Raw genomic sequence first — 144,179 nt, 5'->3', positions numbered from 1 at the left:
TCAGATGATTTATAAACTACACGTATACGAGCGATAATAACGACCATTGAAAAGAAATACAAAGGATTATTAACCTGATAGAAGGGCTGGTTCGCAATAACGGAACTCGATACAGTAGGAACTTGCGGCAATTAAAATCTAACGGAACTTGAAATTAGATTCATAAAAACAGACGGCGAATTTTCAGTACGTAGTGACCCGCGATCGTTGATACTAGTCAGACTAAAGTCTTGTTGCGGCTGATTTCCGATCATCTATTCATTTTTACAGTACGCACCCTCTCATTCTGCTACTATCGGCACTAATAGCACCCAGTCGCCGCCGGTCTAAGGACCAAATGTCATCAATAGACTTAGACTCGCGTGGAGGCATGAGATAGAAGACTTGTGAGAACTAAAGAGATTATAAAAACAAAGAAACGACATGCTCCGTCCGGAAGCCGAACTCAGCTATAAGCTTCTGACACATTACTTCGTGGCGTTACAACGACTTGATCAATCTTCATTCGACAAATATGATATAACTTTATCAAATGAACGCCTAAATCAACACTTATTATTGATTCAGAAAGTAGACAAAATTTCACGAAAGATTCAGTCAACATTAACTAAATATACTGGAAGGGGATTGTTTTTTGACCGATAATGTAACGTGACGTTACAACGCGTGACAAATTAGAACTTTCAACATATTCCAATAATAATCAATTCATCAAATTCAAGTCAAGGTCAAGATTAATTTAATGAAGATTTGATTTTTGTTATATTATCAATGATAAGAATATTCAAGGACAAGATCACAAAATTTTGAAGCCGTCGACTTTGGAGTATTAGTGTTAATATTCGAAAAAAATCACAAAGTAAAATAGCACGTGGTCTTGTATCCAGCTAGAAGTGGTCAGGGAGAGTTTACTTTTTAAACAAATTTAGTTCAAGACTTTTTTTTTTCAATTTGTTTATTTGATAAGGCACGTATGCGTTAGCTTAAAGGTGCCATTTTTTCATTGTTTTACATTTTGAATTTCTTAAAACTAGGGGGTTACACATTTCAATATTATTTTGTTTTATATAATGTAACTAAAAAAACTTTACAGCTAACTTATACATATAAAAGAGGGTATAATATAATATTCGTAAGATTTGGGGGACGGGTCATTTTGTGTGTTCCTTGTATTGTAATTCACTTTATGATTTTTAGAAGGGAGTTTGTAGGAGAAATTAATTATTAACTAAGCGGAACATAGTTCAAGACTTAATGTCTTCAGTAAAGTTTTTGAGCACGCTATTGCAAATAACTTTCTTGTAGAAATGAATGTTCCGTGCATTTAAGGTACCATAATAATTGTAAAAGAAAACTTTTTTTATTTTGTTATTCTTATATTACTGTATACGATAAATCTCTTCTGTTGTTCATAAACAACAAAATTCACATTTTGTCGAAAGCATGAGTTTCTGAATCTTAAAATAAAAAGTTCTTTTGAAAAAAATATGATTTAAAATTTTTTCGTGAGTATCGTTTAATAGCTCGATCTGCTACATACTTACAACAAAGTTGTTTTAAAAACATTCCCAACAACTTTTCTAAGTACACGTTGTCTCTTACTATTTTTTCCACCCTAATGACTTCTAGGTGGATTCATTACATACATTATTATATCAGCATATGCGATGTTTTATGTTAGAAAACTTCTTCGAAATTTTTAAACCTTCAAAGATGGCGGTTTCGGAATGATGTCATTTCAACCCACATGAATTTTTTTTAGCATTTATTCCACTTTTAAGTGCATATGGTCAAGGCTTCTGTCTGTCACGTTACATTTTTACGCATATTTCATAAGATAAGTCAGCAAAAACAATAAAACCATATTCTATCACAACTGCACATTATTAAGGTCACTAAACCACACATTTTTTCTACAGAAAGTTTTTTCTATCATGAACCGTTTTCACTTTATTGTCATTTTGATACGTCTGCCACGTTACACAATTTTCGAAGTTAGTTTGGAGGTTGCCCGACTAAATAAAAAAAAGTCTGTTCTGTTGGCCCCCAAATTTGCATGAAAACAATTCTAAGTTGAAGCTTAGAAAGCAAGGAAAAGTTTGAAATATAGTTTTCCTGAAGAAAAACTTTGTTTTCGATTTTATGGAGTATTCTCAATGATCTGTCACGTTACAGCCAGAATCTGTCACGTTACAGTTCATCCTTAATCTAGGAACTGAGTATTAACGGGAAATTTCATGTTTATTTTAAAAACATATTAGTTTTGATGAACAAACGTGAAAAACTTTTGAAAAGGTCGTAATTTCACGAAGTAACATATTATGTCGAAAGAAAATCCAAAATAACTTGAAAACATCTGCATTTTGAAGGATAATTTTTCGTGAGCATTTTGAATTGAAAACCCATTTTGAAATACATTCTATAACTATATTATTAATAGAAAAAAAATTAAATGAAAATTCAAAATTAAAAGAATTATTGAAATATGTTAAAACTTTTTATTTATTTCTTTTATTTATTTATTTATTTATTTTATTTCTCTACGATGCAATTATATTTTAATTTTTTTTATTTGCAATTAAATTTTAAACGTGTTATGTTTTTTGCGTTTGGTATTTGTGAGTAATTTATTAAAAGGGTGTATTTTCACTACTAGATATTTTTGTGAAAAAAAATCAAAATATTTCGAAAAAAATTTCATAAGAGCATTTTGCTTCGAAATTATATTTAGTAATAATATTGTATAAGAAAATTTTATTTATGACTGGCAAATACAAAGAAATTTAGAAGAATACTTGAAGTTAAAAATGTTTTCTTACTAATAACTTCCTAATAGTGCAATTATAGTTTCATCAGTTTACAGGCTTTCGTTAACAAAAAAAAACATTGTTTTTCTGTAATTGTATTTTCATTTTTTTTGTTTTTTTTTTTAACAATAAATTTGTATTTTTTACATTTTTTTGCTTTTTTTGAAAAGTTTCGCCAAAAAATATTCTCACAGAACAATTAATTCCCTAGAACTCGCTATCATATAGTTTTGCGGCGAATTTTCGAAAAATACATATTGAAAGCAGTGCATTCAAGATCCCATACGCCCTTTTTAAATATTACTCTTGAATAAAAGTTGTTTGTTTAATATTGAAAAATACTTAGTCTCCCATATACATGAAACGTAAAAGGTTTCATCAGAATCAAAGATGGTCACCAATATTGACGCAATTGAATCAAACTTGATAGAATTGCTTTACAGCAGAAAAAATCTGTCACGTTACATAAGATAAACTGTGTTTTCTTAAAAATTAATAAAACTTTAAAGTTTTCACAATACAGTTTCAAAAAGTAGACTCAAAGTAGTAAGAAAAAAGCAGGTTAGACATTGTATGCATGCTGTTGGTGTGGTCCACAAAACTTTTTTGAATTTTTGATCTGTCACGTTACAAGTTATTTGGTTTCCATTACTTCACAACTGAAAATAAGCAATAGCCCATATTCATAAAAAATTTTCAAGCAATATCATCAAATTTAAATTAGACTACGATAGAAAAATATGGTTGCAAGCAAAAAGTTGAAAATATGGATTTTGTTTACCTTTTTATCTCCTTACGGTCTTTTAGTCACTTTCAGGTCATGCAAGTAGCATCAACAAACTTTCATAAATGACAGACATGAAATTTTTTTCTGGGATCACCATTCATATTTTTTATATTAGAGGTTATATACATACGGAAAACAAACAGTTTGACGCAAAATTTGATAAAAAATAATTTCGCCTGCGGTAGCCATTTTCGGAGCCTTGACCATATATTTAAGTTCATATATTTAACTATTATATATGCAATCTTCTTGTTCAAAACCCCTACCAAACCGAATTTCTGGCGAGGCCACTGCTGTCTTTTAATAAAAAAAAACAGTTCAAAGAAAAACAAATTCAGGACTTAGTGGAGCCAATACAAATAATACAATACATTCAAAGCCATTACCTACACCACGAACTGTTCAAAATCATATTCATGTAGATTTTAACTAGAAACCACATACTAACGAATAAATTCATCCAAACCCGATTTGTTTGTGCTCAAATCTAGAGGATACAAATTGCGCACATCGAAATACGTTGTACGGTAGCTGTCAGAATCATTTCAGTACAAATAACCTATTTCATACGACATTGAAGATGAATTTGATAAACGGTATTTGCCCATAGTAAGCTTCCATGGCAAGCCTCAGTCGAACTGGTGTACATATTGTTGGACATGTGACCGTTTCTCAAACAAAGCGATAATTTCGTATTCCTATTCATACAAATAGGCAATCACTTTGCTCAGTGATCCCCTTTTTCGCATAGAAGCGTAACACCAGCCAGAAGCTTTCGGTAACGTTGGGATGATGTATGGCTGTGAGCGGAATAAGAGACACCATTTCGAGGGACTCTTCCCACGTTCTCCTGAAAACGTTGAGAATTTGTGCAAAACATTGCATAAATATTTCATAAATGCTAGCAAGCAACCGCTGTATAGCATATCGATTCACGTACGGATTGTGGTTTTCTTGAAACATTAGCCAATGTAGTTCTCGGAGCGGGCGATGATTTGTCCTTTCGGTCGTGAAGAGAACCAGTCTTCGGCGACGATGTTGTACGTTGGCAGATAAGTAAACACTCACGGAATTCGTATTATACAAGTTTCCGAACTAGGGTTGAATTGTCTTATTAGAAACCAAGAAACAGATTTTTATGGATGTGGGTTTTCCGAAGTCGGATTAATCTTGTTGTAAGTTGTAGGGTATATTTTATAGCCGGCATAACTTTGAATAGATGCGAATTGTTTCAGCTCACTGAAAGCCATTCTATGGAAAAAAAAACCTCAGCTAGATACGTTTGTTTTAGTCGTGATACCAACAATTCTAAGGAAAAATAGTTGGAACTCTATATGCACTAAAAAGTTGGGCATTCTGATCAGAGACACAGTAGTCAATGCATGCGATTTCAATTCTTAGGTAGCTTAAGCAAGGATGGATGTTAGATTATGCATAGAGAGGCCAGTTGTGCTATTTTTCTCAGGCGGCTAGAAATCCATCACCTACGTAATCTTTGTTAGTCCGTCGCTGATGGAAAATATGAGTTGGAGAGCTTGCGAGGACTACATGCATAGTGACCACGTGGCAATCCGGTACGACATTGGTAGCCGAAATCTTCTAACTTGAATGAGAGTTAACTTTAGGATATGCGACGCCATATAATATACCTATGGAACCGTATTTCAGTTTATAAATATATACAAAACAGCATTAAACGACATAAAAGAAAAAAAGTAATTGATTTCGATAATGTCCTAGCGGTGTCTGCCTTAGATTATATACAACAAGTGATTTGAAGCGTCGTGAAATGCGCAAAAGATAACGTTTGAGTATACTTATATATCAACTTTCTAGTCACGCTCTATAAACATTCTAAAAGTAAACAGAAAACTTTCTCTAATTTGTATTATATTTTCTCCCTTTTCAGAAATTGCCGGTACCTCTGTGTCGTCGAACACAAAAAAAATTCATTGTTATACGTTTCCCAAACAAACCGATGCTGCTGGCGTACTTCGCAGTATCAACAACAACCACTTAAGAAGTCAAGTCAGCAGAAAAATATTCTTCCCAATAGGATCGCCAACACCGACCGGTACCAGTCCAGTGGGGAGAGCAAAATAATCAACTTGAAATTTCCCAGGACTTTCAAGAGTCATCGTTGAAGCGGAATAAGCATCAACCCGAATCTGTTTACCTCGCCGTCTGCTTCAACACAATCAGCGGTGGCTTTCGCCGAAAGGCGTACTTTGGCTTACGAACAAAGGGGAAATACCTTATCCTCGAGCTTAAAATAGCCCCGATAGTGCATGGAAGTGTTGTAGTGTAAAGGAGAATTTAATTAAAATAATGTAAGTAAAGGGGTACGTATATTTCGATTCCACTCGATAGACTGGAATTCCGCAGATAAATGGTAAGGAAATGTTTCACAACATTTAATTTTGCGATGATTTTTTTCCTATCACTATAATCATTTGTGACTATTGACGGCTGTGCATCAATCCAGAATCGGCGCTTGATGAATGAATATAGAAGAAAACAGTTTTAGAATTCTAGAATTGTAGAAACTTTTCTGACGCGCAGATAGAAAAAACCCATTTACATTAAATAGTATACCTTCCAAAAAATGCAAAGAAAAGAATCAAATTTTTGAAAATTTTGAATAAGAACCTGCCCTTAACCCTAATCTGTACGTTATATAGCATTCGACTTAGTTCATCGAGATAGGAAAATATCTGTGTGTCTGTGTATGTATGTGTCAAACAATATCACACAATTTTCTCACGCAGTACCGATCAGCTTCAAACGAACGACGTGACATAGACGGCTAGTGATTTTCATCCTGATATGACTTCCAGCTTCAAAATTAAGGGTTGAAGAGTGCGATCATATGCTAAATTTAGATGTTGCTACTCCGTGATTGTCCAGATCTAGCGAAAAAACAATGAATAGAGCCTGAGAGAAGCTATGCACCCTCACGTTTCGAGAGTTCCATATTTTGAAATGCCTTCGTCGTGTAGCGGCCGGCATAGAATAGCGCTACGGATCTCCCGTTCCGTTGGTATGAGTTCACCAAACGGGATAACCCCAATCCAAAGTGTGAAGCGACTCGTGCCGAGGAATGAATGCTGAAAAAGATGCCTGATCGCTAACGGAGCCTGTGGGGTGCCCGTGGACCCCCACAGTAAGCGTCCCTTACCACGTTATTGCGGAGCTCTGGCATGGCGGACCTTTTTTCTCGCGCTACTCATGGTAATAAAAAAGAGTTGCGAAAATAAAAATAACAGTAAAGTGGGTAAGGTAGGAGATGATACGAAAGCGATGGAGGTGGTGAACCCCTTTGCCAAAAGGGGTTTGGCGAGGTCTCCTCCCAGAGGGGGGCAGCAGAGCGACGGTGGCTGCAACCAACAGCACCAGAGTCTCTTCAGTGGTGGTAGGGGATAGCCCTATCAATATACTCGGCGGGCCACTACCCGCGAAGTGGGTGGTAGTCAAGCAACTCGATAAAATAATCGAGTTTACAAGCGGAAAGTAGAACATCAGCAAGGAACTGAAACAGAAGCTGCTGATGCTCCGCTAGGTTGTTCCAGTCGCAAGACAAAAACAGGACGCTTATATCAGGCGGGTGGTGGGAAGAAAGAAGGCCGATAAATGCGCCCAAACTGAGGCCTTCTCTTTCATTGGGCTACTATGGCCCAAGAAGCGATTGATTTCTCCTTGACGGTCAAAGACAAGACTGCGCTTAACCCGAAGCGGCCCAGGCAGTCATCAGGCAAAGGTGCACGGCGCAACGCCAAACGACGCGCAACCACAAAGGCCAAACGTCGTTTGGACGGTGCAAACCGGGGTGCAAAGGATCCCGAAGGGCGCCGACCCAAGAAGGTGACTTCTCGGTCCAAGAAGGCGAAAGGCACCAACCGGGCGCAAAGTGCATGCCATCGGCACAAGGGGGCGAAAATCCCTGGCAGCTGGTCAGCAGGGCTAAGCGGAAGTCGAACGCACCCCGACCCGCAAAGAAGGTCAAGGACAGAGGAAAGGGTCTGTTGGTGAAAACCGACAAGGACAAGTGTGCTGACGTCCTCAAATCGAAGCGGGCGGCCGAAAGCCTCTCGGCTCTAGGACAGGATGTGCACAGCGTTAGACGTACCAAGACCGGCTAAATGATCTTGGTGCTGAAGAGAGGTGCGCAATCTAGTAGGACGGCGTACAAGAAATTGGCCCAAGAGGACTTGGGTGACTGCGCTCAGGTGAGGTTGTTGGGTGTGGAAGTGACCCTCCAGTGCAAGCAATTGGATGATGTTACGAACGCAGACAACGTCGTATATTATACATGTTGTGGGTTTGAATATATTATACACTTTAGATACTGTTCAAAAACTGTCTCTTTATTTCGTCAACTTAATCTACTTATACTAACTAATACATGTAAACCTTAAAGCTAATTTTCCTATCAGATAGTTAGTTTCGTTCTAACGGGCGGGGCTTCGAAAGCTCGCCATGAATGTTTCTTATGTCTAAAGTTACTTCTATGGCTGTTCTATGGCTGTCTCGCCAGTGTGCGTATATGTTTATGGAGAAAGGAGGGGATAAGTCGAATAGTCAGTTCTCTCGCGTCATGTTCTCTCGTGTCATGTTCTCTCGTTCGATTTACATCGGTATTTTGAGCTGACCTTGATGGCTTAGTCGGTGCTGTCTGTCTTAATGTTTTGTTTGTTGGAATTTGCTGGCGTATGGCTTTACCGTTCGGAAGGCACGATTTATCACGGTCAAAGTTTGAGATTTCGTTCTGGATTTTGGACTTATGTTTGTGTTGTTTTTATTGCGTGCTAGAAACATGGATATGTTTTGAGATTTTGACGTAAGTTTGGTTCTGTGGCTTGTATGTAGATCAGTTTTCCGGTTTGAATGTAGGTCTGTTTACGAGGTGCTAAAGATGCAGTCTGTTTTAGAAATGTGTTTGGTTGGTTATTACTAGCTGTGAAAAACATAGTTGTTTGGTACTGTACATGTTGTCTTTTATACGAGGTGGGTTTTTGTGTCAATGGGGCTAAGTGTTATGCTTGGAATTCATGGTCTGAGTGTTTGATTTATTTAAGCGCTGTCAGTAATTTTCGTATGGTATGGTTTCGTCATGTTCGATGTAAGATTTTCGAGTCGTGGGAAACTATCGGCTTGAGATGCGATGCGGCGTCGTAGGTTGGGTCAATTGATATTATGTTGTGGCGTGTGTGTTCTATTGTAGCTGCTATGCCCCACCAAGGCGGCCTATAGAACAGTTCAACCAGATGATTGACAGGCGCTCGATTCCCTTTTTCTCCGTATCTATTAGATATATAGCGCTGCCTCTCGATGTGTACTTCAAGTTATGTGAAACCCATTATCCAATGTGTTTTGTTGCAAAACATTTTGTTTTGTAGGAGTTGTGGAAAATATTGTGTTAAATTTTAAACACTTTGTGGTATTTTTTCAAATTTATTTCACGAATGATATTATTCGATAGTGCGTGAAAAGAGCTTTCAGTATCCGTATAGATATTACATCTATCCACGAACAAAAGTTATTTTTCAAAAAGTTTTTTTTTATAAAATATACGGTTGGTGTAAGTTAGCGGTGCTGCACGCGGGGCAAGTTGGCGGAACCATCTACGGTGCAAAAATAGTCATAAAATATTTTTATTTCTAGAATTCACTCCAAAGTAAGAAAATATGGAGTACGCGTCTAACTCAAAGTGCCGAGGTATTGAGACTGAATTATAATAGCAAATGTCGGTTAATATACAGTTTTCTTGAAAAGACATTCAGCACGTTCCAAAAGGATCCCTGAAGTAATTTAATCTTCATTTGACTGCTTATTTTTTGACGTATCCATTCATACCGCCACTTACCCCGGAGGAAACCCCAACCAGAAAGGATCGGTGCGGCAAGTACACCATTGAAAATTGCTGCTGACGCGACGCTACGGCAAAGACACTACCCGTCCAAGCCTCCCGAAGGTGCCTACCGTTAAGGCCATTTTGGACGCTATCGCTGCAGTTCAATGCGAATTTGTTGATAATTTTCTGTTAGCGAAAAAAAATTTATGTTTTTGCTAAGGGTGTGGCGAGTGACGAATTCGCGTAGATTGATACGCTCGCGTCGGAAAGGATAATTACGTTCGATTTGCGCGCCATTCTCGGTCGTTCCTCGAAAAGTGGCATATCGCGACAGGAAGGATTTTTTCGTTCAAATTGTGCCATTTTCGATTCCGTGTCGTGTAGGAACGGTACGCGTTCCCGTTTTCCATATTTTAGGTAGTGGTAGTGAAAATCAGTGAAATGGTACAATAATGGCGACCAAAACAGAAAAGAAGCTGTGAGAATACGTGATCCAGCGGAAAGGCATCCTTGTAGTGCAAAAGGCGGTAGAGAAGTTTGCAGAGAATTTCGATTGCGATCGGGATGCCTGCCAAATTCCAATTCGCCTCGACTCACTGGACCGGATCTACAAGGAGTTCCTGGAGGTGCAAGGACAGATCGGGCACCCTAGGGCTTGTGTGGGAGCCGAAGTCCGATACGATGCTCTTCGAGGTCCAGTTGCCATTACCAGCACCCGTCCTGACCAAAACGAAGGTCCTGCAATGCGCAGATCTCCGACCAACTAGGACTAGTTGGCCCGACAATCACCGTAGCGAAGCTGTTCTTTCAGCGCCTGTGAGCATTAAAGACCGACGCAGGAAATTCCTACGAGTGGAATCGTCCGCTACCTCCACGTCTCCAAGGCGAATGGAAGGAGGTCCATGGTACGCTAGATGCAATTTCCACAATCCAGATTCGTGTCGCAGACAGCAACCGTCCAGCTCCATTTTTTCTCCGATGTCTCAGAAAGAAGCATATGGTCCCAACTATTCAACTGATATATGATTTACCACAAAACTCGCACAATTTAGGGGAGAGAGGGTAACATGTATCAGAAGGAACTATGAAACATTCGTAATAAAATAATAATGCATGGTCAGAATCGTCTCATTCCCTCATATTTCTAAATTTATTTTTACACGTATTGCTGTATTTTGAGAGAGATCTGATATCATATCATTTAATGAATATTTGTTTGTTTTGTTTTAGCCAGAGTAAATTTGCAATGAAAGACATTATTCCATCTTTATGAGTTACCATCCATTGAATAAATATTTAGTCCATTGTTATTTATAGCAAATTTTATGTTCAACATTTGCCGCGAACAAAGTTTTTTTGGTGACTTGTCATGGTTCTGTGTAATTTCACAATTTTCGTGAATAGACCTATTGGGTAACTGTGAAACGATGACGTATGGGGAACAGTGGAATTTTCTTGTTTTCACATTTTGAGACAGACCATTCCGATTTTCCACAGTAAATACTACTCATATAGTGCAAAATTGGTAAATTTGGACAAATTTTGTAGAAATTGTCACTACTTTCAGGATTGCAGCTAATATGCATATATGGTAGTCCTATGTTACGCGATGGTATAGTGATTTCTTTCGTAAGCAAGTGATTTTCGCTTCAATATAACTTTAATTCGAAGTGTTAGGATCATTCTTCGTCAAAACAAAAGAACAGAATTTACAAATAGAATATTTCACTATAGACGACGTCGTGTTTCATAGTTCCTACTCATGGGGCACAATGGTACATTTTACCACCGACTGTTTATTACCCACAAAAAAAAATTTCCCGTGCGATTAACCAGTTTAAAAAAATATTTCTTTTACTTTTTTACGTTTTAACGACATTCAATTAGCTAGAGATTACTGGGTAGGGAAAGTTATGAAACTTAGAGCCATAGTACTCAAGTGAGAGCAAGGATGTGAAGTAAACAGATCGGAAAACTAGAAGTGGCAGGGTCATTAGAACAGGCTTAATATCGTGCGGGCTTAATTTTTGCCTTCTGATAATGAGGGTCGAGCTTAGGCAGAATAACTACGAATCACTCGAGTTCACTATCATGTGTCCTTGATAAAGGTAGACGTATCTATCTTTACCGTGACAACCGGCAAAAATTAAGCCACGCAAGATCACCACTGAAAACCTGTCGACGATTAGCATCAATCTGAATGATGATTGCTGCTGTTCATCTCTGTATGCCTTTTGAATGCCGGGATAGATTTTTATTAGACTATTGTCACTGTTCTCACAGTCGTGGCGGGTTTGCTACATTGTGTAAGGCAGTGGCTGTGTCTACAGCGGCTTTTCTTTTACTTAATAGTAGAGTGGTGTACATAGTACCATAGAACACTTTTGGCTACCCAAATATCATGTATTATCATCAAATTTAAATGGTATAAAAATGTGTTTCACTGTTACCCCCTCTCCCCTAACTCTCAAAAAGGCAAGCTAAAATTGTGAATTGGATCGCTCCCAAAACCCAATGAAGTCAAAAGCCTCTTTTTTGTCGTTTTATCAGCGAGAGAATCGAAAGCCCGAAAACGCTCGATCACTTGTATTTGAAATTACAGGTGCATTGAAACTAGAGAACTGTAACTAATCGGGCCTCTGAGACCCCTTGCATTTTTAAGGGTTAAAAAACAAATTTTCAATGCGGAATTGAAATTTTAGTACTCCGCTATGCAAATGGACGTACATAATCAATAAAAATATTTTTGTAGGTTAACAATAAGAATTATTTTACATCTCCAGTGTTACATTCTTCGAAAGACAAAATGAACTATTAACATACTAAAGTGACTCTTTAAACGAGATATAGAGAGTGCGGCATCTCATCCGACGCGGAATCTGTCCCGAAATTACCCTCATCTAAAAAACTGTAAAAGTACCTTTTTACGAACACAATTATCCATATCTTGGAAACTAAACATCTGTAGCAAAAACAAATTAATAGTATTCTGTCGATTCTGTGGAGTAAATTTTCCTTTACTCCTCCCTTTGATCATTTTTCAGTTCCTTATATTCCAATTTTTATGGTTATATGGAATCAAGAACCGTCATAGGTGGCCAATGTAGTCAAAGCGACTGTGGTTAGTCATTAGTGGTCCAGACTGGCAAATCCAGATAATGTCTCCTTTTTATAAGTTTTGCATCATTTTCATATCATGGTGGTACCAGTTTATATGCTAATTCGCTGTGTGACAGCACTCGTAACTCCGGAACTGCATGTCCGATCAGGATCAATAGGCCGATGGGAAGGTTGTATCTTTCATTGATAATTGACTAATAGGTCCAGCCATCTATGAAAAATGAATGACATTTTTGACACATACACACATACAGACTTTTTCCGATCTTGATGAACTGAGTCAAATGGTATATGACACTCGTTCCTCCGGGCCGGAATTAAGTTGACAATTTTCAGAATGATTGCGAAACCTTAGAAAGTTCGTCAAGATCGGAAAAAGTCTGTATGTATGAGTATGTATGTGTATATTAGAGTGTCCCAAAATGACAACATGTTCAAAAAGTCATCGGGCTCGCTTCTTAAATGAATGGTTAGGGTATCAGGACCGCTTTCTTCTTCGGAGTGAATTTGTTAAAACGATCCCTAGTGGTGGCGAATTTTGATTTTTCGAAAAATTGGCCGATTTTAGGTAAAATTTCAAATTCATGCTTGAAGAAGTGCTCCTGAACTGTCTTAGATTTTATTCAGCATTTTTTGATTTTTCTGGAGATCCAAATTAAGAAGTTCGGTTAGTTAGTTTGTGCAAATTGTGGATTATAAGATCGACAGAACCTTTAATACTTAGTAAAAAGTGTAATTTTTGTTTTTTTTTTCATTAGTTTTACTTCAAAACTGGGTATCCACAAAATTTTGAAAGTATAGAAAACACTTCAGTTGAGTCAAATATAGAGGCGTATTTTTGCTGAAGGAAGTGTATAGCTACGGCTAGTGGTGTATGAGTTTTTTAAGTTTTTGCTAGAAACCCTTTTGACATTTTATGCTATTCATAAAAAATAACACTATTCTACAAAATAAAAAAATCTGTGTGCCTAGTCCGCATTTTATTTTTCGTAAAATAGGAGGAAAATGATGAAAAATGGCGTTTTCTTCTTGTCTCTACTACATCGGAATCGGTTTTTATGCGCATTTGACGATTTTTTCTAAATTATTTAGTATATTAATAATCACCTAGTGGGGCTGAAAATCGTGAAAATTAAACAAATATGTCGAGTTAGTGGTAAGTTATGGCGTATATTTGTAAGCCGAACTGATTAACGTATTCAGATTTTGTATATAAAGGTTCATTCCCATGTTAGGTAGCTTAGAGTGAAGAAAAATGCAGAAGGGTGGGGTGAATGTTGAAAAACTGATCTTTACGTTTTAGATCACACAATTCCGAAATAGTCAATTTTGAAGGCTTTGCATTTTCGAAAAAGTTTTACAACAGAGTACAGCGCATCTTCTAGTACAATAATTTTGGTGAATAAGCCTCCAAGAAGTAATTATGGAGAATTAACTTTTCTAAAAATGATTAGAGACTTGGCATCATTAGTAAAGTTATCATTATTTTATAATTGATTGTACAAAAATCATCAAATTCTCATTAAACCCGATCCTGATGCACTAAAGACAAACAGAAAACGCCGTTTTAAATTATTTTTCTTCTATTTTCCAAAAAACAATATGTGGTCTAAGCACATTTGAATTGTTTTATTTTTTGGAACATTATTATTTTTGATGAATTGCCAAAAATGTCGAAGGTTATATAGCAAAAACTTATATAACTCATACTCCTTCTACCGTGGCTATACACTTTCTTCAACAAAATTACGCCCCTTTATTCGGCTCAACTATTTGAAGTGTTCTCTATACTTTTAAAAATTTGTAGATACCCAGTTTTGAAGAAAAACTAATGAAAAACACCAAAAATTACACTTTTTACTAAGTTTTAATGGCTCTGCCGCTCTTATACTTCAAAATTTGTACAAACTAGTCAACTTCTCCATTTGGATCTCCAGAAAAATAAAAAAAATGCTGAAAAAATCTGAGACAGTTCAGAAGCACTTCCACAAGAATGTATATGAAATTTTACCCAAAATCGGCCCATTTTTTCAAAAAATCAAAATTCGCCACCAGTAGAGAGCGTTTTAGTAAGTTTACCCCGAAGAAGAAAGTGGTTCTGATACCCTAACCTTTCATTTGAGAAGTGAGCCCGATGATTTTTTTAACATGATGTCATTTTGGGGCACCCTAGTGTGTATGTGTCAAAAATGTCACTCATTTTTTTAGAAAATGGAAAAGGCAAAAACTAAATAAAGCTTCCCAAGTTTGGGCTGCTTTTTTAAAGAAAAAGATTATGTCGGCTTTACGAATATGTATTCAAATGCATTTAAATTTTCAGGAAGCCACCTTCTTCTTTACCATTAAAATAATCACAACCATTTTTTCACTTTCCCCTTATAACATCTGGTATGCTAGTCGGGATGACCAACCGAACATTTTGCTGTAAAATAGAAAATAAAGTAATAAAGAGTATAAATCGAGTCCGTAATTCTCCCAGTAGCATTTTTGTTCAATGCATTGGGTGAAATGGTGTCGTAGATGTAGGGACGCTCATTTTGAGGCGTCGCCAAAACGCGATCATTATTAGTTATACCTATAACTAAACAACTTCATAAGAACATAGGAATATGTTTGATAACGATTAACCAACACAGGTCGGGGAATTAAGAAAATAGTAGCAGCATCACTAATACGCTTAAAATAGACAAATCCTCTAGTTAACATTAAACGGAGCAATCAGCAAAGTGGACAATCAAATACTGGTGAAAAATCCCGAAGGCCCATTTTTTTCTCGTCCCAAGCGAAACGGTTCGGTTGTAATTGAAGATAGTTCAAACCAACTATCCTAAATTAAATAACACTTTGATATTCAGCGGATGGAACTGTGCAAATGCTCTAGTTCCTAAAGCGTTCTTCTATATCATTTTCAATTTGCAGTTCGTATGTGGCTTGGCTGGACATGAGTGGCGTCACTACGCTACGGTTTGAATTGCCGTTGCAACTAGACCAGACGAACATTACGCTGAAAGCTATTATTTTTCCCATGCCTCCAGCAGTCACAGTGTCCACCAGCTTTATCCATTGGACCCCATAGACTGGGCTAGCATAAGCGAAGACATGAGCTCCCAAATTCATTCAAGTGAATACGGGACATTTTGAAAAGCATGCTTGTCTCGCGCGTTGTCTGGAAAGCATTCCGTGGACACTCTTGATTTATTTTAGAATCATTTATTACCGGATTAAACCGAACCCTGCTAGAGAGAAGAAGAACCGGGTGCTTTGCATGATGCCTTTCGAGAAGAGAAAATAAATGGGCTTGCGAGTTGGCTGAGTGTAGATATAGGGATATGGAAGCTGATACGAATTTGTACACTGGAAGGGAATACGGCGTATTTCGGTTTGTTCTGGGCTCTCAAAGAACTAGTGTGCATGGAATGATATTAATCAAAACATATAAATATGTATAAAAAGTCGGTATCGGCAGAAACGAAGGAACGAAAATAGTAGCAGAACACGTATCTATTGTATTTCGATCGTGACTTGACATCTTTTCAGTGATCGGATACGGCATTTTATCTGTAGCAAACGGGTTGAGAACGGCCGGTCACAGGCCCGTGCGCAGAAAACTCCCAAGGGGAGGGTTTTGATTTTTTTTCCGTTTCTTAGAAAAGAAAGGTATAGAAAGCCTCAATTTTTTCCTTTGTCTTGAGGGCCAAGTATGTATTATGTATTAATCGACTCAGCTGAACAAAATAAGTAATTTTCTGTTATCAAGAAGGATTCTTCAACAGACACCGCTTCATACTGGCTCGTGGTTTTTATTTTATGGTGATCGTTTCTTGCTTGCTGTCCAACCTTCGCGGTATATCTTAACTGCTCAGGTCTCCTGCAAATATTGTCACCTGTTGAGACACGAACCGATCTGGAGGTGTCGACCAATGATTTACATCTCTTTACAACCATCTTCGCAGGGTTTTTTATCCTTCTTGACACTACTTGTTTCTATGTATCTGCTAGCTGATTCTGAGAATTTTTCGACGGCGGTATTTCTCCTTATACTGATGCCATTTAATTGACAGCCACTCCGGTCATTGGTGCTGAAATATCTCCAGACAACGATATCCCGAAATTTTTCCGACTTCGTATTTGTCCTCCTGAGCTCCCGTTGCTAGCCCGCTGATCGAACTTTGCGGCGTAACTGGTCTACTTACAACCAAGTATGGAAAAATCATATCACGTTCATTCCTCATTCACAAGAAATCTTTCTTCCGTTGTGATGCATTCTGTTTGCTTAGAAAATGAGGCATAGCAACCAGGTACTGCGAACACATGCGAACCAAAGCTACATATAACAACCAATCAAGAAGCACATCCGTTGCCTTTTTATTCTATTCTGTTCCAACACGGATGGCTTCGCTCATGAAGATCTTCTCGAGCACACGGTTTGTATAAAATTTTCATTGGGTCTCAGCGTTAAAAAACTTAGAAAACAGAGTGCGTGAAGTGCGGCCGAGTTCGGCCAAAGGGTCAGCCTCCTCGTTACGGTGGATTCCACAGATCACAGGATTGCTGTATGGCTTGAACGTAAAAAGGCTTGGGCTGCTCTACTTCCAGCGCTTCGACGAACGAGAGGGAAACGAAAAAAATCACCGCCGGAATATCTTCAGGATGACGGCAATAGCGATGGAAGCTGCTTCTGTGGAAAAAACTGAGCAATCTGAGGTTAGGCGAAGAGCGAGGCCATCTCCAATTCACACCCGTGAGTGCGGTTCTCCAGTTGTCGGGGAAATACTCGCTTTCCCATATCCTGTTGAATCCGCCTAAAGGTACTCTCTTGGCAAAACGCCATAGCGCAGTCTCTAGCTCCGCTAGCCATTTTGCTTTCTTTTGCCGCTTAGGACATTAACCTACACGCAGCCACAGCCGAATACTTGGAGCTGATCTCGTTCAGGAAGGAAACCCAGTTGGCCTACGTGGCTGGTTCCTGAAGCGGTGAAAATCCGCCGATCTCTCATCTTATCGATTATGGTCAAAGGATTGTTTAAGAGCTCGAAGAGCTTTTCGTCGATCTTTGATTGCCCTCGCAACTTCTGAGTTCAACCAATGAATTGCTTAGTTTGGCGGTGCTCCACTGCTGTGGGGAATTAATGACTTTGCAGCCTGTGTCATGACTTCTACAAGCTCCTCTGGCGAATAGTCGCGGTCTCGATCGAGGGCATACGAAACATTATTTTCGTAGGTGAGCCCATCCGCCCGATCATAGAGCCAACGACGATTCCGCGATGTCGAGGGGAGCATCCGATCTTAGGAGACTACAATAGGCAAGAGATCGCTGTTTTAGTGTCGGCTAGAACCGACCATCCGCAGGCTCCAGCATTTCATCGATTCAGACGGTAGTTCAGCTCTGGTTGCTGAGCCGACCGTCTGGTAGAGATTCGACCCGTTGTTTGATAGCCAAGTATAACGGTGACTGAATCAAGGTGATGGATCTGTGTCACCCTTTATGTATGTCGTTCGGTCGGGTAGTGAAGTTGTACTGAGGTTGAAGCTATTCCTGCCCAGGCAGCTGCTGGATACTATTTGGTTGGGCATTGTAGTAGTCAGTAGGACGTGTGACGACGAATCCGCCGATGGTGTGCGTTCAGAAGATATTTGGCCTTTTGCTGCTATTTCTGTGGAAAAGATAGAGGCGGCTGCAATTGGGTTCAGGTGAGTTCTGAGGTTACAGGGACTTAGCCGGAGAGCCCTAGGTTGCCGGTAACCACCGAGGTTTTTTCGGATTCTTATAGAAGTAGAGTCAAGTACAATTCGAACATGGCGACCATTCAGCACCACAACTCCCTTCTCGTACTACCAAGCACCACTTACTCGTTGCGCTCCCGACTTGTTCGCGAACTACTCGGTCTAGTCCCTGACGATGGATTTACACTGCTTCGACAAAGAATTCCCCGGCAAGAGAAGCTCTCCCGAAAACGAGCCAACCATGGTTCGGCGGTCGAGGTCAATTCGGCGATTTCGATGGAGCAGGGCATCCGGTTCGCTGCTATCCCGACGAACCGCAACTGGTGGTGTCTTGTCGCGGTCTACTCAGGCTAGTCCTCGGCGGTGAATCTAGCTTACGTTGACGGAGAGTTCCCAAACGAAAAAAGCTCTCCCGATGCAGATTCTTTTTAGGTTTTAGAACTTCAAATTCTTGAGCCCTATGGCTCCCTGTCTGGTGCCATTTAGCACCGCAACTCCTTTAAGCCCTTTGGCTCCCCTCTCGTTCTATTTCGCTCCACTTCCCCTATGAGCCATTCAGCTCCCGCCCTTACTTGTTCGCGAACTACTCGGTATAGTCCCCGACAATGGATCTAGCCTACTCTGACGGAGAATTCCCCGGCGAGAGAAATCGAGTGGTAGATTACACCCCATACAGATGTTCGTTTCCGTGAGCCATTTAGCTCCCCGGTTCGTCCCGATCTACTCGATCTAATTCCGTGCGGTAGACCCAGCCTACTCAACGGGCCAGCCAGTAGACGCTGAGGTCCATCCGGCGATTCCGAGTGGAGCGTAGCTTCCGGTTCACTGGCGCCCCAACGACCCACTGTTAGCTATACAACGCGGTCTTCTCCCCGGCGGTTGATCTAGCCTACTCACGAGCTACTGGGTAGGGTGTCGAGGTCAGTCTGGCGATTCCGGTGAAGCATGACGTCCGATTCACCGGCACCCTGGCGACCCAAACCCAGTGCTACGTCGCGTACTACTCAGCTTGTTCCCTGGGGTGGACCTAGTCTACACCGTCTGAGAATTCCCTGGCGGCGGAATTTCTCTCGAAACCCGATTTGCGGCTTCACAGCGACTTTCTAGCCAATGGCGCTACTTTGTTAGTCCCTTCATCACTTCCTCTGCAACTCGGAGAGTATACTCGTAATCACTCTGCTGACAGAGACCCAGGTATGCTCGTAGTGGCACACCTCTTCGATGTTACTGTCAACTGTTACACCATCCCTACAAACTTCTTCGTACCTAGGGTATACGAAGACCATGTACTCCGGTGTCTCTTGCACGTTCGCACACTTCGAGCAAAGGGGTGACTAAGCATGTCCAAACTGATGCACGTACTTCCAGAAGCATCCGTGCCCGGACAAAAACTGCGTCAAATAGAAGTTCACCGCTCCATGCTTCCTATGCAGCAGGTGGCACTATCAATACCTCGTTCAGGCGCGAGGAGTCTTACAGAGTATATATCGGAAATGGAAAATATTGGGTTCAATTACCAATTCTATCAATTAACTTCCCGAAATGAAAATTTTCTTGATGGATTCTGGTTGTTGGCGGAATATTCGAAATATATCTGGTTACGTTCTTTTGAAGGATACGCTATGTCTGCAAATTGAACCAGTCGGTTTTTTTGTTAATATTTTGTCATGAGCCAAAATATTATTTATATTGTAGATAAATCGTTCAGATCACACCTTTTGGGACGATCCATTAAATAACGTAGCATTTTTTGAGTGATTTTAACACCCCCCTCCCCCATCATATCATTTCGTCACAAACCTCTAAATAATCCCCTTCCCCTCTCCCTGATAATTACGTAGCTTGACGGTAATTCTCCCCCCCCTTGTCACCGTAAAATTTAAAAAAAATAAAAACGATGTTAGTTATTCTCCTTTAATACAGCTACGCAGCATGACATGACCCCTTACCCCCCTGTCGTCACACATCATCACAAAATACAAAACTCCCCCCTCCCCCATATAATGCTACGTCATTTATGGATGATCCCTTCGTGGCGGTATGAGGAGGGACCATCATCATCATCATTATAATCTTCTTCTCCTTCTTTGATTTAATCTTACACCTGAAAAGTAATACAGTAATGTTTCGATTATATCACGGTCGGTCTGTATTTTAGCGTGATATATTTGAAGCGTGATATATTCAAAACAAAACAAAAAATTACATTCAAGCATTAACCCATGTATTTCTATAAACAAAAAGTAATAAAAAGTTAAAGTTAGTCAAAAAGAATAAATCATAGTATGGTAAAGAGCCTATTTTTGCCATGTTTCTATTATCACACTACCCATTTGAAGCCGTTGGTTAGAGCAGCGTCTACCATCTTTGTTCAACGCGTTGGGTCAAACGATATGACATAAGCGGATAATTTTTCCCCATACAGCTTCACTTTACCGTTTCATAGAGGTGTTGAACCTCCCAAAGCTAAACTTGAAGGAATCTGGCATGTTAAGGTTTTGGGCAAATATCATGACTATTAAAATCAGTGTATTCGAAGAGGCTACGATTCAGTTCTCGTTGTTTCAACATCCATAGAAATAGTCCCATCACCAATTGTTGATGTTGTCCTTTCAAAAGAAAAGGTAATCAATTGAAGAGAAAATGCATACCTCGGCATACCTACCATATCGTGCGTATTTTGGTTTTCTCATTATTTTGTTAGATTTTCCTGCGAATAACTAACAATTAACCGAATAAAAAAGAAGTTGATTTGTTTACCCAATACACCAGACGGCCCCTCAAGGACACGGTAAATAGGAATTTTAAACTAAAAAAGGAATCGGCCGAAAGATATTTCGCACTCCTAGACATTGCAACGTTTTTGGTAAAACATTATTTCAAGATAAATCACGTTTAAAGTTTCGCGCCACGCCCTCCGTTCATGTAAAGGGACAAGATGAACAGCGCTATAACTTTGCTTCTACTGCTTAGACCTTTATAAAAATTTCAGATACTTTCTTAAAAATATATACTTTAAGATAAAAAAATAAAAAAGCTCGATTTTTTGACCGACCTCATCATATTAACGAAATAATAGGCTCATTACCCTACATGAAAATAAGCACATCAATTGTAAAAAAATCCTAAAAGTGCCAGGACACAACATGTGGATTAATTGGATCAAACCGTAGTGTGCCTTGTCTGTTTTTCAAAAAGCGTGATATAATCGAGACAAAACCGTGATATAATCGAGGGTGATATAAACGAGTATTGATATAAACGCATAGTGATATAATCGAAACATTACTGTATATACGAGGGATTAAACAATACTGAGATTATTTTGAAATTTCCACACAATATTTTCAAACAACATTTTCATAGTTGTATTCGGTGGCACGAGTAGGAAAAGCTCTAACGAGAAAAAAGCCACATAGCAAAGTTCCTCTACTGGATGGAATTCGAACCCATAACTCTCTGTATTCGTAGTGTCCTTCCCTGAAACCGTTTCAAATCTGGCGCACATTCCATACCAATCAAATTGCAAATCAGACCATATGAACACATTACACAGTGGTCTAGAACAACAATTTATGGAGGAATTATGTCTTTCAAAGAAACTGTTTATTTTGATTCTATGATGTTCCAGGGAGCAAATCAGGTTAAACCCACATTTGTTTATGAATAGGCACATACGTAACTTAAATAAAAGCTTTCGATCAATAATTAGCTAACAGATATATTATCTCCAAAATTGTCATTCTGAACCACTGTGCATTGGCAAATATCATCTACCCGATAATCCAATTTACTATCTATTTGCTCCTTATTCTCTAGTCCGGATATCAATTCCTGGCATATTGTCTTATTTGCTGTGAACAAACATAAGATGCCCGCTCGCAAGCGGCCAGCATACAATATGTTAGTGGGAAAGTGGTCTACAGAGAGGTATGAGATAAAAACAGTTTACCTTTCAGCTTCAGTATAAATTCATTGGAAGGTAAGCTGGTTTAAGTAATACAACTTGTGGCAAAATCGATTCTCCCCTACCATGTCGATCAGGTCACGGGAGTGCAAAACTTAATTATAAATTTGTTAATCTTTCTTTTGAAGATAAATTAGATATTTTGTTGCATTTATTACATTTACTACATCTGCTGGTAAGAAACGGGTGAAATGTTTTCAAAAATAAAAAGCTGGTACAGGTCCTGGCATCAGAGAATGAAAGGCAACTAAATTAAAAGGTTGTAAAATGCTAAGTCATATTGCGGATTTTCGCCAGAAATGACCCTCGCGCCTTTCCACAACTGCAAACAAAATTACGAAAACCACTCGACCAATTAAATAAAGTTTCTCGTTTTAAATGCGTCCGAGCCATATTTCAGACTCGCTACCTTCGTTGAAAATTCCCAAGTTCACATCGTACAGTTCATTCTCCATCGTTCTGACGGTTTTCATCACTGGACCGATAGGCACGTACGCCTCATTGTAGCGTTGAGATGGCAACTTGTAATACCATCGCCGCATCAAAATACATAGGGGGAAGTGCTCTATGTCCGGATGGCTTCTGTGTTCGGACACCTGCGTTTTATAGGAAGTTGTTAGTAATGAAAGTGTACAAATTATGCCAAAGTCCAAAACTTAATAGAGGATGTCAGATGTTTCAGCCTGGTGAAAAAACGGAAATGAAAAAATTTCACGAAAGTGTAGTCATGAATGATTCCTATATGAATATCGGCAATATTTCTGTCTGGGCGTAAGTATGGACTAAACCTTTAGGTTTTTTCATTGCCACCTGAACTAAAACCGTAAAATAATAAAATTGGAAAGAAAAAAATGTTGACTTCACAAGACTTCAAAATATTTGTCAAAAAGGTACTCTTGGCGAAAGCAAAAAACTGTGTTGATTGAACGGATCGTTTGAAGTTGCACAAAAAAAAAGTAACCAATCTTTAAAATGCAATATGCGAAGCTGAATTTTTTTCTTAAGTCAATGAAAAATTAAACACACCGAACCTGTTCTTTTTTGTGTATTGCTAAACAACGAAAGGTGCCCGGCCATATTGGGCTTTCCCCTATAGTCCAATACTCCAGCCATATCAAAATACGAAGCTTTGGTGAGTCTGGCTACCAACGTAAATACACGAGCAGTACTTGGCTGGAAAGTCGGAATCCTATTCGTTGCTGTGCCTCGCCGGCGCACAGTGGCTGGAGGCTGGCCAAAACCTCAAAAATTTATTTTTGAAATATTAATATTTTATATTTTTCCTAAATTTCTCATGCATTGAATGATATATATTCAAAATTTTATGATCATTGGATAAGAACAAAAATTTTAACATGAGTTTAAACGTAGCAAAGTCCGGACTTTTTAATGATTTTCATTTCCGAAACCACCATTGCTCTGTTCACTTCAAATGCATATTGCTCTTTTGATTTTGGTCCGATTTTAGCACAACTAGTTTCATTGTGTAGAGGAACGAAAGAGCTTGATTAGTAAATAATATACGTCTGGTAAATTTGCTTGGAACTATGACTTTTAGTTTAAATATATTTTAGGTGGTCAGATCAAAATACTTTTTTCACTAATGTATTCTGTACAAATTTCGAAATCATTTCGGAACGGTCAAATAGTATACGTTTTATGGGAAATAACCTCTACTTTTCGAATATCATGGTCTCGTTCTGCGCCTAGGTGCGCAAAAAGTTTTATGGAGATTTTGAAGCTTTGTTGCTGGTATGGAGGCGCATGGTGTTTTGTGTAAAATAGTTAGACAATCTACAGTAAACCAACTCGTTATACAATGGATTTAAAGTAGTGTTCTTCATTTTTTATGATATTGCTGACATTGGTGAACAGTAACGGAAAATCTATCATGAAAACGGGATCATAGTTATAAGAAAGGTTCAATGACACTGTATGGAAAAATGCATTTAATATTTTACGACTTTTGACATCAAAAATGAGCTCAACACCTCAAAATTAGCTTAAATTGTGATTTTCAGCCAATTTAGGTAACATTTGAGGTTTTGTCCGACTTTTGTTTGAAGACCCGCCACTGTGCGGCGTCAAGCCTGCAGAATGTGAAAAAATATGTACATAAAATGTACATTTTTTGGTGATCCCTTTTTAGTGAGAAACCCCGTTTTGTACATATTGGATACGTGCTGCGAATTGTGAGTAATAACATTTTATAACGGAAATGTGGGCGCAACAACAACCTGCCTTTCGTGGCAGCATTTAGCCTGCTGAGAAAACTCGTCTTCTTCAATTTCTCTTCATTTATGAATCATCACTAAAGACGTGGGGCCAATGGAAGTGGTGGCATTATGTATCTGCATCAGGTGCGGCGTAAGATAGTTAGACTCCAGGCTGTGTAGTTAATCGTAATGAATAAATGAATAATGGCAATTTCGCAATATGACGGTGATGGTGCTTTGAGTATTATTCTCTAAGCGGCGTTTAGCGTTACAATCACCTATTTTATTGAAAAGGAAAACAAGCTGCAGCAATAAACCATAATTCTAAGATTGCTCTCAAATGTTCACTGAAAAGTGCACCTACAAATTAGGATAGTAGCTAGATGTTATTCCAAAATATAAAAAATCTCCTATGTAGCGAAACTATATGCGATGTGAACGTCTACAACTTCGGTATTATTCGAAGAGTTTTAATAATTTATACATTATTGTGACTTTCTTATTTCTCCAAACTATGACTCCATAGCTGGCTGTGTTCAATATAATTGTCGAAATGTTTTGTACATTCTTAGTATCTTAGTTCCTATACCCAAGAGCTCGCCAGGCACGAACTTGATGAGCTACGTGTCGACGGTGGAACTCTTAAAAAATATAATCTATAATTAGCTTAATCAGCATTAGTTCAATGTTGTCTTCCTACTAACTAATTTTGACGTGCAGGAGTGGGTATTTGAGTGACAGGAGAAAAATGACCCCTATCGGCCCACCCCTGAGTGGATTTCTAGTCCTACCAGGAGTACTTGTTCCAAATTTGAGGCGAATCGGACAAGTCTAGCTACCGGACCAACGTGCCTGAAGTTTGTATGAGATTTTTCGACAATTTACATGGAGAAAAGCCACTTGCTCACATTTTCGCCGCTAGGTGACACTGTTCGCATCGTATTATCACTGTAAGTGAAAATAAGAAAGATAATTCAATTGTCTACAACTTTGTCGAAGACTGCTAGTGAATCCGGGTTTGTTAAAAGAAGTTATTAAACTTTTAGAAAAGTGGTGTCTGAGTCAATTTTTCATGGCGCCTAGCAGTGCATGGTTGTGTATCAGTACTCGATTCGCACGAACTAAACATTTTTGTGAAATAACTGTTAGATTTAGCTTAATAGTATGTTCAGAAGAATTGTAGTAAATAATAGGAGTCATGTTTTGGTTAGAAAATTTTAGTTCCACATTGTACCGCATAGAGGGCGCCAACACTAACTTTTCAACGGAGAGAGATAGAAATTAGGTGTCTTCCACAAAGTTGTAGAACAAGCATTTTGCAATAATTCTCCCGAACAATTCGATATTCTATCTCTCTTCTACGAAAAGTTAGTGTTGGCACCCTCTATGCGATCACAGTTGGAACTAAGATTTTCCAACCAATACATAACTCGTATTATGTGGTATAGTTCTTCTGAACATACCATTGAGCCAAACCTAACGATTATTTCACAAAAATGTATAGTTCGTGGGAATCGAGTACTGATACACAACCATGCACTGTTAGGCCCCATGGGAAACTGACTCAGACATCACTTCGTTAAAATTTTAATAACTTCCTTTACCAAAGCCGGATTGACTAGCAGTCTTCGACAAAGTTGTAGACAATTAAATTATCTTTCTTATTTTCACCTACAGTGATAATACGATGCATGCAGTGTCACCTAGCGGCAAAAATGCGAGTTAGTGGGTTTTCTCCATGTAAATTGTCGAAAAAACTCATACAAACTTCAGGCACGTTGGTCCGGTAGCTAGACTTGTCCTATTTGCTTCGAATTCGGTGCAAGAACTCCAGGTGGGAATCGAATCAGGGGTGGGCCGATTATGTTTTCAAAAATTCATTATTTTTCTGGGCAGTCTAGTGGGTATGTTAAAGGAATGAATAACCCACAACCATATGCCTCGTTATATTGGTGGTATAAAGAAAGATTAGCTTGGCGATTTTAAAAGTGATTGCAAAATCTTTCTATATGAGAAAGACAAAAATGTGCCGACATCCAAAAAAGACCATTACCTTCAAAAATGTTTTTCGAGAGTACATCAAATCTCGACTTTCATGATCCTGCTTCTTTGATCTCAGGAACCGTCGTAAATAACACAGCGACTTTGGTTTTTCCTAGGTGATTCAAGCAATTCCACTCAATTTCGCACCCATTATAAGTTTTGCATCATTTTGATATCATATGGGACCCAAGGTAATATGGAAAATTTCTGTGCATCGGCACTCTTCATTCCGGAACCGGTATTGCGATCGACACAAAATTCAACTGCAGCCGATGGAAAGGTTGTACCTTTTTTGAGACCAGGCCGTTGAGGCGGTATCCCTTTCCAAGATGTGGTGGATAACACACATGAAGGCTTCGTGATCGCCGGGATCAACGGCGTATTCGATGAACACCAGAGAGTTGGGCGCACTAACCGACTCGTTAGTCGAACGAACGCCTATGATTATAGAGAGAGAGACTTTAACACTTAGACCGTGGAGTGGGGTAGCAGATGACCAACGCAAGAGGATACAGCTTGTTGGAAGCCTTGGTGAAGCTCCGTAAAGACGGTCAAGAATCCATCATCGACATAACATTCTGCAGGCCTTTGGTGATGGATAACATGAATTAGCGAGTTAGTGAGCAATACACACGTAGTGACCACCAAGCGCTCTATAATTTGAATACGCAATAAATCGCCGAGTCTCCAACGACGAGCTCTTTATAGTAGCAAAAGGGCTGAAAGCACAGAAAGCTCCCGGACCGGATGGTATCTCCAACATGGCACTGAATACTGCAAAGCTGGCGTTTCCGGACATGTTCAGGATAGTCCTACAGAAATGCCTAGACGATGGCTTCCTCCCGGATAGATGAAAGATCCAGAAGCTGGTGTTGCTGCCAAAATTAGGGTAACCACCACGAGATCCAGCATCATATCAGCTTAAATTCCTGCTGGAAATACTAAGTAAACTTCTGGAAACGGCTGGTCCACAACAGACTCACGACCTACGCTGAAAGTGAGAAAGGACTATCACAGAGACAGTTCGGGTTCCGGAAAAAGATATCGTTGACGCATAGTCATCGCGAGCGCGGAGAAAGCGTTGAAGCAAAAGAAAAAGCGCAATCGCTAGTGCGCCGTGGTAACGATAAACGTGAAGAACGTGTTCAACAGTGCCACCTGGGGGTGATCGCCGTAGTGCTGCACAGAATGCGAGTGCCGGACTATCTGTGCAAGGTTCTGGAAAGTTAATCCCTGAACCGAGTACTGGTCTACGATACGAACATTAGGCAGAGGTCGATTAGTGCCACGGCGGGAGTACCTCAGGACTTCATACACGGCCCAACGCTCTGGAATGTAATGGACAACAGAATGTTGACACTGCAACTGCCCAGAGTAAGTGAGGATGTTGACGGCAGAGACAATAGGGATCGTAGAAACGCAGCTGGGTCACCACAAGATGAAGGTAGTGCTGATCAGCAAATGAAAAAACTACAAGGGGCAGCCATATGGGGTTGCACGAACTGTAGACGTAGGACTATACTACTTAATGTAAAATATTTATTTTCTTAGTACATTTATAGTAATAACAAATCAAATATATTTCTTACGTATGGTTTAATCACAACCAATCAATATCGAGTATTACATATTGAACCAAATCAGGTTATCAGGTCATTTCATTTGTAGTAGGTGTTCGACTCCGATTGAACTTATTTAAGAAGATCTGAAGAAAGAAGACAGAAAACTGTCACCGAACCAATATCTGGAACTAAATCTTTATAGCATAAGATTAGCTTGTAAAAACTTTTCGATTGTGTGTGGTAAAAAACCTGGATCAGTGAAGAAAAATCAAATTTTAGACAATATAATCACATTTCATGTATAGACCAAGCATTCTAGTTATATTTTGCCATTATTGTAACTTTCCTAAAGTACGTATACAAATATAGCGAATGCAGTGGTATTAATCATATATCGAAACTATAAATATACAAGAATCGAAAACAATTCTATATATGGACAAGATGCGTTTTCGCAAGTGACAGTGTATTCATTCATAAATAGGCTTTGTAGTATGTACCTATTAGTAGAATCAAAATACTATAGGCTGAGTGGAAATGAATCACGTGAAGGGGAAATGAATTGATCGAACGTAAATAATAAACTTTCGTTGTGCAATTTAGTAACAAATTAGATCTAACTACCTACACATTCGACTAAAACGTTAAACCCAAGCGCACAAAGCAAAATGAATCAACGCTGATGGGTAGAGCGAAAGAGACAACTAATACCACGACACTATGTTAACCGTGTTTGCAAATGGAGCTCGCATGTACAAACTATTTTGCGTACGAATAATTATATATAAAAGTGTGCTGGAAACGAGCACAACACAAAAGATAGCATAGTGTTTGAACGGCAAGCACAGTCGCATTCACTGGCTAGTGTACCTCCACGGGCAGTGTAACGGACTTCTAACTCAGCTACACTGGCTGTGAAAATACATAGCGCAGTGACCTGCTTCGTCTGCCGCTCAACAGGCAACTGAGCTGCACTGGCGAAATCCGTCCGTTTAAATAGACTAGGGAAGCGCTATCTTGTGTGTGTAAATGCGCGATATTTTGACTAGGTTGTTCATTATTTAAATTTTTAATGCCATGATATCAAAAATCTTTGGGTTTATCTATTGGAATCAATTCTTAGAAGTATTTCGGGGCGATATGCGCAAAAAATTTGAAAATTTATCGTGAGATGGCTGAATTATATGCGTTTAAAATTGGACCACTTTTCGTTACATACCATTTTTGTAGAATTTGCAACGTGCACCCCTATATCGAAAACAAAGACGTAGTCCTACGTCAAAAATAGCGTCTCGAGATCAGCGTCAACGGACACTCAATCCCATCAATACATTCGCTGAGGCATCTTAATAGGCGACGATCGGTTAAATTACAACAGCCGTGTTGACTATAGATGAGAGAAAGCTGCGAAGGCAACTAACGTATTGGATCATGCCGCACATCGGAGGAGAAAGATGCAGCACGAGACGTCTTCTGGCGGGTGTTCTTTCCTCAATACTGTGGTATGGTGTACCGGCCTGGGAAACATAGTGAGCCCGAGCAAATTCTCATAGGTTCAAACACCATATAACTCCATGAACATGGTCCGCGCCATCAAAACACCATAAAGAATGGCTGGCGTCCAAAAGGGGCTAACCAACATTTTGTATATTTTACAGGAAATGGAAAAAACTTCTGCATTTCCAAATTAACATTGTTTTTACTTTAAAAATACATTATTTTATTAGTAAGTGACCCATATTGTCTAGAAAAAATAAGATCATTACATGTACTACTTTTCAATTCTTGAGCATATTCGTAATTTGGGGGTACCTAGCGTCCAAAAGGGGTTAACCCACAGTTCACACGTCCTTTCTTTATCTTTCGTTTTAGAGTTATGGTGTCATTGACAAAGTTGTGTGACACCACAGCGCTTTATTTGATCATTTGATCATCATATTAGTTTACAATCCAGTCGCTAGGGCGGCGCTGTTATCAATTTTTTAATGTAATGAGATAGATACGGCAAAGTTGTATGTCAGGTAATTATAAATATATCTTCTGAAGATACCAACTTTGTAGATCCATCAGGAAATATGGCGCATTTTTGAAAACGTAATCTGTAAGTAAATGTTTTAACAAATACCTTCTTTATCTCGAAAAATACAGAACCTACAAAGTTTGCATCTTCAGAAGATATATTTAAAATGATAGGACCTACAACTTCCTTGAAGACACCATATTTCTATCTAGCTTTATTAGAAAGTTAATAACAGCGCCGCCTTAGCGACTGGATTCCGAACTAGTGTGGTTCAACCAAATAAAGCGCTAAGTGCCATACAGCAACTCTTCCGAAGACACCATAACTCTACAACGAAAGATAATAATTGATTCCTCGTTTATGCCTTTCTCAATAGAAAGGTATTGCAATTGCTCTGAAAACCGACCTTTTAACGGAGGCCCGGAGGGCCGAGTGACATATACCATTCGATTCAGTTCGTCGAGTTCGGCAAATGTCTGTGTGTATGTATGTGTGTGTATGTGCGTCTGTGTGTGTGTACGCGAACACAATCTCACTCACTTTTCTCAGAGATGGCTGAACCGATTTTCACAAACTTAGTCCCAAATGAAAGGTACAACGTTCCCATAGGTTGCTATTGAATGTCTAATGGATCCGACTTCCGGTTCCGGAATTACAGGGCGATGAGTACGATCACGCAGGAAATGTCGATTTTAATAAATTTTGCAATGAATGTATAATAGTGAATTTTTTTCCAAAATGTGACTGCTTCGAATTGTAGTACTAGGTCATTAACAGCCATTCAAAGTCTTTTTGGTTACATTGGCCACCATCATCGGTTCTGGAAGCCCCGGCGGAAGTATCTAAATTCAGACTAACAGTCACATCGGTTTCTCGGAGATGGCTAAACCAAATCAGCCAAACTTAGTCTCAAATGATAGATGTTGCGTCCCCGTAAATGGCTATTAAATTTCATCCCGAACCGACATCCGGTTCCGGAGTTTCGGGTTGTGGCGTGCGATCACATAGCAAATTGTGATTCAAACCGATACTCCGATGAAAGCAAAAAAGGTAAAAATTTCGCTAAAATATCTCTCAAACAACTTAAATTTGTAGTTCTAGGTCACCGACGGCCAAACAAAATTTCGTTGACTACATTGACCACCACAGACGGTTCCTGAAGTGCCCGGGAAAAGCGGCCATCTTTCAAAACTAGCAAACTCATATCAGTTTCTCGGAAATGGTTGGGCCGATTTTCACAAACTTAGTCCCAAATGATAGCTATATTACTATAGCTCACAGATGTCTATAAAATTTCGCACGGATCGCTTATATGGTTCCGGAAATATAGACTGAACCGTCCGGTCACATATGAAATTCCCATATAAGCCGCAACTCAACATTTTTTTCAAAGGGGGGACCCCATGAAATTTCAGAAATCGAATTCGTATTTTTGATGCCAAACATCTTTAAAATGCATGAAACGTCGAGATTTTATGTTAGCACAAAAAAATTTTTTTTTTATAAAAATCGACATTTTGGGACTTTGCCGATTTCGCACCTTTTTGCCTTTCTCATATAAAGAAAGGCTACGCAATCACTGTAAAAATCGACTTTTTTAACGAGGCCCGGAGGGCCGAGTGTCATACACCATTTGATTCAGTTCGTCGAGATCGGCAAATGTCTGTGTGTGTATGTGTGTGTATGTGTGTGTGTCATTTAAACTCACACAATTTTCTCAGAGATGGCTGAACCGATTCTCGCAAACTTAGTTTCATCTGAAAGGTATAACGCTCCCATAAGCTGCTATTGAATTTTTAGTTGATCCGACTTCTGGTTCCGGAGTTACGGGTTAGAGATGGGCCATTCGTTCGCGAACGGTTCAAGTGAACTGGTTCTTCGAAGAGAATGAGCGAACGGAAGTTCTTTTTAAAAGAACGGTAGTTCTCAATTCTCTTCAAAGCGAATGAACTGAACCTGACCTAAAGCCGTTTGGCGAATTTCTCGGACCGATTTTTAGGCGAACGAATGAAAATGAACCGACTTGCCGTCCCACAAACCGCTCTCTGTGCTCTCCCAGAATGGAACCGGCGAAGAACGACTCATCGCATTCTCTATTTCTCTAGTTATACATCATGAAGAAATCGCTACCCTTGATGAACTTGTTAAGCATACAGGGGTATAATAGTTTGGGCAGCATCTGTTTGGTTCCTCTCCAAGAATCGAATGTTTTGAGAGACATTCGCTAGATACAAGTAAATTATCAGCTGAACGGAAGAACGGTTCATCTGAACTAGTTCTTTTTACAGAACTGTTCAGTCGGGAATGGTTCTTCGAAGTGAACTGTTTCGCCCATCTCTATTACGGGTTGAAGTGTGCGGTCACACAGCAAATGCCCATGTAAACTGGTACCACCATGATGTTTAAATGATGTAAAACATATTAAAATTGATGTAACATTACTCTAGTTTGCGGGTCTGGATCACTAATGATCAGTCAAAGCAGCTTTGACCACATTGGCCACCTATGACGGGTCATGACGCCCCCGGGGAACCCGCCAAGTTCCTAAGCTAATATCACACTCATTCCCCAACGAATTCTCTACCGATTTTTACAAACTTGATTTCAAATGAAAGATACAGTAATACCATTGACTGCTGCTGAATTTCATTCGGTTCTGACTCTTGCTTCCGGAGTTACAGGGGTGTTAGTAAGGATACACTGGAATTTCCCATATAAATCGGTACAATCGTAATACCTCAGAGGCTAAAAACTATTGAAATGCTCACCAAATTACTTCTAATCGCAGATCTAGATCACTGATTGCCAATCAAACATTCTTAGAATATATTGTCCACTATCGACGATTCCGGAAGTCCGGAATTCCGGGCATATTCCGCAATTAAAGTCACATCGGTTATTCGGTGATGACTGAACCGATTTTCTCAAACCAAATCTCAAATTGAAGGCAAAATATGCAGTTGAGTATTGCGTCGCCGCCCCTCCCCCCCGTGCCTTGCCCTTACATCTCCCTCCTTCATCACTCCCCTCCCCTTGGACCACCCTCACGCCCGAATTTCCTTCATCCACCCCGTATACCGAAATAAGATGAAGGATTTCTGACGCATCCTCCACTCCCACTCTACTAACCCCCCATTCCCTCCACTTTCAAACCCATTCCACCAACATTTCAAAATATAATCACATGAAGATAACATTGAACTCATTCTATATTCTTTTGCTTTTCTCATATAGAAAGGTTATGCAATTGTTCCAAAAACCGTTTTTCTAACCGAGGCCCGGAGGGCCGAGTCTCATATAACATTCGACTCAGTTCGCCGAGATCGCAAAATATCTGTGTGTATGTATGTGTGTATGTGTGTATGTATGTATGTATGTATGTATGTATGTATGTATGTATGTATGTGTGCGTATGTGCGGATTTGTTAACAAAATGTCCTCATCGGTTTCTCGGAGATGGCTGAACCGATTTTTACAAACTAAGATTCAAATGAAAGGTATAATATTCCCATAGATTGCTATTGAATTTCATCTTCAACCGACATCTTGTTCCGAATTACGTGTTGAAGAGTATGGTTACAAAACAAAATTTGTTGATTTGTCCACATCGGTTTCTCGGAATTTTCTGAACCGATTTTGACAAACTTGATTTTAAATGAAAGGTCAATCAGCTGCTGTTGAATTTTGTGTGGATCCGAGTTCTGGTTCCTGAATTACAGGGTGATACGTACGATCACGCATTAAATCCCGATTCTAACGTATTCTGCGATGAATGTAAAAAGGTGTTTCTTTTCCAAAATGTAAACACAACTGTTGAATTTGTAGATCTAGGTCCCCAACAGTCATTCAATGTCTGTTTGGCCACTCTGACCACCATCGACGGATCCGGAAGCATTCAAATTCAGAATAACGGTTATATTGGTTTCTCGAAAATGGCTAGGCCGATTTGATCAACTTAGTCTCAAATTAAAAGTGTTGCGTCCCCGCAAACTGATATTAAATTCCATCTCCATCCGACTTCCGGCTCCGGAGTTACGGGTTGTGGAGTGCGATCACATAGAAAACTCCGATTCAAACCGATACCGCGATGAATGCAAAAAGGTGCTCTTATATATACTTACCAAGTGTAATAAGAATGAAAGACATTTCCATAATGTTATATTGTACGAACTAGCTATTAAATCATAGTTTGGAGAAATGAGAAAGGCACAATTGCACCTCTAGGTGGATCAAAACAGGTTTTTCAGTTCAATATTACCGTGGCTGTTTTTTTCATTTGCAAAATTTTAGAACTTGAATAATGATTTCTTTTCTTGTATATTTGTCATGTCATGTATAATAATAAAATGTAATATATGCACTTGAAAGTTTTTAATGAATATAAACAACGCAAACATTCACGTGTTCATGATTGAGAAAGGCACAATTGCACCGCTAGGTGGATTAAAACAGGTTTTTAACTTTCCGACCACAATGTACCGTTTTTCTCTAAATTCCTTATTGCTCGGTGAACTTTCAATGTAGAGACATGATACCTTCACTGAAATTTACGTAAACATATGCTCAATAACACTAGTTTACAAGAAAAATGAAGCTTCAAGAAAAAGTATTTTTTAGACTAATTTTGGGTCGCTGAACACGAAAACAATATTCATTTTTTTGTTCAAAGAAGCGATTTTGTAAATTTCTCAAAAAACTCGTTTTGAGAACTTTTTGTAGTTTTTAGACAATATTTCTTGTCAAAATCATCCAATTATTTAAGTCAATATTCAGGTTGAAAGGTGTCGAGATGCGCTTTACAAAAACATATAATATGTGTCGATCATATGTCAAATTTTTAGTGCTGCAAGCGACCAAAGTTTTAAAAAAGTGCATTTTTGACCATTTTTGAAAGTTACTCATTTTTAAATGATTTTTTTCCGAAAAACAAATTTTTTTCGGACCTTTTAGAATCTAAGATGACAAAAAATATGTTTACGTTAATTTTAAGCCTAATATCACTAACATCGGATGGAAAATGTTGACGCTATGGCACATTGAGCGAAATGGAAATTTTATGATTTTAGCGGACCCTGTCCTGGTGCGGTGGTTTAGAGGGTGTAGCACTGGTCTCAAGCCAATCGTCAAATATTCGAGTCCCTATCGGGAAGGAGTCTCAGTGGGATCGTAGCACTAGCCACGTGATATTCTGTGAACTGAGAATCTGCTGTAAAGCCTGTTGAAGCAGAAGGCTAAAATTCCTTTAATTCGTAAAATATGTAATCACCACAGACAAAACAAAACTTTTCCAACGATATTTGCACATTTTAAAAAGAGCACTTAGTTGTACAATGAAATATCCTAAACCATTCAAATGCCGCAGGATGGATGGATGCAAGCTCGAGAAGACAGTACCCAACACAAACAATAACTATCAAGTATAGAAGATTATTTCAGCCGAAAGTACGATTGTGCGAAAAATAAAAAGTTACAATTTTTACTCAGTGCTTCATACCATCTACATTTTTCATCCGACTTTTGTGACCATTGGATTAAAATTTATGCAAAAAGATTATTTCTCTCATTAGATTCTAAAAGAATTTTCTTCTGTCCTTCATTTATTATAAAACATTTACTAGAAATATGCATTTTTTTAAAAAAAGGTCGAATATTAGACTTTTTTTTACTTTAGTCGATTGTAATCATAATTAATGTACATTTCTCGACAAACATACGAATACCGCTTAAAAGCCAACTGTCAAAATTCTCTTTGAAAGGAAATTCCGGACAAACCGTTACTAGCTAAACGCAGTTCATAGCAGTTAATGCAAGAGAAAACTTTTTTCTTTTGTTTACTGTAAACACCTGTGATTGGCGGGTAACAGTTTGTCTGAAATTACATTTCAAAGAGAATTTTGACAGTTGGCTTTTAAGCCGTAATCATATGTTTCTCGAGATTTGATCTACGCATATTATACATTTTCCGAAAGGATACATCAATACCTTTCGAACTGTTTCGATCGGATCCTATTTGAACAAGATATTGACAAATAACTAAAATAGTACCCAAAAACACCTTTTTCAAAGAAATCTTGAAAATGTTTCTTTAAAAAAAATGGACTTGGTTTTCGTATTCAGCGGTTCAAAATTAACTGAGGCAACACCTTTCTTCTTAGCTTATCGCGATTACCTTAAAATTGTTAAAATTTGTCACATTAGATTCTGAAAATATGAAAAATTATTTTTCTGTAATAAAAAATAGAACAAAAACAAAAAAGCAGAAGCAAGAGAAAAAACGCTTCTAATCCACCTAACAGTGTGATGAGACATTTCTTATAACTCTTATAACTCTCTTCGGATATTATATCGTTTGAGAACATTTAGAACTTGATGCTTCGCGATGTTTTTGATAACACATACTACATGGGATAGTGGCAGGACTCAGAGAATCGCTCAAATCAGCATAGGACAACATCAGTGCTAGAAATCTCAAACCAAATCAATGGGAAAGCGAAAAAATGGCCCATAAAATAAAATATCTAAATTGTGGTGGGAAAACTGAATTTCCCTAAAGGGGTTATATATTGTACTGAGACAAAAAAATCGAATTTTTTTTTGAATCGATTTGAAGTTTATACTTTACTCAAATTTCCAACGCGACTGACAACTAAGAAATCAACGCTTTTTCTTGAAAAGGGCGATACTAGCGATACTTGGTTTTATTTCCTATTTAAGAACTATTGTGTTTTTTACATCCTAGATTGCATGATTCAGTGATCGAAACCCAAAACTTCATAAAGTATTTGAAATTATTAAATTAAAATTTGTTTTTGGGATTGAAATTGACAAAATGAAAGTATGGCCCCTTTGGCGATTGTTTACTTTTTCGGTCGCACCTATCAGCATTGAAGTATCGCCCTTACGTTTTTTTACAATAACTACCGTTCTGCACTACCAATTTCGTCCGTGTTTTTTCAATGGCGATCATTGTTACTATTTACAGCTGGTATCAGCTTGATAATCCTAAAAAAATACGAAAATAACAGTTTCGCCTCTAAACTGCTAGCAAAAAAAGTATCGCCCTATTTGTTTGCATGGAGCGTCGAAGGCGAAACTTTAAATAAACAGACAAAAATACAGTTTCGCCCGTTGTATTTTTTGCTGTAGTTTAAGAAAGCAATATCGTAGAATCAAAATTTTTAGGTTAATTTGTTGCGTTTCAAAGCCCTCATTCGCATGTATGAAAAAAGCCTTATGTTTACATTTGTAAGTATCGCCCTTTTCACAAAAAAGCGTTGAAATGAAATCGCAGCTCCTGATATCACGCTATCTCTGAAGTGCATGCGTGCATAGTTCCAAATTTTACTTCGACATCGACTTTTTATAAAGGTGACTTCCCAGTAGTATCCTTGATTTGAATTATTATCGCTAATCCTAATGCCAAAGAACAAATAAAAACCTCACGAAAACGAACCGTTTGGGAAAATCATCATCATTACTGGAATATTCATTTTCACGAAACTTTTCGATAACCTTTCGTCACTTGCGTTAATGCACTGGGTGCACAATGCTCTGAAAATCTAGCGAAATCGTCTTAGGGCACCAGCGGGTCTGTAAAGAATACTAAAAATTAATTTCTATTCCATAATTTTCAGTTCAGTAATTCGAGAGATCGTGCTCACCGCAAGCCATGAAAAATAGACTACGTTGTGAAGCGATGGTCACTATTTATTAAAAAATCACGGTTAAATAAAAAATAAAACTATTAAAAATTTTCAAATAGTTTATAATTTTCACAAACTTATTAGGAAAAACCTATTTTAATCCACCTAGCGGTGCAATTGTGCCTTTCTCAATCATGAATCACGAGAATGTGTGCGTTGTTTATATTCATTAAAAACTTTTAAATGAATATATTACATTTTATTATTATACATCACATGACAACTATATACAGGAAAATAAATCAAATACAAATACAAATACAAATTTGGCATCAAAAATACGAATTCGATTTCTGAAATTTCATGGGGTCCCCCCCTTGAAAAAAATTTTGAGTTCCGGCTTATATGGGAATTTCATGTGTGACCGGACCGTTCAGTCTATATTTCCGGAACCATACAAGCGGTCAGTGCGAAATGTTACAGACATCTGTGGGGATAATTTAGCTATCAGTTGGGACTAAGTTTGTGAAAATCGGCCCAACCATTTCCGAGAAACTGATATGAGTTTGCTAGTTATGAAAGATGGCCGCTTTTCCCGGGCACTTCCGGAACCGTCTATGGTGGTCAATGTAGTCAACGAAAGTTTGTTTGGCCGTCGGTGACCTAGAACTGCAAAGTTAAGTTATTTGAGAGACATTTTAGCGAAATTTTTACCTTTTTTGCTTCCATCGGGGTATCGGTTTGAATCACAATTTGCTATGTGATCGCACGCCACAACCCGTAACTCCGGAACCGGAAGTCGGTTGGGGATAAAATTTAATAGCCATTTACGGGGACGCAATACCTTTCATTTGAGGTCAAGTTTAGTCGAATCGGTCTAGCCATCTCCGAGAAACCGATGTGACTGTTACTCTGAATTTGGATACTTCCGCCGGGGCTTCCGGAACCGATGATGGTGGCCAATGTGACCAAAGAGACTTTGAATGGCTGTTAATGACCTAGTACTACAAATCGAAGCAGTTGTGGTCACATTTTGGAAAAATTTTCACCATTATACATTCATTGCAGAATTTCTTAAAATCGACATTTTCTGCGTGATCGTACTCATCACCCTGTAATTCCGGAACCGGAAGTCGGATCCATTAGAAATTCAATAGCAGCCTATGGGAACGTTGCACCTTTCATTTGGGACTAAGTTTGTAAAAATCGGTTCATCCATCTCTGAGAAAAGTGAGTGAGATTGTGTTCGCGTACACACACACACAGACGCACATACACACACACATACATACACACACACATACATACACACACACAGACATTTGCCGAACTCGACGAACTGAATCGAATGGTATATGTCACTCGGCCCTCCGGGCCTCCGTTAAAAAGTCGGTTTTCAGAGCAATTGCAATACCTTTCTATTGAGAAAGGCAAAAATGTTTAATAAGCTTTCGTAATATTGTGTAGGAAAAAACCTGAAAATTTCAGTATTTTCTCTATCTGCAACATATAAACCCTTAAGTATACCAATTATTTGGTATACGAATTGGAATAGGTTCGCCAAATTTTGGAAGAAGTCTATAAAATAACCCCTTGAAAACTACCTAAAAATTGTTGTAGTTCGATGCAATAAAAAATCTCCAAAAATGAAATGTACCTATTAATGTGAAACACAGTGAATAATACATACAATAAAGACCCATTTTTATCAGTCTCATGGCGTATTTTAGGCTGACAAAATGGGAACGTTGACTAAATCGGGTAATTTTTTTTCTTTATAATAAACTGAAGCTGTTAAAATATTCTTCTCGTCCCTTGATGTAGTTTGATAACTATTTCTGATTATGATGAACTTTTTATTTTCGCATATTTCGCATATCTTCATGGTAAGGAAAACATGCTCAAGAAAGGATTTACTCGAATTCAGTCTTGTTCGTCTGCTGGAGCCCATCAAACATATGTTCATATTTGGCTGATAAAATCGGGGTTTCAATGTGTTATAATAGATATTCAGCATTCGAAAAAGTTTCTTGTGAACGAGTGTAGAACGACTTTGTTTCTAGTTACTTGAAATCAGCGGCGTAGCCAGAAATTCGGTTTGGTGAAAATCGATCTTACTGTCCAAACGGCATAATTCCGAAATCGTAATTTTTGAAGTTTTAAAATTACGCAGAATTAATTTTTCAGAAAATAGTAACAGAGTTCGTGTATTTAGCCAATTTGTTGAGACTTTATTGTAGTCGTGAATATTAACCTGAGAAAATTCACCATAAATACTTTTTGGACGATATACAGTCAAAATTATTTTATCAAATGATGCGCTGTTTAACGTTTGTAAAACTCATCGAAGATACTAAACCTCCAAAATTGTCGGTTTCAAAATGATGCTATCTTGACCTTAAATTACTGTTTTTAAACATTTGACCTATACATATAATTGGTCATACAACAAAAATCAAATGATCATCAAAATCGATCAGAACCTGCTAGAATCGAATGGAAATCGTCATTTTTCATAAATTTCTCTCTACTTTCGGAAAGTGTTATCCTCGTTATTAATCATATTACGTTTTCATCTCAACTCGACGCATTCCCAAAATAAAAACCTGTTTTAATCCACCTAGTGGTGCAATTGTCCTTGTCTCATTTGTCAAGACTACGATTCCATAGCTGGTTATGTTCAATACAATGGTGGAAATGAATATTACATGTTCAGTACGATTTGCACATACATATAATGGATCGACAGCCACGATCTTGAGATACTATGTGATACTGAAACGTCGCTTGAAACCAGCGGCGGATCATGGAGAAAGATCCGGGAGGTCCAGGTCCTGCCGAAAATTTTCAACTTGTTAAGAAATTTTAAACTAGTTTTAATTTTAAAGTAGCAACCCCTCACTGCATACTCCATCCGGGTCGGTATAACTGACGCTTTTTGGAGTGATTGCATAACCTTTCTATATGAGAAAGGCAAAAATGTACCAAAGTCCAAAGAAGTCAATTTTTGTCAAACATCTCAATGTTTGGGAATTTGCTGTGTGATTGCACTCTTCAACTAGTAACTCCGGAACCGGAAGTCCAATCAATAAAAAATCAATTGCAGCCGATGGGAAGGTTGTACCTTTAATTTGAGACTAACTTTGTGCAAATCGGTCCAGCCATCTCTGATTAACAGATGTCACATTTTTTTCCACATACACACATACATACACACACAGACATTTTCCGATCTCGACGAACTGAGTCAATTGGCATATGATACTTGGCTTTCCGGGTCGGGATTAGATTGACTAATTTTAGAGTGTATGAGAAAGGCAAAAACATTTTTAGCAAATGTTGAATTTTCTATTGGAATGTTTTCAGGCAGGAATTTGATATTGATGCTATTAGACAACTGTGAAATCAAGACCAATAGATCAGTTACATATCAGGACCCCATTCCGACAATTTATCAAAAGTCCTCATGATGTTTACAACAACAGGTTTTCAATCTACGGATCAGATAATTGTTATTGTAATATTGAATTAAATCAGTCTGCATCAATAAATTTTCAACTTGTGGGTTGTATGGTGTTCTCTAGGCTACTCCGTTGCTTGGAGTTATTTATTTCTTTTCATTTTCCGATATGTTTCAGATCGATTCGATGGTTATAAGTTAGAAAAATTGCAGTCAGAAGGTTCGCACAAATGAACATTTTTGTACTGATAAGTTATCAAATTCCTTCCAGACAACTTGGAAGTGTTCGGTGATTATTTCTAGCGGTTGTAGATAATAAAATGAAATACAAAATTCGTTTTATCGAAATAATGTTTAGCTTATTTCAATGGATTATTACTATATGGGGCCATACACAAATGACGTAGCTTTTTTCGGCGATTTTTGACCCCTCCCTCCCCCCTCGTAGCATTTGGTCACAAAATTCTAACCTCCTTCTCGTAAATAACGTAGCATTTACCTACGCCCTCCCCCTCGTCCCGTGCAAAGCGGCCGGGGGATGAAAAAAAATTACATATGTTTTTCAATTATTTGAAATACATGTTTGACTATCAACATTTTCATTAAAAAGGCAAATTGCGTTCAAAATAAGCCCATTCAATGACAAATATAGTGTTAATAATTTTTTTAAATTTTATATGGCAAGGGGAGCATGAAGAGAAGTTCTCTCAGTTCATAATTCTGCAGCCGCCAATGATTCTAGGAAGCATACGTTCATCTTAATTAAATTACTAAATTTTGTTTGGTTAAATCCGAAGTGAAAATTTAATTCAGCTACCAAACTAAGTCTGCTAGCTGGCAACATTAGCTAACCAATGTAGCAAATTAAATCCGCATACAAAATCTTTTCGTATTTTTGCGAACTTGTAATTCCGCTAAACGTAAAATTTACCTCATGAAAAACCGCGTCAAAAGTAACTTGTTTAAATTTAAATTTATTTCTCTTGGGAATGGAGGATCATTAAGTTGTTTTCTCTAAAAAAATGGGTTTTAAACTTAATGCTACGTCGCACAACTTCTGACCCTACCCTCCCCCTCGTTACACTTCGTCACAAATTTTGTATACCCTCCCTACCCGCCAAAATGCTACGTCATTTATGCATGGCCCCTATTTAAAAATAAATAGGCGACAAAGAGTAATCAACAAACAACAAGCCATAACTTCTAAAGTATTCAAAATAGATATTTAAAGTCTTTAGTAAAGTTATTCGCAAAAGTAAGAGCTACAAATTTGCTAAAGACATCATTTCGATATAATCACTTCCAAGAAAATTTGTGAAAATATCTCACTCATAGGGGGATTAATCAGCAAAAGCACAATACCAAAAGAAAGGGCATATTGCCTCCATTAAATTCTCCGAAGATACTATTGACCTAAAATAAGACGTTTTGGCGTTAATAATAGATTACATGTTTTTGGTCATATTTCTGGCAATGGGAAATGATAAAAATCTTTCGTCCGCATTTAATGTTAAATATCTCTTTTGATAATAGTCCTATTTCAACAATCTATAGCTTGTTCGAAAGGTATTCGTTAAAGCTGTCTAAAAACATATAATCTATTTCGTCAATTTCGGCAGATAATTTGAAAAAACTGCAAAAAACGCTATTTTTACGCATTCAAACATTCATATCTTGGAAACTAAACATCAGAATCAAAAACAAATTAATAGCGTTCATACTGTTTTTTAGTTCTTTCATTTAAAATTGGTTTGGATAAGATCGGTTTAGCCATTGCTGAGAAACACGAATGAGAATTTGTCCGTTACATACACACACACAGACACACACAGACATTGTCCCAAATCGTCGAGCTGAGTCGATAGGTATATAAGACTCGGCCCTCCGGGCCTCGGAAAAAATCTTGAAAGTTTGGGCGAATTCTCTACATTTCTTTTATAAGAAATGTAAAAACACTTTTTACTCGTAACTTCATTTTTCTTGTAAACTAGTGTAATCTTATTTAAGACCAAAAGAGATATGTGAAAAACAGAGCAATTTTCACTCGGTGCCTAATAACATCACCAGTTTTTGTCGAATTTTCTTGATCTTAGACTTAAAATTCACGTGAGAAGTTTGCCTGTTACATAAAATTTTAAAAGATTTATTTTGCTGATTTATTTTTTTATGAAAAATCAACCAAAAATTAGTAATTTTACCAAACACTACTTTTTTGACTTTGGTTGCTCTTAACCCTAAATTGTTGATATTTTATCCTAACATGTTATACATTTTTGGAATGGGCACATCAATAGCTTTCGAATGGTGAGTTGCTTGTGTTAATCGGAAGATCTGTTCCTGAGATATTGGCCAAAAACTGCAAAAAGTGCTCAAAAACACCTAAAAAATCACAAAAACGGTTCTTTGAAAAAGAAAATGCATATGGTTTTCGTGCTCAGCGACCCAAAATTGACTTAGAAAACATATTTTTTCTTAACTTCATGCAATTAACCCAAAATTTGTAAACTATTGTAATACACACTTGTGCAAGAAATATACAGGGTGTTTGGTTCATGGTTAAGAATCTCTCGGGTGGTGATAGACTGCCATATTTGGAGAAAAAAATTGTTCTACACATACCATCAAATCTCAACCGTTACAGAGTTATTGAACTTTTTGTGTAAAAAACTTATTTGTCTTAAAATACCCCTAACTTTAAAACTATACTTTGTATTTTAAATGTTTTAGTTCCATTCGAAAGGCGAGAAAATTTCGCATTGAGTGATGCCCTCACATGTTTCAGCTAATGAGTTTAAGTAGCCTTTTCAAAGTAATTTATTGAAAATAAAACAATTTTGAACGATTTTTCGTTCATTTATTGAAAATCCTAATAGTTAACCTCATCATTTTAATAATTCAGATTGTTAGTCTTGATGAGCTGCTTAATTCGTTCTTTGACATGATACACTTACCTTTTCTTATTTTCACGATTTTTGGTTATTCAACTTGGATATTTTTATTTCATTTTCACTAGTACCACCTCTAATTGAAAAATTATGGCACTTATTGTACTTTTTTTTCTTTTTATTCGAAAACCAGGAAAATTCTACAGTGAAAAATGTATCAATACCTTTCAGTTAAGTGAATTTAGTATTCTTTTAAAAGTAAATTAGTTTAAAGTTAGTGCTATTATTAGCATTTTCGTTGATTTTCTTTAAATAGTAAATAATAAACATCACCATTATTATCATGGAAATAATGCATCTCAGCAAGTTCTACAGTTCTTTCTTTGACTTCATTCAATTATCTCTTTTGGTTTCGACGCAAAATCGTTTTTATCACATCGTTTCATATGCAAAAATAACGATTTCGTACCCACTACATTTGTGGCGAGGTCACGCTGTGTTAACTGTTAAATAGCAGCAAAATGAAAAGAGATATAGACAAAGTGTCAAATAAAAAGTTATAGAGAACATTAAGGGGCATCAAATGAATAATAGTAGCGATAAATTTTGTTGATTAATAATTATAATAATTAAAAAACTCTCCAAAAAACACAAATTTTGAGTTATTTCGTTAGTAAGAAATCATTTAGTACACTTAACTAAAAGATATTTGTACATACACTGATAGGAAATTTTCTCAGCTTTCCAATTAAATCTTGTAAATTACGATATAAAGCATATTTTTTAGATTAGAGTCTTTTAAGCACTTGCAAGTCGGTTACAGGAAAAGTATAGTAATGAAATTACAAAGAAATGAGAAGAGATAGAAATATGACGTCCAAGAACAAATTTTGAACTGTCCTAAAACCCAACTTTTGGATAATGGATATTGCTATAATCATACTTCATTATTTCGAGAAAATTACCAAAAACCTCCTCAAAAACACAAACTTTTAACTACTTTACAGCTAAAAGGTAATTAAAACTAATTTCTTAAAAAATAAGAGAACACCATTGAATAGGAAATTTTCTCACCTTTCGAATGGAACTGAAATATTTAAAATACAAAGTATACTTTTAAAGTTAGAGGTATTTTAAGACAAATAAGTTTTTTACACAAAAAGTTCAATAACTCTGTAACGGTTGAGATTTGATGGTATGTGTAGAACAATTTTTTTCTCCAAATATGGCAGTCTATCACCCCCCGAGAGATTCTTAACCATGAACCAAACACCCTGTATGTTAGATAGAAAATAACCATACATAGCAAGTGTGTAAGCGGCTCTCACCTCCAGGAACGATTTTTTAGGCCGAAAAGTCAACGTACAATACAATCCAACTAAAAAAGTATTATATCTAGTTCACCGATATGTGAGCTACAACACAAAATTTACTGATTGCGAATCGATTGACCATATTTTTTTACAAAACTCGAAAAACGAACGAAAAAACTTGTATTTCCATAAGACTCAATATGGGGTTAGCCCCTTTTGGACACCGGCAATCAAATGGTTTCAAAAACCCATAAATACACAAAAATATGGTTCTTGGGATCTTCCGGACCATGGTGATGGTGTTTTCATGGGTTGAACCCATTTCAAGCTCTATCATAACACTATTGAATGGGGGTGAATTTGGACCATGATCATGGGGACATTACAGGCTTTTCGTTTGCTCGGGAGGTGAACTTCCATTTGACACAGTTTTTGTTCGGGCACGGATGCTAACGTAAGTACTTGCATCGGTTTGGACATCCTTCGTCACCCTTTGCCCGGAGTGCGTGAACGTGCAAGGGGCATCGGAACACTTGGTCTTCGAATGCGCTAGCTTCGAAGAAGTGGTGTGACAGTTGACAATATTCTCGAGGATTTGTACCACGACGAGCAAATCTGGGATGATGTCAACAGAGTGGTTCCAAGCTGCAGAAAAAATTGCGAAGGGACTAACAAAATAGCACCGTCGGGTAGATAGTCGCCATGAACGACAAATCTAGTTTGGGGAGAAATTTGAGTAGCACGCAAGTAGCAGCACCGGGTTCAGGTCGTCGAGCACCAGTGAATCGAACGTCACGTTTCACCGGAATCGCTAGATCGACCTCGACTCCCTACCGGGTAGCTCGTGGGCAGGCTATATCCACCGCCGGGGATTAGAGCGAGTAGACCGCATCGAATAACTAGCAGTGAGTCGTTGGGGTGCCAATGAACCGAAGGCTACACTCCATCTGGAATCGCTGAATAGACCTCAGGCACCTACTGGCTAGCCCGTCGAGCAGGCTAGATCCATCGCCGAGAACTAGATGGAGTAGATCAAGAGGAAGCGAGGAGTTAAATGTTTCACGGAAGCGTACATCGGAATCGAGAGAAACCACCGGGAAATGCACAGTAGGGTAGATTCGCCACCGTGGACTATCCGACTAAATGGGAGCTAATTGGCTCACGAAACAAACACCGGTACTGAGAGAAATTTCTTTGCCGGGGAACTCTCAGTTGGTGTAGGGTAGTTCTCCGTCAGATAATATCCGAGTAGATCTTGATAAAGCTAGGAGCTAAATAGCTCAAGGAAGCGGGTATCGGTGTCGGCAGAAATTGATTCGTTGGGAAACTATCGGTCGGAGTAAGTTCACCGTCGGGGACTATTAGAGCAAATAGTGGTAAGGCCGTGAGCTGAAACAGAAGCTAAATGACTCATGGAATCCACATCTAAATGGTTACGTAATAGATGGAGACAAGAAGCAAGAGAAGAATCAAGAGTATATTAAGGCTCAAAGGTCGAGCCATTTCATGAACCAAGAGAGGCTCCGAGATAGATAGCAGAAGAAAAAGGTGCGACGAAAGAACAAAGAGCCTTCCCACGAAGTAGTACCTTAATGTTATTCCTTAGGCAAGAAGGGCGAAAAAAGAGGAAGGAGTGTGTGTGTGTGGTTAGGCATGCACGTGAGTCCCACACAGTAGGGCATTGCAAAAACAATTTTTTTTGACGTAGGACTACGTCTTTGTTTTCGATATGGGGGTGCACGTTGCAAATTCAACAAAAATGGTATGTAACGAAAAGTGGTCCAATTTTAAACGCTTATAATTCAGCCATCTTGCGATAAATTTTCATTTTTTTTTGCGCATATCGCTAAGAAATACTTCTAAGAATACATCCCAATAGATAAACCCAAAGATTTTTGATATCATGGCATTAAAATTTTAAAAAATGTTCAACATAGTTAAAATACCACGCATTTACACACAGAAGGCTGCGCTTCCCTAGTCTGGCACGACAGATTTATGTACCTAACGCGCAACACTTCTATGAATGACGTCACCATCGACTATTTAAAGAGCAGATTTGGTCGGGCAAGCTCAGTTAACTTTTGGACCGCAGGCAGAGCAGAGCACTGCGCTGCATGATCCCACCGCCAGTGTAGCAGAGGCTAGCGTCGTGGTACTAGTTGTCTCTTTCGCACCACCCATCATCACCAGCGTTGACTCATTTTGCTTGGTGCGTATCTTCCATTCGTGTACGGATACGATGTACTGGCACAGCTTTTTGATTCAAGCACGGTACACCGTTCGCTTGAGTTTATTGTTTGAGGCGAATGTGTAGGTATATCCAAGTGTTGCGTGTATGATAGAAATCTGAGCTTTCGTTGCGCGAAGTGAACAGGCTAAGGAGACGAAAACTTTCTTAGCAACAAATTCACGCGAATGGATAGAAGAACGTGCAACGAAGGTTTATTATTTACGTTTCATCAATTTATTGATTCCACGAGATTCATTTCCACTCAACCTATCCCACTTTGATTCTACCAATACATAGGTACTGCAAAGCCTATTTATGAATGGATGTACTGTTACTCAAAAAATCGCTGCAAAAAATGCATCTAAGTTCATCCATAAAACTATTTTCGATTCTAGTATATGTTTTGCTTCGATATATGATTAAGACCACTGCATTCGCTACATTTATGTGTACTTTAGGAAAATTATAATAACGGCAAAATAAAACTATAAAGCTTGTCCTATACAAGAACTGTGACTGTATTGTCTAAAACGTCATTTTTAAGCATCGATCTGGTTGTTTACCGCACACAATAGAAAACTTTTTAAAATTTTAAAACCGTTCCAGATATTAGTTCGGTTTTCCATCGCAGTTTTCTGTCTGCTTTCTTTAATCGGATTCGATCGCTCATTGTAAATAAAATGACCTGATGAGCAAGACGGTTTGATTCATGAAGTGAACTGTAGAAAGAAATGTTTGATTAATTATTAATCCAAATTTAATAAGAAATTAAATATTACACGTATTGCAGTCCTACGTCTGCAATTCGTACAACCCCATAGGGCTGTCCATTGTAGTTTTTTGAATTCTCAAAGGCCCCCCCCCCTCTCTTATTGTGACAAATGTCAAAGTAAGCTCAGATGCCAAATTTCACATCATTTGGACAATTCCAGACCCCGCCCACTTCGCATGAAATTTTTGAAATTGGTGCTATTTGGGAAAATTTGGAGGAAAAATATATTAAACACTATAACTTTTGAAGTAACAATCAGAAAATTACAATTTATACCTCTTTTTGAAGGAAATAACCTTGAGATATTCCTGTTTCAATAAAAATACGGGAAAGTGGGGTACTGGGTCATTTTGACCCCAAAATCCACTATTTTTTTAATTTTTCTGCTCCGCTGTGCAAAACATACATATTTTGCAGTTTTTCTAATGTGTCTCAGAAATCGAACGGAACCTTTCAGACCTTTGTCCGAATACGAGAAGTTGGGGTTACAGGGCCTTTTGTCATTTATATTAAATTTTATCATTTTCTCGTACATATATCTCTATTATTCTTCATTCAATTTTAATAAATTGTGCCTTGTTGAACGTGGAAAATCCTTAGGAACAAAATAAAAATAGATTCGTTACCGCTAAAATTCAGAAACATCAAATTATCTGAAATATAGTCTCGATACACATTTTTATCATAAAATCGCACATATTAACTCCATTTAACAACAAAATTCTTATTTAATTTACTATTTATAGTGAAAAATGCGCTTAGGAATCACATGAGAAAAGTTTCATATCTGGAAAAATAGGTGAAGTTGAGGTATTAGGACATTTAATGAAAAAATTGTCGTTTGTATAGTTCCATAGTAATTCTTCAAAAGGGCTAATGAGACTTTTGTAAACAAACTTATTTCGCTCATTATTCCGCTACCGAGTTGAATTTCATGAAAAATACACATGAATCAACATCTTTATCCTTGGTAGAATCAATTTCAAATGTTTTCTGTGTTGAAATGATAACAAATTAGGAGAAATCAGCAAAACAAAAGTTTGTTTACAAATCTGATTAGCCCTATTCAAATGTTGATATGGAGTTAATGTCAAAAAATTTGATGTTTTTGAATTTTAACGCAAACGAATCTATTTTTGTTGTATTTCTAATACTAATACTTTTTAAATGCAAAAAAATATAAATAAACTTTGCTGAAAACACTATAACTAACAAATGTTTTACGTGGTTCAAAGAATTTCTTTCACCTTTTTGCCATTTTGGAAACACTGTGCACTGGTGGATTCTCCTGTGAATTGAATATGTCCAAAACTATTTTGACGCACCGACGGCACATGCCCAAAACTATTGATTTTCACTTATTAATAACTTCTTCAATATAATAAACATTCTCCAAAAGTTGAAAAACAAACCCATTTTGACACATCGTCGAACCCCTTGTGTATTGAAAATGTACAAAGCTATTGATTGTCAACTGTCAATAACTTTCCCTTCAATATAAAACTCCCGAAAAGTTTACAAAAAATTCCATTTTGACACATCGTCGGACCCCCCCCCCCCCCCCGTGCATAGAAAATGTCCAAAACTATTGATTTTCAACTGACAACAACATGTCCTTCAATAGTTATTTATTTCTAAGCAACTGAAAGTTAACGGCATCAACTTCAACTCCAATAAACGGGAAAGTAACGCAAAATGTACCGCGATAACCGATGAACCGACGATGACGATGATTACGACGATACAATTATCGTCGATGACGATGAAGGTGACGATACATTATCGCTAACGGAGTTTCCGATGACGATACATTATCGTTAACGAGTAACGCCGATAAATTATCGTGAAAAATGTATCGTATTAACAAGCCTTGTACCAATACCCTACAGGTCAGGCTTTTGAAGCTTTTAAAACCTTACTATAAAACACAAACACACACACATACAGACATTGTCCCGAATTGTCGAGCTATGTCGATTGGTATATGAGAGAAAAAGTGTTCAAAGTTCGAGCGAATCCTATACATTTCTTTTGTAAAAAATCTAAAAATCCGAACATTTTTTGTTTGAAACCTCTATCAAGTTTCAACATTTTTCTATCACTTTGAAAAAAGTTATGAATTTCCATATAAAACGTATAAAAATATATCAAATTCACATATAAAACTTCAATCGCTTTGGGGCGCGTCCTAAAATGGGCCAATTTCGCTACAATCAAAACCTAAAAATCGTTGATCTCGGGATATATTCCTAATTTACTTTCTTACTAATTACTAATTTACTTTATATTACTAATTAACTTTCCCTAATCAAGCAGAATTCAAGATTTTTTTTTTAAATTGTTATCGTGTTGGATATAACGAATGCTGTTAAATTGCTTAACGTTGGGATATTTCTTGTTATTGCAACATTGTGATGTACCGGAAGAAAACAAGATTAATTGGTCGAGACGCGTCTCACTCTTGGGTTGTCCTTTATTGATCTATACCAATGCCCCATGTTCATCTTTCCCCACCCAATTTTGAAATGACGATTGTGTGCATCTTTTACACAACCATTGAAAAAAAGTCTGTTTGAAATTTTATTAGTAGGGAAAGATAGTCTAAGACGGACACTAGGGTTGTGGTACCGGTAATAAATAAAAATCCCGGGAATACCGACCTATTTTTGGTACCGTAATACCGGTACTGTACAAAAGCCAGTACCGGTATTGTCGGTACTATACATTTATAACAAATATGTTAATTCTGCAGGGGGATCTGTTTCAAAATATCGGTCTGCAAGATAACGTTTAATTATATTAATTTGCCTTCTAGATAAATCGTTGAGATAACACCTTTGTGTTGCCATCATCATAATAATTCTAGAAGTTAAAGTTTTATTAGCGACATGCTGATTGGTTTCCATTATTCACTGGGTAGCGCGTAATAAGACTATGGTCTAAGTCATGTCTGTATTTAGTTTGCTCTAAATTATCTACAAAAGAACGAACAGCGATTTAGTAGCTAACAGTTTTAGACTTGGTGAACTACTTCAAATCGGGCGATTTGTAATTATTGGTGATCGGAAATTCAGTAAAACTCCATAGTTTTCAGAAAAGCAAGGAGCCTTGATATGCATTAGAGAATAGTAGGCAAACGACATAAGGGTCGGAACCAATTTTCAGAAAAGCAAGAGAGGAAATGCGATTAACCTGCTCGGATGTACTGCCATTCTCGCTTTGATTTACTGTTGTTACTAGGGTTTCATACATTTACCATCTGTTCAAATCGACGAAAGTCGCACCACTTAGCAGTTATTGATTTCAAAGTGGCCTAGATTTCGAAATAAAAGAAGGTGCCCTATACGAAAAATATCTTCTGTGAAATAAGTCTTGCTATTCCGAAGCAATAAACAAGTTTTTTGATCAGCACAAATCAATCATCTGAGAATAAGATCATCAGTTTGAGCATTCAATTTCAGTTTGAAGCTTTTTTCGAATTTTGTAAAAAAAATATTCGAGTACCGGTACTTTACCGGTACTACCGGTACTGAGGGCTTCAGTACCGTAGTACCGGTTCTCGCCAAAAAAGGTCGGTACTGCGAACCCTAACGGACACTGCTTTGAATTTCTCACAAACTGTAAAAATTCGGTTAAAATATGCTGATACTATATTCTTAGAAGATTTCAAATGATTCTAAAAGATATTGCTATTATCTAATATGCGAATTATGATGATATATTTAAGCAAAACAACCTTTTCTCGAGAGCTCGCTAATGGATATAATTTTTTGACGCCAGAAAATAAAGATTTAAACCAGAAAAACGATGATCGCATGAAATACTTCTAGCTTGACAAGTACTGGTTCCTTGGTTGGTTTACCAACAAAATTTTCACCCTAATGAGAAATTTTGGTTTTTACCAAATTTTCCTCCTTAGGGTGAAATATAGCATAAAGTACTGGTTATTTAGCACTTGACTGGTAAAAAACAGAAATTTTAATGCGTCGTTCACGCACGGTTTGCGTGCTATTTGCGAACAATAGATGAGAAGATTAAACAGTGGATCCGAATTGTTCGACGTAAAAGGCATCAATAAACAAAAAATCCTCAATGGGTGTACTTAGGTGGGTATCGTTTTATCGAGATTGACCATCTACTATCTTGGGTACTAGAACTACAGAAATTGCAATCTGAAACACAAGCGGCTGCAAAATTATTGCTTTTTCCTTTCCTGCATTTTCGATATGATTCATGGAGCACAATTTTCAAAGGGAACACAGTACATCACGATCGGTATAAAAAAACTGTTCTGCAATATTGTATACGGAAAGACTACTGAATAATTTCTAGCCACTATGGATTGAAAAATGATAGCCAAACACACATTCTCTAAAGATGAATCGAAAATCTTGTTTTGTAAGCTCAAATAAAGAGAAGAAAGAGAACAATCCAAATATTGGAATATACGAATGACGAATTAATTGCAGCACTGTATCATGCGATGGAGGTAAGCCTTGTCAAATGCGGCCTTATGTGCAGGAATAATATGGGGGCAATTGTCCGAATGTTAAAATGGTAAATGAATGATACGGTAAAACGACGGAACATCGACCAATTTTTATGGAAAGCGAATTGTTTGGTAATTTATTTCGTTTTATAATAAAAATAGTTTTCATTCATCGTTCCCAGGGTGACTAGTCAGCAAGGGCATTGGATCGGAAAGAGAAACAGTATTCAAAAAATTAGATAAATTGCAAACCTTCAGACAATTTCATAGACCAAGATTGTAACGTCTCGAAAGAAACCAAAATTACATGGGACGATACAAATGATTTTGAATGACCGGCGCATTATGGTGACAGTAGAAAAAATTAAAATATGTATAATACCAAAAGTTCCTGAGCAATCGCTTAGTCAAGCGTGATGTCCCACAAGAAAAGGTGTTTTGTTTTAGCAGATGACAATAAGTGAATTCGAAACTTGGTTCGGATTTTAATATACAACGATTTTGTTCGCCTTCAAACTAACCGATAACCAGATGCAATTGTCTAGCTAGCATAATATTTTATCACACTACTGCTCTACCCGTGATCGCATATTTGACCCGTTTTCTATGGGATTTCCTATCTATATGGGACAGGTTTACGATCATGGGCAGTGCAGGAATCCCTTAAAATAGTTATTGTTATCTCTGCCATTCGAGCATCCATCTAAAAGAGAGGTTTCACCTACGTTGGGAAAGGAATAACTGAGCCTATTTTGTGTTACCTATTTTCAGAATTTTGTATTACTTGAAGTATGTACCAAGAGCTCTGACATCGTTTGGAATTAGCTATACAGTTTGTAGGTACATATGTACCGAATTTACCAAGCAAAAATATTGTAAACTCCAACCCAACTCGCCTGCTGCTGTTATTTACGGTCAATGGGCAACATTTCCTCGTCCTTGATGCAGACACCAACTGCAAGGGGTGTGCTGAGCATGGTAGCATCCTGCTCGGCTTAGTGCACAAATTCTAGCCAACACAGTTACGCTCATCCGAAGCATCACAATTAGCTGAATCACTAGTGTTATTTTTCTTTCCCACATGTAAAACGTACCCGGATTTGGTGCTGTCTGCCAGTGGTTTCAAGTAGGTAGTTGGATTGGATACTTTTTGGCGTACATCCCGGCAAAACGAAGCAAAACTTTCTCAACACTAGCTGCATAGTCTAGCAGCGGGGAATGGGAAAACTATAAAACAGCCAAACTTCCACAATTGGATTAGCTTTTAATCTGCGGAATTGTAAATCAGACTTTAGCACAAACCGACGCTGAACCTGAATACATCGGTGGCAAGGTTTTTTTTTCAATTAATAATATCAAAATATAGGTTTTGAATTGTGAAACAAATAATCGTGATATGAAACGAAAAATAAAAACAAAAGGAATCTTTTCTATTGATTTTCAACATTACACAAGATCTTTCAAAACAAAGAAAATTTAGACCTGCAATATCTGGAGATTCGAAGTAACTAATTTATTTGAGTGATTAGCTGGAAGTGATTAACTGAATTCTTTACTTCCTCACTTCTTCACTTCTTCACTTCTTCACTTCTTCACTTCTTCACTTCTTCACTTCTTCACTTCTTCACTTCTTCACTTCTTCACTTCTTCACTTCTTCACTTCTTCACTTCTTCACTTCTTCACTTCTTCACTTCTTCACTTCTTCACTTCTTCACTTCTTCACTTCTTCACTTCTTCACTTCTTCACTTCTTCACTTCTTCACTTCTTCACTTCTTCACTTCTTCACTTCTTCACTTCTTCACTTCTTCACTTCTTCACTTCTTCACTTCTTCACTTCTTCACTTCTTCACTTCTTCACTTCTTCACTTCTTCACTTCTTCACTTCTTCACTTCTTCACTTCTTCACTTCTTCACTTCTTCACTTCTTCACTTCTTCACTTCTTCACTTCTTCACTTCTTCACTTCTTCACTTCTTCACTTCTTCACTTCTTCACTTCTTCATTTCTTCACTTCTTCACTTCTTCACTTCTTCACTTCTTCACTTCTTCACTTCTTGTTGATGATTGAACACAATTCGCGATTCCATCAACTATTTGCCCGGGTTATTCTCGGAATAGTTTAAACATCCGTTTTTGATTTGTTTGCTGGTTTTATCGTGCGTCAAAATACTAATTATCTTCTAGTTAAATAGTTCTGCTGGAGTGTCCTTTGTCGGTAGTCATTATCAAAATCACCACGAAGCCGCATTGAGAAAAAAAAGTCATTTTGCTAAATGTTTAAATAGTGTTTAAAATAAACATTACGATAATAGGACAGAGTATGAACTGACTAATTGAAAATATAGTTTTACACATATTTGGGATTTAGTTCCTATATGTGTAAACAAAAAACGAGGTTGAGAGAAGTTCATAAAGTATAGAATTCTAGCGACATATGTTAACGTCGTTAGCCGTCAGGAAAGACAAACGTGTTACAATTGAAAATAAAACTAGCAAGCAAATGGGTAATAAATTTGCTCTGTCTAAATCACTGATACTCCCTGTTTCATTTTTAATCATGCAGCGCTCGCTGTTTGATCAAAAAATCCCGTGCAATACTCGGCGCAAAAAAAATAACTCGACTGTTTGAAGGAATCGAGAATGCTGCACGTCCGGCAAGCGTACAGGATGATCTAAGAGTGGCGCTCATAGACGTCCAGTCACAATATGATGGTGTGCATTACTTCTGGGGATGGAGTCTAGCTCATTATTGAATACATTGTTGATACTATATGTACTGATAGCAATTCCATTGTAGCAATCAATGTGAACCAATTGTCTTTTTATCGGTGCGCAGTGCTAGACAAGTGTAGCGAAAGATTATCATCAAATAAACGATTAAAACGATTGACCATCCTAAGACAGATGTCTTCCGTCTGATTCCACTATAATAATAATGAAATGCAGTTGAATTTCACCAGCAAACAACAGCTACTAGTATTTCGACTACAACGTATGGTCTTCTTTAGTGTTCCTATCAGTCCAGTATAGACAGTGTAAAGCTAGTGACCAAATTGTCAAATGTGATTAGCAATGCATATTAATAAAACAACCTGTGTTATTCATTGACTGACACATGACAACACACAACCAAGTTATAACAACGGATTTTCATGGAAGCAGACATTCCATGGCATCATTCGAATAAAATCTAGCGTTCTTTAATTGTTTTTTTACAAAGCCAACAAACAAAACCAACATGTGGAGCTAGGAGTATTCGATTTAAAATTCTCCACCACACCTCGCATCAAAATGATTCTCCCCAAAATATATCCTGGCGTGACACCTCTCGTGAGCCTATTCCAAAGAACCGCTCCCGTTTCAAGCATGCGCATCACAGAAATCACATCTCAGATGAAGCTCTCATTCGTTCCCAGTAGGAAACAGCATCCCATTAGTTTCTAGAGCGAATTCTGAAAACTTGCAGTACAATAAAGATTCGACGGGATCCGCTGCTTTGCTCTACAATATCCGTCCGTGGTGTGTAATACATATACACTACCCAGAACAGCAGCGCCTCTACTGGAATATATCGGATCTATCGTTGAAGTAACGCGTGAAGGGATGCTGTTTGGACGGCTCCCATTAATTATCACACATTTCCTGCTGTACAAGTGAAAAACAGTGCAAATTTTGATTCAAAAGTGAACGTGACAGTAATTAAATTCAGCGTAAACGGCTGTGACGAAGAATAATGGACACAATAGGTAGAACCATAACGTTTGATGTTTGTGTAATAAGGCGCAGCGAAAAGCTTATGGAAAAAGACACGATGAAATCTGACAGATAGAGATGCTGTGCCAGTGTTGCAGAGAGCTGGGAGAATAGAAAAGATAAACCAGTTATCAAAACATTACATTTAGATATAGACAACTCCTCTGCACATTAAAATGCCGAGGGTGAATCTAGCCCTCAAAGCATTTGCCGCGTGTGTTGTACTGTGGACAATATTAGCGCTGTGTGATGCAAACCCGGATGCAAAGAGACTGTACGATGACCTGCTCAGTAACTATAACCGTCTGATACGTCCCGTAAGCAATAACACAGACACGGTTCTGGTGAAACTGGGATTACGATTGTCACAGCTGATTGATCTGGTGAGTGCCTTTAGTTTGTATTTTTCAAATGAAAAAGAAATAATCATTGTTATAACCAAAATACCAACAAAGTAATAAATTCGCTTCATAGATTTGTTCTTAGTTTACTCTCATTTAGGGTAGATGTTCCCTTTTTCATAATAGTGCAATGGACCAACGGAATGAAGAAACTTAAGCTTCTATAGTAAACTCGTTCAAAAATGTTTCAAAGTTGCAACTATCATACCCCTGCTTTCATCTCGATGCGCCTTATTTTTTCAGGTTCTCCTATTCCACCTAATTTATAAAGACAAAAAAAGTGGGACATTCCCACTCAAGCCTATACAGAATTTGAATCGGAATTCTGGCTGGCTTTCTCAGAAATTCCGAATCAAATGAAAAAACAAAATCTGAGTCTGGATCGGTTGTATCATTTTGTATCTGGCAGAATCGCATTCAGGCTGACATAAAGGGGATCAATTGAACTACCGTAAACCGAGGTGGCATTGATCACTATTCGAAGTAATCATTACATATTTTTAGGAGCTACGCATTTTTTTTTCAAGTTTAATATTTTTAAACCATGTACTGATATATGGAGAACAAGATGTGATGGTTTTATGATATTTTTCCAAAAATGATTTCAAGTTAAAGTCCGTTTTCGTAATCCGGAGTGACTTTGATAACCCGCATGTTCACCCAAATAAAGTTATTGATGTCAATGTTTTTCAATCAAATGTTTGTTTAAACTAATTCTGGAAGATACTCATTGTTAAATAGATGTTAATTAGTATTATACAAAGTATTTCAATGCACTGTAAAATTCGAGTAATCAAAATTCGTATAATTTGTGTCCAACTAGAATAAAAGATTATGAGAACCTTTAAAACCTTTAAAATTGTTTTATTTCAGTGCTTTATCGATGTACAAAAAGTTTGATCCATTTTAACACGTTGGAATATTGAATAATAAAAAAATGTTGCGATTTTTAGCTTAAAATAATTTAAAATAATAGCCACCTAGTTTCACAAAGCAAACTCTTAAAAATAAATTTGGCACATCCCACTCTAAAGGATAATAAAAACTCGCTTGTAATTTATTACACTTGCTCAAATCTGAGATTTATTTGTTTTATAAAAAATGGACACTTTACGAAGCTTCGTAAAAATAAGGTAAAGTCAAATTTCGGTTTTTTGTAGTGTTCGTACCCAAAAACGGAACAATATACTCAAAAAGTTTAACAAATCAGTACTTTATAAGTTTAGAGTAAAAATCAATTAAAATTAAAATGATTCGGTCCTATTCTGGTTTAATAAGCGATCTACGAAAAAGGATTCGAATGATCAAAGTCACCCCGGTTTACGGTACTAATTTCCATACGCGTAATTTTCGAAAGGAACTATAACATACTTCCTCTGAGTGGACGAAACTCATTATTTACTATGTTATTTTTTTCTGCTCGTACGGGACATCGTGACTTTGTGACGTTACAACGATTTGACGAATCTTCAATCCATAAATCTGTTATAACATTATCAAATGAACGCCTACATCAAAACTTATTACATATTTAGAAAGTAGACAACATTTCATGAAAGATTCAATCGACATAAACGGAATAAACTGGAAGAGGGTTGTTTTATGACCAATAATGTAACGTGACGTTACAACGCGTCACAAATTAGAACCTTCAGCGTATTTCATTAAAAGTCAAAATATCTGCTCTATAAGATTTTATTTATCAAGAACCAATCTTCTATGAAGTATTTCTAAATAACTTACGAATAATTAGGTGTCATTAAATATAAAGTTTATTGTTTTGTTTCTTTTTAAGCATCTTTTACTTTCGTGACGTTACAACGCTCCTTTCTCAGGAAAAGCGATATCTCATTGCGTTGTAACGTCACGAAAATCTTCAACTTTTCTATAACTCTGTAAATCACGCTGGTGCTATTGAGTGAAATTTTAAATATTTATTACATATAGCCATGTTAATGATATTTTACTCGAATAAACATATGGGGTTGTCCAAAAATCACGATACCAATAATATTTTAAATTGTGGTAGAAATAATCGATCAAACCAAGAATAGATTTGAGCCATTTGGCGCATTTATTTATTTGATACGGCCCAATATGGTAGTTTAACGGAGCCGGAAAAGTAGGTTTTATAACATATTTCATAAAAGAAAATAAACTGGCAGTATGGCTTTGTTGAATTTGGAATAAGGTTCCCGATCCGATTTTATAGTATGATATTAGTATTGTTAGGCTTAAACAAGTGGATTCATATGAGGAAGCGAGCAAAATTTAAGCGCCAGTAATCGATAGGGTTCGGTACACTGAAGTATTGTATATGTTATAGTTACTTTTTACTTGGGGAAAAAAGAAAAAGGCAAAAAAATCAGTTTGGACAAGGAAAAGTTTTTTTCAAATAACTTTTTTTCCTTGCCGTGCCCAACTTGAATTTTCGACGGTCGGTAGGGAACATAATTACCTATCTTGGAACAAAATTTCATACAAATCAAAAATGTTTTTTTTTTAATCGACTTTAAATTTTTGAAATCTATTTTTTTTCAGTGTTGCAGTCAATGAAGAATTTCTTCAATATTTTCATTAGAAAATTTTACTAATTTTGTGAAAGTCACTTGCCATTTGAAAAAAAATGGTAAAAAAGTATAGCCCTTTTCAAAAGACAGTCTAGATCGTTTTTGGAAAAACAAAGTATGCAAAGTGGCTTTTTGTGACAAAGTTCTCATGTACAAAAAGTTTCATTAAAATCTGAGAGAGTGCTGCCAACATTTGTTCGAGTTGGCGCGAAATTCGTCTTCAGCATAAGTCCCCACTAATTAAGCTGTTGAGAAAAATCACATTAAGAATTATACGGAAAAAAACTGTTTTTTTTAAAAGACACCCAAAGTTTTGTTTTCCATAACATAAATAAAATTAAAACTGCTTGACGCACAAAGTTGTTAAAAATTGATCACTCTAGAAAATTGCGGAAGAAAGTATCGTCTAGAATTTGAAACAATTTTTTTAACTTCGATATTTTCAGAACCACCCGGTTCAGTCAAAAGAATTACTCTTTGAAAATGATGTAATCGGAAAAACTACGCACCATTTGCACATTTTTACATTTCTTAAAAGTGAAATGTATAGAATTCGCTCAACTTTCGTATTAATAATATCCTGTCAATGTTGTATAATTTCAAATTTGATATCTGGGTCTGGTGTAGGGTTTACCCATGGTATCGGACTTACCATCAGTACCCTTACGAATTATGAGCGGAGCAGGCATTGCATTTATCGCTCATATGAGTAAATGCGCCCGGATAGTTTGCTACTGCGACAATAAAAACTCACATTTTCACACGAAAAGTTATTGGCACTCACACAACTTCTCCGGATAAATACAACGTGTTATTTCTCTGGATAAATAAAACAGCCGGAGAATGAGTGGATGAGTTTATCACGGTATCCACTTTGCGTTCGCTGCTTTGCTGCCGTTATTCCAAAACACGAAAAAACAAGTCTATCATACTTCTTTGCCGCTTTTCTTTGTAATTAAGTGTATTTTTTAAGTTTTAATTGATTTCCACGAAATTAAAATTTTATCACCTTCTCCGGTGAGAAGGAAAAAGTCAAATAAATTTTATCCGGAAAATCATTCTCACGCTAATTGTGGAGACGGAGAATTTTGCGACTCATCTCATCTCGGAAAAGTTGGACATCGGATAAGCTTCTTCTCGCGTGAGTGAGACAGAATTACAATGCCTGGAGCGGAGTATTGTTTCTCGGAATATTAGTCTGCCATTATTCGGGGTGAAGAAAAAATTTAAACTGTAATTTTTTCTTTACTTTTTTATTGTGCCGGTTGTTTTCGGCAAATTTGACTGCCTTCAATTTCCTAGCATTTTATGTACCTGAAATAATTCATGCCAGGAGCATAAATAAGGAAACAGAACTGGTTGTGTACGATTCGTTCTCGTTACAGTAGTTTGCACTAGCGTCAGCAGCTGACAATGTAAAAAAGCTTTTATTTAGAAACTTATCAACAGTCTATCATAAGTGCCCACCGTGAATTCAAAAGTTGCGTAGGAACGACGGTAGGTAGCGCTAGTGGCATACAAATATTCTTTAAAATGTTATGTATTTTTGACTGTGCTTGAAAATTTATTTTTTTATGTAAGTGCACTTATTTACACGAAACACCAAATTTCATAAATAGGCGAAAAAAATTGTTCAGTAAACTTTATTGTCCAAAGTTGTTCGATCATTGTCGAGCCATCATTTGTTGTCTTACTACTTTAGTATTCTCCTAATTATCCTTACCATTGTACGGCGGAGAAATTAACAATTCGCCAAATAAATTTTATTTTCGATTGATTGAGAAAACAAAATATTTTTTTCAGTGAGCATTTTTTTAAGTTTTAACATTTCTTTACAATTTCTTCTCAGGCGCAATTTAAATAGAACCAACGGATTTCGAGTTTGCCAAAAACTATATGCACCCTTTTTCAAAAGACAATCTACTGGAAAGAAGGTCTCTAGAGCAGTGAGTGAAGTATACAGCATGTTCCATATATCCAAAAGATATACCAAATTTTATCCAGTCGAAAACTATAGATTCCCCTTGGGATTGCTCTGTATTAGAGAGAAGCACAAGAACCCACATCAATATGATCAAATCTAGGTCAAAATTTACGGAAGATACATTTCCGGCCGTGAACTTTTTCCACAAGAACTAGTCTGTGGGACAATGTTGTCCAGCCGCAATCTTGTGTTGAAAATACTTGACACTTTTAGTTTTTGTACATCAAAACAAGTATTATACATCCCATTTTACGAGATCTCGATCCATCTTTACATTGCATCAAGTCAAATTTTCGAAGCATGCCTATGTTTTCGTGCTCTACTGTGATGTAATCCCTTAATAAAATTTTGCAATATTCGTTAGAGAAAATAATGCAGTGTTGCAGCGCTAGATAAATCGAAGAATATATCACAACAATATATCTAGATTTTTAAGGATTCTAACAAACATTTTAACCATTTCTGTCCTACGTTAGTATCAAAAATTCATGCCAGAAATGCGTAATTTCTGAAAGACCGCGAAAAACGGGTACTAAAAATCAAACAGTAGGTATACTTATTTAAATCGATAATCTTTATTATTTCATTGATTTCAACAAGAACTACCAGAATTTTCCTTAACTCCGCCATTTCATGAAGTTTTTCAAGGAAATTTTTTATTTCATATTTCCAAATGTGCGTACGAGTATACATAAATTTTCAAAAAGTTTCGTTCTCTTTCAATCAATTACGAAACAAGTCTCTTCTTTGTCTCCTAAAGCAGTCCAGCCCCTTAAGTGTACCTATTAATTTAGGACACTGTTTTAACATAAATTACCCAAATAAATAAACGAATGAGAGAAGGTTCGACATATTTTGAAAGAAACCGTTAAATTATTCCTTTATCAAACTACCAAAAACGGTGTATGCGGCGTAGTTGGAAGTAATAGAACCAAGATATCTTCAAAAATCATCCTCAAGTAGACAGTATTCGAAGAAGTTTCTTGTGGACGACTTTATAATGACCATGATCCTACTTACTTGAAGTTATTTCTTTCGTTCCTCGTTTTCCGAGATATGTTCTAGATCGATCAAAGGGTCATAAGTTAGAAAATTAGCTGTCAGACGCTACTTGCAAATGAAAGATTGCACACTGAAAAATAATTGAGACACAATCAGACAACTTGAAGTTGTTTGATGTTTATTTCTAGCGGTGGTTGATAGAAAAAGAAGTACAAAATATGTCCTGATAACATCCTTTTCCGTTTAATCGAAACAAAATTCGGCTGGTATGTTAAAACGGATCATTACTCAATTGAACAATATATAACATGTTATAACTTTTGACAGGCACTTGGTGTCTTCAGTAAAGTTATTTGCAAGAGAAAGAGCTATAAATTTACAGAAGACATCATCTCAATAAAATCACTTAAAAGAAAATTAATGGAAATATCTTACTTATAAGGGGATTTATCTGTGAAAACAATGTCAAAAGAGAGAGCATTTTAAATCCAATAACTTCTCCGGACCTCAACTTAGCCGTTTTGGCGTTAATAGTCAATTTCATGTTTTAGTCTTATTGCTAGATACTAAGAAACGGTAATAATTGGTCACAAGCATTTAATGTTAAATACCTTTTTTGATAAGAGTCTGAATTCAACCAGCTATAGCTTGTTCGAAAAGTATTCGTATAAGCTATCTGAAGATATAGTGCCTTTCTATGTTGTTAACTGTAATTTCAAAAAAACTGCAAGAATCACCATTTTTAGACATTCAAACATCCATATCTTAGATACTAAACACAGAATCAAAAACAAATTATTAGCGTTTTGTCTGGGTGATAGGCCTTTCATTTAAAATTGGTTTGGACAAGATAGGTTCAGCCATTGCTGAGAAACACGAATGAGAGTTTGTCCATTACATACACACACAGGCACATACAGACATTGTCCCAAATCGTCGAGCTGAGTCGATCGGTATATAAGACTCGGCATTCCGGGCCACGGAAAAAATCTTGAAAGTTTGAGCGAATTCTATACATTTCTTTTATAAGAAATGTAAAAACATTCAAAGATTGCGTCACTCACACTAGTGCACTGCACTATGGTCCCAAAGCTGTATTTAGGAAGACAAAACTGTTTACGCCCAAACCGTTGGTTTTAGATATATAGTATCTTCGGCAAACTTTCTTGGAACTTTCTTGCAAATTTCTTTATATTAGTTGAATTAGGGTGGTCCTTGCGGTTAGGGTGTTCAAAGTATTAACTTCTTAGATATGTAAAATTCAGCTACATAATGTTCTACAAAGTTATAAATCAATCCAATTGAAGCAACTTTTCTGAAGAAACTATGTGGCTATCTCTAATGGTTCATGTGCTATGATTTTTGCAATATTTAAGGTAGGGTGGCTCTTTAAAAATTGGTTTTATATTAATATCTTTTTATCTGTTAATTTCTCGCGAATACTTTGTTCTAGAGGTTTTTAGAACTTTTATAAATACACATTTTTGTCGAAGCAATGAAGTTTCTATCTCTTTTGTTTGCATAGTTACAGGTGATTTTCAAAACAAAAATGGTTTTTTTCAAAGCTATATATCTTCCAACATTGCAAATGGATTTTCAATCTTTTAATTTCATTCGTTATCGAGCACTCAGTCGAGATAGAAGTCTTTTGTCATCGGTCCGTACACTCTATAGCGACAAATAGTGTGAATCCGCGTTCAAGGTTATTTGCACACTCTACGCCTAGTTGAGGTTTCAGTATTTTTTCCCTTCTTTTGTGTTTCTGTTACTGTACCGTTAGCCGGTCAGTGAAGTGAAGCAGTGTTCTTCTAGTAAGCCGTCTGGATACCGTTACATACACAAGCTAAGTATTAGTTTTCGTTTCCCCTTCTTGGTTGTCTTAATAACGTGCACTGGGCAATAGGCCCGTGCAACAATGACTTCCCCTGACGGCGGTTCGTTTCAAGGTGAGATGGACGTCGAAACAAAATCGGCTCCCCGGCTCAAAGTATATCCGAGCTCGGCCACCGGGCCATTTGTGATCTTCTTTCGGACCAAAGAAAAAAAGTGTTTGAATCTGTTGCAGATTTCTCGCGTTCTGACAGACCGGTATTCGGCCGTGACAGAAATATCGAAAATTCGCCCTGATAAGCTTCGGGTGGTTGTTAACAGTTCAACTCAGGCAAATGATATTGCTGGCTACGAGCCCTTTAAGAGGGAGTACAGGGTGTATATTCCAGCTAGCAGGGTTGAAGTCAGTGGGGTCGTTTCCGATTCGAGTCTGAATTGCGAGGACCTGCTAAAATATGGGACTGGCTGTTTCAAAGACCCCATGCTTAAGCCAGTGAAGATACTGGAATGCAAACGTTTGCATTCAGCATCAGTCGCAGCTGACGGGAAGAAAACATACGTCAACTCAGACTCTTATCGGGTGACCTTCGCCGGCTCTGCCCTGCCCAATTACCTCCTCTTTGACAAGGTTCGTCTACCTGTTCGCCTCTTTGTGCCGCGGGTCATGAACTGTACTAATTGCAAACAATTGGGACACACAGCCTCCCATTGTAGCAATAAAGTCCGCTGTGGGAAATGCGGTGGGAATCAGGCGGATGATTCCTGTGGTAGAGATGTCGAAAAGTGTCTCTACTGTGGGGGAAACCCACATGATCTCCCTTCATGTCCCGCGTACAAACAGCGCGAGGAAAATCTTAAGCGTTCCCTTCAGGGACGCTCTAAGCGATCTTTTGCAGAAATGCTTAAGATAGCTACGCCACCTGTCTCTACGAACATCTTTACCAACTTGTCTACTGACGAAGGCAACTGTGATGAACCCCAGGAGGGAACATCTTCTGCTGTGCCTAGAAGTAGTAGAAAAAGGAAGAACATTTCCTCTTCCAAGCTTCGTCGTAAAGGCCAGAAGGTGTCTCTTCATGGTCCCCCTAAAATAACTACTCAAGGAAGTACTGTTGTAAAACCGAAGCAAGTCGCTCCCGGTCTCAGTAACCTGAGCTCAGAAAAGGAGTTCCCAGCACTTCCAGGAACATCAAAAACCCCAAGTGTTCCCATATCTCAGCCAGAAAAAGAAAACAGTGCTGGCTTAATAAATTTCTCTGACATTGTGGACCGTATTCTTACAGCGTTGAACATTTCTGACCCCCTTAAAAGTATCTTGATAAGCTTTCGCCCCGCAGTAAAAACATTCTTGATGCAGTTCACTGTGAAATGGCCCCTCCTTTCAGCGATTGTATCCTTCGATGGCTAATTCGTCGAACGAGGTCAAGGATTTAATCACTGTTCTACAGTGGAATTGCAGAAGTATTATCCCGAAAATCGATTCGTTTAAAATCTTACTAAATAATTTGAAATGCGATGCATTTGCCCTATGCGAGACATGGCTCACTTCAGAAATAACCCTACACTTTCACGATTTTAATATTATTCGCTTGGATCGAGAAGACTCTTACGGAGGAGTACTTTTGGGGATCAAAAAGTGCTATTCTTTCAATCGGATCGACCTCCCCTCGATACCAGGCATTGAAGTTGTCGCTTGCCAAACCAGAATTAAAGGTAAAGACCTTTGCATTGCATCCCCCCTAGAGCCTCAGTTAGCCACCGACGGCTTTGCGATATTGCGGAACTCCTCCCCGCACCGAGGCTAGTTTTAGGTGACTTCAACTCCCACGGCACGGCATGGGGTTGCCTTCATGACGATAATCGATCTACCCTACTCCATGAGCTTTGCGACAACTTCAATATGACCATTTTGAATACGGGTGAAATGACACGAATTCCTGCCCCTCCAGCGCGTCCGAGCGCCTTAGACCTGTCCCTCTGCTCGACATCGCTGCGGTTAGATTGCATGTGGAAGGTAGTCTCTGATCCCCACGGCAGCGACCATCTGCCAATCGTAATTAATATTGCTAACGGTTCAGGGCCACCGAATACAATCAATGTTTCGTATGACCTCACACGAAATATTGATTGGAAGAGCTACGCGTCCGCGATATCCAACAAAATCGAGTGCACTCAAGAGCTTCCTCCGGAGGAAGAGTACGGGTTCCTGCCTGGCTTGATTCTCGATACCGCGATTCAAGCTCAGACTAAACGCGTACCAGACGCGAATTCACGCGGGCGTCCTCCCAATCCATGGTGGGACAAAGAGTGCTCAGACGTGTACGCGGAGAAGGCCGCTACGTATAAGACCTTCCGGGACGACGGGCTGCCAGCTAGCTACCGACAGTACGCGATGGCGGAAACGTGCATGAAGAGTTTGATAAAAGCCAAAAAACGTAGCTACTGGCGCCGGTTCGTCGACGGACTAACGAGAGAAACATCGATGAGCACTCTTTGGAGTACGGCCCGGCGCTTACGAAACCGAAACAGTACCAATGAGAGCGTGGAATATTCAAACCGTTGGATATTTGATTTTGCCAAGAAGGTTTGTCCGGATTCCGCCCCGGCACAGAAGATCTACCGCGCCGCGTTCCCTCACAATAACGCGAACGAAACACCGTTTTCGATGGTGGAGTTCTCACTTGCTCTCTTATCATGTAACAATAAAGCCCCAGGGCCAGACAGAATCAAATTTAACTTGTTAAAGAATCTGCCAGACTCTGCCAAGAGACGCTTGTTGAATTTATTTAATAAGTTTCTTGAGGGTAATATTGTCCCTCATGACTGGAGGCAAGTGAAGGTCATCGCCATTCAAAAACCAGGAAAACCAGCCTCCGACCACAACTCGTATGGACCGATTGCAATGCTGTCCTGTATCCGAAAGTTGTTCGAGAAAATTATCTTGTTTCGCCTCGATAATTGGGTTGAAACAAATAGCTTACTGTCAGATACACAATTTGGTTTCCGCAAAGGCAAAGGGACGAACGATTGTCTTGCCTTGCTCTCAACAGAAATTCAAATGGCTTATGCTAGCAAAGAGCAGATGGCATCAGTTTTCCTAGATATAAAGGGGGCTTTTGAATCAGTTTCTATCAAAATTCTTTCTGAGAAGCTGAACCAGCATGGTCTTTCACCGACTCTAAACAACTTTTTGCTAAACTTGCTGTCTGAAAAACATATGCATTTTTCGCATGGTGATTTATCGACATCACGAATTAGCTACATGGGTCTTCCCCAGGGCTCATGTCTAAGCCCCCTACTCTATAATTTTTACGTGAATGACATTGACGAATGTCTTGTCAATTCCTGCACGCAAAGGCAGCTTGCAGATGACGGTGTGGTCTCTATTACAGGTCCCAAAGCCGTCGATCTGCAAGGACCATTGCAAGATACCTTGGACAATTTGTCTGCTTGGGCCCTCCAGCTAGGTATCGAGTTCTCCACGGAGAAAACTGAGCTAGTCGTATTTTCAAGGAAGCGTGAACCAGCGCAACTACAGCTTCAATTAATGGGTCAAACTATTGCTCAGGTTTCAACTTTCAAATATCTCGGGATCTGGTTCGACTCTTAAGGAACCTGGGGATGTCACATTAGGTATCTGAAACAGAAGTGCCAGCAAAGGATCAACTTTCTCCGTACAATAACCGGAACATGGTGGGGTGCCCACCCAGGAGACCTGATCAGGCTGTACCAAACAACAATACTGTCGGTGATGGAGTACGGGAGTTTCTGTTTCCGCTCCGCTGCGAACATACACTTCATCAAACTGGAGAGAATCCAGTACCGTTGCTTGCGCATTGCCTTGGGTTGCATGCACTCGACACATACGATGAGTTTAGAAGTGCTGGCGGGCGTCCTTCCGCTGAAAAATCGATTTTGGGAACTCTCATATCGATTGCTTATCCGATGCGATATCTTGAACCCGTTAGTAATTGCAAATTTCGAAAGGCTTGTCGAGCTCAATTCTCAAACCCGATTTATGTCCTTGTACTTCGATTACATGGCACAAAATATCAATCCTTCTTCATACTATCCCAACCGTGTCAATCTCTTTCATGCTTCTGATTCAACTGTATTCTTCGACACATCCATGAAAGACGAGATTCGTGGAATCCCGGATCACATACGTCCGCAAGTGATCCCAAGCATCTTTCATAGTAAATTTCGAGAAGTCGACTGCAACAAGATGTTTTACACCGACGGGTCAAGCCTCGACGGCTCCACTGGCTTCGGTATATTCAATCAAAACCTCACCGCCTCATTCAAACTCAATGATCCTGCTTCAGTTTACGTCGCAGAACTTGCTGCTATTCAGTATACCCTTGGGATCATTGATACTTTGCCCACCGATCATTACTTTATTGTCTCGGATAGCCTCAGCTCAATCGAGGCTCTCCGTTCAATGAAACCTAGAAAGCACATTCCATATTTTCTGGGGAAAATCTGGGAGCGCCTGCGTGCTTTGTCTGTAAGATCGTACAAGATTACCTTAGTTTGGGTTCCCTCGCATTGCTCCATTCCAGATAATGAAGAAGCGGACTCTTTAGCTAAGGCGGGCGCTTTACAAGGTGACATATATGAAAGACCAATTAGCTTCAGCGAATTTTTCAGTATCACTCATCAGAGAACCCTCGAAAGTTGGCAAACTTCATGGAGCAATGGTGAACTGGGAAGGTGGCTACATTCGATAATCCCTAAGGTATCGACGAAACCTTGGTTCGGGGGGATGGATGTGGGTCGGGATTTCATTCGCGTGATGTCTCGGCTCATGTCCAATCACTACACGCTGGACGCACATCTCCGGCGTATTGGGCTCGTGGATGGCGGTATCTGCGCTTGTGGCAACGGTTATCACGAAATCGAACATGTTGTCTGGGCATGCGCCGAGTACTGTTCTGCCAGATCTCAACTATTCGATTCCCTTCGGGCCCGAGGAAGATCACCCAATGTCCCGGTTCGAGATGTACTAGCAAACCGCGATATTCTCTACATGTCCCTTATATACACGTTCCTCAAAACCATCAATATCCAAATTTAAATGCCCCTATCTTTTCTCTTATTATTCCCAGAAGTGCCCTCTTCCGCCTACCGTACCCCAACGATGGTTTGATACGACTCCAAGACGAGACAAAACATCTGTCGAATGAACCAACAACACGAGATCTACAGTACAACATCACACACGCAGCGCGGTGTGTTCCCGATCCGTATCTGAGCCGTACTACGAAATCGTCTGGAGGAACCCCTGCCGGCTCGAGGAAAACCGCCCGGCGTCCCAATACTTGATACATCCGTTCGAATCTGTAATCCTGGTCGTTGATTACTGATGCCGGAAACTGAAAGTTTATATCCCCCCCCCGTTCAACCTTGTCCACCCTCTCTCCCATGTCTCTGATACACAGATGTATGACTTCACCCCTTCTCCCCTTGAATATCTTCCCAAAACTTATGTGCCCCCCTATCTTCTAGTGTTAGTTGATCAATCCGTTCGAATCTGTAATCCTGGCCGTTAATTCATGATGCCGCAAACTGAAAGTTTATATCTCACCCCCCCCCCCCCCTTCAGCCTTGTCCGTTCTCCCTCCCATGTCTCTGATACACAGATGTATGACTTCACCCCCTTCTCCCCTTGAATATATTCCCAAAACTTAAGTGCTTAGTTTTAGTTGATCAATATTTAATCTCGTTAAGAAATGCCCAACAGTACCACTACTTTAAAATAGCCCTAATTAATTCCCCTTTAGCTATTTCTAGTTAATAAGCTTGTAAAATGTTCCACTTAGTTAATAATTAATTTCTCCTACAATCTCCCTTCTAAAAATCATAAAGTGAATTACTATACAAAGAACACACAAAATGACCCGTCCCCCAAATCTTACGAATATTATATTATACCCTCTTTTATATGTATAAGTTAGCTGTACAGTTTTTTTTTTAGTTTCATTATATAAAACAAAATAATATTGAAATGTGTAACCCCCTAGTTTTAAGAAATTCAAAATGTAAAACAATGAAAAAATGGCACCTTTAAGCTAACGCATACGTGCCTTATCAAATAAACAAATTGAAAAAAAAATCTTTTAATTTCATTTGAAAGATCGTAACTTTTGTAGTTTTTGGTGAAAAAACTGCGGGAGCGTTATTTCTGTAAAATAAATAATTAATTTTTGAAAATGGTGTATTTTTCAAAATCGTTCATAATTTTTCAAATAGACGAGATAATAACTTTGTTACTTCAGCAAAAATATTCGCCATATAAAGTTCTAAAAGTGCTGCAAACAAACTATTTACGATAAATCAATGTATGAAGTGACAAATGAAAAATAGTGATTTTAAGGGGTCACGTTTTTAACGTTCAATCTCTTATGGTAAAATCAACTGAGAAATAGTCATTGAGTGTGATAATACCGAATGTCATGGCAATTCTATTGGATTTGTAAACGTTTTTGAAAGAACAATCTACCGTACATCTAAATAGTACAGTGGATTTACAGTAGTGTTAGCTGCAAACTATCGTTAATTCTAAATCGGCCAACAAAAGTTATCTATGCTCACTTAAGTAAATCCTTTTTGGTTTGGACTAGTGCTCAAAACGAGTGCTGGAAAGAAAATGTTTTAGTTCACGTCTTGTTATCTTAAAATAAAATCTTGAAACGAGTTTGTTATTCATAGCAGCGGAAATTATTGTATGCTTTTCCTACATTTATGCAATGTTTGAAAGTATAAATTAATTATCGACTATAATGACGGCTGTGGGTAAGTTAAGGAAAGATTTTCAATTTTTTGTTACTTCAAAACAAATAAAAGTAAGAGGTCTGAAAATCGCTAACCGCGAACTGGTAAAATAACTCATAAAGCATAATTCCCTAGCATCTATATAATGCATGATGACGGTACTCGCTATATTGGCCCCGTAATAGATAACTTTTATTTAGAGTTTACTATAGTACGCTATTAACACTATTGTGAATTCACGCTAACGTGTAGTTGTATGGTAAAATGTTGTGTTTTCAATCAGTGTCACATATTCAATAGATTTTCATTATAACACAGATTGACTATTTCTCAGTTGATTTTACCATAAGATTGAGCGATGAAAACGTGACCTCTTAAAATCACTATTTTTCATTTGTCACTTCATACATTGATTTATCGTAAATACTTTGTTTGCAGCACTTTTAGAACTTTGCATGGCAAAGATTTTTGCTGAAGTAACAAATTTATTATCTCGTCTATATGAAAAGTAATGAACGATTTTTGTTGAAAAATACACCATTTTCAAAAATTAATTATTTATTTTACAGAAACAACACTCCCGCAGTTTTTTCACCAAAAACTACAAAAGTTTCGATCTTTCAAATGAAATTAAAAGATTGAAAATCCATTTGCAATGTTGGAAGATATATAGCTTTGAAAAAAAACCATTTTTGTTTTGAAAATCACCTGTAACTATGCAAACAAAAGAGATAGAAACTTCATTGCTTTGGTAAAAATGTGTATTTACAAAAGTTCTAAAAACCTCTAGAACAAAGTATTAGCGAGAAATTAACACATAAAAAGATATTAATAGAAAACCAATTTTTAAAGAACCACCCCACCTTAAATATTGCAAAAATCATAGCACATGAACCGTTAGAGATAGCCACATAGTTTCTTAAGAAAAGTTGCTTCAATTTGATTGATTTATAACTTTGTAGAACATTGTGTAGCTGAATTTTACATATCTAAGAAGTTGATACTTTGAACACCCTAACCACAAGGACCACCCTAATTCAACTAATATAAAAAATCGGCAAGAAAGTACTAACAAAGTTTGCCGAAGATACTATATATCTAAAACCAACGGTTTAGGCGCAAACAGTTTTGTCTTCCTAAATACAGCTTTGGGACCATAGTGCACTGTACACTGCTCTAAAAATCTAGCGAAACCGTTTTAGGGCACCAGCGGAGGGTCGTTCAGTAAGCCTTTTGCGTCACTTTCAGTGGGATATACGTGTGTCTAGCATTGTTAATATTGCTGATTATGTTAAGGAAAGCTTGTTCGCTTCGGCGATCCATAATGGACAAACCTAAGACCACCTACCAATTTGTCAGGATCTAATTGCTAATCATCTTTAGAGAGTCGATATTTGAAATGCATCTGGTCTGATATATGCACATAGAGACACTGAACCTCGTGATTAATGGATTTGCATATTTCCCGAAGAAGTAGTGCCATTGTACACAATTAAGTGAACCAATTGTAAAGTTTCATTTGGTAATACCTATTACATTGAATCTGCTGTACATTATTTATTTTGTATAGTATTAGTGCTGAATAATCCATAGAATTATAATTAGCTACTAGAGGTATCACCAAAAACCTATTAGGATCCCTAATGGCAGAAAAACAAAACAGCACAATGTGTGAGCGAGTACAGCACCAGACTCAATTTTCTTGCATTCGATGAAGGCAGATTTGAAATGGGAAATAGTTAAGCCGCACTTTCATCCATTCTTTTTTAAATAGATTAAGTTTTCCATAGTCTCTCAGAAACGAGACCCCACCCGGTCGGGTTCCAACAGTTACTCAAGCGGAATCATGCCTGTTCTTTATACTATATCCAATTCGTATGTATGAGCTGAGCATACACATGCCGAGATAGACGATTTCACTCAATGGTAGAAATGCATTCCTAGATGAATAGATCCCGCATATAGAGAATCGGACAGGATTTGGTTCCTAGTTTTATTTTTTTTTTTGAACATGAACCTTCCTTCATACCACTCTGCGAAACATTCGCAGATGCGATGTAACGCTACGGTCCAACGAATGGCACGTCCTCCATCCTTTACATGCAAGTGCCATTGCCATGCCAGTATTCTGGAAAAGAGCTCAACCAGCAGCCGTCAACCAAATGGAATGAAGATATTATCGTTATTTAAATACCGTGATCTGGTAATGGGAACAGCAGGGGAGATTTGAATTTAATTTAAAACTGTCTTGCTGGTTACACGATAAGATCAAGTACAACCCGTTCTGTGGTAGACAGCCAGCCACTTTGTGCTGGAAACTAGCATTAAATTAAATTACATTCAGTAGAGGGATATGTTAAACTTTTTCCGGGCATAGAGCATAATCCGAAAAATTTTATTTCCGCAATCGATCGCATTCCAACATTTTCACCTTGTCACTATCGTTCAGAGTTTTGTTCGTCGTTCAAACATACAAGTGTCAGTTATGGATTAAACTTGGTTTACTGTACTATCATACTGTTGTCCTGTTCCAAGTGTTTTTCTTCTTGATGAATAAACAACAAGTGACAAACACTATATTCAAATGAACTGAGTTGGAAACACTGTTGATTTATAATTTTAAGATGTTTTTCGCTTTTTAGATATATCTAAAAAGCGAAAAACATCCTAAAATTATAAATCTAAATATTATAAAATATATCTATATATAGATGTCGTTTTGTTTTGTTGTTGGTAATTTGTCTTCAACTAATTTATGTTTCTTGATTTCAGAATCTCAAGGATCAGATTTTAACTACGAATATTTGGTTGGAACACGTGAGTATACCTATTAATTTTTTAATCTGTATCGCAAAACTTGATTACTTCCATGTTTGCTATATAAATGAATGGGGACTTTTACTGCCGTGTAATTTATATTCTTCATTTTTTTTATATTGATTCCTAGGGGAGAAACTAACCCTTCGTGCAATTAGATCACAGAGCTGTGAATACAACATGCAATCACTTCGGCTGCTTGTGCGTAGACTTTGCGAATTCAAGAGCTTTTTTCATATTTTCGCACATTCTTCATGTCTGGCAGTTAACAAGCGACGTACTCTACGCTAGTCTTTTCAAGTGTCTCTTTTTCTAACACCTTTTGCAGGAGTGGCAGGATCATAAATTCAAATGGGACCCTGCCGAATACGGTGGTGTGACGGAGCTCTACGTGCCATCCGAACACATCTGGCTGCCGGATATCGTACTCTACAACAAGTATGTAACCTGCGATGCAATTATCTCATTTCTATTTTTTAGTGTTTAAACACACGCTCACACTGATTGTAGCGATAATTGTAGGGTGCGAATTGCGATTCTACTTCCTTCTTTCCTCACTTACCAATTTAAAAAAAACTAAAAATGAGACCAAAATTTCGCAGGGAATGTATGAAATGCCAAACTAGCGAAGCAGGAAACATCAATGTCACACCTCCAATGGGTGCGCAGAAGCTGGTTCAGTATCCATGGCAATTCTTTACCCTTGAATTTGTAGGGCCATTACCAGTCTCCGGGAAGAGTCGTAGTACATATCTGTTGGTAGCGACAGATGTCTTCAGCAAATTTGTGCTGTTACAGCCGTTTGGGGGCCCGCATTTTTACCTGAATGGGAAACCAAATGAACAGAAGGTGGGCGAAAAATCCCGGAATTCATAGAACAGTAATAAAAATAGTGATTGAAAATTATTTGTATTCATTCGTCTTATTGAATTATTGAATTATTATACGAGAAAAATTTGAAAGACAATTAAATGTAACCATACCATAACTTTATTTGATATGTGACTGTTGTAAGCGTTCTTAAGAGAGTTACCAACTTTATATACAAGGTCAAAGACCGAATTTTTCGGTTGAATTGAGTAAACACACTTCAAAATATTCAGAAGCCAAATCAAAATATTTTCGAAGAAAGCTATAGAGCGCCAAACAGGAATGCGAGCGCACGAATCCGCCCTCTTCTGCATTCGCTTCTTTGCTGGTGGTACTGGATGTTAACCTGGAGACACTGGGCGCGATTGTTTTTGAGTGATTATTTGTTCTTGTCAGATCCGTAGATATTGGTTTTATAGCCGTATGGGGTGTGGCGTAAGATAACGGCGTGCTATTTATAATTATAGTAGGCGGACTTTTCTTAGCTGCTTCTGCACAAGGTTTTCCGTGATGGTGCAAAACACGATAGGGACGGCTGCAATGATAAACTGTGCGGAAAATAACGGTTGTACGCGGATGCATCATGAACTACTGCACAACGATCAAAAGGACGATTCGTCTGCCACGATTACATCGTCGCCTACGGAGAAGCAGAGTGGTGAACTATCCCATAAGTGTAACATACAACATGCCAACTTTAGTGCTGTGTTGTTCCGATACCTTCCGGTTATGTTGCATAGCAAACACCAGTTCGTTACTTATGCTTTCTTCGACGAGAGATCTGAGTTATCACTGCTCGACCAGGAACTGTCAAAAAAGTTGATGCTGGAAGGAAATGTGCAATCGTTGTGTCTGAGGTAGACCGGAGGCTACCAACGAAACGAGACGAATTCCCGAATCGTCAGCCTGGAAGTATCAGGAATACGCACTGTTGAAAGCCTAATTTTACCGCACCAAATGCTCGACATGGAGGAATTTACGCAACTCTACCCGTATATCCGCGGACTGCCCATTGAATCATATCGCGAAGCAAGACCACGTATACTGATCGGAATGAAGCACCGAGAAGTCAGTGTTGTGCTGAAGACCAAAGAGGGTGGATACGATGAACCGATTGCAGAAAAAAAGGCTACGGCACTCAAAGAGGAATTCTTCAGATTTTCTCGCAATTAGTTTGGTACGCAACGGCTAAAAGTTTCGGGATCTCATTAAACTCCGTTCTGCTAAAAGGACCAAATTACCTTTGCTCGTTATTTAGCTATCCTACGTCAATTTTAAGAAAGGTGAGTAGGCCTAGCTGGGGATGTGCGCGAGATGTTCCACCAGATACGTAACCGTGACGAAGACTAACAGTGCCAGTGCTTTAACTGGATCGACAAGGACGGCAATTTGGCGACCTACGTCATGAGCGTGATGACGATCGGTGTCTGCTGTTCGTCTAGCAGCGCGCAGTATGCGATGACGTTAAACGCTGAACGATTTTCTCACGAGTTTCCTACAGCGGGTTGTAATGACGCGACACTACGTTGATGACATGCTGCTTAGGGGCCATGCATCAATGACGTAGGGGGTTGGGAGGGTATACCTAATTTGTGACGAAGTGTGACGTGGGGGAGGGTAGGGTCAGAAGTTGTGCAACGTAGCATTAAGTTCAAATTTTTTAAGAGTAGGTAAAACGATTTAATGTTCCTCCATTCCCAACAGAAATAAATTTAAATTCACACAAGTTACTTTTCACGCGGTTTTTAATGTGGTTAATTTTACGATTCCCGGAACTACAAGCTCGCAAAAAACAATGAAACATTTTTTATACGGAATTAACTTACTACATTAGTTAGCTTATGTTACTAACTAGTAGACTTAGTTTGGTAGCTAAATTAAATTTTCTCGTCGGATTCAACCAAACAAAATTTAGTAATTTAGATGAACGAATACTTCATAGAATCATGATTTTTAACTGAGAGAACTTCTCTTCATGCCCCATGACATATAAAATTCAAAATAAAACTGTGAACACTATATTTGTGATGAAATGGCCTTATTTTGTACGCAATTTGCTGATATAATGAAAATGTTGATAAAAGTTGTCAAACATGTTGTAAGGACATGTATTTAAAAGAATTGAAAAACATATGTAATTTTTTTTTTCATCCCTCGGTAGCGTTGCGCTAGGAGAGGGGGTGTAGGAAAATGCTACGCTATTCACAAGGGGGAGGTTTGAGTTTTGTGACCAAATGCTACGAGGGGTTAGGGACGATCTGCGATCCCCTTGGTTTGATCGCCCATTACCTTATGTATCTCAAAGTTCTGCTGCAGGATATCTGGCTTTCGGGTACCCAATGGGACGAAGAAATCAATGCCTATTTGTACAACAAGAAAATTTGGTACAGGAATCAGTAGCGTCTGGCTCAAATGGCACGTTCCCCATGTTGATCGGAGATTTGTGCCTTGCCAAGAATCATCTTTTCATCATTTTCCTAATGGGAAGGATTGGGGAAGTAATAAGGTTAGGGGTAAGGAAAACAACGACACAGAACAATTAAAACAGAGCATTCTGCCCCCCGGAATGATGCTGAACGATCTGCAGGTGCTACAACAGCAGGAATAAAACTTCCAACCCCCGGAGGGATTTAGAACCTCTACTTAAACAGTGAGCGGATATATCAACACCCCCGAGGGGATATTGAGATAACAGAACGACAACACCCCCGAAGAGATATTGTCATTCAAATACGGCTAAAAAAAACTATAGCTCTTTACAACACTGGGTTAGGAACAAAAGCATATCCTTAAATTTCAGCTCTCTGTACATAGGTTCATCTATGTATGGAGAACCAAAAATACGGATGCGCAATTGCATTAATACAGGGCAATTGCATATCAAATGATATGATGTTCCGTAATCGGATTCACAAAGATCACATGAATAATACTCAGCGCGCTGAATAGTAGCTATGTGATAATTGAGTTTGCAATGTCCAGTCAGTGCCCTGACCAGAATACTGCAGTTGTGCTTGGAAAAATGCAACAAATTTCTTGACATTTTCGGACTCATATCCGGCAGAAAAGCCTTTGTTTGAACGCAAGTTTGCAAGCTACACCAATGGTTGGCATGTTCGAATGCAGCCCAAGAGCGAATCTTGTGCTTTATCCAACTTATTGACAGTGGTAGAACTGGTTCTAGACCAACGAAATCAATCGCAGCGCCAGCTCTAGCCAATTCGTCCGCCCATTCATTTCCAGTAATACCGGAATGACTGGGTACCCATAGAAGGTAGATAGCGTTTGAAATGCTATGTTCTTCGATTTGAGTTCGACATGCGATTACTAATTTCGATCTCGAATATGCCGAACTAAGTGCTTTCAGGGCAGCCTGACTGTCAGAGCAAAAATAGATTCTTTTACCGCAAATTCCCTGTTGAAGTGCGGATTGTACGCCACACAGAATCGCAAAGATTTCTGCTTGGAATACGGTACAGTATCTACCAATCTACCTGGTTTAATCTCATCTCATGACAATAGACACCAGCACCAGCTCGGCCCTCCAACAAAGAACCTTTCGCATAACAAACTACGTATTCTTCAAGTTGTCGCTCCATCCAGCCAGACAGCCATTCCTCACGAAGAGGAATTCTCACATTGAAAGTTTTAGAAGGAAAACTACATGTGAGTGTAAAGTCACTGGGAGCAAGTGTATATTCATCCCAAGTAACCATTTGGGGCCACAGTCTTGTGTGGTTAGTTACACGATCTATTGGGTTACTGTTCCAGAGACCAGTAACCTTAAGACGGTATGCACAAGAAAGTGCTTCTTGTTTCAGAAACACATGTAATGGTTTTATGTTCAAGAGTGCCTCGAGAGCAGCAGTAGGTGTTGTCAAGAACGCACCAGCCATCGCCATCAAGACCATCCTCTGACGATGGTTTAACTTTGATTGGATTGTCATGACTTCTCCCTTCTGCCACCAAACAAGGCACCCGTATGCCAGTATTGGTCTAACAATTGTTGTGTAGATCCACTGAATGTACTTGGGTTTGAGTCCCAAAGATTTGCCGAAAGCCCGTCTACATTGGCCAAAGGCCATGCAAGCTTTCTTGATCCTGAAATCGATGTGAGCTGTCCAATTAAGTTTTGAGTCGAGAATTACCCCAACGTACTCAACTTAATCTTCGACAATAATTTCAGAGTCAAAAAACTGCAATGGACGAGCTCCGGTTGTAATCCTTCGTTGTGTGAAAATCACTATTGAGGTTTTATTTGGATTAACTGATAGTCCAACATGAAGACACCACCGCTCAACAACACATAAGGCTTGTTGCATCAAATCAAAAAGTGTGTTAATGCAAATACCGGTGATCATTATATGATAATCATCGGCGAAACCATACGTCGGAAACCCAACCTCATTTAATTTTCTCAACAAGCTATCGGCGACAAGGTTCCATAGAAGTGGTGACAGCACCCCACCTTGAGGACATCCGCAGACACTCAGTTTCCTCATCTCTACTTGTCTTAACGATGAGCACAGATGTCGGTTGCTAAGCATTGCGTGTATCCAGTTCGTGATATATGAAGGTACTCCATGATCTCGTGCTGCTTCCAAAATGGATTCGAAAGACACGTTGTCAAAAGCACCTGCAATATCGAGAAAAACTCCTAAACTTGATTGCTTTTGTGAAAAAGCTTTTTCAATGTTGTAGACAACAACAAGCTACCATCCCGAATGTAGTGGTCGATTAAACGTTCCACTGATTTGAGAAGGAAGGAGGTCAGACTGATCGGTCTAAAGCTCTTTGCCTCCTCATAAGTGACGCGGCCACCTTCGGGAATGAATTTGACAGTTATTTCCCGCCACGCTAATGGAATGTATTCTGTTCCAAGACTGCAAGTAAGAACCTTTTTCAAAATATGCTTGAAGTGTTCATACCCTTTTTGTAGTAGAACTGGAATAATTCCGTCCTTTCCCGGAGACTTATACGGAGCAAAACTTTCAATCGCCCATTTGATCGATTCGGTTGTCACAATTCTACGATCAAATGCCCAAGAATCAGAACTGCCTGAAAAGAACTCAGGGGCAGTCGTCAGTGATGGCTCCGTACAACCTGGAAAGTGTGTGTCAAAAAGACAGTTGAGTACTATATCTTCGTCAGACGAGTATTCACCATTAGCAGTTCTAATGGAACTGACATGAAAGTCTTTCGATTTCGAAAATAACTTATTTCATCTACTAGTCTCGTTGAGACTTGAAACATTTGTGCAGAGGCTTTTCCAACCACTTCGCTCAGAGGATCGAAGGGCATTTCTGTATGCTTTGTGAGCCAACTTAAATGCCTCCGACCCGTCCCTGCGTCTGCGATTCCAAGCTCTCCTACATAACTTTTTGAGTCGAACAAGTTCGGTATTCCACCAAGGTGTTCCTCTAGAAGCACGCATAACTCGAAGCGGACAAACCTCTTGGTATGCTGCTACTATGAGTGAGCTTGTTTTATCCACGACCTCATCCAAATCACTTGGAGATTCAATCGTCGGAAGATACCCATGAAACCTAGTCGCCAAGCCCTCTTCGTAGAGGTCCCAGTTCGTAGATTTGGGATTACGATAGGTGACGATATCTAGCGAGACGTTTAAATGATCAAAGACGATGTACTTATGATCAGATAACGACGGTTCGAGCGTAATACTGTCAGAGCAGAGAGTTACATCTAACACCTCTTCTCTGCCAGCTCGTGCAAAAGTTGGGCGGTTTCCTGCATTAAGAATGTGCAGATTTGTACTACTTAAGTATTTCATCAATTCGGTGCCTCTCAAATTGATATCAGAGCTGCCCCAAATTATGTGGTGGGAATTTGCATCACTGCCGATTATGAGAGGAAACCCATTTCTGCCACAGTATGATACAACCCTTTTGAAATCATCAGAAGGTGATGGTTCATTATGCGGCAAATATGCCGGACAATAGACGTATTTCTTGTTTATGTTGCCAACAGTCATATTTACCATGACAGTACAAATATCACGAGTTGTGAGGTCCGATATAAGACAAGCGTCAATTGCACTATTCGCAAGTATACATGCACGAGGCATTTCACGTGGATTTGTCATGCCATTTTTGTTGAAAGATACGAAGACGGGGTTAAGTAGCTTTCCAACATAGAAGTTTCCTTTATGAAAATACGGTTCTTGAACCAAATCTGTGGAAGCTTTCCCTTCCTGCACAAGGCGAGATAGATTCATAGTTGCTGTACGTTTATGCTGAAGATTAATTTGTGCTACTCTAACCATATTCGATTACAGCACTACACATTTCATCATCAGCACTTGTTGTACAGCAACCAAACACGTTGGCTTATAATCGCATATAGCGAACCCCGAAATGGGTATTAGGAACATGAACATCATTTGAATCCCACGATTTGCGAAGAAACGAACGTCCACTGTGTCAGAGATTCGCATAACACAGCAAGGGTAAGACCCACGACACTCCGTGCGCGACTGGCATATTTTAGTCCTGCCAGCCATTCAGTCCTCGGCATGGAGTAACACCTTGACTTGAGGACTCCTGTTACCTTATGTATCTCAAAGTTCTGCTGCAGGATATCTGGCTTTCGGGTACCCAATGGGGCGAAAAAATCAATGCCTATTTGTACAACAAATGGAAAATTTGGTTAGCAGTTCTTCAGCAAGTCGAGCAGGTTTTGCTTTCATGTTGCTATGAACTACGAACACCTCCAGATGATAGCGTGGAATTCCAACGTTTCGACTATATTTTTTTTCCAGGATTGAATAAGGTCTTCTCTAAGTCTGTGATATTAATGCTTGTACTTCTAAATGTCCATTTTCTAATTTGCATTAATTTTCAGAAAATTTGTAAAGTTTCATTCCTACCTGCACTAAACGGGTCTGATGTCACTATGATTGCAAGTACTCTCAATAGCCGTAAGCACAAAGCCGTACTAACTGTTTTTAAACCGGACTAACTTTTAAACCGGCCTAAAATATTTGGTAAGCTTTAATCAAACGATGCTGTCATTTATATGGCTGCGTTCTGATCTGCGTTACACGTCAATGTTAAAAAAACAACAAATTCAAGTTAAAGAAAATGAGTAAATTCATTCCGATATTTTCTTGCAGTAAAATAGCTTTTCTTCGTCAAAAATCTCGTTCCATAGGGTTTGGGAACAATTTTGTCAACTTGTTGCCGATATGTTTCTGAACATAGAACTTTAACGTGTTGGATAGTTGAAAGTTGGCCGATGATGTACACTACTTTGTAGTGACATAATAGGCACAAAAGAAAATAAATTGATATACATATGCATGTTTTTATTCAGTTTGAATAGGCGCTCGTCGAGTTAGAGGTGGCTGAACCATCGGTTGTAATTGGTGCCATGATAGTTATTTCTCGACAAAAATATGAGTACTGGTTAAAAGCCAACTGTCAAAATTCTCTTTGAAAGGAAATTCCGGACAAACCGTTACTGGCTGAATACAGTTCACATCAGTTAATGAACGTTTGTGCTTGGTGAGTAACGGTTTGTCCAAAATTTCCTCGCAAAGTGAATTTTGACAGTTGGCTTATACGCCGTAATCATATGTTTGTCGAGATTTGTATATTTTTGAATTGTTTTCGTTCTCCATGTTTTGGGATATCATTTTTTACATCCTAAAGCACATTTTAGACTAATAAATAGAAAATCGATTGTTTTAAAATTTTATAGTAGAGAAACCGCTTAAACAATTTATTATTTAAGATCCATAATTGACTAAAACGTTATTTTGCTAATAATGGTGCATACTATCGAGAACGTTATAGAATTGTATTGTTAGGCGCTAGCCACTCCAAGGGCTTGAAGAGCTTCTCTAACATTACACTTAGTAGTCAGTTCAGCCAAATCTGACTGTTCCATATTAAATCAAATGCTTATAGAAAAAGAGTGGAAACTTACATCTTTTGAAAAGTTTGTATCAGTTGCTGTTCTGCAACACATGAAAAATGCCATAAAAATTATTTATTTGCTTCAGATAATTATGTCGTCCATGGAATGGAAATCTGAAATTTTAGCCTGGTGGGGCTTATTATACCATCCTACCCAACTAGTCTACTAACCATGTATATAGAATTTGGCAGACCTACTTTGCTGAAAATGAAGTAATTCAAATTATCAGCACGACTACCCAATCAAGCCTGAAATACCAAAAGTCCAGTAATTTTAATTAATAAAAATTATAATTAGTTATTTCCTATAGTCTTCCATCTGTCTGATAATGAATTGACAATTATAAATTTACAAATTGAACCTGATACTGGAAGCAGACAAAATTTCTTGGACCAATCGTTCTGAATTTTGCACAGCTCTTCTTCTTCTTCAGACCATTGCCCAGGCAACTACAAGAGCTTTTTGCAAACTGCTAAATATTATTACTTTACAATAACATGTTAATCGTTGTTTTAGCAATAATCGGACTTTGGTTTCAAAGCACAGCGAAAAAATCGAAAATCGACCAAAAAATAAAAGCTCCCTTAACTACTTGTGAAATGCTGTGAAAAACAACTGTGGAAATGTGTCAACGTTTGGTCCAGTAGATTTTGAGTTATGGTGTACAGTTTTCGATGTGGCGCATGACTGAAAAGACAATCTTTGCATCGAAAAAAAATTAAAGTATCCAATTTTTTGCCGATTATACCTTACACAATACCCCTTAAGTTCCGACACGTTTTAAGCGATTTTTCCGTATTCAACTTTTTGCGTAATTTTGCCAAGTCGTCTGTCTAGTTTCAGCTTTCACAGCTCTTTCATACCCTGTGCATATCTGTTCTATCATAAAGAATTAAACGAAAATTTGTACTACAGCGGAAATGCAAATCGTTCAAGATATGCTAGAAAATTATAAATTACAAAACAATACAAACAAGCTCCGATAACATTTAAATAACGATCAAAATGATAATATTTGTAACAGTTTGTTTGCCGTCATATTTAAAAGTGTTACTTAGGCTATATGGCATGGCTTCATTTGCAATTTTTTATTCAATCTTAGTTTTGAACTCTTTCGAAAGCAGTAAAAGTATAAATAAACTTCCACTTGCTTATGGTGTTCTTTGAGAGAAGATACAACTAGAAAAGGGAACAAATTGTGATTATATATTCTTTTCCTCATGTTAAAATAACTAAAAAATGAGAGCAAAATAAACTTCACTCATTTTGATAACCATAGGTAAACTAACGAACGAAAACAATTTTCATCTCTGAATCCAATTATAAAATTTCGTTCAACAGATTGTTTCAATATGATTCGACTTCTGCTAACCTACAATATAACTCTTCGATGTGGCATTTTGAAATGAGCGTGTAGCACCTTCTAGATATACGACGATAAAGAATATTTAAAAAAATGCATTTAAAATTCGATTACACCTGTTTTTCGTACGGGATAAAACTTGCTTACTTGCCCTCATATGATTTTTGTGCAACATGGGCCATAATATTGCACATAAAGTTCGAAAAGTTGATTCAAATTATTGAGATGTATGCAAGAGGAACATGGCGGCCTTTTACACTGTTTTCATTTGGCTTCAGGATGCAGCCATTTCTGTAATGACAGGTACTAACGTCTTAGGCCGGACTAAACAAGGGCCTAAAATCAAAGATAGTACCGTGTGGCGGTACCAACTAAATTCAAGCTTACCGCTATCAGAGTACTAAATAAGTAAATACCACAGACATAGAACATACCTTATTCAATCCTTGAAAGAGACTAGAAAATATAGTCGAAACGTTGGAGAGAATTTCGAAGCCTGTTCTGCATAAATCTTAAGACTGATGACCGCATTTCAATAAGAACATAACCAAGACAGCCGGAAAAACAGAAATATTAAGAATAACTATGTTACAATAATTAATACTAGCAGGAAACTGGAACAACCACTTTGTTTTAAGAAATAGTGAATAGCTTTTTGGTCACGGATTTTCTTTTCATCCTTTGATAATCAATACTGAAACATTTTATACAAATAAAGCAGGACACCGTACCGTACTCTGCAGATGAGAGTAAGATATTGTTTATTCAGTAAACTTTTCCAAACACTGGACTGACGTAAAACACGATTCGCTGTCATTCATAAAATTTACACTTGCTGAACAACTAAAGTAACCCGCGTGACACAATGGAACTCGAAATGTAAATAAAGTTTAATGAAAGAAAAACCATTTCCGACAATTTCCTCCTTCCGGAGAAAAAGTATAAGTAGGACAAAAAACTTTACCCATTTCTGCACTGATCCCATCCCCAACATTTTACCGTGCTCTATAGTGAAAAGCGAAAAAAAAACATTTCCCCAATATTAATTTCTCGCTAACTGCTTGTGTAAAGTCTGACCCGTGACGTTTTGTGAAAGCTGGACCGAGCAAGGTGGCTACCAGTAGGAATGCTTCGTTTATTGTTATTTAATTAGGTAAACAATTTTCAAGTTTTTCTGATTCGCAAATATTTTTGACCGACGGCGCAACGAGAGCACCGTGGTTTTAATCAGTTCGTCTATCAGTTCCAACTAGTGGCAACACAGGCAATGGTTCGATTATTATCCGCCAAAACAAATTCCATTTGCAGAGTAGGGAAAATATGCAGCGTAATTATACTTTCCCACGGAAATGCATTTCATTACGATGTGGAACATTTGACATGCATTACACATATACAATTGCTTCGTTGCTACCATCTGCAAAATTGCATAATTTCACACTCTCTCTCTCTCCCTCTCTCTCGGTTGAAGCTTCGCAAAGTTTCCAGCCCTACAAACCTAACTGTCTCAAAACTCATTATCAACTTATATTTCTATCTGAAATTCAACTCGCTATTCTGTTTATCAAACTCACCAACCCCCCCATGAGATATATTTCTGTATTTTTTCTATAACATTACATACGCTACAAATCACGTGCTACTTATCCGAGAAACGACCATTACAACAAGCATAACAACTCGCTGTGTCGCAAAACGTGACGAACAACTTTTTGTTTTCTCTATAGAACCCAACGAAAAAGTTCAAATTAAATTAATCTTCAAATAGCACCGATCACAAGTAGCCACATGTATCATCTACCAACGTTGTAATTGGAAGCATACAAACTCGGGAAAAATTAATTATAGTTCTTGCACAATCAATACCTCGGAATGTTACGTGCGGAAATTGTTTCATTTGAAACTGTCCCATCTGACACCGATTCCAAACGACGGTCACAAGAGCTCCGTCTGGCGGGTTGTAAAACTGGTAGTTTATCGCTGATGGTTTTTCCGTTGCCAGCTAACAACGGTGAAAATTAGAAATCCAGGCCTCCGATTACATTTCCAATTGCGCTTTCCCATCCTCGCAGCGGATGCTATTCGCCGTCAACGGGTGAAATGTGACCGATACGTGTCTGCTCCCTCGTTAGTAAAACTCTGTATATGAGCAACTTTTATGGCACTTCACTCTTAGCAGGTGTTTATTATTGGCTTTTGTTCTACTGGATCCGAGTCTTGAATTGGATCATTTCATCACGTATTCTTCTAGGTTTCGATATTGCAACCATTGTGGTGGTAGATTCTGGTCCGCTACGAAAGTATCAGTGACAGGCTCCCATCTATCAAGGCTATAGTTGGACGGTACTTCACAAAAGAACATGCATGGATCCCACTAAGAAATGTTCAACTATTACAATCAAAATCAGCACAAGGTCTCCAATATCACGCTTAACCACAGTAACTGCCAATAAAACAGTAACGATTACCCGCTCAAAAACGTCTGCGCCTAGTAACTCCTAACAAACAGCCAGCATCATGAGGAGGTCAGTAATACAAAAAAGGGGAAGAAATTAAAAAAAAATCTAAATATATTAGCTAAGTATCTCCTCAATGTTTTACAGTAACGTGCATTTTCTTGAAAAATGATTTCAATTGTTGATTTTTCTTCAAAAAATACTTATGTTTATTCTAACACATACTCAGAAATTCTACTTAATCCCTAATCAGTGAAGAAAGCCATATTTTCCTAAATAATTTTAAAAAAGAACTTGTTTCAATCCACCTATTGGTGTAACTGAGCCTTACTCACTCATTATCATTTTATTATTTGCTTCATCCAAATAGTACCTAATAGTATTTAGTACCTTTTTGATCGCTTCTCTTAGACATAAGGCGCTCTCTCCCGTTGTGTAGCTTAAGCATTGTGAAATATATTTTCCAATGTGTTCATGTTGCATAACATTGTGTTTTGCAGAAGTTGGGGACGATATTGTGTTTTCGAGCAAAAATTTAATAAATTTTCTTTTTTCACATATTTTGTTGTTTAAAAATGGTTTTAATCCATTCCACGAATGATTATAGGTTTCGATAGATAAAAAGATATTCGTATGGATATTAAACCTATCCACAAACGAATGCAATTTTTTAAACACTTTTCTATAAAATATGCGTTTGCGGTGAGTTGGCGGTGACACAGGAGAGCATTTAACGAAGTCGGGGAAAGATGGCGGGTTTTCCGAGTCACATATTTATGTCTATAACAACAAAGACAATGCAACAAACCCTTTGATAAAATGCTTAGATGTTCCCAACCGTCTGCCTTTTTATGCAACGTGTTCTATGTTATACGATCCTCCTAAATCAAACGAGTACAAAATAAAAACTGAAATCACCGCCAACTAGCCCGGTCCCCCTAAATATTATATTTTTATTACACTGCACAATAGTTCAGAATGTAAATTTAGCCATTTAACTTTTTGTCAAACTAAATAACTCAGCCTTATAATATGTTTAGGAAAGTAGTTGCACTTTGTTAGGCTCTTCTTTTTATTTGAGCAGCAGCTAGGGTGGTTCTAATGTTACCATGATATCTACAATTGAACTTTTTAGAGGTTTGAGATAGAACATAGCTGTCTTTGATACAGTTGCAAAACAAGACATTTTAGACAAATTTGCTAAAGACATGCAAGTTCCATCTTGCAAACTTTCCATACTCGAGAAATTCAAATGTAAGATTTTGCGGTGTTTCTTAGAAAAACGGTTTTATTTATATTACTGTGGTTTTTGATTTACACTAAAGTAATCTTTGGACAACTTGAAAATTATTTTAGAGTGTTTAAATTTGTTTTTTCTAAAGGCTTATTTGACTCGGCTCAATGCGTTAGCACCAGAGTTACAAATATTCAAATTTTTAACCCTAGTTTGCAGAACTGAGCCATGGATCTTTTAAGTTTTCACAATAAGTAAAAATTAAAAAAATACTAAGATTGTCTGACTACCAGATCTTGTTGACGCAGTTTGCTGCTGCGTGTAGAGAGCCTTTCCTTGGCGGTGAAGCATTAGTTGCCTTATCTGTCGCAGCTTGGGGGCCTTGTTGCTAGTTGTTGGTTTGGGAGCGGTTGCCGTGGTTGTTGTCCCTTTATTATTGGTTGATTGGGTCGTTTGTTTTGGTTCATCTGTAAATGTCGGTGGCTGCTTGTTAGAGTTCACTGTAGTAGATGAGTTTTGACTAGTTGCTTCAGCGCATGTTTTGCCGTAATGGGCTGTCTGGTTACAGAATTGGCATGTTAGGGTCTGCCCGGAATATGTGATCAGCATTGTTTGCTAATAGATTACGCCATCATTCAGTTATTTGCATTCGATAGTCATGTAAGACGGTATTGGTTTAGTCACTCGCATCATCACAATACAAACGCCGTTGGTAATACCGGTGAATAAATTTCTCCATGTGTCATTCGCAATAGATTCTACTTCTCCGCATTGCGATATATTTCGTTTGAGATAATCTTCCTTAGTGCGCGGTGGCAAATCATATACACGGGGATCTTGATTCCTGTGTTATTAAATTCGACCTCGTGTTGCATGTTGTTCTTTGGAATAAAGTTTTTGCCTGTACTAAGCGCCTAAACGTAATCAAACACAGTTTTTGACGTGGTGTAGCTGAAAATACGTAATTTCCGCGAGATTAAGCCCCACTTCTGCATTAACTGGTTGTTCCACCTCCTGAGCTGTGGGTCTAGCACGAGTCGGACGAAATCGTGTTATACCCGTAGCACGGGCACTTTTATTTTCTTTGACGGACTCATTTAACTGCGTAGCGAGCGGCAACGATACAATATTGTTTGTGCACTGAAAATAGAACAAAGCGCTTCACCAATAGGGTATCTATTTTTGCATCAGCTTTGTGCGAGGTCAGAAAATAGACTGACATATTTTACTTAATGTTACTTTGAAAACTTTTAGATAAAAATATAAAATCTTTTCAAGTTTCATTATCTTTGATTAAGGCTCTCAAAATTAAATACCTTTGCTGCCATACGATATATCATACTTTGTAGTATATATCACCAAAAATGGCAAATGCGATATTTTTCTATATATTGCAATATTTACACAATATATATATATATATATATATATATATATATATATATATATATATATATATATATATATATATATATATATATATATATATATATATATATATATATATATATATATATATATATATATATATATATATATATATATATATATATATATATATATATATATATATATATATATATATATATATATATATATATATATATATATATATATATATATATATATATATATATATATATATATATATATATATATATATATATATATATATATATATATATATATATATATATATATATATATATATATATATATATATAAATATATATGTACAGCTTTATAGTGAAAGAAGCTAGATGATCAGATCTGCAATTGAACGTATTAGACGAAAAATTTTGAGATCATCCGCGAAAGACAATTGTGGACTCTTCAGAACTAGATATACTTCATTGAAGTATAGCAGAAACATTAACGATCGCAAGTAGCTTCCTTGAGGTATTGCTAACGTAGAAGTGAAGGGGCCTAACAATCTACTATGACAATTACTATCTCTCGGTCTGTGAGGTAGGATCGAAACCACTGCAAAACACTACCATTTATTCCAAATCTCTCCATCGCTTGCGATATTGTAATTGATCTTTTCGAAAGCGACAAATAAGTCGGTGAAAACTACGTCGGTTTTAGCACGACGTTACATACTCTCTCTCTTATGTAAGATGTTAAACACAGCTGATTAGACGCAATTGACCCTCCGGGCGTGAAGTCGTATTGATCGTCACTTAGGTACTGCTTACAGTGAGCCTGACGAGGTTCAATAGCCACCAGCTCAAACAGCACTTAACGAAATTGTTTCACGGTAATTTTTGACCCTTATTACCCTTTTCATAGAGTGGGAGCATGTTCGCATATTTCCAAGAAGATGGAAAAACTCTTCTAGCAATAGATGCTCGAATGATATAAAAAAGTGGAGTAATCAAAGCTACGATATGCCTTTTCAGGATAACGGAGGGGAACCTGTCGGATCGCGGATTGAAAGATGACTTAAGCCTAGAGGAAGCTCTGGTAATCATCGTTGTATCAACATCGATAGCACCCAAAGCTTGCCCTACAACTGTGTCGTCAAATGGTGAGATTACATAGTACTCATAAGCTTCCTATCTCATGCCTCCACTGAGTCATCGATAGACATTGGGTCGTTAAACCGGCGTCGGATGGGTGCTATCAGACTTATGCTGTAGCAGCGGAATGAGAAGGTGCCAACGGGCGGGCTTCAAAACCCGTACACGTAGGTGTGACGCGACCGGTATCGAGGAATCAATGGCGAGCGGCAGGGCATCAATAGTTCGAACCCCATCTCTACATAAAACTAGGACTGGGTTCCGAAGTGATAACAAATACCTAGCCGCGCACGGAGCCTGTGGGGCGCCAGGGCGCACCCCACAGTATTTTTACTCTTACCCTGTCAAGCGGGTTGATTTTCTTTCCCTAGTTCTTTATGAGAACAAAACGGAAAAAAAACTAAGAACACTGTAAACATGAGTTTGGAGGAGATTGCTGCATGGAGGTGAAAGAGAAGAAGAAATGCGTGAAAAGCAAACTTTGAGAGCTGCTGAATAATGGGTTGCTGGAGGATGTTGTATCCTGCACTTTATCCATTCTCAACTCTCTAGATAGTGACGAAGATCGGACAGTGACCCAGAAGGGCACAGACTCCGCACTTAAGCGGAGCGGCGAAGAAACGCTATGGGTGGCTGCTGAGAAACGGCCAAAAACCTGCTGAAACGATAGAGTTGGCAAAAATCTCAATAGGCAAGGCCCCAACCAAGCGACAGCGTTCGACAGATACGGAGTCACCGAATAATAGTGGGTACAGGAAGGAAGCGCTACCGAAAAAAATCAAGGGGCAGCATCCTAGACAGACACTAAAAACTGAGCAGCATTCAACCTTCAACGAAATCACCAAGTCGTACTCAATGGTCATCATTCCGGTTGGGTACCCTGCGAATACCCTCAGCCATGAACAGCTCAATGCTACTCGATATGTGCTGATCGATAGCGTCATGAAGCAGATTTGATGCAATACGAGACCGAAGTTTAGGAAGTGCACCTACAAACAAGGGTATCTCGAAATCGCCCGTGTATACAAAGGCAGCATGATGCTACAGTTGCGATCAAGCCATGGTAAGGTGCTTCATTGGAAGCCATTGAAGCGTCTCAGATTCCCAGGTATTTCCCTGACAACATCGATTGGTCCAACGCGAACACCCCCCGCCTGATGCAGAATCAGAACGAGAATTTCTGCACAGAACGCTGGAGGGTCGTGAAGAGAAGCACGGCCCTCAAAACGGTAGAGCTCCTGTTGGCGGTAATTGAGCTTTCAGTGAAACTAGTAGCCTCCCAACACAACCAGCCAAACTATGTATTTGGAAAGGCTAGAATGCGCCAGTTGAATGGTGTCCCGGTCTTTGCCAAACGTGGAAGTTCTAGGCAAGCATGGACTTATGGGTGACCTAACACGGAGCACCTCACGAGGAATTTCTGATCATAGCAAGCCTGCAGCAACGGTAACGAGGGCATTGGTGGCAGCCCGTCTCACGGGTATAAATACCAGAGGTGAATACCTACTAGAAGACCTTTCGTCAAATGATGACAACTCCAGCGGGCTTTTGCCTGCTCCACAAATGAAGTAAAATAAAATAAATAAAAAAATGTATGTAACAAGGGAGTTTAATCTATTTTTTATGAACGCAGTTAGATGCGTTGTACTTGACCTTACGTTATGCAGCGCTCAAATAACGGAAAAGATAAATCCGTTGTAGCTAAACTGGTACTAGTTAGACTAATTATTACTAGTTAGACACTTAGCTTAGCTTAGCTTAGTTGACCATCCGTGAGTTTGCCGTGATTGATCAAAGCCTGTTGAAATTTCATATTGAACCAATTGTGTGATACTTGGGAGTAGTTATCATACTCAACGTGCAACATAAAAAGACTAAGATTATAGTATGATCAATAACGTAGATGGCCACGCCCATGCAGGTCAATTTTGGGATGGGAAGGAATGTTAGTCCAACACTTGTGACTATTATGACCGAGGAATTCTCTGCATCATCCACAAGCGTCACAGGATAGGATTGGTGTTAGTAGGTAGGGAGATGAATCAGGATATATCTTGGTAGATATTATGATTTAACTAAGTACTCACGCGCTTTGTCTTTTCATTTTAGATCAAAGTTTTCAGGTGTGCGACCTCCTGTAGAAATATGAATCCACTCAAATAGGCTTTTTAAAAATTATTCTTCCGTGGGGCGTAATGAAAGGATAAAGCCGCGTGGAATATGATAGAGGTCTATTCATCTATAAACAATATGATCTTAGCAATATGTACGAAATCGCTCGCGATCAATTTCCGAGAATTCGAAACGAACAATTTGAACTTCGAACTGCCGGCCATCGGGAGTAATGCTTCTTATTAACACTTCAATAACCATTTTCAAAGTTTGCAGTACAAAGAAAGCGTACAAATGTATAAAAGATATCCCAAATGAATGTGAAAAAATTCACTGCGAAATGTTAATGACAAGTTGGCATCTCCACTCTCCCTATCAGACAGGTTCCCATAATCGGGTTAAATACCAATTGCAAACGACATGTTTATTATGCGTAACAAATATAATAAACACTACGACAGGGGATCCCTCGGTGATCCAAAAGAAGAATGGATGGGAGAACAGCAATACTAGCAAATACCGACTACCATATGAGCGGTGCAAATTCGAACGAGTGGCTTAGAGTACTGCACTGGATGATTTTGAAGAAAGGACCAGTAGTGCGATTTTACGAAGTTTTAGCTTCCGATGCCCCTACATTTTCTCACAAAGTGAAGTTCTGAAATGTTGAGATTTTTACTGCTGTTTAGGAAAGCAAAAGTATAATAAAGCTAGTGTCAGGCCTTCATGAAACCTCAAGAAGTCACTTTTGGAGGTATTCGTAAATGTAGATTTGTCGATAGACGGTTCCAGATTTAATTAAAAAAATACCTAATTTAACACGTCTACAGATCGTTTTCAACATAAAAAACTTTTTGTGCAATTCGACAGCTCCAGCTTTTTTTTAAAACGGTTTTTAAACCAAAGCTTTGGAAGTTAAACCTTGGCGTGGAAGAGCCGGTATATTAATATATGCTGTTACTTAGTGTAGAATTAGATTTTGTCCTTTACAGCTATTATACAACCGTCAGAAGAAACTTAAAACGTTGGTACACAATTGAGAATAGCGAATCAGAAATGGTGACAATATGTCAGTGATTCACTAAATATAGAATGGATAAAGGTTATGATGTAAAGGTTTAAGGTCCGTCCAGGTTAAGTCTTTGGTACGGAGCAATTCCTCGACCTAGGAACTCCTAGCATGTTGTTAGTCGCCTCTTACGACATGGGAGCAGTTCCCAGAGGTTCTATTCTTGTCTGAAATAGTGCAAAAAGATTTCAGCCCACCGGACACCTCACGGCTTCTAATTATCACTAGTTAGACACTATATACAAACAGTCCAACGACATACACGATGTCTAAAGCAGCTGGCAGGTCCGGAGTAATATGCCATGAAGAAAAGCCAGAAGGTCTAATTTGCTGACGAGAAAGCGAAAACGAACGATTGTTTTTTGGCTACGGAACCAAACGCCTGGCACTATGCAATATTTGTTCCCACAAGGGCAAATTAGATTAAACCAATTTATGCAATGAGGGCACAAGACCTAACATAAATGGCGGCTAATTGAGCATTTCGAATTTGTGCGATTAACGTTTCTTCAACAATAATAACTACGTCAATTTTCCAGTTGAAGAGCAGTGCTCCCAATTTTCAGATCTGTTTCAGTACCGAAACTCAGATCCAAATCCAACCATAATTTGTTAGCCATCACAAATACTGTAAATATGTCTCTTATGAAACATTGCATTCCATTCAGCGGCATTCCATTCTTCAGCAAATTTATTGAATTAATAACACTCGTAAATCTGGATTTGACAGGTTCCACACAATGGTCCATGCGATATGTTCTACCGTAGTAGTAACTGCGCAATCTGCACATCCTAAAAATATGTGCGTAAAATCGTGCAGCAGAATATTTGAACAAAGGATCGTTCGCTTCCGATAACCGACTACAACTCGCACATCGGTTTCGATAATAACGTTTATTTAATTCTTATTTTATTTACGGCCCCCTTAGCATCGCGACAACAATATTGCGTGTGTGCCGGATGTGTGAACATTCGCACTACAGTTTTCACATACTTGATGGTCAGATGATTATGCTCATGCTTCCAACTTTTTCGTGCTTTTGCTCACCTAAATCAGGCAAAGGCCCTTCCATATGAACCCGATGAATTTTTATAGCGTATGTTTTTCACATCATTGTGTCTCGTCATCCGATATGCATATATGTATCTATACAGAAAGGTCTCACCCGGTACGATTTGGGAACAGAAAATAAATGTATCATCTACAGAAAAAAACATTAAATGTACACAGATAGATAGATAGACATTGAATCTGTGGCAGCATTGTTGAATAAAAATATAAAATACGTTCCACTTCTTTAGACAAATTTTACTACTAGCTTTAACGATATGTTACTATATTGAAAGCCCCAAAATTCTAACTCCCATTTGCCCATTCCCGAACTAAAACAGCGCTGACGGTAAATGTTGATATTGTTATGCCACCCAAAGATAATCTCCCTATCGAGCAAATGGATTATTGATGAGAGCGTGATTTCGGGTGAGAGTTTTTTTCCTGATGTTTTTTCTCGTTTTCTTATCCTCCCGAACATGACATTGCAGTGCTGATGGCGAGTACGTGGTGACAACCTTGACCAAAGCGATTCTGCACTATACCGGTAAAGTCATCTGGACACCACCGGCCATTTTCAAGTCATCGTGCGAGATTGATGTGCGCTACTTTCCCTTTGATCAGCAGACCTGCTTCATGAAGTTTGGATCGTGGACCTATGATGGCAACCAGGTAAGTGATGAAAAATTACAAATCGTGATAACCTGAGTGAATAGAAGTTACAACTCGTGGTATGGTGGGTGGGTATAGTTGAGAAAAAGAAAGGATTTTCCCGAGTTACTGGAGAGATGAAATACGATACGTTTAGCGTATTGAAATAAACCACGCAATGCACTCCAAAGAGCCTGGAATTCAAGGAAAGGAAGAAACCAATAATTATGAAATGCATTTGCACTCTATCGCAGCACATTTTAAGTCCTATGTTTTCACTCCAACTTTTTGGCTCCGGTTTTTTTGCACGTGGTTGAGATTCATCTCCTGACATAAAACTTGTGTTTCGGGTTCCGAATAAAAATGAATCTTAGTTTTTTTTAGCCTGGATCTGATGTTTCTTATGATAGTTGCAATAGAATGACTACAATGCTTAAAAAAATTTCCGAGATAGCAAAAAATTTTCACCGTTCTTGTATTTTAGAGACATTTGGCATCAAATATACGAATTCGATTTCTGAATTTTCAGGCTTATATGAGAATTTCATATGTGACAGGACGATTCAGTCTATATTTTCAAACCACATAACGATCCGTGCGAAATTTTGAGCATGAACATGAGCATGATAACCGCCCAATTCGTAGTTCGTAGTCGCGTAGTACTACGCGAATGACCAGAGCAAGCAAAATTGCACAGAGAATCAACGAATGGGGCCTGGGAGTAGCTATCCATTCTCAATGTGCACATTTCGAGAGTTCTATACTTTGGAATGCCAATAATGGCGCTGACCACGTCCTTACAGTCATCGTGGAAGGGAAGGAATGTTAACAGTTATGTGTCCAACAAAAAAACACCTTTAACAGGCCAACGAGGGTACCCGGGTACCCACAAATTGAAATGCTCATAACTATGGCTTCCTTCAACCGTTTTGGACACTTTTAGATGTATTGGACTCAGGAACTCGTCCACTTTTTGATTCTGTAAAATAGAACCGGAAGAATGGATCTGGTTTTTGGTAATCCGGATTTTCCGGAGTAATGTTCCAGTACTAGGGTATGATTTGTAAATTTTAATAATGTCCTTGCAATACGAGTATCAAAACTCTTCAAATTGTCTCGGAAGACTGTTTTTATTGTTACGGGACCCTATTGCAAATTGAAAAATGGAATTGGAATGGAATGACCACTCATGGCCCCACGGGAACCTGCTCCGGAATGTCCGTTCCAGGGTCAAATCACCAAATGGTTCCAAAACCACGAGATACAGCCTACTGATGCAATCCCAAGAATTTTGATACCCATATTGCTAGTATTCCATTGAAGTTCGCAAATAGTACCCCAGCACTGGAATCTTTTTCCGATAGCCCGGATTCCCGGGAACCGAATGAAGTAACCCAATTCATTTTTACCAAGTCCAAAAATGGATGAATTCCTGAATCCAAAACACCCAAAAGTATCAAAATCAGTTGGAAATTACCTTAGTTATGGGCATTTTAGTTTTGTGGGTACCCGGGTGCCCACGTCGGCCTGTTACGTAGTAAAAAAAAATCAGGAGCCCCTCCTCACTCCCCCTTACTATATCAACAATATTATTAACCCAAAAGCTTGACTTAGTGAAGTTCGAAGATGTCACATAGTTTCAATTTCCAACTATGGATAAAACATGGGAATTTCATTAATTGAAACTTAAAAAGGTACCCGGGTACCGCGTCGGACACACAACGGTTAATGTAACAAACGTTGTTATGGAGATCGTGCATACCTCTGCATCTCCACGTTTGTCTGGGGAAGGAATTTTGGTTAATAAGGTGGGGTAATGAGTTACACAAAGCTGGATTCACTTTGATAAGTGATACGATCTATGCAACTCCCAGAAAAGTTCTTATGTGTTTATTGCTCTGGACAGCCGGCTGCCGGGAATTTATGATAGATTTATCGCTTGTTGAATAAATTTTGAAACCCTCGGTTTGTAAAAAAAATATCTTCAGCTCCGAACAGCAGCGGCGGATCCAGGGGGAGGGTCTTGGGGGTCCGGACACCCCCCCCCCCCGAAAATTTTTAACTTCTTGAGAAATTTTAAAATAGTTTCTATTTAAAATTCATTCTAAGTTCAAAATCATTCCAAAGCAGATTCGATTACCAAAACTGATTTTAATTGAATGAGAGTATCACATATTACGTATTGTACAATGAACATTTCAAAGTCGAAATGCCCCTCCGAATTTTTTTTTCTGGAACAGTGTTGCTTATGTTTAATTGATTCTTCATTGCGACGAAACACGTAGGGTTGGGAGTACCAGTTTTACCGTTACCGAAAACCGGTAAAACCATCCAAATATCCTATACCGAAATACCGGTTTTATAAAAATAAAAAACCGATATTTTCGGCAATTTGTTAAGAAAGACTAATTAATAAAAGGGATTTTATTGTTGCACAGCTTTAAAGCACTTAAAAAAGCTTTGAAGCTACTGTTTTTAAATTAGGTCCCATGCACAGTAAGCTTGCTTTAGACTCTTTAATAATGATATAAGCAGGGGAATAGTGCTTATGTAAACAGTGGATACAGCTTAATTTAACGACCCCAAAAAATCCCACATGTCAAATATAACTTATCAACAAGAAAATCTGCAAGACAAAATCAATCAACACCATATTCCCACATACTCCATTTTGAATTCAATTTATTCACACTAATGGCAAATCTATAACGCATAGACCTATCACAGAACTCTGACAATAGATTCTACGGTTTGATTCGGCAATACTGTCCCGGGTACGTCGAAACAAAATTAAAAGAAGATTGTTACAAAGCACTGGTTTTCAAGACAAGGGGGAATTTATGCTCAAGCGCTTTCATAAATTAAGTATGAGTGTTCGAATAGCATTTTTGGATACCAGTGACAAATCTGACCTTGATCAATCTGTCCTACAGCGTTTTCGTTTTCGACAGACTGAAACCCGTTCCAATTTCTGGTGAACACCACCTATATGTCCGAGCATTTGGATAACGAGAAAAGAATAACTTCAGCTCTGATTTTCCATGAATGTGTTTTTCAAATCTCGGTACGCCGACTGTATCTAGCTAAGATTATAAACTCGTCTACAAGAAACTTCTTCGAATACTGTCTAATTGAGGATTATTTTTGAGGATATTTTTTCTATTGCATCGAACTACACCAATTTTTTGGTAGTTTGTTAAAAGATTAATTTAACGGTTTCATCTAAAATATGGCGAACCTTCTCTTATTCGTTCTCGTTTTCCGAAAAAGTTATGTATTTTGGCATGAATTTTTGATTTTAACGTGCCGCATAAATTGTTAAAACCGGTTTTCTGGTAATATTGTTTGTTAGAATCTTAAAAAGGCTATATGAAAGATTGTTGTGATATATTCTTCGATTTATTTATTGGCATAAACAAAACGAAAAAAAAATGATTTTTTCAATCTTATTGGCAGTGGCAGATCTAGAAAAAAATTTCGGGATGGGTTCGAAATTTAGATTCTAAAATGAATATTGCACAAAACATAATACGTAAAATCCTCATTTCAGTATTGCTCATTAAATTTAGTTTGAAAAGATATAAAATTCAAACTAATTTAAAATTTATCAACAAGTTGAACATTTTCGGGAGGGGTCCGGACTCCAGGACCCTTCCCCTGGATTATTTTCTCTAACCAAAATTGCAAAATTTTATTGAGGGATTACACCACTGTGGAGCACGAAAAATACGAACAATGTGCAAACATTACTTCAAACGATCGGGTACACCGGGTGCGTACACGAGAACGATTCGCACAAGGCAAAATGAGTCAACACCAGTGATGATAAGAGTGAGAAAGAGAAAACTGGTGCCACGAACCTATGTGTACGCACACCGTGTACGTACATAGGGTTCGGTTGTGCAGGCGAACATGTGCACGTGTTTTGGTACGAAATAGCGTGTTTGAGTTTGTACATGTGTAGGTTTAATATAAGCACAGATCCAGAGCGGACATTGTGTAGTTAGATATGTGATGCCATGAAACAAATTATTCGCCTTAAAACAATCTTAAAATTTTAAATCTGTTTTAAATCAATACCACAAAAGTTATTTGAATAAAACAGTTTTTCTAAGAAACACCATAACCCTCGATTTTAAGTTTGTTGTAATATGCAAAGTATGAGAGCTAGTGCTTACATGTCCTCATCAGATTTTTCCGAAATTTATCGTTCTACAACTTCGCTGAAGGTTGTTTAGCTCTAGCTGGAATGATCAAAAAGTTAATTTTTTGATCTTGGTAAAATTAAAACCACCCTGACTGTTGTTTTAACAAAAAGAATGGGTTCACAAACTACGAAAACTTCTCCAAAGATTTAATGAGGCTAAGTTGTTTAGTTTTAGTAAAATCTCAAAACTCCTGCTAAATTTGCATTCTGGACAACTGTGCACTGTACCCTATATTAAAATGATCGGAGGGATCCAAAAATTGTGCTTGGAGCTAACGCTCATTTGCAAATCATATTTTTGAAAGAATCATCAACACTCGCGAAAGTTTTATGGGCATGTTATACTTACGTCTATTCGCCTGATTTTTTTTAATTGATTATCAATTCGTTAAGTGTTACATAAACCCATCGAGTGGTTTGGGCTCTTCTGGCAGCGAAAGAAAAAAAACTTAATCCCTCCCGCTGTCACTCACAGCTCATTATTATTTATTGTGGCTTTCAGCGTTTCCTATCAAAACAACTTTTCACACCGTGAACAACAACTTATCATCCCGTTTTATCGTAAGCAACACTGCACAACTCCTGTCATCAGCATGGTGGAAGCGACGCCGACACCAAAGCGCTCCGTCATAGACTTAATAAAGTTTCAACTTTCGCCATAATTTTGCTTGATGAGCATTGGGCGGTGAAATAAACAAAATCATTCATCCTGACGCTGCATATTAATTTGTCGCTCCAGTAGATACCACTTGCAACGAAAATACTGCGCTAAGCTAGAAGTGAGGGAAAATCGCCCCAACTTGGTGTTTTGTTACGTTGTCCATTTCTCCATTCCATTGAGTTCCGTCAGTTATTTATGTTCCGTTTTCCATCAACTGTGGCAGAACATGAAGCCTTTTTATTTGAGTATAATTCAAAATAATTGTTTAAAGGGGTGCATTTTTGACGGGGAAAATCGGTTCACTGCAAAACATCACCAATGTGAAATGGAAACAAGCTATGATAAACTTAAAATCGCTTTCGTTATCTTACTAAAGTGGAGCAGTATTCCATCCTGACATAAATTAGAAACAACATCGTTATCTCAGTTTGCCATTAATGTGCTTCCCGGGATGTTTTCCGACATCTTTTTCTGCTGATAATACATAGAGTTATGATTCGTTTCCGCAACTGCTTCGGGGAGAAGTCCCCTTTTCACGACATGAGCTCTATGGCTTCGAGTTTGTCGCGGAAAACTCTTCAACGCTGATTGTATCCAACGCCGAGTGAGCCAAGACAAGAATATGTTATGCAAAAAGTTTTCTCTCACAGTAGGATGCTATATATAAGATCTATTCAATCAAGGATGATTTTTGTTTATTGACAGCCATTTCGTCGACTTCGATCTAAATATTGAATTCAAATTTGTCAACTTGATGTCATCAAATTCCGCTCAAAAACATATCAAATGGACTATTATTACTCTAGTAAAAATACAATCGCTTCCTGTTTTTATTTATGTTTTATGATGGATTCATCAAAGCATGACTAAGGATTGTATAATCAATCTAAAAGATATGAGCCTTTTATACTAATTTTAGAAAAATTCATATGAAGTGGTTTCACTCAAATTGAATTTTCACATCCTTATTTTTCATTGATACCAACTGGATTGGATTATAAAGAAAAAAATAAAATCTCTTTCAAAATTTGAAAAAGCAAAAAAATTATTTCTGGACAGAATATTTATTGCACTGTTCGAATTCTTTGAAAGCAAGATGAAAACAACCGGCTTAATAACAGAAGCGTAAAGAACTTAATAGTTGGTTTTATTATTTGAAACCCCGTCCCAGTTTAATTTATTTTGCTTTTTGTCGCACATATTTAATTCGAAGTTTGATTTCAATAACCTGGATACAAATATTTGTTATACTTCTCTCATCCGATTTCACATATCATCTTCTATCCTGTTAGGACGTATTAACATGCAAAAACTGAAACAATGACGACAGTTTTCTATACAACACTTATTTTGGATATAAGGAAAACACCATCACATGACAAACTAGACAGACAGAAGTTGAACACGCTTTTCTCGGTCAGGCATTCGTCCCAGTCTCGAAGCTCCGATGAACGTCCATTTGTCAGCATAGCTCATGCGAATCAGTACTTTTTTCTGCGGAAATAATATGCGTCTCACGATTTAGTGTAAGATCCTATCCCGGGGGACCGCAGCACAGCAAAAATATGTCCTGTGACAGGTTAACGACGATAAATTTTAGTTTGAATTATTCCTTTCAAGGGTAGCCACGTAGGCGTATCAACATGACGTGCCTGGCTTACGGGATGTAAAACTTTTGTTCTTGAATTGCCGAAGCGTATCTTGAACATGTCAATGCTGCTCGGTGGAACCAAGGCAACAGCAACGTTTTTTGGGAACTGAGCTGACAACAACTGATGGAACATGGGAAGCAACGAGGCGTTGAAGAAATGTGTGAAATATAATAGTCTGGTGCGGATAAACTACTTAACGATTACCAGCGATATGAGCTCTATTCTGCTGAAGAGGAATTCCAGCTTTTCCTTAACATTTGCGATTTGAGTGAAACATCCCAGAATGCTTTTTTCATTAAAATTTACTTTTTCCATTTTAGTTTTTAAGAAACGAAGGCAAAACAATTTAAAATCATGACTTTTTTGGAAGAAAAACAGCCAACAATTTATTATTGGATGCTCGCCATTAAAAATAAAAATATTAGAGCCCGGGGCTAGATGGCGGTTGGGGTAAGTTGGCGGAATCCCTTTTTCTCCGTTTCTATTAGACACAGGTAATCTTCGATACAACGTACCCTCGATAAAATGTACTCTCGATATAGCGTCACTCGATATAACGTACATTTTTCCTCGATATAACGCACATATTTTTCAATTTATTTTTCATGTCGAAATTTCTATTCAATTACTTATATATATGCCTTATTTTAAGAATTCAATATGTTACACACAATCTTGAAACGTACTAATTGGGCTACTAATGAGCATGTTAGCAGTTGTCTACTTCATTGAAGTCTACGAGAGCGATTTTTCAAATTTCATTTGCGTATGATCGTAATTTATTAAAACCAACCATATCTCTACAAATAATTCAAAATGAGTAAGCTCTAACTGAAAACAAAAATTAATAATCTTGGTGTGACCATTGTTTGTTGGTTTCGGGATAGCGGAAACTTTTTTTCTGGGCCGAATGACAATGTTTAAGTACCATGGTATGCTGTGCCACAAAAATAGCATGTCAAATGCAATCATATTTGATGACTATCAGATACAATCGCTTCCTAAAACTCTCGAATTCGGTTCTTCGCACTACAGATTCTTTTTATCATTCTCGACATTTGAGTCTTAAAATGACATCAACCATATGATCTACGAATCATATTGAAAGTAATGCGGACACATTTAACTTCGATTTCGGATATTCCTGAATTCAGTTACCTAGACTCATGATTGTTTTGTCTGTTTTGCATTGATGTTGCCATCATATGATGCATGAAATGAAATCTCCTCTACGAGGAATCCAGTGATAATTACCAAAATTTTAATGCCGTTTCCTGAGACTCCTGAATCCGGTTATTAGAATCGAAGATTGTTTGTCATTGTGTCACATCAAACAAATAAGAGTGAGAGATCATTTGCAGTATTTAGGAAACCGGTTAGCGGACTGAAATATATTTTAAGAAATTCTTGAATCGTAGATACAAGTGGATCTTTATAGCCTATTCTAACGATTAAAGTCCATAAATTGATTTTATTTCATGAGTTGCAGACGGTGGGAATAATAAAAAAACACTTTACAAGCTCAGACAGAATAATTGTGACGAATGACTTAATAATTAGGAGTCAAAATAAGAATTTTTTCAATAAATTTAAATTAATTCTGGCATCTTTTTTTGTGGGACCACTATAATTTTCTTATGAGAAAAGTTGTTTCATAGTACTAGGTAGGTAAGATTTTCAAAATTAGTTACGCGGTACCAAAATTCTGTAAGATAAAGTACCATGAACAACAATTCTGTGAGAATTTTGCATGCTTCGATATAACGTACAATTTTTAAACCGTGATGTACGTTATATCGAAGTTTACCTGTAGCGCTGCCTATCGTTGTGAACCTCAAGTTATGTGAAACCCATCATCCGATGCGTTTTTGTTGAAAAACAATTTGTGTTGTAGAAGTTGTGGGCTATATTGTGTTTTCAAACATACGAAATAAATTTTCTAAATTTTTCAAACACTTTGTGTTATTTTGGGGTGATTTTCAATCTAATTGCCGAATGATTATATTTTAGATAGTGCGTGAAAAGGGCTTTCAGTATCCTTATAGATATGTCATCTATCTATGAATTAAATTTCAAAAATATGCTTTGAAAATGGAATATGTGTCAAAGTCAAAATTCCGGGGTACTGAGACTGAAATATATTGGCATATATTTTCATTGTTCTGGAAGAAGAAATGACCTTTTCGACGATATGTTACGTTACGTCATTTTATTAAAAATGCTATTCTATTTTTGAACAACAATATGAAAATAAATACTATTTTTAAATTTTTTCTTGTAAAGTATGAAAATAACTCAATATTTCCATAAAAAACCGTCTTTGTTTCATTAAAAATTGAAAGTCAACTGAAAAAATGACATCGTAGTCAATTAGTTTGTGCCGAAGGTCCCAAAAATATTTTTTGTCATTAGTCAAGATTTGGAGGGTATAGGTTAAAGCCAAATTGACACCTACCGATCCGATTCAGTTACGGTTTAGTACCGTGCACGGACACCAATATTCTTTCATATACATCAAATGCAAGCATTTACACAAATCTTGTCCGGCACGGCGCGCAGAGGAGTAACTGGGGTCGGATCCTAGCCAAAACTATTTATTGCGGCTATTGCTGTTATTATGCCTAAAGATGAACTAAAAATAGAAAATAACTAGTTTTTGGGACAATTTGGCATCTATCCACCTACCAGTGTGGAGGTCAATTTTCTAGATCCTTCCGAATACTAGTATTTTCGAGGTGATCTTTGTGAATACATTTGTTTTTTCCCGATGCATGAACAGTTGGTCAGTGGAAAAGGGAAAAGAAAAGGGATTCATAGATGCACATATTCATAGATATACATTTTGCCAAACATAGTATTTGGCCCTACAGCATTTTGACGTACCTCAAATTAGTGGAAATATCAATATTTACAAATCGCTTGGAATTTGTGGATCGGAAGAGATGGAATGTTTTTCGGATAGCCGGAATCTTGCTTTGCAATATTTAAAAAGGGTGTTTCTAAAGCTAGTCCAATACACAGAAACACTACTATTTTCGGTTATTTTTAAGCTGAGGTTACACTAATAGTTGTGTACAATTGCGTTTGTTATACTATTGTCTTATTTAATACAGTCATCATCATTAGAAAGCGATTTTGCTGGATATATAATAAAAAATGATTAAAAACCCCTTAAAATATCACCACTTTGCATCCATGCAAAAATTATTTAGAAATTTTTGGCATACTCTTTATTTTGCCACAATATGCAGTATGCCTTTAGGTATCTAAAAAACATATAACTAAATAAAAAATCGAAAAAAAAAATTTGGATATTGGCCAAGAATTTGTTCTAGTTACTCCTCTGTGCGGCGCCATGCCGGAGAAGGGTGAATGCTCGTATTTAAATGTGTGAAAGAATATTGGCGTCCCTGCACGGTACTGACCCGTCACTGAATCGGATCGTATTTCGACAAATTTCGATATTAGCAATAGTTGTGAGTTGTCCAATTACACAGCAAAGGTCGGTCAGCGAGCTAGTAACGGGAGATAAGGAAAAATATGAACGAACAACACGAAGTCGAAGAAAATAGGGATATTGCTATCAGGAGATATTTCACTGCCGATCCACAGAAAAAAATATTTTGTAATTTTAAGTTTATATTCATGCACATATTTGGAGCATGAATATAAATGTAAAATTAATCTCCACCACAAATACACACGAAATGTCGTGCTTTCTTCAACGAATTTAATTAGAATTTTACACGTGGATTGAAAATTACAGTTTCTTTAAACGGAAAACCAATGCCCTTCACTGTCTTTTTACTCGAAAACTAGTGTAAAATGAGTGACATGTAAAATTACACGAATGAAAGTGTAAAATTGTATGCTGTTTGATGCTCCGATTGATTTTAACGTTATTTTCAATCAAATTTTTGATTCAATCGTTGTATGTTTACATTCATATTGATTTACATGTCGTTTAAATTTCGTTATTTTTTGGTGTGTCTGTAGGAGTGGGTGACAGCTAAATGGCTCACGAAAACGGGCATCGATATCGAGTTAAATACCGCCGCCGAAGAATTCTCAACGCCAGCTAGCATATAAATGCAGAGGAACCCCGATTTTATCAGCACCCAATTTTATCAGCCCCCTATTTTACCTACCCCCGATTTTATCAGCTTCATATGAAAATTGATATCAGATTCATATTAAAATTGATAGTTCGAGTAAATCCTTTCTTGGGCATATATTTTTAATCTTAGAGATCCGAAAAATGCAAAAATAAAAATATTTTTTTTTAATTTTGCGCTGTCAGACCCCCATAAGAGGAACTTAAAGCAAATAATCAGAAAGGGTTGCGAGGCTATATCTGAGGACCAAAAAAGAATATTTAAAGAACTTCGTTTTATTAAAAGGGCAGAAAAAATATATGTCCCGATTTTATCAATGTCCCTGTTTTATCAGCCTAAAATTCCCCAAAGGGCTGATAAAAACGGGTCTTAACTGTAGTAACGAGTCGAACCAGGAAGCAGTTAGAAAAAGTAGCAATCTAGAAAACATGAACGATTAACACAAAATAAAAAGAGCAGGAGCACAATCCGTCCTGATGTGATACCTAACGATGGACCCAGGAGAATGAGACTTAGGCTAAACAAAAGGTTAACTACTACAATACACTGGAGTAAGAATCCAATACTACCATAAGCAGCAGTGTTTGTTTAAGAATCTTTCTCGATAACAGACATTGACTCAATTTGTTGAGCTGAATCGATTGGTATGCAAGACTCGTCCCTCCACGCTTCGGGAATAATCTTCTGAGTTTAAGGATTTCTGTACATTTTTTTATAAGAAACGTAAAAAAAATCCAAACCCTACCTGCCCTCGAGAATTTTGTGCGCACGGGTATGGTAACACGTCCTTGCTGTTATGGCAGCTGACTAAAGTTGGCCAAAACGTAACTGGACCGTCATGAAAATTAATGAGGCGTAAAATCCGTTTATTGAAGCAGTTCCTTTTAAATACTTCCAAATTCATAATCTAATAATTTAAATACTTCCAAATTCATAATCTAATCTGTCACTAAAAAGCTGGTTTTGTTGCTGAAGGAACAGATCCCTCGCCGAATCATATTTATTTTTGTGAACTTACCCACGAAAAAAAACTTGAATCTTCTAGGAACTTTGTCGTGAGCCTTTTCCGAATGACCTTCAACCGCAGTTGACGAAAATAGTTGGCAGTAGTGAGAGTTTCCTTGTACTTTTTAATCCCTCGAGCCACAGTACTTTCAGGATAATCTAACATTATTGCCCGTTTCCGAGTCGAGTTCGCAGTTATTTTCGTTTTCGTCTCCTGCATGAGGAATAACGCTTACAATGTTGGTTTCAAACTGTGAAATAAATATACGGAGCAAAAGAGATGAGCACAAATTTTCTAATTTCTCGGGTATCTGTATTCCGAATCTGCCCAAAATCGATGGAATGCATACACAAAAAAATAATGAAATTTAAACGACATGTAAATCAATACGAATGTAAACATACAAAGATTGAATCAAAACTTTGATGGAAAATTACGTTAAAATCAATGCACTCAATTGAAGCATCAAAAAGCATACAATTTTACACTTTCATTCGTGTAATATTAAATGTCATTCATTTTACAGCAATATGCGTGTAAAAAATACATTGAAGTGCATTGGTTTTCCGTTTAAAGAAACTGTAATTTTCAATCCACGTGTAGAATTATAATAAAATTCGTTGAAGAAAGCATGACAACTCTTGTGGATTTTTGGTGGAACTTAATTTTACATTTTTATTCATACTCCAAATATGTGCATGAAAATAAACTTAAAATCACAAAATATTTTTTTTCTGTGTAGGCCATTAATTTAAGGTAGCCCTGGCTTAGTAAAACATCAAAAATTCTAAACGAAAATCTAATTACTGACTGGAAGTTGTTTGACAATATGGTAGATTGGTCTTTCCATTTTTAGGTTCAGCAAGATATAAGGATTCATACAGGAAAGCAATACAGGAACATTACTGTACACGCTGTTGTTTGGAAATTAAGATTTTATATTTGATATTGCGCATACTCGAGCAAAGCATGATAGCAAATTGAAAACTAAGCTTGATGTTGTGATGTTGCCGGCAATCGTCACTCAGATCGATATCGTTTTGGTCATTTTAACAGTTTAAAGATCAAAATCGAGAGCAAGAGATTGTTCCTTGACATTAAACAGATCTCCTATCAGTAAGAGCTAATTGAAAACTGTTGAAATGTTTCGATAACGAAATAAGTACCCACACAAAGTGATATTCTGTTAAAAAATGAAAAAAAAAACGAGGATTTTTTCTGAAAAACGCAGAGCTGTGCTTTCAGCAAAATAACATAAAAATATGAGATCAAAATATTTAAAAATATAAAATCAAAATATTTCAGAATATTTTCTAGAAATGAAAATTGAGTTCAGGCTTAGGGAAGTCACCTTCAGCACATATGCAATGCTGTACCAGAAATATTCATTTTTCAGAACAACTTAAATATGTGGCTGAAAGTTACAGCGCTGGAATTAAGATTCCCTTGTATATAGAAAATGACAATATAGAGGTAAGGATATATGAGCTATCAACACGTACCCCCGTTAAGCAAATGCAAAATGCACGTCATAATTCTGAGCTGTTGAATCCGTTACACCTGATACTTCAAGAAACTTTTTCCCGAATATGGCTAATGATGTTCATTGCGTGAAAATGCGGGTCGAAAGATCTATCCCCTCTTGACTATACAATTCAAACGCAATGGTACTATAAGTAAACAAGCCACGCTATTCCTATGTGCCAGTACTGTACGTTCTTCGTCCAGTTCTAAACTAAGAGAGCATCCAGGATAGCTTGTGGGACAGTAGGTCAGTTCATTGTCATTCGTTCGCTCAAAATTGGTCCCTCGAATTTGGCCACTTGCTTTAGGTGAACTGACCATTTTGTTTCTAAGCGAATTGAGTAAGTACTATTATGGTTTCAAAAGGAAATCCGACTGACACTCAATAACATTTGATTTTGTTCTAGTTACATTTTGTAAATATTTTAAAGACCCTCGGCTCCGTAAAGATATCACTATGAGCCGTATCTAATAAATGAATTATAAAAAATGTGATTTCATTCAAGGATGGTGTTTGATTCACTATTCGCCAATCCCTAACTATGAACCGTGTTAAGACATGAGTTTCTAAAATTCTACGCTTCTAAATTAATTTATTTTCTAAATCTTCAATAAGAAATATTTTGTCAGAAAGGCGTGCCCCTCCTTTTCCAGGCGGCTAGATCCGCCTATGGCGAAAACAGATATAGAATCGAGTAGCTCACACTACGTGGGAACTTTTTAACCCCTTTCGTAACTTTGTATCCTCTAAGTATTTCACCTATTTAAAGAATGGCATGAAATAAATACACCGAATCATAATCTCGAACGGCAGTCGACAGCAATAAAACTATCGAGCAATACGTTCAACTCGAGCCATTCTCAAGTTCGATTGTGTAGGTTCCATAATGCCAACATTTCTCGATAATCTAGCCTACTCCTTCGAGCGAACTCGAATGAAAATTAACTTTCGAGCTCGGATAGGAATCCTTAATGCGAAACAAGGTTGATTCGAAATGCGGAATGCCACCCCAGATTCAATAGCTATAGCGACATAGGTAGCCAAACATGAACGGATTGGTTTCAACAGTCTCTTGTTGCCTTGTTACGATCTCACCTTCGAATGTACATAAATTTGTATACACAATTGTCATGTTTGAATTTCGCGAGCTTCCATCCAGATTCAGGGAAGATGCAAACGGTACAACTTGCTAACAAAACTTATGCAAATTTACCAACCACTCAGTAGCTTACAGCGAACGCCGACACTGGACTCTGGGCAGTCTTTCTTTATCCTCAAGTGGCCGATTTTGCTTGTTTGCTCGAGACAGAACTGCCAGGTCAGAGCTTGTTTGCTTCCCAGACCACGGAGGGTTGAATTTTTGCTGACTATCTGTTTAGTGGTGAAGAACAACGAATGCACGTGGGTGAATTCAGCGGTATTTCGGATGGATCCGGTCTTTTCTATCTATCTATGAATAATCGGATTAACCCCCTCTCGTTTATTTTAGTACCCCATCTGAGCTTTCTGTCATCATTTGCCCGTTAAAATGAAGGTGTTGCTTGTCTCCTGGGGGTGATTTTGAAAAAAAAGCAGAGTGGAGAGGTCCCTAGTTGACCCAAATGCTGGAAAGGCACGTGGCGATTTTAATTATATAAAATCTTTTTCAACCGTCTGCTTGTTGAAGCGCATCAAAGATTTGCTAATTCGTTTGTTTTTTGTACTTCTCCTACAATTACACCCCGTTATTATTTACTATTACTTATAATTTAGAGATATTAGTTCTTGGTAAAAATTACTTTTTAGCCCATTAATGCTCAACTTACTGTATATGAAAAGTAATAAGAATAACTCCTATTACAACTTGAGTAATCTTTGATGCGCTTTAAAAAGCAAAGGGTTGGAATAGATTTTATATATCATTATCGCCCCCTGCCTTTCCAACATTTAGATCAACGCTAAACTGGCTTAATTAATGAGAATATTCTGCCTCTTCACTAGGCACAGAAATTGTCCGTACAGAGAAAAGGATGCGAGCAAAACGAATTTTTTCGAATATTCCAAAAAAATTGTCCATGCAGATTTCGTCCAAATATAAATCACTAAAATCAGTATCGTGTATGACCTCCCTTCGCATCAAGGATACACAGGCCCGACGAGAGGGGGGGTCAGGGGGGGGGCAACTACCCTGGGGCCCGGGTCTGGTTTGGGGGCCCGCATTTTTAACTGAATTTAATTTATTTTAATTTAATTGTTGAAGTTTATTGTTTCTGTTGGCACTGCAAATATACCGCAATCAACTACGTTCCAGTCGTTCCAATGGTTTTCTGAAGTACGTGAACGTAACCCTATTAGATTCATTTAACAGTGCAATTGAACCATTCTTGTTTCATTTACGCAAGTGTTTTTAAAAGTGTTCGTAAAAAAAGGTTGAATACGCACAGTACAGTATGAAGTTGTATACAATTTAACATATTCGTAGCTAACTGTTACTAATAAAAGTTGGGTATTTTCGGAATGGGATTGACGAGTAGATGACGAAAATGAATGTATGAAGCCATTTTGAAAACTAAGATGGCGAATTCCAGATAAGATAGGGTAACCAACCAATTTTGGACCCCTAGAGAAAGTGAAATCACGTGAACGTCAAAAAATATTTGCTTGCCTATGTTTTTTAATGCAATACATGCACGAGTCTGCTCCAAAATTACTTCTTGAAAGAAAACTGTCAATGGATGTTTTATACATTGACATAAACTCGAAAATGACATTTCTTCACAGCATGAATTTTTCACATTTCGGACCCTTCCACACTAATTTGGACAGTGTTTCAAGCATATTTTGGACACACTGAATGTGACTGAATATATTTTGGAAACAGTGAAGTTTTTTCTACTAAACTGACCTACTGACTCGTTTTCTTTGCAGTATATTTAATGCATGAAAGAAGAACATAAGCAAATCTGTGACTGCCAATCAAAAATGGTACATTAATCTTTATATGGAAGGCTGATTGCGTGAAGTATTTTTTTAGTTCTATCATTTTGAGAAATAGAAAAACTTTCGGTACAATTAGGTTACTGCAAACTTAACAAAGCAACAATAAATGTAACAATTCATCTGTAGCAGTATTATGGAGTAACATCCTCAAGTGGATGATAAATCAAGGTTCAAAGTTCGTCAGGAATCTTCTTGTACAATATATTATTATTTTTAATTCGTTTGTTTACGAGGTGGTTTCTTGTTATTCTTTCTAAGCTCAGTTTTTCTTTGTTTCTCTTCTTTTACTTTCCCTTTTTCTTCAGTTTTCGCTTTGTGGTATTCAACTGTTCGGCGCAATGTTAAAACAACAGGACTACGTCGCTTGAATCGTGATGTTCCTGTTCGTGTGAGTGTTTCAGGCGATTCTAGGAATTCAGCAAGCACACTCTTATTATCATTATTTAGCTGTGATATGTCTCTTAGATTTGTCAACCTATAGCTTGTCGAATTCAACAAATTCGAACTACAAATTTTCTTCAACATGGATTTCAGAAGTCCCGTCTTTGGTTATATTATGGTCTTCAATGAAATGTTTCTCAATCGTTTGATTTTCGACATCCTTTGGTTTGAACATTTCTAAATAATTTGACCAAAAAGAGCAGGCGACCTACCGTTACGAAATTTTTCACTATTCTAACTCGATAAACAAATAGCTATTAAGAAAGAAAATCGAGGAGCGTCCAAAATAAGTTGATATAATTTTTTTTAAGACATATTGTAGACACCATTTATTTGAGATGTTTTAGATAAAACATTACGAAAAAACCTTTTCAAACACGTTACATGAATAATACCAAATCAGACAAACTGATTAAATCGATAAAAATATTATAATTGTACATTTAAATCCAATTTGAAAATGAATCATTTCCACCGGTTATCGTTGAAACATGAAACGTTTCGGTGATTCGTTTGAAAACTGTGGATTCTGTTTAATTTTAAACAATTAGAGATGAACTAATGATATTGAAACTTAATAGACAACCCAAGGAATGTAATTGCTGCATCAAACCAAACAAATGCAGAGAAACTTGGCAGTGTAGGAGGCAACTACATTAACAGGGTCCAAAATATGTAGGGGTACAAATTAGGTTGGTTACCCTATCTGTATAACCTAAAATATTGACATTTTCGAAATAAAATAATCATAGCATAGACAAAGATATAGTGATTTGGGATGCGGATGATATGATTATAGAAAACTTTTCTCAACCAGAAGGAACTATCTTGGCCTCCAAAAGGGCATCGTTCATTTATTCGTCAAACCCGCTTAAAAATACCTCATAGTTTATACAGAAATTGTTCGAAATAGCTCCAAGCTACCATTTCTATCATCTACTCGTCAAGCCCGTTTCAAAAATTCCCATATTTTTAGGGTTATCGAGATTATTGTTCAATCGGAAGTCTCCATCCTGGATTTCAAAAAGGTACCAAATATCCATTTTCATCATATACTTGTCAAGTCCGTTTCGGAAATACCAATATTGTTGGGGCTATCGATAATGTCGCTCAACCAATGAATTTTAGTAAGAATGTAAATCGAACTTTTTTTTGCGATCTAAATCCCAAAAAAACGAACACTTTTTTACGAACTAATTCAATTTACGAACCCTTGGCTTGGTTCGTAAATGGAGGTTCCAGTATACACATTTGATGAAGAAAAATATGGGAATTTAACTAGATACTTATTCTACCCATTAGTATTCACCAAAAGTTGAAACTCTTTCTCTCACAACTCTCTGTCTCAGTCTTTTTAACAGCAGACTTCGCTTTTGGATCCCAGTCATCGCCTTCGTAATGTTTTTTTCTCTGAATGTTAGCGCAAGTGTAACAACTGATTCCAAAACCGATTTTACCATGTTCAGAAACCGATAAAGAAAATTCGTTCAGGTCATAGTGACAACTGCAATAGCTGAATCCAGTACCTCAAAATCAACAGTATGTACAAACAACAAAAAACAAGACAGCATCAGTGGTGCGAAATTTCACATTTAGTTGTTTATTTCCGATAAATTTGCTGAAACAATATTCAGTTTTAACGCTTCCCTCATTCATTCACTTCCAAACCAACTGAAATTTTATGAAGAATCGAATGGTTGAGTGCAGAGTAAATATAAATTCATTCATCAACCAAAGCATTTATTTTTTATTATGTGGACAGTTTGAAGGCAAAAGTTTTTTTACACTTTCGAGCATAACTGAACTGCGAGCTAGCATAGAAACAAGATTCAGTTTGCTCCTGAAACCGAAAATATGCGAACATGAATGCGTTGTTCCGAAAAATCGAAGGACAAGGGAAAAAAAACCAAACATTCGATTCATTGCGGCGGGCATGAATTGAATTTTGTTTCTCTTTCAAGCTCACGCAGCGATGTCAATTTTTCTAAGCTCTGATTCTGGGCAGCATTAACGATGCTGGCATTAACGTGCGTCAAGGGAGCATGAACGATGGCGATATGGACTGTATGGCAACGCCGCAAAAAAGGATCCCAATTGCAATGGCAAGTTGGATGTAAGCCACTCTGAAGGCCAGCCACAAATATTACTTTATTAATTTTTATTTTTTCCATCTATTACATGTTTATAATGCTGACGACTCTGTTAAGCCAACGTATTGAATCGTGTCAAATAAACAATTTTCATAATAAAAAAGTTTAATTGAAACGGTTGCATCCATATAATTTCTTTAATCGATATTGAAATAAGAAGTCATATATGGTAGGGCCCGTCAGTACTTCAAACCCTGGGGCCCGGCGCGGCTGTCGACGGCCCTGAGGATACATAACACTCTGTTATTCGCCAATAAGACCAACTTTCGTATTGCCTCCGGCAGAATTTTTCCCCATTCCTCCATGATGACTGCTTTCAGATGATTCTGGCTAGTAATTGTAGGCCTTAGGGTTATTTTGCCTTCAAAAAAATGAAAAAAAAGTTCGATTAAGTATCTTTAACGTCAGCTGCATCGGAAAAAAACAAGAACATCATATGGTTTAATTACCCAATTTAACGTTGTACATCAGCCATATTTTTACCACCATCGAATTATGCTTCGGATTGTTATTATGGGCGTAACGAAAACTTCTTTCATAGCCTTCAAAATGTCCAAACGATACAACGTAAGATCAATTAATACAAGTTACCACCTCCAGAAACTCCAAATATACCCCCAAACCATTACATTACACCCAACAAGTTCGACAGTCGATCTTAAATTTTGCTATTCTAAGTCGATGATGGGCCTTCTCCATGTAATTATTCCGCCATCAGATCCAAAAACACTACATTTATTCTGGTCAGTAAAAATTAGATTTTCTTTGAGCTGTTCAATACCCACACCGTACTTTTAAGCATATTCATGTTCATACTATGTTGCGTTTCGGCTTCGCCTCATCAGAAACCGACACTAACACATTGTCGGAATAGATTAGCGCCGGCTTGACGCAAATCCCTTAAAACTAAAACACACTATGTGTTTCAATCAAACGACTGATCAAACGCGATGTCCCGTTCGAGCAGAAGTTCTGTTTATGCCGATGAGACACAAGTGAAGCCGAAACTTGTCTTGGCTTAGCAGGCCTATGCGAAAGCACTATGCTATATTTCTATAAAAATATAGCATAATATTCATGTTGCTTTTTGGTATTTTCGCGAGTTTAACAACTTACTCGGGAAAATTTTCCAATGGTACGGTTTCGTACGAAGATAGCTGCGCATGATTTGAGAGAAAACAGTCACATCTTCAAATGTGGACAAATTTCCAAACAGAATACGAGATCTAGGTTTAATTTTTTCTTTATTTCGCGATCAATTTTGCTTTCAAAATACTAGTCTTCGATTTACTACCACGTCCTGGTGAAATCTCCAAAGATTTCGTTTTAATAGTTTAATCATGGAGTTGATGGTTCTAGTATTCTCATATGTCCAGATGAAATCATAGCTGATTGAATTTTTCCTAGATCATAGAATTAATGTTTTTTAATTGTAGTACATATAGTAATATAGGAATATAGTAAAAAAAATCGTCCTAGAAATCATATTGCGGAATCCCCGGAACCGGTCGTCATGTGTCCAGTTGACTCGATATATGATTGCATTCTTTGTATCGAGTATACGCATGTGTCCGAATGATATCATAGATGATCATACCCCTCGTAGATCGTAGAGTTGATGCTCCTTGAGTTTTTTTAATATGCTGCACGACACGATAATCCAAAATATTAACCTGCGGTCTTAGGAATCAAATTCCGGAATTTACGGAACCTGCCAGAAATGGGCAAATTCATACTAAATCTTTACGGCATGAATAGCGTTCTGTGAAAATCAATGATCTGTCATGATTTCTTTAAGTAAGGTAGTAATTCTGATATAACTTGAATATAGGGTAATTTGGGGACAAATGCCGCACATTTCTTAAAATCGATCCTGCATCAAAGTAAACCATTAAATATTTGATAAAATCATTTTTATCAATTGCGACAAGTTTCGAAAATACTGTTAAATGGTTTTTGTCATGAAAAAAAAATTCATCAAATTTCCATGAACATTTTAAAAAAAGGTCATTGCGGGTGAGATGCCGCATTATGGTCACAAACTAAAAAATGGTGAACAAAAGTATTTTTTAGCTATCGTTGATGGTTTTGTGATTAGCACCTTCATTTCTAGAAACAATTTTTTATTTAACATTTTAAAAATATTTTTCGTTTGCAACCTAGTGTAACGGTTAAGTTGGAGTAACTTAATTACGGTTACTATTTATTTATATGTTTGTGCGAGCGATATATTGGTAGAGGTTCCTTAAAACCAGTTTTTGGTTGTTTCTTTCAACAATGTATTTATATAATTTTGGTTTGTTCTTGAAAGATTCATTTTTAAAATAATCAATTCGTCGAAATTTTCATTTTTATTCCAAAATTGACATCACTACAAATCAATGCGTTTACTAAAATTAGTGCCCGAAACTTTAAAGAATAATCCGAAGTAACTAATACTTAGATACAAATCGCCCGTTTAAATATATAGATAAATAGACTCATATTTCTATATGTGACTGTGTTAGGTCCGCTAGTTTGTGGATATACCTTATTAATAATCAATAACTGACGCAAATGATCATTTAATGACATTCCAATGTTAAAAAAATACATTTTAGCTACATATCCTCCTCCATCGAGTGCGGCATCTCACCTGCAATTTTGATGCGGAATCTCCCCAATGGTATGGGAGAGATGCCGCACGACGACATTTTCCTCTGAAATTATGAATGCCTTCTAAAAGGTCGCAGCTTTTCAACCGATACATGATTTACCAAAAAAATCGAACAATTTAAAAAAAACGAAATTTTAATGCGGTACTGAAAAACTTTCGGCACTCCGTGATGCAACTGGACACACATAATCATTAATAAAATTTTTGTGAGTTAATAATAAGAATTATTTTACATCTCCAGTGTTGTAATTCTTCGCAAGACAAGCTCACAATATCATATTACCATATAAAAGTGACCCCCCCCCCTTTATCCATGACTGGATATGTTTAAATGTCTGTAAAATTGCTATTACGGTGGACACCTATATATAAGCGTTCAACTGCCACGAACCTGATGAGTGGCGTGACGGCGCTGAAACACTTGCAACAAAAAAAGTAAAATATTTATTTAGCTTAATCAGCGTTAGTTAAATTTTTATAATCTTTGTATTTCTTAATCGATTGATGGCTAAACAAATAACATTATTTAATATATTATAGTTTTTATACCGTACCCATCTGAAATTTTGACAATTATAGAGATGTTTCAATGTGGAACAAGAACTGAAACAATTACATTGGTAGCAGGCCCGTGCGCACGAGGGGTGGTGGGGGGTTGGGGGTTCAAACCCCCCCCCCCCATGATCGTTTTGAATTACTTTTAAAAATTGATTATCTTCCTGTCCAGGAAAATTAATATACTGCAAACCGTTTGGACACATAAAATGTCATTTGAGTTCGGTCACTTTAGAAACAATTCAATGAAGAAAACCAAGGACGAAACTTTGCGAGGGTGGCTGGAAAGGGATGTATGTCAAGATGGACGGCTTCTCTGAAGGATCGGTTAACGTATCGACAAGCTTCGATATTTGCAAAAGTAGTGAGTAGACAGCAGATGTTGGTCAGAGGGAGGAAAAACACGAAGTTGGAGAAAATCGGGATATCGCTGTCTAAAAAAATTTTACCGCCGATGATTATTCCGTTAGAGTAGCAGCGAAATGGATCACGAAAATTAGCATCGCTATAGGGTGAAATACTGCCGCCAAAAAGTTCTCAGCACCAGCTAGCAGATAAATAGGAACGACTAGCACCGAGAAGGATAAGAAACCCGGCGAAGGTGGTTGTAAACAGATGTAAATCCTTATGGTCGACACCCCCTGACCGGTTCATGTCTCAACAGGGTGCGATATTTGCAGCAGACATGAGCAGATGAGATATATCACGAAAGTTTGACAGCAAGTAAGGAAAAGTAGCTATGGATTCACACAAAACAAAATAAGCAAGAACACAATCCTTACTAAAGCAGTACTTAACAGTTGCTCCGGATGGATGAGGATTACGAGATACAAGAGATTTAAGTTTAGTCGGTTGGCTTAACAACTACTACAAACCAATCCTAATACAACGCACAGTGGTCGGAAATGCCAGAAACGTCACTAGAGGCCAAAATATTGAATATATTCATAGGGTATCTTTGGAGGAATTGTTCGTAAGAATATTCTCCACAACCTGATAAAAATTAAATTGAGGCATGGCTTACTATGATTAAAGTAGAAAAATTAACTTTTTTTACTGACGAGGTAGAAAGTTGGTGTCTCCGAACAAGTTTTAGGAATGCTCACAATGAAGAATTTTGTTGAACAACTTTAGCTTGTAGGGCTTAATGTTATCGATTTTTAAAGCATTTTCTAAGGCAAACCCCTTAAATTTAGCTATTTAATATAGCTTTTTTCACTGTGACTTTTCGTGCAAACGATGTTCCAGACAAATGTTGAGATATTAACACCACATAATATTGTTGAAGACTGCATGTAAAAATATTGTTGAACACTGCATATAAAAATTTTACCTGAAATCGGCGGCGCCGCGCACATCTCTTGTAAAAATACTCATTCGTTTTATAGTTATTCAAGAATTTTTTTACGCCAAGTTCAACTGCGTATAAGAGAGAAAGGTGCAAACCAAAATGGACGAGCAGGCACTATTTTCAATGTCCGCACTACGCATAATAAAGGTAAGAAGGTTTTAAGCTCATTTTCTAATGTTTTTACTTTGGTATTTTTACTTACAGTCTTCAACAATATTATGTGGTTTAAATGCCTCCATATTTGTCTAGAGCACGGTTTGCACAAAAAGTCACAGTGGAAAAAGTTATATTAAAAAAAAATAAATTTGAGGGTGTTGCCATAGAAAACGCTTTACAAATCTATAACATTAAATCCTACAAGTTCAACTAGTTCAACAAAATTCTTTATAACGAGCATTTCTAAAACTTTGTCGAAGACACCAACTTTCTACCTCGTCAGCATAAAAAGTTAATTTTTTTAATTTGATCGTAGTAAGCCGCCATGCCTAATTTTAATTTTTATCAGGTACCCTGATACCTGAATATATTCGATGGTTTGGCTTCTAGTGAATTAAGTTCACGTTTTTGGGGTTTCCGACCACTATGCAGTTGTGTCTTTTGATGACTTCTTCTCGATAACAAACATTTACCCAATTTGTTGAGCAGAGTCGCTTGTTTCACAAGACTAGGTCCACACCTCTGGAAAAATATTCAAAGTTTGAGGGTTTCTGTACGTTTCTTTTAAAATAAACGTTAAAAAATCAACCCCCCCCCCCCTTGAGAATTTTCTGCGCACGGGCCTGATTGGTAGTATAGCGTTTTGTTTTAAAATTTCGAAAAAAAAAATTGGCTTAAAAATTTTAATTAGTTAACCCCGCCGTTTTATTTCTTGCTTAATTTAAAAAACGTTTAGAACTGGTCGGTGTTAAGTCAGACCGTATTAAGTCGCAAAACATCAAAAAATGAGATAATAATATTACGGGATAAAGATTTTCGTCATCTACATTCGACATTTGCCATGTATGAAATATGTAACAATAAACAAGAAGTATGGCAAAAAAAATTTTAATTGTAATGTAAAGGATTCTGCGATTCAAACTTTAAACTCGTTTTTCTCAAAATCAATATTTTGTCACTTAGTCCGGTCTGACTTAACACCGACCAACTGTGTTTCAAATACATAGAGCAGTACAGATATTCAGACTGGATAAACTGCGGAAAATTAATTTTGAGTTCAGTAACGGTTAAGACCATATGGCTTGAATTTTAAACTCAAAAGAAGACCCGCTTAACTTATTGCTAGTGAGAGTTATATATTAAAAACCTATTTTAATCCACCTAGCGGTGCAATTGTGCCTTTCTCAATCATGAATCACGAGAATGTGTGCGTTGTTTATATTCATTAAAAACTTTTAAATGCATATATTACATTTTATTATTATACCTCACATGACAACTATATACAGGAAAATAAATCATTATTCGAGTTCTAAAATTTTGAAAAAGAAAAAACAGCCACGGTAATATTGAACTGAAAAAAGGTGCGAAATCGGCAAAGTCCCAAAAAGTCGATTTTTATAAAAAAAATGTTTTTCGAGATAACATAAAATCTCGACGTTTCATGCATTTTAAAGATGTTTGGCATCAAAAATACGAATTCGATTTCTGAAATTTCATGGGGTCCCCCCTTTGAAAAAAAATATGAGTTCAGGCTTATATGGGAATTTCATGTGTGACCGGACCGTTCAGTCTATATTTCCGGAACCATACAAGCGATCCGTGCGAAATTTTATAGATATCTGTGGGGATAATATAGCTATCATTTGGGACTAAGTTTGTGAAAATCGACCCAACCATTTCCGAGAAACTGATATGAGTTTGCTAGTTATGAAAGATGGCCGCTTTTCCCGGGCACTTCCGGAACCGTCTATGGTGGTTAATGTAGTCAACGAAAGTTTGGTTGGCCGTCGGTGACCTAGAACAGCAAATTTAAGTTGTTTGAGAGACATTTTAGCGAAATTTTTACCTTTTTTGCTTTCATCGGAGTATCGGTTTGAATCACAATTTGCTATGTGATCGCACGCCACAACCTGCAACTCCGGAACCGGAAGTCGGATCGGGATGAAATTAAATAGCCATTTACGGGGACGCAATACCTTTCATTTGAGGCCAAGTTTAGTCGAATCGGTCTAGCCATCTCCGAGAAACCGATGTGACTGTTATTCTGAATTTAGATACTTCCGCCGGGGCTTCCGGAACCGAGGATGGTGGCCAATGTGGCCAAATAGACTTTGAATGGATGTTAGTGACCTAATACTACAAATCGAAGCAGTTGTGGTCATATTTTGGAAAATTTTTCACCTTTATACATTCATTGCAGAATTTATTAAAATCGACATTTTCTGCGTGTTCGTACTTATCACCCTGTAATTCCGGAACCGGAAGTCGGATCCATTAGAAATTCAATAGCAGCCTATGGGAACGTTGCACCTTTCATTTGGGACTAAGTTTGTAAAAATCGGTTCATCCATCTCTGAGAAAAGTGAGTGAGATTGTGTTCGCGTACACACACACAGACGCACATACACACACACATACATACACACACACATACATACACACACCCAGACATTTTCCGAACTCGACGAACTGAATCGAATGGTATATGTCACTCGGCCCTCCGGGCCTCCGTTAAAAAGTCGGTTTTCAGAGCAATTGCAATACCTTTCTATTGAGAAAGGCAAAAAGGTGCAAAATCGGCAAAGTCCCAAAAAGTCGATTTTTATAAAAAAAATTTTTTCGAGATAACATAAAATCTCGACGTTTCATGCATTTTAAAGATGTTTGGCATCAAAAATACGAATTCGATTTCTGAAATTTCATGAGGTCCCCCCTTTGAAAAAAAAAATTTAATTCCGGCTTATATGGGAATTTCATATGTGACCGGACGGTTTAGTCTATATTTCCGGAACCATATAAGCGATCCGTACGAAATTTTATAGACATCTATGGGGATATTATAGCTATCATTTGGGACTAAGTTTGTGAAAATCGGCCCAACCATTTCCGGGAAACTGATGTGAGTTCGTAAATTTTGAAAGATGGCCGCTTTTCCCGGGCACTTCCGGAACCGTTTATGGTGGTCAATGTAGTCAACGAAAGTTTGGTTGGCCGTCGGAGACCTAGAACAGCAAATTTAAGTTGTTTGAGAGACATTTTAGCGAAATTTTTACCTTTTTTGCTTTCATCGGAGTATCGGTTTGAATCACAATTTGCTATGTGATCGCACGCCACAACCTGTAACTCCAGAACCGGAAGTCGTATCGGGATGAAATTAAATAGCCATTTACGGGGACGCAACACCTTTCATTTGAGGCCAAGTTTAGTCGAATCGGTCTAGCCATCTCCGAGAAACCGATGTGACTGTTATTCTGAATTTAGATACTTCCGCCGGGTTTTCCGGAACCGAGGATGGTGGCCAATGTGGCCAAATAGACTTTGAATGGATGTTAGTGACCTAATACTACAAATCGAAGCAGTTGTGGTCATATTTTGGAAAATTTTTCACCTTTATACATTCATTGCAGAATTTATTAAAATCGACATTTTCTGCGTGTTCGTACTTATCACCCTGTAATTCCGGAACCGGAAGTCGGATCCATTAGAAATTCAATAGCAGCCTATGGGAACGTTGCACCTTTCATTTGAGACTAAGTTTGTCAAAATCGGTTCAGCCATCTCTGAGAAAAATGAGTGACATTTTTGGTCACATACACACACACATACACACACACATACATACATACACACATACATACACACACACAGACATTTGCCGAACTCGACGAACTGAATCGAATGGTATATGTCACTCGGCCCTCCGGGCCTCCGTTAAAAAGTCGGTTTTCAGAGCAATTGCAATACCTTTCTATTGAGAAAGGCAAAACACAGTTCTAAACGCGTTTCAAATGAAGCAACAAAGAAAAAAAACTGTTCGAAAAATTAAATCAAAACGCTCTGCTGAAGATATGACTGTTGTCGTTCCAATTTTAATTCCTATATTAAATACTACGCTGCTGAATGTGCTCTAAAGACCACAATAGATCTAAATACTGGTCACAGTGGTTCATCTCCTACAATCAAACAGATCCTCTAAGGAATTTGCTTACTATAAGATACTAATACTTGAAAACCTGTGATAACAATAAAAACCAGTCAATGCTTTCTCGTGGTCAGATGGTATTACTTTTGGGTTAGTTACCAAGTACCGCTATAGTTTAGCCTCGCAACATTTTGACAACAAATCCAAATTGAAACTACTCTAACATAACTCAATCTCTTCATCCACCTAAACCTCCAACAAACGCACGCCTTTCAGTACGCGCAAATCAAGTTGGGTCCGCATCATGTAAAATCAAAATATAGAACGTGTGTCGCTGCGAACAAACCGTCAACCCAATGCACACACAAGCATAAAAATAAATTAATTTATCTCAACTCGCAAACACACAAGTATCACACACACAAGTCGCATCCTGCTGTGTTGAACTCAATCCAAACCTATCATTTTCACCCACATTGCTAATCATTGTGTCCCACAACACGAACCTATTGCCTTTCCATTTTCGTGTATGCAAGATTTTAACTCGCTCAGCGCACGATAAACTTTGCACACAGCAAGGAAAAGGGTGTAAGTTGAATACAGTTTAAATGTGTACGGGTTGCAGAAACGCTACAGCGTCCACCGCTTATTGTACTGCCCGGACGGTATAATCATGATGTTGCTCGTTTGGAATGCAAGCATCGACTGACTCAAACGGGCACGCGACACCTCTGTTTATAATCTCTTGGTATTTTCCAGAATAGACTGACTCATTTCCGGGAGTTTTCATGTTTTCCGACATCAATTCATTTGTAAGGATTTTTCAATAGTGCACTATTGAGGTACATAAAATAAATAGCAACAATCCATAATTTCAGTTAATTCCCAATTACTTGGTTGTAAAAACCATAAATACCAGAGATATTTGCGTTCAAAATAGTGACACAAAAACTTGACATAGTTTGATTTCAGATTTTGGAACGACACCCAGCCCCAGATAGTGCAGAAAGACATTTTCAATGTTAAAGTATTTTAGTTTAGCCTTATATGGGAATTTCATAAGTGGCCCGACAATTCAGTCTATATTATCGAAAACATATAACCGATCCGCACGAAATTTTATAGCTGTCTATAGAGATGATATACCTTTCATTCGAGACTAAGTTTGTGAAAATCTCTGAAAAAATTGAGTTACATTTTTGGTCACATACACACTCAAACACACATGCATACTTGCTATACCTTTTTAATGAGAAAGGCAAAAAGGCTCTAATATGTATTAAAATATACCAGATATTTCTCTATGCATGGCCATTTTATCTCCTCCAAGCATCGCAAAACTTTTGCCTTCCATTTACAGCAGGTCACCTCTTTATTAAATTTATTACTCTTTGGGCTTCAGTTTTGAAGCGATATTTTTCCAATGTTGTATGATAAACATGAACTCATCGAATTTGAAAAAATGTTCCTTACTTTCAAAAACTATAAATCTATAATATATAGCTTGATAACTATGTGATTAAAAACTGCAACCGAGCATACTTGTTACATTGATACATTTTGCCGAATATTGTTAGCCGATGCCGATTTAACGAACAATTGTTTCTAATAGTTTTACGTTAATTCCAAAAATCACATTTAAATAATCTTAATTACATTTGTTCATCTATCATCCAACGCCCGCGAACCGAAAAAAATCAAAATGACGATAAAACAAATAATCAGCACAAGTGATCCACTGCGCGACTACATCTGTATGCATAAATGCATCCGCTGTACAGTGTTGATAAGAGTGGCGTTAGTATAAAGCTAGAGACTTAACCAGTGACAATAGTTCCGTTGTAGCGAAAAGTGAAATGAAACGAAATCAGTTCCATGGTTAAATATAGGCAGGGCTAGGATGAATTTCATTCGACTATCGATTACGTCGGTCAGTTTCATACTGATACTGCTGCTGATGGTCGTAAATAGTGGTGATGCCATCGTTGGAGGGATACCGGCGGCGCCACCGCCGGTCGACGATCCAGTAGTTTTTGTGCGATATGTGGGGAAATCCGCCCGTCTCGAAGGAACTAGAAATCGGCAAACGGGTCTGTATTCCTTCCGCGGGGTACGTTATGCGGATGCTCCTACAGGAGAGTACCGTTTCCAGAGACCTCGATTTAAGCGATTGAGCGGTGACATAGATGCGATTAATAATGGCCCACCTTGTCCGCAACCAGAGCCGAACAATCCCTACAAAGTAGTCGGAAACGAGGACTGCTTATTACTAAACATTTTCACTCCTCAAATGCCTGACGAAACTACGGGTTTACCAGTGCTAGTGTGGATTCATGGCGGAGGATACCGTTATGGATCAGCGGCTCAATTTGGTGCGGGTCCATTAACACAGAACGGAGTCATCTTTATTCCTATTCAGTACCGTTTAGGATCATTTGGTATCATTGGTGATGGAAGTCGTGATTTTTCTGGAAACCTAGCCTTGCTTGATATGGCCACTGCAGTACGTTGGGTGAAAGATTATGTTTCGTGGTTCGGAGGCGATCCCAATCAGATTAAGGTGATAGGACATGGGTCCGGAGCAAGGGCTGCAATGATTTTATCATCAGCCGTCATGGCTCGCAGCTCAATAAGTGGAGTTGTGGCAATGTCTGGTTCATCGTTGCAACCGAATTCATATGATTCGGAACCAGTAACATCGTTGAATGAAATTGTGTCAAGGCATAGCTGTTCTGCTGGCAACGAAACTGAAATAGTAAAGTGTATGCGGGAGAGATCCGTAGATGAAATTATCAAAGTTGATAGCGAGCTACAAGTTAGTCGTTTGAGTGACCAAAGAGCCGTGAAATCACTGACTGGAAATGTTGGAATTAGTCCAACTGTTGAGCAGAAAGATGATGATCGAGGATTGCAAGGCATTTTAGTAGAAGAACCCTCGGTTACGATCATGAAAGAAAATTCACAGAACGTTCCCTTGTTGATTGGAGTGTCAAAAGACGAAACAGCCAATGGAATCGACGTTAAAGAAGTTGAATCGGCATTCGGCTCTGCAACAAACTTTTTGAAAACAACTAGTAAAATTGTTGGGTTGGATGGTTTCTTGAAACTTAATAAGTCCATCGCTATGTTGGATTCGCTGGGAAGTGTTCTAGAATTATCAAAGTACTTGGAAATACCAAAATCATGGAATGTGTCACAAGTCTTCGACAAACTGGTTGAAGCAACTACAGACGCCGTATTCAATCTACCAGCAATAGTGACAGCGCAGTCGTGGAGTAAAACATCCAAATCATTCTTCTATAGTTTCGAACATCGATCGGATAGCACTAGAGGAAGTGATTTTCTTGGTGGTCTTCCGTTGGTGTCGAAACAAAGCCCAGATAAACGAAAAGAAGCAGTTGGACATGGTGATGAATTGGGTATTCTCTTTGATACACACGACATACACGGTAATTTGATTGCAAGGGCCGCTGTCAAATCCAAACGAGACACCAATGCAAGACAATCATTTGTCACATTAATCGTTAAGTTTGCTCATATGAATGCTAACAGCTCAGGGGACGATAGTTTGTTTAAGCCTTTTTCTAGCAAAGGAACTCCGTACATGAAAATCGGCGAAAAAGTAACATTAGAGAATGATTTTAGGTAGGTTCTACCAATTATTATTAGGACATAAAAATTTCGACAATCACTTTTATTGCAGATTCTGTCAATTATCGATTTGGGGAGCTCGGTTGGAGTCATTGAAGACAATTTCATGTAAATTTTTAGGAGAAGGCCTTGGAAATTTAGGAAAAGCTGTGAGCGGACTTACTGGTCTTCTCACCGGCGGACAGCAGCAAAAACCTTCCAAAGGATTTGGTATACTATGAAAAAGTCAATGAGACCTATTTACAATAAATGAGAATGAAATATAACCAACATCAACAAGCATACTTTCAGGGGTGTTCTATTTCTCATTTTCGTTTTGTCTTTCAAATTTCAATTTGTAATTCATAACAGAATTGAATAGTATTCAATCTAATTATCATGATTTTTTTCCGAGATGCTAATAGTTGGGTCTAATAAATTTTCCGGCGAGTTATGTTATTATATGTGTACTGAAGTTACAGGAGATAGGACGCTGGTAATAAGTATAGAGAAATTTAACACTATTGGTGGCGGGCATAACAAAGTTGGTAAATTGATTGCCATGTTTGCAGCTCACCTGAATTCGGTTCGTAATAGGAACCGCACATAGGAATTGAGATTTTTCTAAAGATATTATTTCAGCCTGCCAAAGACCCTAAGGTTTTTAAATCCTCTATAATCGAAACAAAAAAATCACATATATAGAACTAAGCCTGCAAACACACTGTATATTGGGAATCAGTAGAGAAGTCAAATTTCAGCACCTGAATTGTTATGGCTATGTGAGACATCATTATTTCATGAATGGGTAATTTCGGGAGAGATGTAGCACTTTTCTAAAAATCAATCCTGCATCAAAGTAAACCATACAGTATTAGATAAAATAATGTTTTTCAATTGCGACAAGAATCTAAATACACTGGAATGGTTTTTGTTATGAAAAAATCAAATTTCCATGAACATTTTTAAAGAAAATACCAAATCGGGAGAGATGCTGTATGTGCGGGTGAGACGTCTGGGTCCTAAACTGAAAATTAATGAACATATATTTTTGATCCTCGTTGATGTTTTCGTGATTGGGTGTCTTCAGCTGAATTTCGTGAAGCTTGATTACGCCTATAAATCGGCTAGCAACTTCACTTTTCTTAAGGTACGTTCTCCCATTTCTATAAAAAAAAATTCATCCAACAATATAAACATATTTTTCTCTTGTTTAATGTGTAATGACACCACATAAGCTGGCATCTTACACTCTGTCAAATCCATTGCTTTTAGTAGAAGGAATAAATGTAAAAACTCTTCTAATCTAGTCTAGTTTGGTCTACACATACAAAGCCAATACATGTAGGTATCCTGGAAAATTGCAGACGTTCGCCTACATTTTTTCTTGTCAATATTAATGTTTGTGGTACATATGATATGTGACACAATCATTAAAACGGTCAGGCCAACTGTGCAACGTACAAAGTGAAGATGATACAAAATTATACGGCAACTAAATTTTTCATTTAATGAAGAATTCAATCAACGAACTATTTCAAACCTAGAATAAGGAAAAACCGTGGACAACCGTACCGACCGTTTCAATTTGATGGGGATTTAATAAATCGTTGGGAGTGATTTGGCTAAGAGAGTTAATGTCACTCCTTTGGACCTAGGTTCATGGGATGGGATGGGACAGAAGTATTTAGCCCTGTCCTGGCTAATGAGCCTAGATTATAGCGCCTTTACTCGCTCTACATCTTGTCCTGGCTCGCTCTCTACAAAGAAACGTAAAACATAATTTCTAACGCATTTAGAGATATGAAGATGAAATTTTTTTAAATTAAAGTCTTACCAGAAAAGTGCAAACCTCTTTTGTAACGAGCTAGGCATTAATTTAAGTTAGAAATCCTAAAAATATCGATAACTCTGACCACTAAAAAGTATAAAAATGAAACGAAAACTTATATACAGGGTGTTTGGTTCATGGCTAAGAACCTCTCGAGGGATGATTGACTGTCATATTTGGAGAAAAAATCGTTCTACATACACCATCAAATCTCAACCGTTACTAAGTTATTGAACTATTTGTGTTAAAAACTTAGTTGTCTTAAAATAGCTCTAACTCAAAAAATATACTTTGTATTTCAAATCTTTTAGATCCATTGTATAGGTGAGAAAATTTCCCGTTGAAAAATTTCATCAAATGTTCCAGTTAATGAGGTTAAGTAACCATTTCACAGTAGTTTATTTAAAATTTAACACTTTTAATCGATATTTCGTTCATTTCGCAAAAATCTTAATAGGTAACATCGCCATTTTAATAATTCAAACTGTTAGTCTTGAAGAGTTACATAATTTGTTCTTTGACATGATACACTTATCTTGTCTCGTTTTCATGAGTTTGGGTTATTGAACTTGGATATTTTTATCTCATATTCACTAATACTAGCTCTTATTGAAAAAGTATGGCACTTATTCTACCTTTTCTTGTTTTTATTCGAAAACCAGGATAATTTTGCAAGGAAAATGAATTAATTCCTTTTAGTCTGTCTATTTTCAACCATCAAAGGCATCGGTAACGATACTCAGTGTGCTCCTGCTTCTATCCGAACCAGTGCAAAGCGAACGAAAAAAACAATTACTTGTGCGCATTGTCTGAAGAACAAAGAATACCGTTATTTTTATTCTTGCGTGATCTATCAAGATGACTGAGTCTGATCAACAAAACGTGATTATTCGGCCTAACACAGTGGCCATTGACTTCAGGTCTTTTCGCATAAGACCAAGTATTCGTGATGTGGAACATCTGCTGAAGGTGAAAATGCAGCTTCGGTTTTCGGAAGTCACCTGCATACAGCTTGAGCACGTCAGGCATGCGGTGCTGATAACCTTCAACAAATTCGCCCAGGCGAAAAGATTCATTTCGCAGAACAACTTAAAACACGTGCTTGTTTGTGACAACGCTTAAATCAAGATCGCTATATACATGGATAATGGGAATATTGAAGTTAAATTACATGATTTATCTCCACTTACTTGCAAAGTGGCAATTAAAAGATTCATGTCGCATTTCGGAGCAGTGGAATCTATCACGGAGGACACATGGAGAAACTACTTCCCAGGTATTTCAAATTGTGTTTTTGTGGTCAGAATGCGTTCCCATTCCCTCCTACCTTACCCTGCAGTACATCACAGAAGGGGGTGATACCATTACACAGCGAACTCTTTGTACATATCAAGGACAAACTAACGAGACAGACATGGATGACCCGGAAGTTGGCGAAAAAAGCAACATCGTCCCGACGCGAAAAAAGATCTCCGCTCCCAATAGCAAGTTGCGCGCACGGGATCTTACAGGCTCAAAATAAAATTTATTGTTTTTTTTTATTTTTTACTTTTTGTAAATATATAAAAGACCCATGGCTCCTCTAAGTTAACGCATTGAGCCGTGTCAAATAAACGAATTTAAAAAAATCCTTTCAGTTAAGTGAATTTAGTATTCTTTTAGATGTTAATTAGTTTAAAATTAGTGTTTTTATTAGCATTTTCGTTATTTTCTTAAAATAGTAAATAGTAAACATTACCATTATTATCATGGAATTAATGCATCTCAGCAAGTTCTACAATTCTTTCTTTGACTTCATTCAATTATCTCTTTTAGTTTCGAAGCAAAATCATTTTATCTCCAAAAACAACGATTTAGAACCCACTACATTTGTGATGAGGTCATGCTGTGTTAACTATTAAATTGCAGCGCAATGAAATGCGATAGGGATAAAGTATCAAATAACAAGTTGTAGAGAATATTAAGGGTACCAAATGAACAATAGTGACGATTAATTTAGTTGAATAATAATTAGAATAATTGAGCGACCGCAAATAAAAGTCGCAAGGACAGAACATGCTACTTAAAACCCATTTCAAATGTATTAGAATATAAAAACTGGATATAAACTTCAAGTATAAAAATCGGACTGGGACAGTCGGATAAAAAATCATCAGCAAAAAACCGGAAAAATATGTCCGATTATAAGTACTTTTTGATAGCCGACTTTTAATCTTGAACACTAAGATATACGGATGCTTCTACGAACGATTTATTTATTTTTTAAACGATTTTTATACTGGAGGTTCATCCTTGCTGAGTTTTACGGGTGAGAACTTTTTAAGATTTAAGCGATTCTTATGCTGAAAGATTTCTGTCCGATTTTTATGCTTTAAGTTTATTTCCGATTTTTATATTCTAATATATGTTTAAAACGGATTTTGCGAAGCATGTTCTATCCATGCGACTTTTATTTTCGGTCGCTCAATTACAAAACTCAAAAAACGCTAATTTTGAGATATTATACTAGTAAAAAGTCATTTAGTACACTTAAATAAAAGATATCTGTACATACATCGAAAGGAATTTTTCTCAGCTTTCCAATGAAGCCCTGGTAATAGCGATATACAGCATATTTTGTAGATTAGAGTCTTTTAAGAACTTGCAAGACGATTACAGGAAAAGTTTAGAAGCGAAATTACAAGGAAACGAAAAGAGATAGGAATATTATGTTGAAGAACAAATTATGAATCGTTCTCAAACCCATAATAGATATTGCTGTAATCATAATTCATTATTCTGAGAAAATTAACAAAAAACCTCATCAAAAATACTAATTTTTAACTACTTTACAACTAAAAGGAAATTAAAACTAATTAACTGAAAGATATGAGAACACCATTCAATAGAAAACTTTCTAACCCTTCCAATGGAATTAAAAGATTTAAAATACGAGCTATACTTTTCGAGTTAGAGGTATTTTAAGATAAATAAGTTTTTTTACACAAAAAGTCCAATAACTCTGTAACCGTTGAGATTTGATGGTATGTGTAGAACGATGTTATATTTATATTTATGTTATATTTATATCAGACATACGTGTGAGTCCCGATTCCAAGCAACCATTTTCGTACGCATTATCGATGTTTGCACGCCAACTACTGATTATGGTAAGTAACGAGATGTACTGGAGACAGATAAGAACACGATACTGCTGTTTTATTAAAGTTTTAGTCTTGTATACTACAGTTCTAATGAAGATACAGACTATAGTATTATTAGTAGAAGAAAATTCAATAGAACTTTAGGGAATGTCAATAACTGAAAAAATGTGTATTCTGATGAAAATTGACTACACCAAATTTTTGAAAATGAATTTTCAGATATAGTGTACTTTACATTCGTAACTGTTGAATTTTCGAACCACCCTAATTGTCAAAATTTTGCGGCAAAAAAATTAAAAATTCGCATCAAATATGAATTCAGCGCCAAAAAATTACTTCAATGTGAAGTAACTTTTGTATGATATAGATCACGTGCGTCGGTATGGCTTCGCTGAATGAAGGCGTGCTGGGACAGTCTAGTTCGATCAGTCCTGCTCGTCTGAATAAACAAGTATTTACAAAGTTTCCGTAAACAGAATGGTCGTAATGTGCGACGATAGAAAATTTTTCTCTGCACTTGTTTTGAGACAATCAACACAATTGTTTCCAAGGCAGCTGAAAACTTTTTTGGAAACTATGACACCATTAGTTTTATGTTGGCAAGTCTTGTCTTATAAGGCCTTGTGGGTTGGAATAAATGCCGAGGCCAACAATTCGTGATCTTCAAACAATTGTTAAATCAAAATGAGACTCGTTCGGTTTGGGTTTTAGGTAAAAAGTTTGAAAATCCGGCCATATTTAATATATATACAAAACTTGCCTCTCTATTGTGGGGCCACACCGGCGCACGAGCTGCGAAAACCAGTGTTGAATATTACTGTGAACTGTGAGCACCGCGTCCTATCGTGGTCCTGCTGACCCATATAAAACTTACCGCTCTAGTATGTGGCCGCACTGGCGTACCATCTACCGAAACCGGTGTTGGATAATACGGTGAACTATGGGCGCAGCATACGATCTTTAACCTGCTGAAGGTAGCACTCATACCCGAATGCTACTGACTCGAGCGATCTGTGGGGCGTCAGAGAAATCCGGTGTGCACTCCCCAAATGCTATTTGCCCTTCCCACCAGCACGTGGAAGCTACCTTTCTTAGCAAGCAGCACGCTAAAATTTTTCCTATAACTCTCCACCGTATTGCACTCAGTATTTCACTACCGAGAATGTGTCGGAAATGGTCCAACCACCAATACTCGACTCCTTACGAGCCAGAAGAAAACCACCCTATGTTCCTGTTCGTGATATCCTCGCTTTACGAGATCTTACATACATGGGCCATATTTATCATTTCCTGAAAACAATAAATATTCCAATATAATTATCCCCACAATGTTTCTAGTTTTTTCCCTTGCTACCCACAAACAATTTAGATTTCTTCGCAGTTAGTTAAGTTAGATAAAACGATATAAATAAAGAAAAAAAATAAACAAAAATTACAGAAAAACTATCAATAGGTTTACAATGAAATTCAAGAAAATAGAGTATAAATAAAAATATTCAAAATGATGATTATCCTCAGTGTTAGCATTAGAAAGTGAATTTTTATTATAACGTGATAGTCTTAAGAAATATTTTGTAACATGTTATGTAAAAAAAACCCCGGCGTAAAAAAGCTTTTGCAAATGCCGTGTCAAATAAACGTTTTATGAAAAAAGCCACCAATACTTCGGAACTGTTACGAATGAGACCTCGCCTACTATCCTCATAAATGAAAATGCTCTTCTAGCGACACTAATGGGGTTTTTCATTGAAAAACCCCGGGGCGGTGGATTGCACCGGTGTTGCATTTTCTAGCAGAAGAGCAGGCCACTAGACGTGTTTCATTCCCACTTCTGCTAGAAAGTGCAAAACCAGTGCAATCCACCGCCCCAGTGTTTTTCAATGAAAAACGACATAACACTACACCCAGAAAAGCTGCCCTGACAGATGTTTCAGGCCATGCTGATCCAACTTGAGCTTTACACATCAAATCCCAAAATTTCGAAACACGGACGTTAAGTAGTGTAGGCGTGGCATTCCAATGCAAATTCTATTTTGTTTTTGCACACAGATTTATGCATCCAGAAACATACATCCAGAAACATCCATCTTCAAGCGCCTCTCCTCTTCAAGACGATGAAGACTGAAAAAAAACTATTTAATCTTTCTAGATTAGAAAAAATCCCTTTTTGAAAATTTTCGGGGACAAAAACGAAGCAAAGAATTATCTTATAAGTTTAAAAATATAAACCAATGTCGAAAAAATTTACATATGTATGCAAAAAGGAGTAAACGAAGAATTAGTTACACATATAAGGCAATTAGTAACCTATAATACATGTATATTAGAAAATATTTAATTAATTAATTTTAAACAATTTTTACAGTATGAAAATAGTTTTCTTGGTATAAACTACTCAAACTGTATGCATTGTATGAATAAAAATGCATGAGAAGACGGGGTAAAATAAACTGCAAACACACTTTTTCTCTAAGTTTTTTTATTCATAAATCTTAGCTTCGGCAGCCTATTTACTCATATTAGCCCCTAATGCAACCGCATCTATCTTCGTTTCTTGGCATGCATTATAACATCCTGAAAGAGAAGTCGTCCTGAAAAAATAACATTATGTTTTATATCTCGATCTCTCCTTTCGATGGTCCTCTCAATATCGACATAGAGAGAGTCAACTGTATTACTAGTACCTTTTAAATTTACAAAAATGGAAAACTTGTTGCAAACAAAAATACGTGCGATTTATGAGCCAAAATGATAAATTAATAATGATGCATCGGCGAAAAAATTTAGACAACAGATTTCATATTAACTGCAATAAACTGATATAATTTAATTAACAAGAATTTAGATAATAGTTAAGATCTACATTAACATTATATAAATAAATAAAACAATATTCAAACAAGTGTTACAACAAACCGTGAGCTCAGCAATAGATAATTTGATTCGTCATTCCCAAAGATAATCATCTTTGAGAAAGCAGATTCGCATTCTTCTACCGCAAGAAGGACATTCAAAAATAAACTGGCTAAACCAGTAGTGCCGTTAGTCGCTTTCTGTACGATATAACCGTTGAGTAGCTCAACTCAACTTCGGCCCTAAAACCATTTCAATTTGCCGAAGGCTATATGTCAGCATGTGTCAATTGTGGTTTCATATGATGCATTCCATAGCAACTATGTAAGATTCATGCCAAATTTCCTCCAACGGTACAGCAAAGAATGTTACTGAATGGAGGAGAGATTCTTCTTCGCTTCCAGTTCTAGACAGAGGGTACTGTATGGATGTCTGTTTTCTCTCTCCGCCAGATCGATCTAAAGCACAAAAATCAGCTCAACAATTCCGACAACATGGTAAAGATTGGAATCGACTTACGTGAGTACTATCCCAGTGTGGAGTGGGACATCCTTGGGGTACCAGCGGAACGCCACGAGAAGTATTATCCGTGCTGTGCAGAGCCATATCCTGGTGAGTAATCGAATTTTTAAAGAGCGAATCATTTGTCATGTTCTCTACTTTCTTCCGGCATTTCTACGGAAGAAGGAAGGAATTTATCACTCGAGGCATTATTCTTGCACTACATCAGCGTTACGTGTTTCACATGTTTCGCCAACGTACTTGCACTCACTACATTAATGTTCTTTTTCTTGATTCTTTTCTTCTTTTTCCCATTCCGTTGCAGACATTTTCTTTAACATCACGTTAAGACGAAAGACCCTGTTCTACACAGTTAATTTGATAATACCATGTGTCGGTATTTCGTACCTTTCGGTTCTCGTGTTCTACTTGCCAGCTGATTCGGGTGAAAAAATTGCATTATGCATCAGCATTCTACTATCGCAGACCATGTTCTTCCTTCTGATATCGGAAATCATACCTTCAACCTCGCTGGCCCTGCCTCTGCTTGGGAAGTACCTCCTGTTCACCATGATTCTGGTCGGGCTGAGCGTCGTGATCACCATTATTATACTGAACATACACTATCGCAAGCCGAGCACTCACAAGATGGCACCGTGGGTCAGGAAATTCTTTATACTGCGTCTACCGAAATTGCTGCTGATGCGGGTGCCAAACGATTTGCTGAAGGTAAGCCCGAGTTTCTCCTATTGCCAATGCAGAGCACGATTCTAGTAAACCTGGGCGGGGACTCACCGGGACACAAGCCCCACACAGGTGTTGAATTCGCATTTGAAGCAATTTGCAACTGTTTTCCTTCTGTGCACCAATGTGTACCACGGTTATCTGCATGTATGAACTTTACCGGATGTGCCCAGAGCACATTCACAATTTAGATGCAGCGTGCTTCTTTTGGACACATTAATGTTAACAATGATTCTCAATAATTGGAAAACAAATTTAAGATTGCGGTACGAGTTTGAAAGGACGACCAAACCGGATGCATTTCCTATTTATAGTGGTTTACAAATTTGTTTGGAATACGAACAGGGTAATTGAGACACACGTTTTATGGATTCGCTGGAACGTTTGCAGTTGATTTTCAAAGAGTAATCAAGTTCATTTTATTTTATTCGCTTTTGATATCTTGCATCCAAAACCAAATTTTTCTTTTTACTTCAAACATTGTATTTTCGGTCAACATATTGAATTAATTTAAAATCAATTATATACCGTGAAGGAGCATCTAAGGCATGAGTAAACCTGAAGGCATGAGTAAACCTAAATTCAATCCAAATTGTTAGAGTTATGCAATTAGTCCCACTGGCTAGCAATTTTATCTTTATGGAAAATTATAACAACAGGAAAATTTAAACAGAATTACACAAAAACTGCAAAAATGAAAGATGTGTTGTTGCACCAAATTCCGCGCATCCTATATTGCACTGAATGAAATTCCGCGACAGGTGCTTCAAATTGCGCGCAGCGCATTATTTAGTAGGATTCCAACAAAAGTGGAAACTCATCTACATCTATTTGGATTTTTTATGAACGTATTGTTCAAGAATACGAAAAACTACCTTATAGAATTTTTACTCATTTTTAGAATAATGTTTGAATAAGGTTAACTTAGGTAACCGCGGTGAAGAGAATTTCCATTGAACCGCGGTAAAGAATCTATCCTTTGAATTGTTTTTTTTTTGCTATGTGTTCGAATTGTGGATTAATTCATTACATTTGCATCATTAGTTTTAGATTGGATTGGTTTTTACACTGCAGTTCCCTTTCTTTCTGTTCTTCGTCAAAAGTTTTTTAACTTGCTCGTTTCTATCTGTTCTTCTTAAACTCGCTTTTTATTCATTCTCACTTCTCTTTTTTCTTTGTAAATTTATTTCAACATTTTTTTCTTCCTTGTAGCCTCATCAAAATATTGCTGATAGACTAGTTGCAACAAACGAGAATTATCCTTTCATATTGTATTGGGATTAACGTTTGCTGGTTTGTGACAAGTGTTATCAAAGGATTTTGCGATGTTGCCGGTTCAGCAGGTTTTGTAATCAAATCATATATCAACTCAGAATGAAATATCCAGACTTTGTTCCATTTGTAACCTTGAGTTTATCTGACCACGTATTGAAATGTTGCTTTTAAATCGCAGATTACCAATGAGAGAAGAACAACCTCTTTCCTCTGATACTGGGCGGATTACTGTCTCCCCAAATAACAATTTTTGTTTCAGTAACTATTTCATAACCAGTTGGTAACAAAAAATAGGTGCTGTTGCAACTGACATCTAACTTCCTGCGCGACCCAAAAAGCGCAGTTTTAGTCCGATTTTCAACATAATTATGATTGAGCAAAATTGTAAAAACTAGTTCCCGTTTCGTTGCAATAACGATTCGAGAATAGCTAAATGAAATCATATTGTTGTCAATATGTTGAATGTATATCACAACAAGATTACTTAATGATACCTTTTTGTCGTTGACCTGGACTGGCAATCGCAACTGAAAAGTAACATATTTTTCATGCAATTAGTTAAAATTGTGTTACCAGTGGAAATGAAAATGAAGACCAAGTCAAAATACATGTTGTTTATTTATATATGAACAATAGCGTCATTCGTCATATCAAAAATTGCCAATGAAGCATCAAATTTTACTGCGCATCAGTGTCTATCGAGTGATATTTGATTCTACTTCTTATTATTTCACGCGCTCTTCGTGAAACCAAATTATAAATAGTATTTAAAAACAGTTTTTCATGGGGAAAACCGAATCATATTAGAAGTTTAAGGTTATTTAATAAAACACACATTAATCATAAATCAGGAACATAAATTGCTTTAACGGTAGACTTATAGATGTTCGCGAGCCGGTTGAGGTTTTATTTCCAATACAATAGAAAATGATGCATATAAGCAACATGGCTTTCAAGCCATCCAGGGCCAAATTCAGGATGTGACTTTGGTGAATACGAAACAATGTGCTTTTCGAACAAATTTATATCAATGAGCAAAGATTTTTATTTGTAAACAACTATTATTATATCAGCATACGTTTCGCTCCATCGAACAATGTTCAGTTCACATCAAAACATACCTTTCCTTAATATGACCCTGTACTATACTATTCTAGTTGAAAACGCTCTAGTCGTATTCTTGTCATACGCACGTATCAGACACATGTCATCGTTATACCTTGAATCACAAACTCACACGTATTTACGAAAGGCATTCGCAACACTGAATTGACCAATTCATAACTAAAGTTCAGCAAAATAATAATTAAGTTGTATTTTTGTTGCGTTGCGAAAATTCACCGATGACACTTCATGCGCTACACTTCATATTATACAGGCGTTGAACTGTACGGTGGCGCCAACTATAACATGTTCGGTGTATCGGACAAATGTAAATATGTGACATGAATGATTTTAACGAAATCTTTCTGTTGCCGCAGTAGTAGCATTAATACCAATAGTTGAACTATTGGGTTATATTCCTATGCGAAGCACAGGGAAATATTATTACTAGACACAATAAAAATAAACTATTTCCACTAAAATAAGAGCTTTTAAATTTTAAACCAACGACAAATCAAATGTATTTATACTTGCGCATCTTATAAAAATGAATGGATAGGAATAAGGACTCAATGGTTATAGGAACTGAAATTGGTAATAACGCAATTACAAATTAAAAAATAAATTTAGTCGCAACTTTGATATTTTTTTTAAAAAATAGGTATTGAGAGTATTTGATTGCTGCAATATTTTTCTACTTAGTACTACATTTATCGATAAAGGGTGCTTTCAACGTTTTATTTTTATTTTAGATTATATGACGACTGAGTTGGCATGTGATCATCAATTTTTTTCATTATTTCAGTTTTCGTTATCTTCTGAATTATTATAAAAATGGCAGTCCGTTGAACCAAACTTTCTCTAGTTCACCTTTTTAGTCACTTTCTCGAGAACGTGAAAAACGCGTTCAATGATGGTATCTAGCTCATCGGTTGTTGCGATTATGAGAGACTTATTTAACCTCATTAATTCGAATGGTATCGAAGCGCAAGAGCACGCGGTCAATCGACATTACCCTTTTTTCAATATGATTCATCTTTGGAACTTGGTTTCAATAAATCGATGGTCGGCCATATGACTTATTACATTACTAAAACTGAAACTAAAGCTGTTGCGAACCTTGTACCGCAATATTTTGGAACAAGCAGTTCTCTACATAATTTTTGAAAAAAAAATGCAAAATTTAAAGGATGCCACGGAGTTTCTAGGATATCTTTAGGTCACTCATCATACCGACAACATCGTTTTATTTGTTTTTCGTACTCATTTAACCAAAAAGTAGCCTCGTCTAAAAAAATAATTGTTTTATGTAAAATATCAAAATTCGAGAAGGCAGTTCAGGCGTAGATTTTTTCATGAAGGCTGCAACAAAAAAAATAAGGATACTACATCAACTCATTTGGTAAATAATGTCAATTGTAAATTAAATGCTACAAAATACCCATTATACCGCCGCACGAATTGGAAAAAATGTTTTAGTGGAACATTTTTAAATACTTTTTGTTGAGAAAAGTCTAGTGGGTCTAAAAATGCCGGAATTTTGTCTACACGGATTGTTGACCCTTTCTGGGTGGCGTTATCAAGAAATTTTTACATTCATAGACAAAATTTCATTCAGCAAAACAACTTTTTTTTTAAATTAACACATCATGGACTAGTATTTTCATACGCTGCACATATTAAACAAGGAATTCGCTAAATAGTATTACTCCTAAGATCACACTATTTTGTTTTCGGAAGGTACTCTAGATAAATGATTTGTTTTGTTGTTTGATATTCTCAAGTCATCTAGCGATTTTCGACGATATTTGGACACTAGCAACGACACTTGGTCGGTGTTAAGTCAGACCGGACTAAGTGACAAAATATTGTTTTCGAGAAAAACGAGTTTAAAGTTCCTCTACGTTATAATTGGAAATTATTCCGAGCATCCTCTACGTTATAATTGGAAATTATTTTTTGCCATAATTCTTGTTTATGGTTACATATTGCAAATCTGGCAATAGTTGAATGTAGCTGACGAAATTCTTTATCCAGTGCTATCATTATCTCATTTTTTGATGTTTTGCGACTTAGTTCGGTCTGACTTAACACCGACCACTTGGTTGTGGAAATCTGAAAACGTCTTTGTTCTCTATATATTTTGAATCCGATTTTGTCTATTATTTTTTTTATCATACTAATACTCGAGCTATTTATACTTGTTCAATTAAAGAGGCCCCACAGTTCAATAGTGCCGAAGGGTTCCGCGTAATCTTGAGACGGCCCTGGAAAAGAGTTCTCTTAAATCTCATTATTTCGCTTTGTGATGAGAGAAACTTTTTAAAGCGGGTCCTTCCTAAACTTTTCAATGGCAAAGTTATAAGATGCTACTTCCCCACGAAGCGATAAACCGAATGAATAATTATTATATTTCTACCCCATTCAGTGACTAACTTTACCCAAAATTATATCTACTACCGCAGGAACTGGCTGCTAACAAGATAAACTACGGAATCAAAATTAGCAAAAGCAAATTCGGAGCGGCATTAGCTGCTCACTCGCAAATGCAACAAAACTCTGGCGGCTCAAGTCCGGATTCCATCAGACACATGCAGGGTCGCCCAGGAGGTTGCAATGGTTTGCACACGACAACGGCAACAAACAGGTTAGAGCAAAAGATTTGTTGTATCTATGAACATGACCCATCCAGTGTCCAGCAACCATGGGGTTGTACTGTAGCATAGCAATGATTGAAAGCATTTGTGGTTACGGTTTCCTTCTCTTCAAAAAGCGAAAGTTCCGATAAAAACGAACGTTTGTTTTTGTGTACATTTCATTTTCCACCAGATTTAGCGGACTCGTTGGAGCCCTTGGAGGCGGCCTCAGCAGTCTCGGGGGTTATAACGGACTTCCGTCTGTGATGTCTGGTTTGGACGAATCACTCAGCGATGTGGCGCCGAGGAAAAAATATCCGTTCGAGTTAGAAAAGGCCATTCATAATGTTATGTTTATACAGCACCATATGCAGCGCCAAGATGAGTTTAATGCGGTAAGTATTGCTCGTCTAAAAGAAAGAAAACTCTCTCTTGCCAATTTAGTACCGACCCTGCGTGCTGCTTGCCAACTCAATAAAAGAAGGAACGCCTCGCTATTCAGCCTAAAACCACCCACTTGAAGTTTTCTGTTGAGGCCAGAATTCAAACGAGACCACTTGGCTCCTGTTTTTTTTTTTGTTTTCGTTTCCTTCTTTGGCATTGAAGCTTATGATATTGATTTTTTTTATTCCCACCCACTATCTCAGAAATTGTATTATTTTTTTATCGATCCCGCTGGTCGCTCGTCTCGCCTTGAAATCCAAACTCATTTAACGCATTAAAAATCTACGAGAATAGGCACCAGAGTGGACTATTTCTTTTTATAATTACATTCTACCACTCGCTAAATGTATTTCCTTTCATTCCATTCGCACGCCTTGACCGACTGACGCCCCAACGCCGACCCAAATCGGTGCACTTTCGAACCAAAAAAAAAATAAAATACGCATAACAATAATACAGGAGGATCAAGATTGGGGATTTGTGGCGATGGTATTGGATCGTTTATTTTTATGGTTATTTACACTAGCGTCATTATTCGGAACATTTGCAATCCTGTGCGAGGCACCCTCGCTGTACGACGATACCAAACCGATTGACATCGAGTACTCCATTATCGCCCAGAAGCTGTTCAATCTCACTGTTAAGGATCCGCGGCACGCCTAAGTAACGAAATTCCTCCCGGCTCAAACTGTCTATAGACCGGCTTTCCAGACACAGGATTTCCGTGCAATAGAAGCTGAAATTTATTGCCTCTTCCATACGAATGTTAACCCAAATTGACTTAATCAAATGGAACCCGATGAAGGAAGATCGTGCCGTGTGTAAGTGTATTCGATTCGTACCGAGTAAGCAATTTTTCACCGTGTTGTTGCTTTACCACAAAAATCAGCGGACATTATTCTACAGTAGATATGATATGGTAAAGCCAGTAAAGTGACTATCAACTAAATCGTAAGCACTTTTTACATATTTGAAATAGAGTACCGTGTTTCTAATTAAAGTTATTCTACAAAAGTTATTGCAATGTATCACATTCCTACAGCAAAAATTAAATTAAAAGATATTTGATTTTCGGAACGTTCTGAACTGTAGTTAACATTAAAGAACTAGAGGAAATAATTATTAGGTGTTCGCAGTAAAAATAATTTGTTTCCTCGCGTTATGAGGATTCCGAATTCTGGTAAATGACAATAATTATTAGTTCGAAGGTGCTAATTTCGTTGCTTCGCTTTAAAAATGTCTTAAAACTTGTGAATTGGAATCTTTTTTTATAATCAAGCAAAGGGGATCTTCCAGCTGCCTTAAACCTTCGGTATGCAACGGGGGTTAATATAATTTAATGAAGATTAGGAGAGTCAATTTGAGCTATTTTTACGAGTAGCAAAACAGTTTGGCATTTTTAGCAAGAAAGATTATTGAATCAATTAATTACATTAACCAACGCAGGCAATTTGCTATCATCTTTTAATTAGGAATACGTTCGATTTTACAAGGGGAATGATTAGATGTCAATTAGAGATATTTTTATGTGTAGTAGTACAGTTGGGCATTTATGTAGCGGTGGTCAGGTTTCGTTTTAAAATATCTCGAGAGCTACTAAATTTCAGTATTTTTGTTATTAGCATTTTGATTTGAAATGGCATTTTGAATAGTATTCAAGAAGAAAATTCTTTTTTTGACTGCAATTAGTATGAGTTATCAGTTGTTGTCAGGAAAACTTAGTCATTGAAAGCTTCTCCATGATCCAAGTACACTGAAAAAGTTACTGTTACGTCTTTGAAACGATAAACATTGGATTATTGACATATTATGGTGGGGTAACGCGAATAACTTTTAAAAAGGGAAGAATTACACGAATTAATGGTTTTTGTTGGAACAAAATTTCTAATATCTCGACTACTATCGCATTTCGGAAAATTTTTGTTAAGTACACTTTGATTTTAAATTATACTTAAAATCATATTCTGTAATAAAATTACAGTTTTGCATGTCAATTACTATGAAATTTAAAAACAAGTATAAAGTTATCGTTAGAAGAACTTTTTAACCGATAAGTTCTCCATCATGCAAATGTTTCTTTTATCTTTATTTTTTGTTGACACAATATAAAAAATTAAAAAATGGGTATTTTAACAATTCAAATTTTTAACATAAATTTTTGTTTTTGTGAAAAATGACAAAACATTTTTTCAGTGTATATTTTTGTCGTACAGAAGTATTCATATTTTACCCTGCTGTCAATAGCTAGTGGCTAACCCGGCTTCCCACAAGGTCTCATACGCGGCGGCCTTCTCCGAGTTTACGTCTGAGCACTCTTTGGCCCCCCGTGGGTTAGGAAACCGTCCGCGATAGTTCGCGTCTGGTACACGTTTAGTCTGAGCTTGAATCACTGTGTTGAGAACCAAGCCAGCCAAGAACCCGTACTCTTCCTCCGGAGGAAACTCTTGTGTGTCCTCGATTTTTCCGGATATCAATATTTCGTGTGAAGTCGTACGAAACATTTATTGCATTCGGTGACCCTCAACCGTTGGCAATAGTAATTACGATTGGCAGATGTTCGTTGCTGTGGGGATCAGGGATTACCTTCCACATGCAATCTATCCGCGGCGATGTCGAACAGAGGAACAAGTCTAAGGCGATCGGATGCGCAGGGGGAGCCGGAATCTCTGTCATTTCACCCTCTTTCAAAATGGTCATATTGAAGTTGTCGCAAAGCTGTTGAAGTGAGGTACATCGATTATCGTCATGAAGGCAATCCCATGGCGTACTGTGGGAGTTGAAATCACCTAAAACTAGCCTCGGTGCGGGGAGCAGTTCCGCAACATCGCAAAGCCGTCTGTGGCCAACTGCGGCTCTAGGGCGGAATGTAGGTGGAAGTAATGCAACGGTCCTTGCCTTTAATTCTAGTTTGGCAAACGAGTTCAATGCCTGATGTCTAGGGCTGGTTCATTCGATTGAAAGAATAGCACTTTTTGATCCTCAAAAGCACTCCTCCAATCCAAGCAAATAATATTGAAATCATTAAAGTCGAGATCTATTCCAGCCATGTTTCCCATAATGCAAATGCATCGCATTTTAAGTTATTAAGTAAAATTTTAAAAGAATCGATTTTCGGAATAATGTTCTAAAGCTGTATAAATTCGGTCCACAATATCAAAGAAATTTATCAATCCAGCACTGATTTCTTTCTCTGGCTGAAATATGGACACATTTGGGGTTTTTGATATTCCTGGAAGTGCTGCGAATACTTTTTCTGAGCTCAAGTTTTTGAGCTACCTGCTTCGGTTTTGCAGCAGTGCTTCTTCGAGTAGATATTTTTGTGGGACATCGAAGAGATACCTTCTTGCCT

The 144,179-nt window shown here is 37.4% G+C and overlaps 2 protein-coding genes across 2 annotated transcripts; both read left to right on the top strand.

Moving 5' to 3' along the window:
- Positions 1–56,321: 56,321 nt before the first annotated feature.
- LOC131683742 (acetylcholine receptor subunit alpha-like 2) lies at positions 56,322–141,830 on the top strand. Its single transcript, XM_058965999.1, has 9 exons — positions 56,322–57,029; positions 73,980–74,024; positions 74,353–74,462; positions 95,131–95,311; positions 134,579–134,738; positions 134,953–135,356; positions 140,216–140,397; positions 140,580–140,781; positions 141,290–141,830. Exons 1-9 carry the CDS (start codon positions 56,823–56,825, stop codon positions 141,491–141,493), a joined length of 1,695 nt encoding a protein of 564 aa, XP_058821982.1. The 5' UTR covers positions 56,322–56,822; the 3' UTR covers positions 141,494–141,830.
- LOC131683741 (carboxylesterase 5A) lies at positions 124,444–126,604 on the top strand. Its single transcript, XM_058965998.1, has 2 exons — positions 124,444–126,314; positions 126,373–126,604. The coding sequence occupies exons 1-2, from the start codon at positions 124,570–124,572 to the stop codon at positions 126,539–126,541; spliced, it is 1,914 nt and encodes a 637-aa protein (XP_058821981.1). The 5' UTR covers positions 124,444–124,569; the 3' UTR covers positions 126,542–126,604.
- Positions 141,831–144,179: the final 2,349 nt, after the last annotated feature.

The sequence above is a fragment of the Topomyia yanbarensis genome, chromosome 2 (genome assembly GCF_030247195.1).
Source record: "Topomyia yanbarensis strain Yona2022 chromosome 2, ASM3024719v1, whole genome shotgun sequence".
NCBI lineage: Eukaryota > Metazoa > Arthropoda > Insecta > Diptera > Culicidae > Topomyia > Topomyia yanbarensis.
Note: the sequence above shows the minus strand (reverse complement) of the source record. Positions and strands in the feature narration are given on the sequence as shown.

Bases quoted from the DNA above. Each gene is read 5' to 3' on its own strand.
- LOC131683742 (XM_058965999.1), top strand. From the start codon at position 56,823: ATGCCGAGGGTGAATCTAGCCCTCAAAGCATTTGCCGCGTGTGTTGTA. The intron at 134,739-134,952 runs GTGAGTAATCGA...ATTCCGTTGCAG, and splicing joins CTGTGCAGAGCCATATCCTG to ACATTTTCTTTAACATCACG. The intron at 135,357-140,215 runs GTAAGCCCGAGT...CTACTACCGCAG, and splicing joins TGCCAAACGATTTGCTGAAG to GAACTGGCTGCTAACAAGAT.
- LOC131683741 (XM_058965998.1), top strand. From the start codon at position 124,570: ATGAATTTCATTCGACTATCGATTACGTCGGTCAGTTTCATACTGATA. The intron at 126,315-126,372 runs GTAGGTTCTACC...CTTTTATTGCAG, and splicing joins ACATTAGAGAATGATTTTAG to ATTCTGTCAATTATCGATTT.